The 144,179-nt window shown below is 38.4% G+C and overlaps 2 protein-coding genes and 1 non-coding gene across 5 annotated transcripts; 2 read left to right on the forward strand and 1 right to left on the reverse strand.

Moving 5' to 3' along the window:
* The first annotated feature begins 8,925 nt into the window (after positions 1 to 8,925).
* Positions 8,926 to 9,057, forward strand: LOC129007006 (small nucleolar RNA SNORA17). Its single transcript, XR_008492188.1, has one exon. It is a non-coding gene; the product is annotated as a small nucleolar RNA SNORA17 (small nucleolar RNA).
* A 14,103-nt stretch (positions 9,058 to 23,160) lies between these two features.
* Positions 23,161 to 43,067, reverse strand: DCLRE1A (DNA cross-link repair 1A). 3 transcript variants are annotated; one of them, XM_054503832.2, is made up of 10 exons: positions 42,788 to 43,067; positions 41,126 to 42,261; positions 37,384 to 39,045; positions 35,574 to 35,707; positions 34,052 to 34,170; positions 32,461 to 32,601; positions 30,733 to 30,878; positions 29,796 to 29,950; positions 25,463 to 25,604; positions 23,161 to 23,745 (listed from the first exon to the last, which is right to left on the reverse strand). In XM_054503832.2, the coding sequence occupies exons 2-10, from the start codon at positions 41,583 to 41,585 to the stop codon at positions 23,585 to 23,587; spliced, it is 3,120 nt and encodes a 1,039-aa protein (XP_054359807.1). In that variant the 5' UTR covers positions 41,586 to 42,261; positions 42,788 to 43,067; the 3' UTR covers positions 23,161 to 23,584. The 3 variants fall into 3 exon arrangements, with proteins under 3 accessions (XP_054359807.1, XP_054359808.1, XP_054359809.1); XM_054503833.2 differs by having other exon boundaries at positions 42,588 to 42,791; XM_054503834.2 differs by having other exon boundaries at positions 41,126 to 43,067.
* NHLRC2 (NHL repeat containing 2) lies at positions 42,862 to 103,527 on the forward strand. The gene is made up of 11 exons (XM_054503837.2): positions 42,862 to 43,485; positions 46,964 to 47,116; positions 63,582 to 64,037; positions 66,724 to 66,845; positions 71,434 to 71,563; positions 84,553 to 84,652; positions 88,128 to 88,359; positions 88,933 to 89,055; positions 89,991 to 90,200; positions 91,293 to 91,512; positions 94,800 to 103,527. The coding sequence occupies exons 1-11, from the start codon at positions 43,308 to 43,310 to the stop codon at positions 95,054 to 95,056; spliced, it is 2,181 nt and encodes a 726-aa protein (XP_054359812.1). The 5' UTR covers positions 42,862 to 43,307; the 3' UTR covers positions 95,057 to 103,527.
* The last annotated feature ends 40,652 nt before the right edge of the window (positions 103,528 to 144,179 follow it).

The raw sequence follows: 144,179 nt of genomic DNA on the forward strand, positions 1-144,179 counted from the left end.
CAGCAGCATTTGCAGGCTCCCATTGGGAAAAAACATAATAAGCATGTGAATCCTTCACTGACAACCAAGGTGTCCAGGTTCTCTCATCAAAATTGACTAGAAGCTGGTGTGAACCACGGAGGGAAGGAAGAGCAGTGTGGTGTGGCAGCCCACCAGAGAGCCACACAGGGAAGAGGAACCCCCTCCCCCCAGCCAAGGGAGGCAGTAAGTGAGCGTGCTACTCAGCAGGGAAAACTGTGCTTTTCTCACGGAACTGTGCAACCCACAGATCAGAATATCCTGCTTGTGAACCCACGCCACTGGATATTCAGGACTTGAACTCAGCTCTGGATCAAGTGGACCTAGTAGACATCTACAGAACTCTCTACCCCCAATCAACAGAATATACATTCTTCTAAGTGCCACATGGCACTTACTCCAAAACCAACCACATAATTGGAAGTAAAACACTCCTCAGCAAATGCAAAAGAACTGAAATCATAACAAACAGTCTCTCAGACCACAGTACAATCAAATTAGAACTCAAGATTAAGAAACTCACTCAAAACCACACAATTTCATGGAAATTGAACAACCTGCTCCTGAATGAATCCTGGGTAAATAATGAAATTAAGGCAGAAATCAAGAAGTTATTTGAAACCAATGAGAACAAAGAGACAACATACCAGAATCTCTGGGACACAGTTAAAGCAGTGTTAAGAGGGAAATTTATAGCACTACATACCCACATCAGAAAGCTAGAAATATCTTAAATGGACACCCTAACATCACAATTAAAAGACCTAGAAAGGCAAGAGCAAACTAATCCAAAAGCTAGCAGAAGACAAGAAATAACTAAGATCAGAGAAGAATTGAAGGAGATAGAGACATGAACAACCCTCCAAAAAAATCAAATGAATCTAGGAGCTGTCTTTTGAAAAAATTAATGAAATAGATAAGACCACCAGCTAGACTAACAAAGAGAGAAAAGAATCAGATAGACACAATAAAAAGTGATAAAGGGGATATCACTACTGACCCCACAGAAATATAAACTACCACCAGAGAATACTATAATGCAAATAAACTAGAAAATCTAGAAGAAATGGATAAATTCCTGTTTATATACACCCTACAAAGACTAAACCAGGAAGAAGTCAAATCTCTGAATAGAGCAATAAGCAGCTCTGAAATTGAGGCAGTAATTAATAGCCTATCAACCAAAAAAGTCCAGGGCCGGACAGATTCACAGCTGAATTCTACCAGAAATACAAACAGGAGCTGGTACCATTCCTTCTGAAACTATTTCAAACAATGAGAAAGGAGAGACTCCTCCCTAATTCATTTTATGAAGCCAGCATCATCCTGATACCAAAACTGGGAAAAGACACAACAAAGAAAGAAAACTTCAGGCCAATAGCCCTGATGAACATTGAAGCGAAAATCCTCAATAAAATACTGGCAAACTGAATCCGGCAGCACATCAAAAAACTTATCCACCACAATCAAGTCGGCTTCATCCCTGGGATGCAAGTCTGGTTCAACATACACAAATCAATAAATGTAATCCATCACATGAACAGAACCAAAGACAAAAACTACATGATTATCTCAATAGATGCAGAAAAAGCCTTTGAAAAAATTCAACATCCCTTCATGTTAAAAACTCCCAGTGAACTAGGTATTGATAGAACATATCTCAAAATCATAAGAGTTATTTATGACAAACCCACAACCAATATCATATTGAATGGGCAAAAGATGGAAGCATTCCCTTTGAAAACTGGTAAAGACAAGGATGCCCTCTCTCACCACTCCTATTCAACATAGTATTGGAAGTTCTGGCCAAGGCAATCAGGCAAGAGAAAGAAATAAAGGTATTTGAATAGGAAGAGAGGAAGTCAAGTTGTCTCTGTTTGCAGACGACATGCTTTTATATTTAGAAAACTCCATCGTCTCAGTGCCAAAACTTCTTGGAACTTATAAGCAACTTCAGCAATGTCTCAGGATACAAAATCAATGTGCAAAAATCACAAGCATTCCTATACAGCAATACTAGACAAACAGAAAGTCAAATCATGAATGAATTCCCATTCACAAATCTACAAAGAGAATAAAATACCTAGGAATACAGCTAACAAGGGATGTGAAGGACCTCTTCAGGGAGAACTACAAACTACTGCTCAAGGAAATAAGAGAGGACACAAATGGAAAAACATTCCATCTTTATGGAATAGGAAAAATCAATATTGTGAAAATGGCCATACTGTCCAAAAGTAATTTATAGATTCAATGCTGTTCCTATCAAACTACTATTGACATTCTTCGCAGAATTAGTAAAAACTACTTTAAATTTCATTTGGAATCAAAGAAGAGCTCATATAGCCAAGACAATCCTAAGCAAAAAGAATAAAGCTGGAAGCATCAGCTACCTGACTTCAAACTATACTACAAGGCTACAGTAACCAAAATAGCATGGTACTGATACCAAAATAGACATATAGACCAATGGAGCAGAACAGAGACCTCAGAAATAGCACCACACATCTACAACCATCTGATCTTCGACAACCCTGACAAAAACAAGCAATGGGGAAAGGATCTTATATTCAGTAAATGGTGCTGGGAAAACAAGCTAGCCATATGCAGAAAACTGACACTGGACCCCTTCCTTATACCTCACACAAAGACTAACTCAAGATGGATTAAAGATTTAAATGTAAAACCCAAACCCATAAAATCCCTAGAAGAAAACCTAGGCAATACCATTCTGGACATAGGCATGGGCAAAGACTTCATGACAAAAATGCCAAAAGCAATTACAACAAAAGCCAGAATTGATAAATGGGATCTACTTAAACTAAAGAACTTCTGCACAGCAAAATAAACTATCATCAGAGTGAACAGGCAACCTACAGAATGGGGGAAAATTTTTGCAATCTACCCATCTGACAAAGGTCTAATATCCAGAATTTACAAGGAACTTAAACATATTTACAAGAAAAAAAAAACCATCAAAAAACGGACAAAACATCTGAACAGACACTTCTCAAAAGAAGATATTTATGTGGCTAACAAACATATGAAAAAAAGCTCAACATCACTTATCATCAGAGAAATGCAAATCAAAACCACAATGAGATACCATCTCACACCAGTCAGAATGGCAATTATTAAAACGTCAGGAAACAATAGATGCTGGCGTGGCTGGGGAGAAATAGGAACGCTTTTATACTGTTGATGGGAATGTAAATTAGTTCAACCATTGTGGAAGACAGTATGACAAATCCTCAAGGATCTAGAACCAGAAATACCATTTGATCCAGCAATCCCATTACTGGGTATATACCCAAAGGAATATAAATCATTCCATTATAAAGACACATGCACATATATGTTTATTGCACCACTATTTACAATAGCAAAGACACGGAACCAACCCAAATTCCCAACAATGATAGGCTGGATAAAGGAAAAGTGGTACATATAGACCATGGAATACTATGCAGCCATAAAAAGGAATGAGATCATGTCCTTTGCAGGAACACAGATGAGGTTGGAAGCCATCAACCTCAGCAAACTAACACAGGAAGAGAAAACCAAACACCACATGTTCTCACTCATATGTGGGAGATGAACATTGAGAACACATGGACACAAAGAGGGGAACAACACACACCAGGGCCTGTTGGGGGAGTGGGGGTTGAGGGGAGGGAACTTAGAGGACGGGTCAGTAGGTGCAGCAAACCACCATGGCACATGTATACCTATGGAACAAACCGTCAGGTTCTGCACATGTATCCCTTTTTGTTTTGTTTTTTGTTTTTTTTTAGAAGAAAAAAATAATAAAAAATAGAAAATAAATCATACCGATGGCCTTTTTGCCAAGCTAACCCCTGAACCCTCTGATCGTCATGAAATGTTGCTAACATCCTGTTATGATTTGAATTTTGTATCTCCTCAAAACTTCATGTTGAAACGTAATCTCCAATGCAATAGTGTTAAGAGGTGGGGTCTTTAGGAGGTGATTCAATCATGGGAGCTCCTTCCTAGTCAGTGGGATTAAGGCCCTAGGAAAGTGGCTTCTCACAGGATTTGGCTTTTTTGCCTTTCTATCCCTTCCACCATTTGAGGACACAGCCTTCCAGGTGCCATTATGGACAAAAAGACAGGAACCTCATCAGACTCTGAACCTGCTGGCACCTTTATCCTGGACTTTCCAGCCTCCAGAACTGGAATTTCTATTATTTATAAATGTCTATTATTTCTATAAATTTCTATTACTTATAAATTACCCAGTCTCAGGTATTTTATTATAGCAGCACAAACAGACTAAAGATATGTCCCCGGCTCATTTGGCTAATTTCACCATGGAAATGGTGAAATTAGCTTAACTGGAGCCAGCAAAATTTTTCTCCTCTTTTGGTAGGTGGCCTTTTCAACCAAAAGTGTTTAGTCATCTAAAGAGCCAGGCAGGGCAGTGGGGATGCTTTACCCGCTCGTGGACATCTTTAAAAGGTCCCCAGGACCTGCCATCGACCACTTTGTCTGCCCCTGTCTGAGTGTCTATTGGCAGAGACCACCATGTCCCTGAGGAAAGGTGTCATGGCTTTATCTCCAGGGCTTTCCAAGGGTGGGGGTCTAACCTCATCTCTTCCTCTCCCCTAAACCTCCTGATGGTATTCATGGCTGCCTGAGGCTTCTCATTTATCACAGATTAATTGAACAGCTACTAGGTGCAAGGTACTGAGCTGGGACCTGTATCTGCTACTGATATCTACAGTACGTGCAGGTACTTACTCACCACCCAGGTGGTGTCAATAAAGTGTTTTCAAATAAATTTATGACAAAACAGGTAGTATACAACTAAAAACATTGTTTGAACATAGTATACTCCACCACAAAACAATCAGGCTCTTAATATTCCTATGCAATTTGCCAAATAATTTATTGCTTCCAAGAGTTATTTACAAAGGGGCCGGGCGCAGTGGCTCATACCTGTAATCTCAGCATTTTGGGAGGCCGAGGCAGGCAGATCACTTGAGGCCAGAAGTTTGAGACCAGCCTGGCCAATATGGTGAAGCCCTGTCTCTACTAAAAATACAAAAATTAGCCGGGCATGGTGGTGCACACCTGTAATCCCACCTACTTGAGAGGCTGAGGCTTGAACCCGGAAGACAAAGGTTGCAGTGAGCTGAGATCACTCCACCGCACTCCAGCCTGGGCAACAGAGTGAGACTCTGCCCACCCCCACCAAAAATGTTATTTACAAAGAAAAGATCATGAAACACAAGAGGGAAAGATGACAGACAGAATCCATGCTATTCAAGTGGAAGCAAGAAACAGGCTGGTTAATTGTAAGGGAAAAAGTCCTGTTCTGGGGTGGTGATAAAAATAGAAATAATATATTGAAGGAAGAAAGAAGAGGGGAATAAAAGCTGTATTCAGGAAATAACTATGTGCTGAGAATATTCTTGGCCAAGAAAATTTGGAAAAATACACGATCCAAATGTCAATCAATAATCAAGAATATAATGGCAGCATAATTTTTCATGTCAGTCCTTTTCTGGAGTGTGCGTGTGCGTGTGTGTGTGTGGGTGTGGGTGTGTGGGTGTGGGTGTATCTTTGTTCTAGGAAAGATGAAAAAGATACACACGAACTGTAAATGCAATCATAAAGCAAGAAAGCCAAGTATTTGGAGGCCTGGTTTTGTGGGACCCACATTCTCAACCAGCACAAACAAGTCTCTTGTCAGCTTACTGATAGATAGTGACCTGATTAAAAATGTGACCAAGTGGAAAAACTTCCCTGCTGCCAAACTAGTCACTGGAACTTTGACAAGAAAGTGACAATCTAGTGGTGGGTACAAGTTCAGAGACTCATTAAAATTAAAGGAGAAAAAAAGTTAAAAAGGAGGAAAAAGTGGCAGACTAGTCATTCAGCCTTCTTAACACAACAAAATGGTTCCCAGTCTCTAATTTTTTTATATATATTCCAAAGCATCTCAAGTGATCATCACTAACAACTTATTTGTTCTAAATACAACGGACGATGTTTAGAGCCCACCTTCATGCTGTATCGGCAGCATTTCTTACTGCTGATCGTCCCTTCTTCTGTGACAGCAGATTGTCTCTCCTGCCTCTCTGCTGCTCCTTTGTCTTCTCCTCCATAGGCCCCCTGTCCTTTAATTTTGGAGTTGCTTGGAGGTTCTGTCCTATCGTCTCTCATCTCTCAATGCTATATACTGTTTTTGCTTTTTGTTTTTTGTTTTGAGACAGAGTCTCACTCTGTCACCCAGGCTGCAGTGCAGTGGCACAATCTTGGCTCACTTGCAACCTCCACTTCCCGGACTCAAGCAATTCTCTTGCCTCAGCCTCCCAAGTGGCTGGGATTACAGTTGCCTGCCAACACACCTGGCTAATTTTTGTATTTTCAGTAGAGACAGGGTTTCGCCATGTTGGCCAAGCTGGTCTCGAACTCCTGGCCTCAAGTAATCCACCTGTCTCAGCCTCTCAAAGTGCTAGGATTACAGGCGTGACCCACCATGCCTGGCCTATAGTGGCCTATATATTCTTCTAATAAAGTATTATTTACCCTCTGCCTAAAGGTACCATCTGTATGCTGAGGATCCTTAAGCCTATCCCTTGCCAAGATCTTCTAGACTTGGACAGCCAACTGCTCACTGATTACCTTCCCTGGAATGAACACCAGGCATCTACAACCCAGCAGGTCCAGAGTATCTCCTTCTACCCACACTGGTCCTCCTGTCATGCTCAGTGAACAACCTGTGGTTCGCCAGGCAACCTGGACAGACTTCCAAGCCACATCCTTCATCATTTTTTCTTCTTAAGATCACAAATATTTCCTGAGTGTCAATATGTGCCCGCACTGTGCTAGGCAGGCCCAGGACAGAGTACTAAACAAGGTCAAAGTGGTCCTTGCCATCATGGAGCTTATAGCCTTGGAGCCTTCTTCACTCCCGCCAAGACTGCCAACCCTCTGTGCTGTTCTTCAGACAGTCCTCTTCTCTCTAACCTGACTGCTGCTTTCCTGTTTTAAGCATCCATCATTTCTTGCCTTGATTGACTTAATAGCTTCCTAATTATTTTTCTGATTCCAAGCTCGCCTTTTAAAGTCATTTCCACAAATCTACCTAAAAACAATCTTATACCACTGCTGCTAAACATACGTCACTGGCTCCTTACTGTTCTTAGGATAAGGGCAAAACTCCTCACTAAGCGGCTAAAAAGAAGGGTTGGACAAAGGCCCGTAGGAGTTCTGGGAAGGAAGACACTGTGTTGTCCCTTCAAACCTGAAGTCTTTTAGTATTCATTCAACAATGTTAACCAGGAAACACTGGTTCTATTAATAAAAATAGCATATTCATTTATATCTAAAGTTAGGAATTGGCTGTGTGCATGAACTATAAAAGCATCTTTTTAAAGCTGTGTGCTTCATACATGTATAAAAATTGAGTCTTGCTCTACATATGATATATTGTCATATTATAGATGTCGTTCCATGTCATTAAGCATTCTTCTACCATATATTTTAATGACTACAGAGTATTTATTTATTTACTTATTTAGAGATGGAGTCTCATTCTGTCGCCCAGGCTGGAGTGCAACGGCACAATCTCGGCTCACTGCAACCTCTGCCTCCCAGGTTCAAGCGATTCTCTTGCCTCAGCCTCCCGAGTAGCTGGGATTAAAGGTACGCACCACCGTGCCTGGCTATTTTTTGTATTTTTAGTAGAGATGGGGTTTTGCCATGTTGGCCAGGCTGGTCTGGAATTCCTGACCTCAAGTGATGCACCTGCCTTGGCCTCCAAAAGTGCTGGCATTACAGGCATGAAGCCACCGTACACGGCCTCTTAATTATTTCTTAAATTTGGTCTTTTCCAAAATAATATATGCACAAGTTTAAAAATCTAATAGTATCAAAAGGTTTAAAAAAAAATAGCACTCTGTCTCACCTGTTCTCACTTCAGCCCTGATCCCCAGAAGCAACCACTTAAGAATATTTTAGCTGTTGCTTTTCCTAATGTATCTCTGTATGTCCGAACAGTATGCGTATGTCACTTTTTTACTGACTTGTTTACCTTATCTACTGACCTCCCAACTACTGAATTCCCTGTTTGATGTAGTCAATCACGCAGCGAATATATATTGCGCACCCACTATGTGCCAGGCACTGTTCCAGGCATTAGGAATCCAGCAATGAGCAAGACAACAAGGTCACTGCATTCATGAAACTTAAAATCTAGGAGAAAGACAAGTAAAAAGCAAACAATGAAATAAAACGATTCCATCTACTGCTATGTGCTATCAAGAAAATAAAAGAGTGATAGAGATTTAACCGCCTGACTTTCAGTAGGGTGGTCAGAAACATTTCTCCAAGGTGATGTCAGAGTTGAGCCCCTAAATGATGAGCAGGGCCTGCCATTTGAAGCTCTATGGGAAGTGCTGTGATAGGCATCAGCACATGTAACAGAGACCCTCTAACAATGGCATAAGCAAGTAAGTTTATTGTTTGCCTGATGTAGTAGCCTGAGGATAGGCCATCCAGGGACCCAGGCTCCTTCAGTTCTTCATCTGTAAGGTCCCAGGTGGCTCCACCACCTCTGTGTTCCAAACAGCAAGATGGAGGAAGAGAGAGAAGGGCAGTTCTCTATAAGGACACAACTCAGCAATTTCCCATCTCTTCTGCTCACATCTTTTTGGCTAAACCTTAGTCACATAAGCACACCTAGCTGCAAGAGAAACTTGAAATGTAATTTCTATTCTGGGCAGCTACATGCTAAGCGAAAATTCTCTTACTGTGGAAGAGGAGGAGAACACTATCTGGAACCAACTGATTTTCTGCCAAAAGCACATTTTACACAGAGGAAAGATTGAAGGCAAAGGCCCCGAGGAAGGAAAGAACTTGACTTGTTAAAGAGAAAAAACTGCCCCTAGAGGCGTTGCAGATGTGGCTGCTGTGTCACATTTGTGTCATTAGGTGGCAGCGATTAGAGAGGCTATGTCTACGCTCAGCGTTCTGCCCCGTGAACGTCTGAATGTGTAATAGTCTGACACTCCTGTTTTGTGGACTAGGCATCTGTTTTCCTTCACTGGTATCTGGGAGAGTGGGTGGGCCTTGTGAGTGGGCTTTCTGACCCTCATGCTGGGCTGGGCTGGCCACTAGGGGTCTGAAGGGACAGTGGGAAGGTAGAAGGTGCCTTCACCAGGAGCAGTCTTTATTCGTGAGTTTTAAGAGCCTGTGAGAGGATGGATCAGGTCTGGTGTGTGCTGGTTCATGCTGCACACCGTGTCAGGATCACGAAGGAAAGGACTGGGGAAGGGTTTGCTGGTGTCTCAGTTAATAGCAGTAACGGCACCCACTTTATTGTGTTCTTGATTCTGTGCCAAGCATTCTTGTTATTTAAAAACAGAGAGAGAGAGAGAGAGAGAAGGCCAGGTCACTGAACAGAGGTTAACGAAGGGGAGAGTGGGAGGATCTTAAATCAGGTAGCAGATAGGACTGAACAATGTAGAGATTTTAAAACCAGGCTAAGGAATCTCCATGGGATAGTTTTCAGCGGGTAACTGATTCGACCATTCTCTCTCATATCTACCTCTTTCCTGTTTCTTAATAGCATTACAGCCTTAATTTTGACTAAATTATTAATCACTATTTACACGGTGGATCCAGAACATCTGAGACAGGTCTCAGTGAATTCAGAAAGTTTTTCTTTTTGCCACGATTGAGGACGCGGGCCCATGACACAGCCTCAGGAAGTGCTGACGACTTGTGCCCAAGGTGGTCAGGACACAGCTTGGTTTTACACATTTTAGGGAGGCAGGAGACATCAATCAATATACATAAGAAGTACATTGGTTTGGCCTGGAAAGGCGGGACAACTTGAAGCAAAGGCAGGAAGACTCAAAGTGGGGAGGGGCCTAACAGGTCACAGACAGGTAGAGACAAAAGGTTGCATTCTTTTGAGCTTCTGATGAGCCTTTCCAAAGGAGGCAATCAGATATGCATCTATCTCAGTGAGCAGAGGGATGACTTTGAATAGAATGGGAGGCAGGTGTGCCCTAAGCAGCTCCCAGCTTGAGTTTTTCCTTTAGCTTAGTGATTTTGGGGGCCCAAGATATTTTCCTTTCACGACTTCATCATTAGTATATAAATATTGTTCACTGCAGAAAAAAGTAGTATGCTGAGATTACATGTCTTTTCCTACACAACTCTTAGCTTGCCTCAAGTTAATAATATCCTTTGTTTCTCACACACGGACAAAACTACAGAATAAGTGGCTTGATAGGTGATACGGTGGGGAATCGGGAATGAACTGAAGCTGTTATTTGTGTGCATATCAGCTTCAACTCACTCCAGATTGTCCATCATGTCACCTATCAAATCACTTATTGTGTAGTTTTTTTCTGTCTTCCAAAATCTCGTTGAAATCTCTCATCGATTGATGCCTCCTCTATTATCTTCTTATCCTTGTGAAGATATTCCTTTTTAATATCTTCCCTGCCATGTTAATGAATCTTGGCATGAGGAGGAGGAAAATAAGCATTATCTATGTACCAATTTAACTGAAATTCTATTAACATTTTAGCTTAAGAATTCTCTTATTTAACAAAGACTGTTAACCTTGTAATATACCTTATGAGACTCCCTTTTGACATTTTTTGAGGCTACAGAAAAGATTTAAATGGTTTTCCATATGTCTTTGTGAAATGGTGGTTTCTTTGAATATGACTGAATGACAGGAGATGGTGAGGTGGCTTGGTTTTAATGGAGCTGTCCTTCTCCTTATCATTCAACTCCCAGCTTTGACATCACCTCTGCCCACACCATTCTCCTTCCCCAGCAACGAATTATGATCTGCTCAATTCTTTGTATAGTCCACTAGCCCTTTAAAAGCTAGCATCTCTGTCTTTTTAGTTGTTTTTCTTTTTGAGATGGAGTCTCACTCTGTAGCCCAGGCTGGAGTACAGTGGCACGATCTTGGCTCGCTGCAACCTCCACCTTCTGGGTTCAAGCGATTCTCCTGCCTCACCCTCCCGAGTAGCTGGGACTGCAGACTGGTGCCACCACGCCTGGCTAATTTTTGTATTTTTAGAGAGACAGGGTTTCACCATGTTGACCAGGCTGGTCTCGAACTCCTAACCTCGTGATCTGCCCGCCTCGGCCTCCCAAAGTGCTGGGATTACAGGTGTGAGCCATCATGCCCGGGCTTTTTGGTTGTTTTTCAACTGCTCACCTTATTGCCCGAACTATTTCAGTGAACACTTAAATATTTCTTGCAAGTATGGATTCTGTCCAACTCTTCCCTGAGACGAAGGTTTTACTCACAACCATCTTTGATTTTTTTAAAAGATATAATTGCCATTCTTAGCTTTTATCTCCCCTATTATTATCCCAGTTGTGCTTGTGTTTAAAATTTCACCTCAGGGCCGGGCACGGTGGCTCACACCTGTAATACCAGCACTTTGGAAGGCCGAGGCACATGGATCGCTTGAGGTCAGGAGTTCCAGACCAGCCTGGCAAACGTGGTGAAACCTCATCTCTAGTCAAAATACAAAATTAGCCAGGCTCAGTGGCGCATCTGCAGTCCCAGCCACTCGGGAGGCTGAGGCAGGAGAACTGCTTGAACCCCCCAGGAGGTGGAGGTTGCAGTGAGCAGAGATGGCGCCACTGCACTCCAGCCTGGGCCACAGAGTCAGACTCCATCTCAAAAAATATATAAATAAATAAATAATAAAATAAAATTGCACCTCAAATGCTACCTTGTCCCTGAAGATTTCCCAAAGGAATGAATATAAGTTCCTGTCCTCTGTCTGTCACAGTGTCTTACACATAATTACCATTCAGCAAATGTTTCCTGAATAAACTAAGTCACCTGATGAGGATTCAAATAAACTTTGTTTTTTATGTTATATATTTAAAAACATTTTCAAGCTTCTATCACTAAATTAGATGAAAAGGCTACCACTGTTAACATCAAACACCAAGCTGATATGTAGCAAAAGGATATTTAATGTTTTACCCAACTGTTTATTTGGCACAGCAATGATAATGTAACCAAACCCATCTGTTTCCTCTCGTCCAGGGATTTCAAATGCTGACCAAAAACACTTTGTGCTTAACTTCTAATGACTTCTGACTTATCTTACCTGTTCTTTGTCAAAAACTTGTTAAAAATTTTAATACATATGAATAAAGTACTAGGATACAACCTGGAATAAGAATAGAGTTCTTATATAAAAGTCAAGACCTTGGAAACAAAAAGATAAGTTTCTTGGCTGCTTATCTATTCTCATGACATGTGAATAGCTGGGTTGTTTAAACTCTATGCTTTTACTATGTATGTTTTAAAAAACTTGATCTTAACCAGGAATTATATAATTATAGACTCTGGAGGTAAAAGTAACTCAAATAATTTATCAATTTCACTATCCAACTTTCAGAGAAGATCTATAAGAGCCTGCTGCAATTTTAAAGTTTAAAGATTTACATTTTATATATTCACATCAACACTTTTTAAAAATGACATTGCTTACTCGAGGTCAGCTGATGTTATCTACCTTGATATTTTAAACTCCCCTATCTCAAGTTTTCCATTCCAACTTACAATTATGAATTCATTTTCATTACTTTCTGCAATCTGGAGCAGTAACTGTCCTACCTGCACTGCATACAACCACTTCATGACACCTGGAATGCTGCCGTGCATTTTAACTTTACCCTATTATTAATTCAAACAATTCTCATTGGACCAAAATTGTAGGCTTCTCACCTTAAACATCATAATCACATAGCAATTCAAGGCCAAAGTCTATAAAACTATTTTGCTTGGGTTTAAATACATTTTAGAACATCCATTTAATTGAGCTTTCTATACATTGTTCCCTTTCAAAATAGTTAGTGAAGAGATACTCAACATCAGTAGTCATTAGGGAAACGCAAATCAAAACTACAATGAGATACCACTTCACACTCACCAAGATGACTACAAGCAAAAACAATAACAAGTGTTGGTGAGGATGCGGAGAAAATGGAACTCTCATACATTGCTGGTGGGAATGTAAAGTGATGCAGCACTTTGAAAAACAATTTGGCAGTCCCACAAAAAGTTTAAAGTTACCATATGACCCAGCAATCCTACTCCTAGGTATATATCCAAGAGAAATGAAATATATATCCACACAAAACCTTATACACCAATGTTCATAGCAGCATTATTCATAATAGCCAAAAAGTGGAAACAACCCACATATCCACCAACAGATGAACGGGTAAACAAAATGTGGCATTTTCAAGCAATGGAATATAATTTGGCCATAAAAAAGAATGAAGTACTGACACATGCTACAACACGGACGAACCTTGAAAATATGCTAAGTGAAAAAAGCCATGTGTTATATAATTCTGTTTATAAGAAATGTCTGGAACAGTTAAATCCATACAGGCAGAAAATTAGTTGTTGCCTAGGACCAGAGAAGGCAGGTAGTAGGGAACTGGGGCATGATTGCTAATGGGTCCAGGGATTCTTTTTTTTTTTTTTTTTGAGATGGACTCTTGCTCTGTCACCCAGGCTGGAGTGCAATGGCGCGATCTTGGCTCACTGCAACCTCCACCTCCCAGATTCAAGCGATTCTCCTGCCTCAGCCTCCCGAGTAGCTGGGACTTCAGGGGTGCAACACCACACCCAGCTAATTTTTGTATTTTTAGTAGAGACGGGGTTTCACCATGTTGGCCAGGATGGTCTCAATCTCCTGACTTTGTGATCCACCTGCCTTGACCTCCCAAAGTGCTGGGATTACAGGCGTGAGCCACCGCGCCCAGTCTAGGGATTCTTTTTGGATGATAAAAGTGCTCTAAAACTGATTGTGGTGATGGTTGCCCAACTCTGTAAATATAATAACAACCAATGAGTCGTACACATTAAATGTGTGAATCGTATGGTATGTGAATCATTTCTCAATAAAACTGTTTTAAAAAAATTTAAAAATAGAGTTTGGGGGCCGGGCACACGTTTGTAATCCCAGCACTTTGGGAGGCCGAGGTGGGTGGATCACCTTCAGGAGTTCAAGACCAGCCTGGCCAACATGGTGAAACCCTGTTTCTACTAAAAATACAAAAGTTAGCCAGCGCCTGTAATCCCAGCTACTCAGGAGGCTGAGGCACAAGAATCGCTTGAACCCGGGAGACGGAGGTTGCAGTTAGCCGAGATCATGCCACTGCACTCCAGCCTGGGAGACAAAACAAGAATCCGTCTCAAAAAAAAAATAGAGTTCAGCACTCTCCACAGATACAAGACACTAATAAAAAAAACTGGCTGACTTAGCAAACAAGGATATTTGGGCTTTATTCCCTGCTTCCAGATACTGTTGCTTTTAGTTTATTTTACAATTTTATCTGTTTATCCCATGTGATATGTAATCAGAGCTCAGGGCTTCAGCAGGAAATTTGTAACAGTCCTTTCAAACAAACTTAAAAAACAGTTTAGTAACATTATCTAATGGTGTATTAAAGCCCTGCTTTGATGCCGTTTTATGATCTTAAGCATTTGCTTTCCACGTTGAAATAACAGAAGGGCTTATACAGACAATGAAATTTGACTTTGCTAAACTTCCTTTTTCTTTGAAAAAAAAAAAAAAGCCTATCATATTTGGGACAAAGCAGTGTTTCTGAATGTCTACATAATCTACTATAGTTCAACCAGGATTTAAACCTCCCAAATTCAGTCTGAAACACAGAAGTAGCACTTAGTAAAACCAAGTTTGATTTAAATCAAATAAGTTGTTTAAAGATCAGTCCAATTGATCACTTATGACTTTACATACCGTTTTGTTTCTAAATTACTTTCCTGTGTGTTCTATTTCATCAACTAGATCATACAATTTCAATCTACCCTAAATCTCATGCTTCTCAAGATATGAAACCACATAGATTAATTTCTTAAATATTTTATATATATTAGCTTTTGTCCAGCCTCCTAAGGAAACTCTAAATTCCTTACAGGCAAGGACCTCGTCTTAAGCTTCAACACTTCACAGAGACCCCATAACTGAAATGTGTTTCTCAAGGTCTAAGGCGTGACCTTAGACCAGTCAAGCTACGATAATTCTGCAGTTAAGCTACAATAATATACTGTATATATTATTAAGGTATATATATGTGTGTGTGTATCAAGTTTATATCTATATATCTTTATCCCTCTACAATCTATTTTTCTTTTATACTTCATTTCCCACACATAATATATTGACTGCCCCCAAATCTTTAAGAACTCCCAATTTTCTTCAGAATAACCCCCAAACACCTTCCTATGGATTTCAAAGCTCTTTGTCAACTTCCCCGTCTACCCTTTCTAGCCTGAGCATCAGATGCCAACACACCAGTTACTTAAAGCTCCTCTTCCACCCCTCTGCTGTTGCACCTCCAGGTCTCTGCTGTCCCTTGGATTGCTATTCAGTCTATGAAAAATCTGCTACACTTCTAAGTCCACGTCAAGAGCCATCTTCTGTATAGACCCTTCCTTTTCAGAATTTCTCCTTTTTAAATCCCTTCATAGCACTTTGTCTAATACTATACCCCTTATCACAGCTTGACTTATATGGTGCCTAAGACATGCCTTCTCTCCTAGTATTAATTCTCTGATGTTTGCAACCGCTTATGTGTGAATCACCTACCAAAGCACTGTGCTTGTATCCCCTTCACCCTTTACATAAAAACCACTCACTAAATGCTTGCTAGGGATGACACATTGATAGGTGTAGCAAACCACCATGGCACTTGTATACCTATGTAACAAACCTGCACAATCAGCACATGTATCCCAGAACTTAAAGTAAAATTTAAGAAAAGTAAAATAAATGCTTGCTAGATTGAATTATTCTTATCTTAAATTCCCCAAAACACCAAGAATGGTATGGGGCATATAGCAGTTAAACAATAAATAATGTTACTTGATAGAGTATACATTCCTGGGGCAAAGATTCAGATGCTCAATGACCGATTTTAGTGACAGTGAAGTGATAGATCATCACCAAAAAAAGTTTATTCTCTAAATTGTTCCTACACTGAATTGGGCTTAAGTAACAGATGCTTTAATGTACCAAAACAATTAGCTGAGTGTTTAGTTTCAATATATTTTTATTTCCAGTGTTCCTTCTGGAATAAAACTATTTAGATCTGAGGAATACACATAAAATAATTTTGGAAGTCAATTCTTAGAATGTACATGGATTTTTCTCACTGTTTATTAAAGATTCATTCAAGTATTCATCACTTATGTGAACTGTCCCTGGGCAGACACTGAAAAAGGTACTGAATCATCAATAAGATACAGGCTCTGACCTTAAGTGTTTACAGTATACTAGGGGAAGGATCTCAAAGGAATCTAGGTTTGATGCTTCAGAAAAACTGGTACTAATTATCTTGATATTGATGAATTTGGAAGTTCTTTAAAAAGTACTCTTTTAAATTCAGATTGAAATGTTTATGTTTCAATGTGTACTAAAAACAAAGGTATAACAATATTTAGAAAGCCATTTTTATTCATGCAAACAGCAAAAGGACATAACTAGATGCCATGAGTCAGGGCTGGGACTAGGGTGAGTAAAGAGAGGTTTTCTAGAGCAAAATTTCGTGAGGCCACTCACTCTCAGGGTCCCGTAAATACAGGGTCAGCCTTAAAAAGGAGTGGCTCTTTAAATTCATCACCCTAGCCACTTCCTCTGCCTTACCTGAGCTCTGGCCCAGCTATGAATGTTTAAGAAATTAGTAATTTTGTGTTATACCTGGTTGCGTATACTTGGTATACTCCACAACAAATGCTTTATAAATTATTTCTGATTTATAGAAAATGGAACGGTGAAATTATGGAGGGAATGAATTATGATGCAAAGGGAATATGTTTACTTTTGGGAGGAAAGAGTAGATACTTAGGGAAAAGGAGAAATGAAACAGAATTAGCACATTAAAATGATTGTCAAGTTAAAAGCTTTCAAGTGTTCAGATTGGAAGTAATTCTCATGACTAAACTGTTCTACTGTTATTTATAACCATTAACTTATGCTTTTGTTAACTTCAAATAACTTGTATTGGCATCTGTAATTGTCCATTCTCACGCTGCTATGAAGAAATACCCGAGAGTGGGTAATTTCATAAAGAAAAGAGGTTTAATTGACTCACAGTTCCGCATGGCTAGGGAGGCCTCGGGAAACTTACAATCATGGCTGAATGCACTTCTTTACAGAGCGGCAAGGAAGAAGACGAGCGCCCAGCAAACGGGGAAGCCCCGTATAAAGGCATAGGATCTCGCGAGAACTAACTCACTATCATGAGAACAGGATGGGGGAAACCAGCCCCAGGTTTCAATTATCTCCACCTGGTCCCTCCCAGGACACATGGGGATTATGGAAACTACAATTCAAGATGAGATTTGGTTGGGGACACAACCAACCCTATCATTTTTCTAAGATCAATACCAAATGAACTAAATGAATAAAAAAACAGTAAGTTACAAGCTAATATCGACACTCTTTTGAGACAGATTATTTTGGAGATTAGCACCTGAAGATTATTTTCTTAATTCCTTAGTGTAGTTATTGATGGTTATTCAAGACTGAATAAGGAAATTCTGGATGCACTTGATCCATGGGAATACAACTCATTGAAATTTTAAATTTAAATGAAATTTAAAATTGAAATTAAAATTAAATTTGTTGTCCAAAAGAGAAATTTCATATTTAGGTACATTATTAAATATAGAATAAGTGATAATTTAAATGTAAAAGGCATTGACATTAAGTAGGAAAGGTTTTCCCATTAGATCAAAGTTAAAAGAATTTGAAATCAGCCTTTCAATTGTCACTACACCTGGTAATACAATGTTCAATGTCAGATAAGCTTGTAAAGAAGCTTTCGGAAGGCGGGGCGCAGTGGCTTACGCCTGTAATCCTAGCACTTTGGGAAGCCGAGGTCGGCAGATTGCCTGAGCTCAGGAGTTCGCGACCAGCCTGGGCAACATGGTGAAACTCCGTCTCTACTAAATTACAAAAAATTAGCCGTGCGCCTGTAGTCCCAGCTACTTGGGAGGCTGAGGCAGGAGAATTGCTTGAACCTGGGAGGCGGAGGTTGCAGAGCTGAAATCGCGCCGCTGCACTCCAGCCTGGGCGACAGAGCAAGACTCCATCTAAAAAGAAAAAAGCTTTCTGAGAAGTTCCAAGTAAATATAAAGCAAAACATTTCCCCCACCTTGGCTTGATTCTACTTCCCCTTCTCTCCACATATTTTAGGATGTTAAGAGCTGCCAGATATTTTGGGTTGGTGGTAGGTTTTTCTTTCATTTCACTTAAAAATGGAAAATTTTTACCCACCAAAATGTTGTATCAGAACTAAGAATTTCATATATGCTGTCAATAGAACCCAGAAAAGTTTAGTTGTGGTTATGACTTATTTATAACACTATTTGGTATGTCCCTTAAATGAGGTTTTACATTTCCAGCAATAGCAGGACATTATTCCAAGCTGCCACAAATGATGATGTTCATGTAGAAAGATGTTTTTGCATAGAATAATAAAAAGGCTGAGGCTGAGGCTGCTCTTAAAATAACATGCTTGGATTTTCAAAAACGTTCAAAATCATAAAAAATCTTTTTACCAATGAAAAATGACAATTCTAGTGGGAAAAATCATTCAATTAATAAATAAAAATAACCCCAGATGACTTATCTCCCATATGTTAAGAATATCTACAATTACAGAAATATAAAGTTTTTCTAATTATAACTCTTAATAGCTTACAAAAAGTTTAAAACATCAAGACAAGCGAAAATATTTTAAATTTGTAATTGAAGTTAACTGAGAACATAAACACTACCATTGTGCCCCCCAAAAGCTTCTGTTCTTCTAAATGTGATCCCCTATAATTCTTACCTCTACAAAGTAAAATCCAAACCCATGAAAAATAAAGTTCATGGAGAATACTATTCTTCTGATTTTTATTGAAAATGTTCCATGACTATTTCTATGAAAACATTAAGAAATTCCTTAATTTCATTGCTAGAGCTAATGCAAGAATACACAAATACACACATGCATACATTCATTGTACTAGCTATTATCTTATTTAGACCATATAAAAAGATCTTTAATATGCATTGGCCGCAAATTTTCACTTTGGATCAACTATTCAATCTATGTTGGAGAGATTAGGATCCATAAATAAATTATATAATCTCACTTTATATAAAACACTGCAACTTAAACTTTTAGTTATCTGATGTCTTAAGTTGAATAGTTTAGATAATCATGCAAACTTTTCTGCATCCTCTATTGGGTGATTATCTAAGCTTTTTGAATTGTCTTGTTCAAAGCCACAAGTTGAATTATTTTCACTGAGATTCTATAAAATTTCATGAATGTCACAGCTATAAATCCTAAAATCCGAAAACAAAACGAATGATAACCTCAAGGAAATGAGCCAATTCTTTAAAGACACAACCTGTCAAAACTCACACAAGAGGAAATAGACAATCTGAATAGGCCCATATCAATTAAAGAAATTCAATTAATAATGAACAACCTTCCAAAACACAAAGTACCAGGCTCAGATCAGTTCACTGGTGAGTTCTACTAAACATTTAAGGAAGAAATTACACCAATTCTTTACAATCTCTTTCGGAAGATAGCAGCAGAGGAATACTCCCTAATTCATTCTAAAAGGCCAGCATTATCCTATTACCAAAATTGGACAAAGTGATTATAAAAAAACTATAAACCAATATCTCTCATTAACATAGACACAAAAATTCTTAACAAAATTTTACAGCAAATCCAACAATGTGTAAAGAGTTATAAATCATAATCAAGTGGGATTTATTCTAGGTATGCAGAGCTCGTTTGAAAATCAATTAACGCAATTTATCACAATAAAAGACTGAAGAAAAGTCACAAGATCATAGATGCAAAAAAAAGCATTTTACAAAATCCAGCACCCATTCATGATAAAAACTTTCAGTAAACTAGGAATAGAGGGTAACTTTCTCAACTTAATAAAGAATATCTAAAAAGAGCCCTACAGCTAACATCATATTTAATGGTGAGAAACTAGCAGCTTTCCCACTAATATTCTGAATAAGGCAAAGATGTCCCCTCTCACCCCTCTTTTTCAATATTATACTGGAAGTCTTAGCTAATGCAATGTCAAGAAAAGGAAATAAAAGGTATACAGATTGAGAATGAAGAAATAAAACCATCTTTGTTCACAAATGACATAAATGTCTATACAGGTAATCAAGATTATACAAAGGTTGAAGAATAAAAGCTAATATACAGAAGCCAGTTGTTTTCCTACATACCAGCAATGAACAAATGCAATTTGAAATTTAAAACATGATACAATTTACATTAGCAGAAAAGAAATGAAATACTTAGGTATAAATCTAGCAAAATGAACACAAGATCTATATTAGGAAAACTATAAAACCGATGAAATAAATCAAAGAAGAACTAAATAAATGGGAACATTCCATGTTTATAGGTAGGAAGACTCAATATTGTTAAGATGACAGTTCTTCTCCACTTGATCTACAGATTCAGTACAATCTTAATCAAACTCCCAGCAAGTTATTTTAAGGATATTGGCAAACTGATTCTAAAGTTTATATGGAGAAGCAAAAGGCCAAGAAAAGTGAATATAATACTGAAGGAGAAAAAAAGTTAAAAGGACTGACACTACCTGACTTAAGACTTAAAATAAAGGTACAGTAATCAAGAGAGTGTGGTATTGGTGAAAGAACAAATAAATCAGTGGAACAGACTAAAGAGTCCAGAAATAGACCCACATAAATATAGTCAGTTGATCTTTGTCAAAGGAACGAAAGCAATGCAATGGAGAAAAGATAGTCTTTTCAACAAATGATGTTGGAACAACTGGACATCCACATGCCAAATAATAAATTTAGAAACAGACCTTACACTATAACTCAGAATGGATCACAGATCTAAGTGTACAACACAAAACAATAAAACTCCTGAGACATTATAAAAGAAAACCTAGATGACCTTGGGTATGAAGATGAATTTTTAAATACAACACCAAAGGCATGATCCATTAAAGGAATAATTGATATGACAGACTTCATTAAAAACTTCGGCTCTCCAAAAGACATTGTACACTGTAGGCCGGGCATGGTGGCTCGCGCCTGTAATCCTGGCACTTTGGGAGGCCGAGGCGGGTGGATCACCTGAGGTCAGGAGTTCGAGGCCAGCCTGGCCGACATGGCGAAACCCCATCTCTACTAAAAATACAAAAATTACCCAGGCGTGGTGGTGGGCACCTATGGTCCCAGCTACTCGGGAGGCTGAGGCAGAAGAATCACTTGAACCCAGGAGGCGGAGGTTGCAGTGAGCCAACATTGTGCCACTTCACTCCAGCCTGGGTGAAAGAGGGAAACTCCATCTCAAAAAAAAAAAAAAAAAGACATTGTATACTGCCAAGGGAATGAATAGACAAGCGACAAACTAGGAGAAAATATTTGCAAAAGATATATCTGATAGAGGACTCTTATCCAAAATATACAAATAACTCTTAAAACTCAACAATAACCAGGTGCAGTGGCATGCTCCAGTAGTCCTAGCTACTCCAGAGGCTGAGGCAAGAGGACAGCTTGAGGCCAGGAGTTTGAGGCTGTACTGTGTTATAATTGCACCTGCGAATAGCCACTGCACTCCTGCATGGGCAACCTAGTGAGACCCCATCTCTTAAAAATAAAATAAAATAAAACAGCAACTCAAAGTACTGTAATTTTTTTAAAAATAAGAAAAAATAAAATACAAACTTAAAAATGGACAACGCAATTAAAAAGTGGGCCAAAGATCTGAACAGACACTTCATCAGAGACATATAGATGGCAAATAAGCAGATGAAAAGATGTTCCATATCATATGTCATTAGGGAAATGCAAATGAAAACAAAAATGAGATGCACCTAAGAGGATGACCAAAATCTAGGAAACTGATACCAAGTGCTAGTGAAGACGTGGAGCAACAGGAATGCTCATTAGTTGTTGGTGGGAATATAAAATTGTATAGCCACTTTAGAAGACAGTTTGGCACTTTCTTGTAAAACCAAACATACTCTTATCAAGGATTGAGATTGCTGGGTAGTATATTTACCCAAAGGTGTTGAAAACTTAGCCCACAGAAAAGCCTGGATCGGGATATTTATAGCAGCTTTATTCCTCATTGCCAAAACTTGGAAGCAATCAAGATGTCCTTCAGTAGATGATGGATAAACAAACTGTGATACATCCATACAAAGGAATAGTACTCAGTGCTAAAAAGAAATGAGCTATCAAGCCACAAAAAGATATGGAAGACCCTTAAATACTACAAAGTGAAAAAAACCAATCTGAAAAGGATACATATTGTATGATTCCAACTACATGACATTTTGGAAAAAGCAAATATGGAGACAGCAAAAAGATCACTGTGCCAGGGTTTTGGGGGATGGAAGAATGAATAAGCAGAGAACAAAGGATTTTGGGGACAGCAAAAATTTTGTAGGATATTACAATGATGGATATGTCATTATACATTATACAAACCAAGGAATGTACACCACCAAGAGTGACCTTAATGTAAATTGTGGACTTTGGGTGATTATAATGTGTCAACGTGGGTTCATCTATTGTCACAAATGTACCATTCAGGTGAGCAATGTTGATCACGAGGGAGCTAAGCATGTGGGGATGGCAGGAAGTATATGGGAAATCTCCATACCTTCTACTCAACTTTGCTGTGAACCTAAAACTGCTCTGCAAAATAAAGTCTTGGGCTGGGTGCGGTGGCTCACACCTGTAATCCCAGCACTTTGGGAGGCCAAGGCAGACGGATCATGAAGTTGGGAGTTCGAGACCAGCCTGGCCAACACAGTGAAACCCCGTCTCTACTAAAAATACAAAAAATTAGCTGGGCATGCTGGCGGGCGCCTGTAATCCCAGCTACTCGGGAGGCTGAGGCAGGAGAATCACTTGAACCCGGGAGGTGGAGGTTGCAGTGAGCCATTGCACTACAGCCCAGGCGACAGTGTGAGACTCCATCTCAAAAATAAATAAATAAATAAAATAAAATCTATTAAAAACAAACAAAAAAACAAAAGACACCAGAGCAAATTTTATATTAATTTTATTAAGTATACATGTCATATAAAAGTTTCATCTCATAATTTTAAAGACACATAATTACTTATATATATAATGCTTCCATCTACTTTATTAATTATCATTAATCCTTTTGGTCCCTGAATCTGCCTTTGCTTCCTCTTCTAAGGCTTGATGCAGAATATAACTGCCTATGGAGGGCAGGGGACAAGAAATTAAGGGTCCCAGGGAGACCCAGTTTCAGTTATCCTTGATGATGCTGAGAGGCATTCAGCACCATGAACATGTTGTTCAAACATAAATGAGAAAATAAACTATCTGAACAATCTTCATGAGGTTTTTCCACACAAAGTGTATTTCACATTTCTATAGATTTAACTACTAACAAGCTACATCCAAGGAACTTAACTACTACTGAATCCTCGGAGGTATCATCAATATCCAGCTTCCAATTTCCACTCTCTAAAATATTTCTCCATTGTGCTCCTAGATTTCCAAGTGCCAACATTTACAGTAGGTATGATTTTCTGGGGCTTCAGCCACTGGACAAAGCGTTTCATTTCTAGGTAGCTGCTGTGTTCACTGTAAGGAATTCCTGTAACACCAAAGAAACGAAGTTGTACACTAAAATCAAACTAATTTAAACTTTCACAATCCTAAAATAAAATAGAATAAAACAAAAGAGAAAAGCAATCCACAGTATTTTTGTCAAAAACCCCTCAGTGCTTTAGTTCTGATAGGAAAACTTGTTGATATCTTTTATGAATAATAAAGATTAAGACACTAAAATGATACCGATATGGTTTGGCTCTGTGTCTCCACCCAAATCTCATCTCAAATTGTAATCCCTGTGTGTTGGGGGAGGGGCCTGGTGGGAGGCCATTGGATCATGGGGGCAGATCTGCCCCTTGTTGTTCTTCTGATTGTGAGTTCTTGGTCAGGCATGGTGGCTCACGCCTGTAATCCCAGCACTTTGGGAGGCCAAGGCGGGCAGATTACCTGAGGTCAGGTGTTCGAGGCCAGCCTGGCCAACATGGTGAAACCCCGTCTCCACTAAAAATACAAAAATTAGCCAGGCATGGTGGCACATGCCTGTAATCCCAGCTACCGAGAGGCTGAGGCAGAAGAATTGCTTGAACCCGGTAGATGGAGGTTGCAGTGAGCCGAGATCGTGCCACTGCACTCCAGCCTGGCGACAGAGCGAGACTCTTGTCTCAAAAAATTAAAAAAAAAATAAGATAGTGAGTTCTCAGGAGATCTGATGGTTTGAAAGTGCATGGCACTTCCCCCTTTGTGCTCTCTCTCACTCTCCTGCTCCACTAGGATAAGATGTGCTTGCTTGCCCTTTGCCTTCTGTCATGATTGTAAGTTTCCTGAGCCCTCCCAGTCATGCTTCTTGTTAAGCCTGTGGAACTGTGAGTCTATTAAACCTCTATTCTTCATAAATTACCCAGTTTTAGATAGTTCTTTAAAGCAGTGGGAGAATGGACTAATATAGATATGAAACTTAGAACATTCAAAAATCGATTACCTTATTGTGTCTATACTTAATAATATGCATTTCCAGAGAGTCCTATTTCATTAGATTTTTCTTATTGAATAATTCTTCCTTCAGACACTTTACTTAGCTATAGGTTTCAAGAAAATATGGAAGAAATATGAGTCAAATGTGAAGAATAACAAGAAGACTCTCACTGATTTGTCCCCAAGCTTTGCACACATAAAAAAATAGGAAAAAAAGAAAAAAAACACACCCTTTATCTTCTTTATTGAAGATCAAGTACCACAGAGAAAGGTGAAAAGGGTCCTATTTTCAGTATACTAGGGTCTTTAGAGGCTGAGGGTAAATCACTGGTCTGGTGACACACCAAACATGTTTCCATCAGCTGTCACTGCAATAAGCCAACTCTGAAGGCAGTGGTAAACCTCCTTCAAGGATGAAAACAGGCCAAGTCTGTATCTCCTGCTGTCACCACATCTAACCCATCATCTTCCTGCTCCCAATCTCACATTGTCATCTATACTTCCAGTATGCAACCACAGTAGTCCTTTCAAGTAATTCTGCAATTTCCTCTTAATATCACTGATCACAAAGTGAAATGATCTGTTTTCATTAATGTCTATCTAGTAGTCAAGCTCCTTTATATCAGTTTACAATGGACTAGATACAGGATTAGAGTTGTAGAGAGATAAAAACTCTTGAATTATTAAATTCTTTGGTGCCTGTTTTTGTTGGATTTGAACTTTACAACATTTTTTTAAAATGTAAAGTAATTATAAACATTAAAAGTGAGAAAATTTAATAACTATACCATATATTGAAATGTTTCCTTTGGTCTGGGGAATAACATCTGCTATTCTAGTGAACTTGTTAGAGTGTGTCCATCCTGTAGGTCGAAACGCCAAAATCTGATTGTATTTCCCACCACACTTCTTCAAATGACTCTGTAAGCCCTGTTAAATTAAAATAGCATATTGAGGTCAATGGAGACGAGTTATATGGAATAAAACAGACTGATTCAAGATGTTATATTGGCACAGGCATGGGGAGTTTTCACTTTTTAAGCACTAGGTTCAACAACCTAGTGCTATGCTTCTAAAAAATAATCACTGAAAAAAAAATATATAAAATATTTTCTCCTTTTCTTATCTGAAGTTAAACAAGTATAGTCTGGAAAAAAAAAAAGTATAGCGAGACAACTTTAAACACAAGCAATTAGGTATATACAAATTACAATTCTGATAGCTACCAAAAACAAAAACAAAACTACTCTCCAAATCTTACTCTACAGAGATAATAATATCAACAATGGTAAACACCAATGCAAACATATCTCCATGCATATACACCAAAAGGGGATAGCTAGGTGGATAGAAATAATTTTATGTGTAATGGCATTATACTCAACACAGAGATACATTTTACAGCTGCTTGATAGCATTCTTTTCAGGTGTTTATGCCTTTTACCCTTTAAACATGAACTAGATTTATTTTAAAACTTTTCATACCACTATTGTTGGAAGTAATATGCTCCCCTCATAAGTCTTGAGTAGAATAGAACTTCCCCAAACTAATCATAAATGATGACATTTGATAAAACTCTTAGAAAATCAATGACTGAAGTTCAGTCTTCAAAAGATAAGAGAAATCCAGTTATAAATAATAATGGCACGAGGGATACAAAAAAATCTAATACTTTTGGTCTGAAGACTAAAACCCATAGTTTCAAACACTTAGAATGAATAATAAAATTCATTTTATTGATGAATTGGTAACAATCCTTTGATCTTTTGTATCAAATAAGAGCCTTTTATTAATTAGAAGTGAATATAAAAATACCTACCATAAGACAACCATATTTCTTACCAATTACTATGCACACCAAGAAAAGTTAAAGTTATTGATACGTAACTAAATTTCCATTTCAATATTCTTGGCTCTGCAAATTTGCAAGTTTTTGCCTTGCTTAGTCTAGGACCTAGCTAATGTAATATTATTTGTTTAATCACTATTCCTTCTGCCCTTGTCCTCACAAAGAAAGAAAATAATAAGAAACTGAGGTTTAGAGTAATTATACATATAATACATAAACTGAGTCCAACTTTCAATACACATCATCAAACCTGTCCATTCCTATTTCTCTCTGCAAAACCATCCAGAAGAATTAAATGATAACTAATATTTGCTTTTTGTGGGACAAATTAGAGTTACCACAAAAACATCATTAACCTGTACCATAAACAAAAACTTTGGATACTATCATATAAGCCAAATCTACAGAAAAAAAGACTACCAGCAGCTACAAATAGTCCATTAACCACAATCTGAGAACTATTCTCATGAGGAAATTTATTAAGAATAGTTTAGTCAATATGAAATCCCTGATTTATGACTTGTCTCTCTCCGTTTATTGGTAACCAGTTTGGGAGAAAAACACTTTTAGCAATGTTACTAGAATTATTTTTTCAGCATGCAAATAACCATCTATAACATCATTGTTATAACATTTTACCACAAATCAATCAATCAGGTTTAAATCAGGTGGTAGTCAACTATGTAGCACATACGTGAACTTGGGATGTTGAACTAGATAGCATGAATTGTATTTAGAGCCTTTCAAAGGCTTTCAGGCATGCCCTGGGCACCTTGAAAACTGTATTAGGATTACCTTTTCACAAAAAGTAATTATCTCTCATGAAACACAACTTTTGGCTGGTAAAAAAAAAAAAAAATGGGCTCTAATTACAAACATCAGCTTCTGCTCCATCTGTATTTTGGGGATAAGAACTCTTCTGAGGCCGGGCGTGGTGGCTCACGCATGTAATCCCAGCACTTTGGGAGGCCAAGGCGGGCAGATCACAAGGTCAGGAGATCGAGACCATCCTGGCTAACACGGTGAAACCCCGTCTCTACTAAAAATACAAAAAATTAGCTGGGCGTGGTGGCAGGTGCCTGTATTCCCAGCTCCTCGGGAGGCTGAGGCAGGAGGATGGCGTGAACCCGGGAGGTGGAGGTTGCAGTGAGCTGAGACCAAGCCACTGCACTCCAGCCTGGGCGACAGAGCAAGACCCTGTCTGAAAAAAAAAAAAAAAAGAAATCTTCCGAAAATATGTGGGTAAATGAGGGACAGGGGAGGAAAAAAAACTTTTCACAATATGCCGTTTTATGGTTTTGTTTTTACCATTGTGAATGTATCACCTATTCAAAAACATTTTAAAATATATTTCCATTATCATTGCCAGAATGTTTAATAAACAAATAGTAAAAGAAAAAAAAAGAAGTCTTCAGAAAATGTGATCAATACCCAGTCACTTTAACAGAGGAAGAGGAAGGACTATTGAAGGCAATACCAGTAAATATCCATTCTGGTATTACATAGTTGCTAGGGTCAGTGTGGAGGACAAGAGGATACAGACTTCACTTTCTGCGAGCTTACAGCCTAGTGGGCAGGAGGTCAGTAAACCCCACCTTCTAATGGAAACCACCTGCCCTTTCTCAGCTTTTTCTATCTCTCATCATCTATTACGCCATCAGCACCTAGGAGCCTTACAGACTGACCTTTTCACAAAGAACTTGTGTTTTATTATAAAATCCTAGACATGGAAACATACAGACTTGACGACTATCAAAAATATAGATTTAATGACTCCAGATCACTCCTCCAAGGACACTAGCCTCAAAAAATCATTCAGAATCAACATTTCTGAGTTATTAAAACCAACTTGAATTCCTGTATTAAAAAGTTATACTTAGGCCAGGCGTAGTGGCTCACACCTGTAATATCAGCACTTTGGGAGGTTGAGGCGGGCGGACCACTTGAGCTCAGGAGTTTGAGATCAGCCTGGCCAACATGGCGAAACCCCATCTCTACTAAAAATACAAAAATTAACCGGGCATGGTGGCACATGCCTGTAATTCCAGCCACTCAGGAGGCTGAGGCATGAGAATCGCTTGAACCTGGGAGGCAGAGGTTGCAGTGAGCCAAGGTTGCACCACTGCACTCCAGCCCGGGAAACAGGGCGAGACTCTGTCTCAAAAAAAAAAAAAAAAAAAAAAAAAATACATTTGAGTTTGTAGTAGTGAAAATCTAAATCTTGTTTAAGTTGGGATTTGTAAATATATGCTGTCTACAAGAAGGCCATATGCATCAGAACGCACAGTCTGTAGAGTGGTAGGTTGTGATAGAACTGTCAGAGAGGAAGAGGTGGCCCTCTTCCTGTTCAAAGTGGATGCACTTCATTACCTGTTTTTCAGATCTTGCTCAGAAATCTTACTTCATCAATTATTCTCTTATCTTAGATTCTCCCTGTCCCTTACAACATAAAAATCCTCATCTCTGATGGCCAACAAACAAGCCACCCTCCTTTGGCCACCAAAGTATCCAGCCCCTCTTCACACCATGTTCTAGTCTTCCTGTCTCCATTGCCTCACCTCTCATTCACTCTTTTTATTTCATAAACACAATAGCAAATGTGAAAATACATTGTTTCATGCATTATGTTCTAAATTTATTTTAATATACAGGTTTGATGTATTCAATTGCCAGGTATCAAAATGTTAGTACGTGGAATAAACCTTAGTTAGTATATGAATAAATCTGACAAATAAGCCCCCAAATCTCAGCAAGGTCATATTATATGTCTTAACTTACACCTTGGAACTAATCCTCAAACTTCCTCTTAAGATACACTTCCACTATTTCATTTAATTGTCGCAACAAGTAAACTTTCAATATTTATCAATCTAGAAAGGCTTAATATTAATACAGAATAGAACAGACCTGAAGTAAAGTAAGAACTTCTTAGATTCTTCACTCATTTCCCCACTCACCCAGAAAGAACTGGAAAATGATCTTAGAAATTGAAGGTTTGAATGACCAGATAGCTGCATACCTTTCCATTTTTGTTCCTTCCTATATATTAGTTCTCTAGTTCCTAAACTTCTGGTGGGCATATGAATTACTCTACAGAGTTGCACATCTAGAAAAACTATGAACATTTAAAATTCCTCTTAAAAGATTGTCTAGGACAAATTTTACTACGGGTGACTCTATTATAATTGAATTCCTCTAAGTTAAATGTAGTTTAAAATAATCAGATTACCTTTTTTGTTCACCCTAAAAGATATATCTCTTGAATGCTTACCTTAAAATTAATTTGCATCATTGGGAGAAGGTGAACCAATGAACTGCACATGTCGGTAGTGATGAGTGAATTAATTTCTGGTATATTGAGGCACTGTAGAGTTTTATATTTTTCCTGGGACATGCCCACTTTTGAACCTAAAACATCAGCAATGGCTATGGGCAAAAGAAAAGATTAAAAATAGTAAACTAACAGCTTGTGAAAAAAAGTTACAGCTTAAGCAAATTTTAAGGTAAGAATTTACCAAATAAAAGGAAATTCAAAACATTCACACTTTTACCATGATATCTCAAAAAGGCTGAATCATTTTGTTAGTTTACTGTGTGGAATAAATTGTGAGAAAACCAAATAATTTATTTTTAAAGGCTTATTATTTACTATTTAAAAACTGCAAAAGTGTATAGAAAGTGGGTAGAGGAAGGGAAGGAACTAAATTTGAAGAAGTTAAAAGCCCCAGCTTTATCATCTTTAATGTTTGATATAACATGGCCATACGTAAGAAGAAATGGAAAGTATTTTGCAAATTAGTACAATACTACCTGGACAAACTAAGTTATACATCCAGAAATCATTTAGGAACAAAAATTAAAACTGATTGCTAATATAATTATTATCCTCAAAGAATGCAGCAATACAACTATGCATTAATCATCTTTCAAAGTTTACTAAATAACAATGTAGCATGGGCAGCTGCTCTATAAATTTCTTATATCTAGAAAGCCTAAATTAAACACACTTATCAAATGTTTCCCTAAAGTCAAACCTTTCAAAGATTAAATGTTTCAAACTGTCAAATTTTCCTTCAACTTCAAAGGTAATATTGAATCATTACAGGAAATAATTATCAAATGCAAGAGTAGAAACTGAAAGAGTTTTATGCAAAAAGAATATGATCTTTATAATATATTAATGTAAATTAGATACACCTACCACTCACCTAGGAAGACTTTCTCTTTTCCAATAGAGTAAGTGCCACAGACAACAAGAGCATGTGGGTTTAGAGTTACAGCCTCAAAGGCAGTGTTGATGGCAAACCGGATAACCTCTTGCTGAGATGGAAAGGTGTATTCTGGGCTACAATATCTGTGATATGGAAACATGGTACTTACTAAAAGAACAATAAAAAAGCCATCACCTTAAGCTGGATGCTATTTTAGAAAACAAGCATTAGCAACTTACATACAACAGCAGTATAATATATTAACACCACAAGTTATCTCACTGCCTGTGGTTGGAATTATTTACCAGTTACTCCTAACTTATGATCAAATTGTAAGTTTTCAATATATCTTTTTCATTATATTTATCACTCTCAAAAAATTGTCTTTTTGAAGACTTTTTTCTCCAAGAATATTTCTAGCAAGCCAGCTATTTTAGTTATAAGTTATAAACCTCAGTATCTTTTAACTCCAAACACTATCAAGAAATCATATTGATAAGGACTATATTTGGACTAAAGACTGACTTAATAAAAAATGATTAAAGTAATGAAACTAAACATGAATTTAGTGAAACAGTTTAAAATCAGTTAATATTGACATGGTTGACATTAATATAATTTCTTACAGACACAAAATATATATATATGTGTATATATATGTACATGTGTATACACACACACACACACACACATACATACAAATACAACAGATCCAGTTGGGTCTATCTGCATGCAATATAACCCAGTGAAAAATTAAGCTACTATCTATCTATCTATATTTGAGATGAAAAGTAAGTACTTTTTCACTAAAAATGTAAGAAACTACAAAAGCCAAGGAAACATATTTTTCCCAATTTTCAGAATTGTTTTTGCTAGTCAACCACTAGAGAAGAGGAAGAATAACCTTTCTCCTATAAAAACCCATGAGGAAATTCAGAATCGTATCAGAATAGAACTAGGTAACAAAAAAGGGTTTTTTTTAAAACTTATTTTCTTAATTTATCTAGTGCTTAAAACTCATATAGAAGAATGGAAAAACCAGTTATAGTGTGAGAAAACTGGATGCGGAAAGACCATCTTTTACTAAAATATCGCATCCAAATGTACTTCTCCTTGAAACAGGTTGAAATGGTTAAGATAATTTCTAACAAGTTGATGAGATATTTTAATATATAAAATCACATCATATACCAGAAATATATACAATTTTTATTTACTTAATAAAGCTAGGGAGAAATACATACACAGTTAAAATGTAATGGCTTATGCCATTGTATTTATAGTACTCAGGAATTCAAAACAGTCACTTATAAATTATCTTTTTAAGAAAAGAACAACAGCAACTTTGGATACTCAAAAACAGAATCATATTTTGACCTCTGTCTTCTCTTCACAATTAATAGCTACACAGTTACTCTGAAAGGACAACTTAAAAGGGTGTCTTCCTAAAGTTTGCTCCTAAGTTTTTCTTCCTTGTTTCAGTAACACAATTCTCATGTAACATATTTTCAAAAATAAATCACAAAAAAAATGAGCTGTAGTCAGTTAACACATGCAATCTCAAATTTGCCCTTAAGCAAGTATATATATATTTTTCAAACAGCATCCCTCTGATAAAGAGCCTTAAAATAATAATTGGCAATAAGCCGTCATTTTGATAACCATAATACAGAGAGCAAAGGCTGTCAGTGGGAAAAGGAAGCACACAAAAAAAGCCTCTCTTACGTGGTATCTAAGTACAGCATATGGACTTTCTGGTCCGCAAGAAGAGAACGTTCCATGCTGGGATCTGCTCTGAAGTCTCCCGTGTGTAATATGACAGTACCATTAGGAAGATAAAAGAGGATCATGACAGCACCTGGACAGCTGAACACAAATTTCAAAGGAATGTTCATAACACAGGCAAGCACCTAAAGGAACAGTATCTATTTCAATATCAACAAGTTAGCACACTTTATTAGCTGACCACAATGACATAGCATTGCACTACAGGAAATGCGGCATTTCAACTCAAGGAAATTTACATCATAAAAAGAACTGGTGTGCAGGAAAGGCAGACCCAGGTTGCTCAAACTCCACACATTCCCAAGAAAAGCATGTCTTCAGGACTGGCCCTTGGCTGGCTCCTAGGAAATGAACTCTGAACCCTAGGAATATTATGCCTGGTAAGACTGTTTTGTATGCCTGAGACATTGAACTATGTGATACTAGCTTGACGCTAACTTTGTGATCTATGGTGAAAACCCCATAAAGTTGACTTTAAAAATCAGAACTCGGCTGGGCATGGTGGCTCACACCTGTAATCCCAGCACTTTGGGAGGCCGAAGCGGGTGTATCACCTGAGGTCAGGAGTTCGAAACCAGCCTGGCCAACATAGCAAAATCTTGTCTCTGCTAAAAACACAAAAATTAGCCAGGCGTGGTGGTGCGCGCCTGTAATCCCAGCTACTTGGAAGGCTGAAGCAGGAGAATCACTTGAACCTGGGAGGCAGAGGTTGCACTGAGCTGAGGCTGTGCCATTGCACTCCAACCTGGGCAAAAAAAGCGAAACTCTGTCTCAAAAAAAAAAAAAAAATTCAGAACTCAAACTGGCAATTAAAAAAAAAAACAGCAGCAAAGTTAGCAGACAAAAACTTAAAGGCAACCTAACGTAATAGCTTGGCCTGGATTTTAGGTAACCTAGATTTAGTCTTCTTTCTCTTCATCTATGACCTCTATGTTACAGAGGGCTAACATTCTATGGAAAGTAGAAAGAAGCAGAGTTGATAGTTGTGTTTTGACAACATGAATGCTGATGGTACTTTATATTAAAAGAAAAAAAGAGGGAAAAATGGAGGCCATTTCCAAGAAAAAAAAATCTTCCAAATCTTTAATATCTAAAGCCTGAATGATTTCTTAGTTTAAAGAGGGGTAGGGGGAGATAAAACCGACCCTCTAGTATCTGAATGGAATACAAGCTGTTAATTTATGTAAATGATAAATGATACTAAAGAAAATGGCAAAATGTTATCTTGCAAAGAACAGCAACAACAATATGTTAAAGTATTTTAAAAAATAAGATGGAATCTCAGATGTCAAGTGTAGTAATTTAAACTGGATAAAAAATGGGTTAGATAACATTTAGAAGATCCATTTACTTTTAATCTCTGATTCTATAATTGGGCACATTATTTTTCAAAAGGAGAAACATCTTACTCAAGTTTTAAGAAATATCAAGCATATTAATTATAATGAAAAAAGTTATTAAATAATCATGCCAATGTGTTGTCCTTTTGAACATTTAAAAAATGTGCTATTAAGATGACTTTAATACTTACTGATTGGCATCAAGCAAAACAACTTTGACACCATTCACGATACATTCAGTGTCCAGTGGCAATGGGTGAATATATTGTTCTTGCACATGAAGCTTGTTCTTCAACAAATTGCCAGTTATCTGCAAAACAGGACGTGCTTATTGCTGATGCAGTAAAACACTAAATATTTTATTTCATACCTAGTTTAGAACCATAGCATCTTAATAACATCCATTTTCCTGTTTATATTTAAGTAAACACTCCACAATGCCAGGAAGAATTTCCTATAATGGCTGTGCCACTACTCTGCTTGAACATCGTCACTGACTTTGCCTCATCTGTGAAGAGTCCATCCTTCCCACCATGACATACAAAAGCCTGAGTGATCTGGTTCCAGCCCGTTCCTGTGGGTTTGTCTCCTGTTATTCCCTACCTTGTGTTCTAGCCATTTTGAATTATCTGAAGTGGCTGGAATGGGCATATTTCTCAGGTGCCTGTGCCTTCACATAAACTTTACTCTCTACCTAGAATGCTCTTTCCTCTGCCTGGTCCTGGAATCAGACAGATTTGCATACAAGTTCAGACTCTGCCATTGCTAGCTCTGTGACCTGGGGCACGTCACTTAACGTCTCCAAACCCCAGGTGCTTCATTAATAAAAAGAATTCTTGAAGCATGCTTCAAGAATGCTGTGAAGATTAAATCAAATTCTAGTTCAAACCCTTAGTAATGAGCATTAAAATGTTCACTTTTTAATAATTAGTTCGAGGTATCTTTTACCACAAAACTGTGTCTAACCTTAGCCCAGGACAGGGTAAAGCACTCTCTTCTCCCTACTCCTAGGTACTCCATTCATTTTTCTATTATGATACCAATCCCAATGTGGCATTATTTATGAATGTTTCCTCTGGAGGTTATAAGCTCCTTGAAGCTCGATACAGTCATGTCCCTCAGTATCTGCAGGGGACTGGTTCCAGGACCCCCTGAGGACACCAAAATCTCAGGATGCTCAAGTCCCTTATATAAAATGGCATAGTATTTGCATATAACCTATGCATACCCTCTTTAAATCATCTTTAGATTAATTATAACACCTAATACAATGTAAATTCTATGTAAATAGTTGTTTTACTATATTTTTTAATTTGCATTATTTTTCATTGTATTATTTTTTATTTTTGAATCTTTTCGGTTGCAGTTGGTTGAATCCATGGATAGGGCACTCACAGATACAGCAGGCTGACTGTATTTTACCTTGAGAATCCATTTAGGCTTTCAGTGAATGTTTAGTAAATGAAACTTCTTGTTTTTAGCACATCGTGAAATAGTTTATCTTTTGTTTCCATGTAATAAAACATATGTTTTCTAAAAACTGAAACTTGACATTAACTCGTTTAAGTTTAGAACTTTTATGTGGAATATGTTTTCTCATATTTTTTTCTAGTAGAAGGAAAGATCTTACTGTTTTAATTATTATTTTTTAACCAAATTGCTTAGAAATTCACAGCATTCTACGAAGTCAAAAGTTAGAATACTAAAACTTACCTCACTACAATAAACTGGAAATGTGAAGTGTTTAGACAATCCAGCATAATGATCAGAATGAAAATGTGTGAGAAAATAGGCTGTGCAACCTTCAACCACGCCATACTGAAAGGCATCAACTGTAAAGCCGGTTCCTGCAATAAAAATACCGACACAGTAGGTTGAGCAAGAGCTAAGATACCCAATTTGATTATAAATACTGAATGAACCCTCTAACCTCTTTACCTCTTATTTCCAATTTAACTGTATTTAAAAACTTATACCACATAAATTTAGCAAAAGGTAATACTAAAGATGAAAATGTCTTAAAAGTTTCTACCAAGTACCTCAGTATAGAGACTTTTATTTGTGAATAACTGCACCAAAAAAATTTTTTCTAACTCCAGGTTACAAACCAATTACTTCTTTGTTTTAACTAACACTTTCATAATACTTAGCACTTTACTTCTGCAAAACAGCAGAAGGAGAATGCTAACTTTCTTCTAAAACATGAATTCTCAATGGGGGCAGTATTGATCTAAGGAAGCCAAAATGGTTGAAGGCCAACATAATCTCACATATGAGACAAACAATGTATCTACCATCTTTGAATTTCGCTGCACAGTTGAACTAGAGGAGGGGGGGTGGGAAACAAGAAAAGAAATGCCTAAAAAGGTTCCTTAGAGGAGCAGTGATGAAGAAGAGGTTGAGAAATACTGTTCTAAAATGTGCTCACGCAAGAAATAATTACGTGTACTGACTGGCGATGTGCAAATAAATAAGCATAACTTCTCAATTCTATTGAGGCTTATCAACACACAGTTTTAGGATCATTTAAATTACAGAAAATTGGCCAGGCTTGGTGGCTCACGCCCATAATCCCAGCACTTTGGGAGGCCAAGGCGGGCGGATCACGAAGTCAGGAGATCGAGACCATCCTGGCTAGCACGGTGAAACCCTGTCTCTACTAAAAATACAAAAAAAAAAAAATTAGCTGGGTGTGGTGGCGGGTGCCTGTAGTCCCAGCTACTTGGGAGGCTGAGGCAGGAGAATGGCGTGAACTCGGGAGGCGGAGCTTGCAGTGAGCTGAGATCACACCACTGCACTCCAGCCTGGGCGACAGAGCGAGACTCTGTCTCTAAATAAATAAATAAATAAATAAATAAATAAATAAATAAATGAAGTACAGAAAATTAATCAAAATAATTATTAAAAACATCACTGATGTTATGAAGTATATAAATGCTCTTCTTTACATAAATATATTTAACAAATTATAGATCTAGAACATCAATAAAGCACTTTAAAAATCTTTCAGCAACCAAGTATATTTTGGCAGCAACCAAGTACATGAAAGGGCAGAGAAACTAAGTTCTAATACGGTTTTAAAATTTTTGGCATATACTATGATATGTAAAACCTGTGACATTTCCCATCTTTGAAACTATTTAGTACTTTGTATTTCTCACAAGCACTTAGAGGCTGCCTTTTATTATAGTTATTTACAGAGATGCCTTTCCTCCTTTTGTATTAAGCTGAATCCCTACTCCTCTCTTACTAATCTTTCTATAGCCCGTAATATCTACCTAACTAGTATAGTCGCTTACATAGAGGACATGTTTAATAGAAACTTGATGAATTGAATGGAGCAAAAAAAATCAAATAGGCAAAAACCAAATCTATGTTAGAGGCTCATGAAGTATCACAAAAGCAAAGGAAACACATACAAAAAATTGTCTCATACACACACACACACACACAACGGGCAATAAACACAAAGTTCAAAAACGTTGTCTTTGTTGATATATCGAGTATTGATATTTCAACTTACCAGGTATTTTCTTATAGAATGGACATGTCTTTTTCCTTGGTCCTCCTACATTAGATGACTCTGGGATTTTCTTGTTGCCCCTTTGCAGCCCACCATGAGCTGATTTTGTGAAGACTTTGACTTTACTTAAACTGACTGCTTCAGATTCTGTATTAAGGTGATCTGATCTCTTCTGATATGCTCCTTCCTGCAGTGAATTTGACTTTCTACGTCTCTTTTTTTGACGCTGTGACCTCTCACTAGAAAGTTCCACAGAAAGCTGACTCTCATGTAAATTACTTGCATCAAATTCTAAATCACTTAAAGATTTTTCTGCTTTCCTCTTGCATTCTGAGGACCTCTTTTTATTAGGACTTGGAACTGGATTTAAGTTTATCCCTTCTAATGCACTTTCCCCTAGCAATTTCTCTTCTTTTCTTTTGGGAGGTAGTCCAAAATACACACCTATATCCATTTGCTTCATTACCTTGGTAGAAGGATGTCTTGCATTACACTTAAGACCAGAAGGCAATATTTTCAAATACTTAGAAGCAGGTGTACTAGACAAGTTTTCTGCATTTAAAATTGTAGCTTTACCAACTGGCACACCCTCTAATGCCTTTCTGCAGAAACATGCTGAGTTAGTATTATTCTTAGCATTCAAGTTCTCACTTGATAATTTTCTAATTTTACTTTGGGTTGGTTGGGAAGAAAGATACCCTTCTCCCTGACTTTCAAAAGGTTTCAACATTAAACTCTTAACTAACGGAAGAGAAACTTGATTGTAAACAGATGATTCTTCAATTACTTGTTTCTGTCTATTTGATTGAGCTGAGTGAAATTCTGGCTCATCAGGTTTTGCTTTAGTTGTCTGATGAACAGAAGCAGCAAGCTTCCCTGCCAATGCAGGTGGAAACAACACAAAATCACCACCAGTACATGCCAGATCATAAGGCAAAGCACTCTCATTATTTTGGGAAATAGGTTGAGACAAATCATTTAGACTATTGAATCTATACAATCCTTCATCATACTTATCCTGAGTTAAGAAGCTGTTCACTTCGGGGCAGCTCTCATCCTGGTCCTTCAGTAAGGGACCACGTTGTTTTTTTAAAAAACCACAGCTGTCATCATCTTCTTCGAGGCTGCCATCTTTTGAGCTTTCGGTAAAAAATAGTTGTTCTTGTGAATCATCCGGTTTTTCATTGATATCATGAGTGTCTTCATCACTTTGAAGTGGAGAATAGGAGATTTCACAGTCGCTAAAGTCATTTTCTGGCAATGGCAAATTTATGTGTTCTGAGTTGTTTGCAAGACGCAAAGCAACTCCTACCAGTTTGTCATTCTTAACAAATTCTGTAAACTGTAGAGCTTGTTGGGATGTTTGGATATTAGTAGAAATCTTTTCACTGGCTTCAGTTGGAGATGGAGACTTTTTAAAATACTGTGTCATCAACAAGGGATCATTTGAAACCGAGTTATCAGTTTGGTTCTGATACGAAGACCATCTTTCCTCAAGGCTACAAAGGACGCCTGACTTAGTCTCACTGAAACTGCCACCTGACGCAGGTGATGGGCTGCTAAAAGGATGATCACCAGCCCTGCTTTGAGCTAGCAGGAAGTGAGTGTATCTCTTGTAATGAAAAGGAATGGTTGAGGTACACAGAAGACCATCAGGACACTCTGAAATTTTAATACAGAAAAAAAATTACAGGATCAAAGCATAGATTAAGCTCTGACAACATTAGCAGTATAAATTGGGTTCCATTATTTAACATTCACATTGCATATAATAAAAAGTAACAATTTTAATAAAATTAGTTATAATTGTTGATACACTGAACAAGTTTTAGATTCTATTCTAAGAACAGAATTTGAGAAATTGGTTCATTATAAGGCTTTACTAATTTGGAAACTATTCCCTATCATACTACCATGATTGAGAAACTTTCTATAAGCCATCTTGGCATATCCCTGTATATGCTAATTTCCAGATTTATCAAACAATGACACCTCCCTCCCCTCAAAAAAGATGTTATACTTGTTATATTAAATTAGAAAACTTCGTGGCTTACAACCTAACTTAAAAATGCCTCTTAAAAGCATTTGTTATAGAATGGAATTTAATTCAAGAGCCATCTGAGAGTCTATTCAAAGGAGTTTAGTGAAAAACCAAAAGAAAAATTTTTTGAGGTGGCTTCATCTATAAGACATTTCACCCTAAGGTCTTCAACCATGGACTCCAATTTCCATTCTTGATTTTCAAGTTACATGAAAGCAAATTACTACCAAATTTATGAGGTTTTCACTTGCTATCCTTTTCTGGGAAAGGCTAATGCCAAATTTAAAGAAGAGGGTTTTTTTTTTGTATCTTCATGCAGTACTTTAAAATAACTACAGGTTAATAATAAAATGTATTCTGAATCATAGCTAACATGAAAGCCATATTGAGTATTTTTTTACTTTGCTGAATTTTAACTTTTTCAGATTAAAAAACCTATATATGGAATATAAATGATTTTAAAATATATAAATCATCACAACAACCCGTTCTCCATATATATTCCCAGTAGGATTTTCTACGTTAAATACTTATTACATATTTTAAAAGATAAAAACATAGCATACTTTTATTATCATTTGACACGTTTTTTGTTAGAATCTTAATCACCTAGGACTCCTTCACAGTTCCTCTTCCTGTATACATTAGCATGATGACTAAAACATAACCATATTTAGAAACCACACTATATCTATACTTTTTTTTTTTTTTTTCAGGCAAGGTCTCACTCTGTCGCCCCACGCAGGCCGGAGTGCCCTGGCATGATCACAGGGCCCTACAGCCTCAACCTCCTGGGCTCAGGTGATCCTCCCACCTCAGCCTTCCAAGTAGCCCACCACACCGGGCTAATTTTTGGTAATTTTTTTTGTAAAGACGGGGTTTCACCATGTTGCATAGGCTGGTCTTGAACTCCTAGGCTAAAGTGATCCGCCTGCCTCGACCTCCCAAAGTACTGGGATAACTGGCATGAGCCACTGTGCCCAGCCTATTTATAGTTTTCTATGGAGTTCCACAAAAATAACCAATTGGGGCCAGGCGCGGTGGCTCATGCCTGTATTCCCAGCACTTTGGGAGGCCAAGGCGGGCAGATCACGAGGTCAGGAGATTGAGACCATCCTGGCTAACACGGTGAAACCCCGTCTCTACTAAAAATACAAAAAATTAGCCGGGTGCGGTGGCGGGCACCTGTAGTCCTGGCTACTCGGGAGGCTGAGGCGGGAGAATGGCGTGAACCCAGGAGGCAGAGCTTGCAGTGAGCCAAGATAGCGCCACTGCACTCCAGCCTGGCCAACAGAGCGAGACTCTGTCTCAAAAAAAAAAAAAAAAAAATAACCAATTGGACAAGTTATCTGACTTTTAAGAACTTTCATCTATAAAATGGCAATACTACCTACCTTATATGGTGATTGTGAAAGTTGGGTAAGTAGACAGTGTGAAAGTACCCAGCATAGTAAGGATTCAGTTAACATTTATGGAAAATAATCCAGATACTTAGGAACTTTTATGAAATAACACAATGTATTGAAACTGTTTTCTAGTCTGCCATTTGCTTTACAATTATACCGTTGACTGGTACGGTGTCTCCCTGTGTCTCATCTTTTAGTTTACTGCTTGCCTTCCTTGTTTCACTGAATTGGTATGTCTGACCTAATGAAGACTTTTTAGATTATTTAGAAACTGCTACATTTTCTGCAGTCTTACCTGTTTCAGAGCGTGGTGGAGAATCCAAACATTCAAAAACATGCCATCGAGGCGTTTGCCCTATCAATGAGGAAAAAGGCATCTGGCAATTTGGACAGTATCCATCATAAACTGGACGTATTTTTGGGGACACGTGTTGGCTTTTGTGGGTTCTATAGAGTTTTCCTGGAGTCGTTTCCTTGTTTTGGGTCTGCTGAATACCATCTCCACAACTTGAATTCTGCCTAGAAGCTACAGAAGTCTGACAATCTGCATTTTCAAGGGGCATTTCATGGTCCTTCACCTCTTTAGCTTCTGTGGCTCTTTTTCTGTTTCTATTCCGTTTTGACTGGTATTTTCCATCTGTTGCTTTTTCAACAGATTTTAGAATATTTTTAGAGCCATTATTTGGATCAACTCGTTTTGGTTTTCTTTTAGATTTGTATTCCCAAATGTCTTCTTCGGAAATGTCTTCTAACATGGCAAAATGATTTTATCATTCAAGAAGTATTAATCTTAAGTAAATTGAAAGTCCATTTCTTGTCACAAAAAGTTATATAATTATTTTGCTGAGAAAAAAAACAAAGGTAACAAAACCCCCACCAACTCAATGGGAATCTGCAGTGTTGGTAAGGAACATACTGGCAAACTACAAACCTTGTACCTGACAACACCTGCTATTCCTTTTATACTACAATGAAACTAAGATAAACCTATCACAGCAGTAGCAACTGTAAAGTTCTCCATTATGGGTGCTATTTCATTCAAATACCTTGTCCTTTTCCAGGGCTTGATTCATAAAAATAAGAATAATACTTCAAAAATTAAGCACTAGTGGGAAATATAGGTGCAACAGCTTAATCTTAGAACGAGCTTCGTGACATTGTTATGAAGCTACTGTCAGTTCTTTCAAGTGGACAACCGTCCAAATAATTCATAAATCCAACCACAGTCCCTGGACAAGGGGCTTAACAGGTATCCCAAACACTAAATGACTATCTCAGTTTACTAACAAAACTAGTCACAACATAATCAAAGAGATATGTAATTCGCAAAAAACTGCGAAGTCACTGCTCTCATCCACGACTAGTGGATACTCAACCACTTCATTTTCCCGGGACAGTCCATGATCTTCCTCCAGCAGCAATGAACAATCCCTGTATAGTGAACAAAAAAAGTTCAGATACGTGAAAAAAGTTCAGATATGTGAAAAAAGTTCAAATATGTGAAAGGGTGGGCTTCTATTGAGGTCTGACTCCGTATTGCACCCATGGTTCCGAAGGTGGCCAGCCCTCTGTCCATCTGACTCAAAACGGGGTCACACGCCAGCCTCTCCCTTATCTTTTGGCATTAGAGGCTGGAAGGCAGGAAGCGGGGCCTTAACCCTCTCCAGGTTAAGCACAGCGAGCTCCAAAAAGCCCTCAGAGTCCTCCCCTTCTGAAGACTCTGAGGCCCGCCCTCAAGGACCCTCGCCGCCGCCCACCTGCCACTCGGCACCCCAAGGGAGCCGCTCCAGCTGCATCCGCTCCTGCCGGCACCCCCATCTAAAAATGTGTTCGCGCCCGCACTTTCAGCACTCCCAGATGACAAAACGCTGTGTTTGTGTATAAGTGAAAGCCACTCGCGCCAGTCACTTCCAGTTTACAAAGCCTTCTCTCTGTAGGTTATCCCTACCCCCTTTACCTTTAGTGTCTTGGCGGGAACAACTTCCCGCTGCCAGTGCCGTGTCGAATCGGCGGATGCTGGTCAAAGAGAGCGACTTTAAAAATAATTTTTAAAAATACGTTGCCCTTTTAAGTCCTACGGAATTATTGTATTTTATTTTTGTTCGAAAGCCCGCTCATTCCCAATGTGGAGGGTTGGGGATGGTTCCCTTAGCGCCTCTGGGACGCTGTCCCTGAGGACTTATTCCATGTTGAATCTGACGCTCTCAATGTCCAGGCTCGGCTGCGGCGTGGGGACCGAAAAGGGGCGGGGTGGGTCGGGACGGCAGTTTAATTAGGTCCCCGGGAACTGCGTTGATTTGGTCTTTTGGCACTTGGACGTATGCTTTAAAAAGAAAAAAGTGTCACTGGCGTGGAGTGGGGCTAGTGGAGGGTGAGGTGAATGCGCCGTTTGGAAACCACAGGACAGTGAACCTTTCGTCTCTCCCAGCGAGACTCTACCGCGGGCCCGGCGGCCGCCTTGGGAGCCCGGCGGAAACATGGCGGCGCCCGGAGCCCGGGGCCGCAGCCTCTCCGGCCTGCTCCCCGCGCAGACCTCGCTAGAGTACGCCCTGCTCGACGCCGTTACCCAGCAGGAGAAGGACAGCCTGGTCTACCAGTATCTGCAGAAGGTGGACGGCTGGGAGCAGGACTTGTCAGTACCCGAGTTTCCGGAAGGTGAGGGGCTGGCGTCGGGGTGGGGGCCCCTCCCGGCACCTCCCCTTCCTCGGGGACGGCGCCCTCCCGCGAAGCGGTGGGCTAGGCGGGTTTGTGTCGCTGGCGCCCCGGGGAGTGGCCCTTCACCTAACTTGGGCCGCTGCTCGCGTGTTCTGCAATTCCCAGGGGTCCCCAAGCGGCCACCGACGGGGGTTTCCCTGGCACGGGGATCCACATACTCGTCTTTGTATCCTGAGTCCCGCCAGCTCCTGATGTTAGCCAAGTGGACACTCCGTGAATGTTTAGTGTCCCCGGTGGCAATGATTGCAACGTCCACACCATTCTGTCCATTCAATCTGGTTCCCCAGTGTCGTCTCGTCATCTTTCTGCATCATCTTGACATTTATTGATCACTTTTTCATATATCACACACAGTTCTTTTTTTTTTTTTTTTTTTTTGATACGGGGTCTCGCTCTGTCTCCCAGGCTGGAGTACAGTGGCGTGATCTTGGCTCATTGCAACCTCCGCTTCCCAGGTTCAGGCGATTCACCTGCTTCAGCCTCCGGAGTAGCTGGGACTACAGGCCCGCGCCACCACGCCTGGCTAGTTGTTTTTTTGTTTTGTTTTGTTTTGTTTTTTGTATTTTTAGTGGAGACGGCGTTTCACTATGTTGGCCAGGCTGGTCTTGACCGCCTGACCTCAAGTGATCCTCTCGCCTCCGTTTCCCCAAGTGCTGGGATTACAGGCGTAAGCCACCGCGCCCGGCCTGCCACACACAGTCCTAAACACTTGAGGGGATACCTAAACACTTGAGATATTACCTTATTCAATTACCTCTATAGCCCAGTGAGGTGCTCCTATCATTCCACTTTTACAGTTGAGGAAATGGAAGCACAGAGAGGTTAAGTAACATGCCCAGGGCCTCACAGCTGATAACTGCCCCAATTGGATTATGCAGACCCTAGATTTGCTGGTTTCTTAGCTGTGCTATGCTTCTCCGTTCAAAGTCGTGAAACTAATACTTTTAAAAATCGGAATCAATTATAGCCTATTTCCAGGGTTTAAATCCTGGCTATGTGAGCTTTTGGAGCATGAAGGAATAGATATTCCCGGCAGGGATGTTTGTGAAGCACATCTTGCCATGATAAATGAAAACGTATTTTACCTTCTTTGGATGGGAGTAGCATTGCTTTGCCTGGTGGTGCTGGCATGTGTCCTGGCGTGACACTGAAACCACATGTATAGTTAATTGGTTGGATGTGGCAGAGTTCAGTTATCTCATGGGAGGTATATCGGAACCTGCCTCTGACAACAGAGTATTTGGTGTCTTTCCAAGCCTTTTGCACTACCCACCTTGAGAAGTGCTTATTTTTCTTGCTATTAATATTATACTGGATTTAAAATATTGTGGAATTCTTACAAAAGAATTGGGTACATGAATGCTTATCACATCAAATAAACTTTAAAATATTGTTTACATCTATACAAATATATGATTTAAAAAATTTTTGGTACAGAAGGTAGTTATATAGTAAGTACACTGTTATAAACAAGCAGGCCATCAACTGGGATTTGGGGAATGTTTATTTTCTAATCTTGTTTGTATTTACAGGCAGTGTATTTTATTCCCATGAGATTTGACCTCTGTGACTCATAACTAAAAAAAATATAATAAAATATTCAGGCTTTGTGTTTAACGTAGTATGATTTTCTCCTGGACCCAATTATTGAGGACAGAATGCTAGAAATGACTATTTTCTTGGTTTCTTTAGCAGTAAACTATAATCAAGAAGTCATAAACATAACTTTATCTGAAAAACTGTATGCTTTGTTCATTTCTTAGAAGACTTACATGTTTATAGGAGACAGTGCAGTGTAATGGATAGAGTCACAGAGACCTGGAATTAGATCCTTGTTATTTCCATTTTGTTGGTTGTGTGATTTTGAGCAAGTTACTTGACCTCAAAGCCTTATATTTCTCACTTGCAAAACTGAACTATTATTTACCTTTCAGGATTATTATTTGTATTGAAAGTAATATATGTAAAATTCTTAATTCACAGAAAAGCTTACTAAATGTTAGCAGCTTTTTATTGTATTCATTGTAATTATTGTTATTGTAAAATACATTTTATTAAGCCTGGTAAGTATCTAGCACACTGACTGAGATGTAGTCATTCTTTCTATACCCCCTGAGCTAAGCCACTCTTGACTATTTACAGAAAAGTCACAGAAGACAGATTAATAAATATTTTGCAAGTAGGATATGAAATATACATTAATTAGTGTGAAGTTTTGTATGATCACTTGATCTGGTATATAATTAATACTTTAACAAAATGGATAATTAAGAGGTCACTGTACCCTGAAACCTCATTAGTTTGGACTAATTGGCCCAAATACTAGTTTGATCTGCAGATTTTTTTTTCTAGAATTTTGTTACGATTGAGTAACTACAGTTATTGTTGTTAGTCATTAGCTGTTACTGTTTACTTATTCCTCCCAACTTTGGCTTTCAGTTGCTAAAAGCTATTCTAAATACCTGCTTCAAGGTGTAATTAATAGTTGTAATAGCTGCATTGAGTTATTTATAAGCAGTAAACTTTGTTTTCTTAAATTGGTTAAATAGGGATGCTGTACTTTATTATTAACAAAATCTTTCTTCACACTACAGAGCTTTCTTCTTTTGGAGGAAAGGGAACACGTTCTTCATTAATATTAATGTTACCTCAATGAAATCTGTGACAATAATAAGTGTATTTTCCTTAACTTTACATTTAGCATATTTTATTTTGTATTTCAGGTCTCACCCAAATCTAGAATATTTCAGTTTCTTCTCCTTTAGGAAACTGTTTAAGGCATTTTGTATGTTTATCCTTACACACATTTCACTCCTTTTTGATGTTTAGTTATATCTTACTATTCTTAAGCTTGACCTTTATTTTCAGTAGCCCATTTGTATCTAATTGTTTATGTAATTAGGTTCATTTACTATTTGATATTTCTTCCTTTTTTTTTTTTTTTTTTTTGCCTAAGTGTGTTGCCTTTACTCCTTTTCACAGACTGTTACCCTATTTCTGAAAGAATTTAGTAGCTTTTTCTTGCTTTATTTGCAGACGGCATCATAATAGCAGCTTTCCCGTCCTCTATTCCTCCTGCTCCCCCACCCGTACCCCCATCCCTTCCTTTTCTTTCTTCCCTTTTTGGGCTTTTAATCTCTACTAATTTGCCTTCATGGTATGTTCTTCCAAACCACAAATACCTGTTTAGTCACAGTCATAAAGATATGTCTTTTATTTCTTTTGTTGATAGAAAATGATGGTTCATAGTAAACAACTATAAATACATGCAACTGCCACAGCCTTTATATGGTGTTACTCTGTCTTAAAGTGTTTATTTGCATTAGTCTTAAAAAAAAAAGTCACATTTTAATGGAAAGTTTTAGGTAAATTTTATCTTTCTCTTTAATCATTGTAATTTATTTTATGTAAATTTCAGGATTAGAATGGCTGAACACAGAAGAACCTATTTCTGTCTACAAGGATCTATGTGGAAAAATAGTCGTCCTTGATTTCTTCACCTACTGCTGCATAAACTGTATTCACCTATTGCCTGATCTCCATGCATTAGAACACACATACTCTGATAAAGGTATCTGCTCTTTAATTAGTTTCTAACAGACTGTCCTGGCATAGTCACAGGAAGAGTCGCTGACTCATTAGCTCATAGGAGAATGAACATTTGGCAAGACTTCAGGGATTCTAAAAGTAATCTCTTATCTATGAATTAAAGACTTCATGTACCTTTTCATAAAGGATTAAGCTTAGTAATAGTGGTTTGTCTATCTAAAGAACCAGCATTTAGTATATAGTTTTTCTCTGAGGATAGGGGCATAATTTGCTTTTTTTCATGATCAGATATTTTAAAAGGTCTTTTTTGTATGTTGAGGCAGACTTAAATTTGTTCTGTTAAAAAAATAAAATATCTGACCTTAATTTTACACTGTTTTCACTGTCATATAAAGGTTTAAAGTTCTTATTAGGAAATGTGACTAGGCTTTCATTAGTATTGAATGACATGAACTGCAGTGGAATGCAAAATATAACAGATACTCTTTCTTTGACCCTGCTTCATTAAAAAATGATTTATTACAGCCAATGTTTTTCAAAGCACACTAGGAAATCCATTTTTATGGTATTACAAATTCTAAAGATGTAGGAGATTATACTTATTGGCTTTAGAAGTTTGAAAAATTAATCAGATTTTTTTTTTTGTCTGCTTTCTAAAAAAAGAGCATGGGAGTAAATGAAATTAATTAAAAGTACCATTTAATTGGGTTTAAATGAATTGAAGCACTAATCTTGGAGTGGATTAAAAAAAAAAGAGATAGGGTCACCGATCCTGTGATAGTAAAGATGAGAAGAGACTATATACGTATGAAAGTAAAGGATATTCTGAAACTTAACTTTAAAGGGGAAGTGATAGAGAAATCTTCAGTGCAACTGAAACTTCAGATGCTTTTGAATTGTAGTAGATTGTATGTTAAAATTACCAGTCAAATGATTTATCAAGAACTCAAATATTTCTACTAGCTAAATCCTGTTATTAAAAATTTATCTGTATGGATTTAAGAAATATGGATATCTTATCTCCTAGGTTTTAGATGCCAGTGTTTCTTGTTCAAGACATCACATTTATTGAACATGTTATTATGTGCAGGGTACTCTGCTAACTGCTGAGGAAATATGTAACAAAATTGAATAAAAAACATTATGGAACCTAAGGAAAGGAATAAGTCACTTTGCCTAGAAACGTTGGAAAAGATTTCTCAGAGAAGGAGACAATTGAGCTAGAACTTGAAAAATGAGCAGGAGTGCAGCTGAAAATGAAAATGAGGCAGAAGGGACACTCCTGGCTGAGGAAGCGTCAGGTAAACAAGCATGGAAGCACAGAGGAGTAGGATTCTTGCTCCAAGAACAGGTAAATAATTTAGTGTGGCAAGATTGTAAGGGTTCATGGTAAAAGTAAAAGGAGAGAAAGGTAGGTTAGGTTAGGACCACATTGTGAAATGCATTGTGTAGCATTCTTAATAGTTTAGACTTTTCCTTCTGTGAGGATACAGAGATATTGAAGTTTGTTTTTGATTTGTTTTTTAGTAGACGGATGACATTTGTGTTTTAGAATGGCATTACACATGGAGTTAAGAATCTCAAAGTTTACCAGTTCCATACCTAAGATCACCCCTGAAAGACTATTTGGTGAACTCATGGTTAACCCCATACCTTAAGCAGATTCAGTGACTTCCTAGAATGGATCCTTATAATCTCCTACCAGTTTACTGGAAACATTGTTTTTATAGCACGTTGTGACAAAAAAATTAAAAATATTTTTATATACAAATACACTTCTGAAAAGTAAAATACTTTGTAAGTGGAGCAAGAATTCACTGTCAGTTTCAACAAAGAATCGCAAAACATATACAAAGAACAGGGAAGTACAGCCCATTCAAGAACAGGGAAGTACAGCCCATTCAAAGGAAAAAAATAAATCGATAGAAATTGTCTCTAAAAACTACCTGATACATATCTATGAGACAAAGACTTTAAAACCCTGTCTTAAAGATGCCCAAATAACTAAAGGGAAATATGGAAAAAGTTTTAAAAAAACAATGTATGAAGAAAATGGAAATACAATAAAGAGATAGAAGACATAAATAGAAGCTAGAAAGAAATTCTGGAACTGAAAAGTGGATTAGCGGAGAGGAGAAACTCACTACAGAGGCTCCTTGACTTATAGTGCAGCTGATAAACCCATGGTAAGTTGAAAATATCATGAAGTTGAGAAAGTATGTTTAATGCTTGGTAGCACAGCAGATGGTCCCTGACTTATGATAATTCGACTTAAAATATTTTGACTTGATGGTGGAAAGGTGATACTCAGTAGAAATCATAACTTCCTAAATCCTAAGGAGCTCTTTGACTTACAGTGGATTATGTCCAGATAAACTCATCGTAAAGTTGAAAAATCATAAGTCATACCCTCATAGGTCAGGGGCCATATAGAGATTCGAAGACAGATTTGAGTAGGCAGAAAGAAGAATCAGTGAAGCTGAAGATAAGGCAATGGAAATGATTAAGGAACAAACAGAACAGAGATTGAAGAAGAGAAAACAGAGCCTAAAGGACCTTGGAACACCATCAATCAGACGAGCATGTGCATTTTGGCAGAGAATATTTGAAGAAATAATGGTTGAAAACATCCCAAATTTGATGAAAAACATGAACACAAACATCTAAGAAGTTTAGTGAACTCCAAGTAGGATGAACTCAAAGAGAACCACGCCAAGACATGTTATTATCAAACTGCCTAAAACCAAAGAGAGAATTTTGAAAGCAAGAGAGAAGGAACTCATCACATACAAGGAATCTTCAATAATCAGCTGATTTCTCATCAGAAACTTTGGAGGCCAGAAGGCAGTGGGCCAATACATTCAAAGTACTAAAGGAACAAAACTGTCAACCAAGAATTCTATGACTGGCAAACTGTCCTTCAAAAGTGAGAAAGAAAGTAAGACATTTCCAGATAAATCAAAGGTAAGGGAGTTCATTGATAGACCTGTCCTGAAAGAAATGCTAAAGGAGTCCGTCAGGTTGAAATGAAAGGACACTAGACAATAATTCAAATCCTGTGAAGAAATAAAGATCTCAGTAAAAGTAAATAATAGGCAAGTATAAAAACCAGTGTTATTGTAACATTGGTATTTAACTCCACTTTTTGTTTTCTACATAATTTAAGAGACTACTATATTATTAAAATTATTCTAAAAGCTAATGTTATTGTAACATCACATTTTGTTTTCTATGTATTTTTTTTTTTTTTTTTTTTGAGACAGAGTCTTGCTCTATTCCCCAGGCTAGAGTGTAGTGGCGCATTTCAGCCTACTGCAACCTCTGCCTCCCAGGCTCAAGCAATTCTCCTGCCTCAGCCTCCCAAGTAGCTGGGATTACAGGTGCCTGCGACCACGCCGAGCTACTTTTTGTATTTTTTTTAGTAGAGACAGGGTTTGCTATGTTGGCCAGAGTAGTCTTGAACTCCTGACCTCAGGTGATTCGCCCACCTCAGCCTCTCAAACTGCTGTATGGGATTACAGGCATGAGCCACCGAGCCCGGCCTATTTTCTATGTAATTTAAGAAACTAATGCATTAAAGTAATTATTAGTTTATATATTTGGAGATATAATGTACAAAGATGTAATTTGGGGCCATCAGCAACTGAAAGGGATGGGATGGAGGTATTAAAGGAGCAGAGTTTTTGTATGTTATTGAAGCTGGCATAAATTCAAATTAGAGTGTGATAACTTTAAGATGTTAATTCCCCGGGTTACCACAAAAAAAAAATAAATAAAGAATATACACAAAATGAAATAAAAGAATTTAAATGTTTCACTACAAAATAAAAATCAACTAAACAAAAAAAAGAAAACAGTAATGATGTAGGAAATGAGGGACAAAAAAGCTCTAAGGCATGTAGAAAACAAATAGCCAAATGACAGATAAGTCCCTTTGTCAATAATTACTTTAAATGTAAATGGATTAAGTCCTCTAATTGAAAGGCAGAAATTGGCAGAATGAATAAATAACATATTCCAACTATATGTTGTCTTCAAGAGACTCACTTTAGATCCAAAGATACAAACAGGTTAAAATTGAAAGGATGGAAAAGGATATTGTATGCAAATCGTAACTAAAAGAGAGCTGGGATGGCTATGCTAGTATCAGACAAAATGGACTTTAAATCTAAAAAGGTTACAAGAGACAAAGAAGGACATTATATACTAATAAAAAGCCCAAGCCAAGCACAGATTGCACCTGTAATCCCAGCTACTCAGGAGGCTGAGGCAGGAAGATCACTTGAGGCCAGGAGTTGGAGACCAGCCTGAGTAACATAGCAAGACCTCATTTATTAAAAAATAAAAAAATTAATACATAGATGTTATGATTATAATGATAAAATGATTATAAACACTTAGGCACTTAATAACAGACAAAATATATGAAGCAAAAATTGACAGAATTGAGGGGAGAAATAGACAATTCTACAATAGTAGTTGGAGAATTATACCCAATATATACAGGACACTCTCCCCAACAAGATAACACTACCCAACAACAACAGGATTGCATATGGGACATTTTCTAGGATGGACCATTAGTTATGCCACAAGTTAATTTCAATAGATTTTTTTTGAAGATAAAGTATCTTTTCTGATCACAGATGAAGTTAGAAAACAATAACCAAAGGAAAATTGGAAAATTCACAAATTTGTGGAAATCAAACAGCACACTCTTAAATAACCAGTGGACCAAAGAAGAAAACACATAGGTAATTATTAGAAAATACTTAGAGATGAATGAAAACACAATGTAACAAAACTTATGGCACATGGTGAAAACAGGGCTAAGGAAGAAATTTATGGTTATAAATGCTTATATTAAAAAACAAGAAATATTTTAATAGAATTTTACACCTTAAGAATCTAGAAAAAGAAAAACACAGTAAACCCAAAGCTAACCGAAGGAAGGAAATAAAGATTCAAGCAGGGAGAGAGAAACAAAATAGATAATAGAAAAGTAATAGAAAAGATCAATTTGGGTACAACCAACCAAAAGTTGGTTCTCTAAAAGTACCAGAAAAATTCCTAGACCTTTAGCTAGCTAGACTAGGAAAAAAGAAGACTCAAATTATTAAAATCAGGAATGAAAATGGGAACATTACTACTGATTCTACAGAAATAAAAAGGATTATAAGAGTACTATGAGCAATTGTACATTAACAAATTGGATAACCTAGATGAAGTAGACAAATTTCTGAAAACAAAACCTACTAAGGCTAAACTATGAAGAAATAGAAAACCTGAATAGACCTATATCTGGTAGCATTATTCTCAATAGCCAAGATTTAGAAACAACCTAAGTGTCCATTGATGGATCGTGGGTAAGGAAAATGTGGTGTATGCATACAGTGGAATATTAGTCAACCTCGGAAGGAAATTCTAACATGGATGAACTTTGAGGACATTATGTTAGGTGAAAAAAAATCACAATTTATGCTACTTATAAAAATTCAAATACTACATAATTTCACTTACACAGGGTATTTAGAGTAATCTGAATCATAGAGACAAAGTAAAATGGTGGTTGCTAGTGACTAGCGAGAGGGGAGAATGCGGAGCTATTGTTTAATGGGTACATTTTCTGTTTTGCAAGATGAAATGAGTTCTGGAGATGGAGGATGGCAATGGTCGCACAGCAATAGGAATGTACTAAATACCCTGAACTGTACACTTAACAAACGGTTAAAATAGTAAATTTTATGGAAGAAACTATAAGAACACAAAAATGGGCCAGGCGCAGTGTCTCACGCTTATAATCCCAGCACTTTGGGAGGCCAAGGCAGGCGGATCATGAGGTCAAGAGATGGAGACCATCCTGGCCAACATGGTGAAACCCTGTCTCTGCTAGATATACAAAAATTGCTGGGTGTGGTGGCACGCCTCTGTAATCCCAACTACTAGGGAGGCTGAGGCAAGAGAATCGCTTGAACCCACGAGGCAGAGATTGCAGTGAGCTGAGATTGTGCCACTGAACTCTAGCCTGGCGACAGAGCAAGACTCCGTCTAGAAAAAAAAAAACCACATACACACACAAAAATGGGTTTTTAACAACTATTTTAAAAATGAACCTTACAAGGTCAGAATTGTGCACCACTGGGAGGGGTACAGTCAGTGGTGTGTTGGAGCTGGCTCCTGTAGGCTGGTGAGAGCCATTTGTTAAATATGTAAGAAATTTTATGAGCCAGTGGTAATCTTGAAATCAGCCATAGTGGGAGTATTTAGACCATGGAAATCAACAAATGCTACAAATCAGAGGTTTTTTGTGTTTTTTTTGAGACAGAGTCTTGCTCTGTTGCCCAGGCTGGAGTGCCGTGGCGCCATCTCAGCTCACTGCAAGCTCCGCTTCCTGGGTTCAAGTGATTCTCCTGCCTCAGCCTCCCGAGTAGCTGGGACTACAGGCGCCCATCACCACACCCAGCTAATTTTTTGTATTTTTAGTAGAGACAGGGTTTCACCATGTTAGCCAGGATGGTCTCGATCTTCTGACCTCGTGATACGCCTGCCTCGGCCTCCCAAAGTGTTGGGATTACAGGCGTGAGCCACTGCGCCTGGGCACAAATCAGAGGTTTTTAAAAATCGCTTTTCATCCCCCCCGTTCCTCTCACCATATAATAGAGCTGGTTTATTAGCATATTACTGGGTATGATTTGCTGGCCGAATAACTTACTTGTTAGTGTGGTAGAGAATACTGACTAGTGTTTTTCTGTATTTGGCTTAGAATATTGTTTGTGGAATATATTTGTTTTTGAGATTACCGTAGAACTTTTTCTTTAATTTGCCACAGGTTTGTGAAGAATACTGGAAAAAAGGAAAAGCATGAGAAATGGTTGAGAATGCCATTGTGATAAGTGCTCACAGAGGCTTTCTTTTCTCTTTTTTTTTTTTTAAATATAACTTCGACTATTTTTTTTTTTTTTTTACTTTAAGTTCTGGGATACATGTGCTGAAAGTGCAGGTTTGTTACATAGTGGAATAAATTTTTAACCATTAAAAAATATTTTGTAAGTAGTCTCAACATTGTATTTCAAAGAAACATTGCTTCTGTAATAAATATGCTACTATGTGAAAATCCTGATAACTTAAAAGATTTTTATATTGATTAGAAGATAAGTTCAGTTTATATTTATAAAAGCAGACATAACCAGAAATGATCACATGATAGCTCAATAAGCTGTCACTAAGTCACTAAATTAAATTTGCTTTTTTGTAGTTAAATATCTTCTCCCATTACTATTTGATGTACTTCCGAATGTATCTGCAGCAGTGCTATTTATGCTCTCAAAGTGACATTTGGCAGTATATTTAAAATTCCATGAAATGTTCCGCTCATTTTACCATAAAGCCAAAATTGCTCCACTGAATAAGGAAGTGTTTATTAATTCAAAACACCTTGAAAGAGGCCCAATTTCATCATCAACTTGCTTCCTCTAAATCAGCTTTTAAACGCAGGATTGTAATAGGGGCCAGTGCCACTTTCGCAGTAGCAAATGAGAAATCGCAAATGCCAAAAAGTTTGAAAGCAAAAAGCAAAACGTACTTAATAGTAATGAATTGTTCTGATGTTTAAACATTTTTAAAGAAGTAACTGTGCCCTAAGATTGTAATTAATTAATAATAACTTAGTAACTATTTATGTTAAACTGCAAGTGATATTTTATCATTTTCTACTTGAGAACTAAGTTATTTATGGTGTATTCATTAATGGTATGTTATTATATAGTACTGAAATTGAACATAATGACTACTATCTAAGGAAAAAGCACTTTTGTTTTATAAGAAAACTTCTATTAGGAAAGCCTTATGTATTTTAACGTGATTGCTAGGTGTATGTTAATATATAACTAAGTCAGACTTCTAAAAATCTGAATTTCATATTACTATTGAGTAAATGCTAGTATTGTCATATAGTATATGCTTTTTTCTGTTCTATACTTTATTAAAAATTAGAAGAATATACTTTTAATTTTATAGTAAAACTAAGCCTTCAAATAAGTCTATATATAATTTCACTTTGTGTCATTGTTCTCAAACCTCACCTGCCCCCCCCCACCCCCCAGCTCCTTCACCAGGTTTGATAGTTTTCATTAGGAGTACTCACAAGATTCAGCATATACTTGTACTCATGACTATATTATAGCAAAAAGATACCAAGCAGAATCAGGAAAGGGAAAAGATGCATGGGACTGAGTTGAAAGGAGACCAGGTATAAGATTCTAGAGTCTTCTTTCAGTGGAGTCAACCCAAGATGCTCTTAATTTCCTCAGCAATGTGTTGTGACAGCACATTTGGGATGTTGCCAACCAGAGAAGCTTAGAAATAACCAAGGCTTTTATTGGGGGCTGGTCATGTAGGCAGCTTCTGCCTGCTGTCATGTTTCAAAAGTTCAGATTCTCAGAAGGAAAGCAGGTATTCAGTATAAGCTGTATTGTTTGTACAAACATTTTAGGCATAGTGAGCCACTCATCAGTTCTAGGAATGGTGAAAACCCTCCCGAAATCTAAGCTCCCAGAAGCCAGGCAAGAGCCAATCTTGTCTGTACACCTTTTAAAGGATAGCAGTCAGGGCTACTATGTTAACTCTTTCTGCACACACTTTATATTTTCACTATGTTAACTCTTTCTGCACACACTTTATATTTTCTTTATTCAGTAGTTCGTCTATTTATTCTGTGTTCTTAAATAAAGTACTGTGAAAACATTGCCAATTTATGGCACATTTTCAGGTGTTTAGTGTGGACAACAGCCTGACATCAGTGTTTGATTGGCTTTCAAATCTGCTTCTCATTTATTTCCCAATTTAGTGTTCAGCGATTTTGATCCTTTCATTTTTATGTTTCCATTGTTGTTAGTATAAAAACGAAAATTTTCCCTCTCCAGCATCTTTTCCACACCTTCTCATCCTTTCTCAAGGCTGTTCTAGCCTCCCTGGCTTTCCTTCAGTTCCTAAGTACCATCGTTCCTCTTGCTTTAACACCTTGACACAGTGCTCCCTCTGCCTGGAATCATCGTCTCATCCTTTTTGTCTAGTGAAGCCGTGGTTGTCTTCTGGATCTCAGAATGTCTCCATTACAGGTTTTTTTTTGTTTTTTTTTTTAGCATCTTTCGAAATGCCTCAAATAGTCTCAATCCTTGCATTTAACTAGCTTTTTACATTGCCTGTGATTAAACTACACGTTCTACTATAGTATATACAATTGTAATTGAGTGCATTTAGAAGTATACGTCTCTCAATAAGACTTTTGAAGCTTTAAAAATATGTATTTTAAAAAGTGGTTTTATTACTAATATTTTAGAAGCAGTTATATATTTATCATGTTTTTTGTTTGTTAGTCAGAGACAAGGTCTCACTCTGTTGCCTGGGCTGGAGTTCACTGGTGCGATCACAGCTCACGGCAGCCATGACCTCCTGGGCTCAAGTGATCTGCCCGCCTCAGCCTCTCAAAGTGCTGGTATTACAAATAGCCTGAGCCACCATGTATGTGTGGTTTTTTTATTGGTGGTGGTGTTGCTGTTTTACTTCACTGAGAAGAAGGAAGTTACAATTTTTGGTAGTTTCTCCTTCCCTCATTCCCTTCTTCCTTGCCCTCTTCTCTCCCTCTTTCCTGTCTCCCTCTCTTCTTTCCTTTCTTCTGTATTTTCTCTTAAATGGAGTAATTTTGATCCCTATGTTGGCAGAGGATTCATAAAGGCAAGAATCTTTTACATCCGCTTTTTAGTATGCATGATTAACAGAAAAAGCAAAATAATTTAAGAAAAATCTGCATATTGTGGTTCTTACAGAAAAAAATGGGAGTGGAAATTTGGCAATTGTGTTTGTATGTAGATCAATATAGATCTCCTATTTGGACAATATGATATGGTTTATTACACAGATTTATAAATTCCTTCAGTATTTACGTCCTGTGAAATGATTCGTTTCCTACTTACGTACTAGGCACTGGAGAATAATAAAACATGCATGGGACCTATGTAATTAGTAGGCATTATAGTCTAACAAGAGAAGGCATATAATTAAATAATACATATTTTTATAATTTCTGATTAGTGATCTATAGGAAAAATTATAGGCTGCTATGATGACATTATAGAGTTTAATCTGGAAGAAATCTTTCTTATGAAAGTAAAAATTGAACTTCAGTTCTGAAAGACAAGCGTGGCTTTAGTAGGTGGGAACAGATGAGAACATTCCAGTCAGAGGGAACACTGTATGCCAACCCTGTAAAGCAAAAGGAATAATATTATTGAGGAACCAAAGGAAGTCCTAGAATATACTGCAGGAGGAAAAGAGTGTGGAGAAGATACTGGAGAGATGAGATTTGTTATACTAGTAACAATTGAAAGCCAATGAAGGATTTTCTGCAACAAGGTGACATGATCAGATTTGTGTTTTTAAAAGATAGTGACTTCAGGATGGATAACTACTTGGTGGACAAGAATGGATATGGGAAATCTGTGACAAGGCTATTGTGCTCTCTGTGAATAGGATAACAACTTGAAACTAGTCATAGCTGATAAGAGCAATAGGACTTGATTGTGGATTAAGTATGGATGATGAGAGTGGGCTGATTGATTATTACAGAGATGTCCTAGATTGGTTTTTTGCTTCTATAATTGGATGGATGATGGTGCCATTCAGTGACAGGAAACACTGAAAAGGTCATATTTGGAGGAGAAGGTTATGAGTTTAGTTTGAAATATCTTTGAGACTTGCCCTTCATTCTCCATATAACTTCCCATTTTTCTTAGGATAAAGATATAAATCTTTACCATGACTTACAAGACTGATCCCATCTGTATGTTTATTCTCATTTTGTCCCACGTTCTCCATTGTTCTCTGTGCCTAGTCACTTACCTTCTTCAGTTTCTTCTATACTTCCTGCTTCCTCTTTGTAGGTGCTGTTATCTCTCCCTGGAATCTCCTTCAGCGTTCTCTGCACCTAACACCTCATCATTCACATCTCACTTCTGTCAGCACTTCTACAAGGAAATGTTGGGATATATTCATCAGTAGGAAAATATGTGTGATACATGATAACATACTTTATGATAAATATTACATATATATAATGTACATAAAATGTATACAGATTTAACTCATGGATTCTTATTTAAAATTCATTGGGTTATAAATCATTACTGTCATAATTTATTTTGGTATTCAAATTGTCCAAGATTTGACTAATAGGATCCCCTTCAGGCTGTCTTCTGTGATCTTTTGGTATTTCTTTGTCATTTTTTGAGCCCTTCCTTACTAAACACACCAAAATATTTCCAGATGTATCTTGTGTTTTTCCAGCTCAACCCTGAGTCAGCTATTTCTTTAAGGAGCTTTGATCCCTTTTAGTAGGGAATGGTATTACGAAACCAAGGTCTGGGAACTAGATGTGCTCATTGCTACTATGGTGTTTTTGCTTCTAGTCTCTCAAATAATTCAGAAATTACTTAGGCTATTCCTTCCCACTTCTCAGCTTCCTCCATTAAATTATGTTATTCATTTGAAGTATCGTTAGATTTATTTTTTTCTATTTGTATTTCATTTTAAGTCCCCCCCATCTTTGTTGACTTAGTTTTTGAGTGTGTAAGACAACATGGTCTTCAAAGTGAGGATGAAACAGATACTCATTCTATCCACTCATCCCTTCTAACTGTTCTTGCCTTCCCATTTCTGTCCCATATTTTTTAAAATTTCCTTTTTTTAAAACAAAAGGTGACATACTGTAGACATTTTTATACACTTGCTTTTTTCATGTAAAAATTTATCCCAGGAGTCACTTCATAGCAGTTCATAGAGAACTTCTTGACTTTTAAAAATAACTGCATAGTACTCTGCTGTGTGTGTGCCGTAACTCGTTCAGTCACTGTCCTATCCTGTGTGTTGGCTCTTAGATCATTCCATATTTAGCAATTATAAGCAATAAATAATCTTGTAGATATGCTTTTGTCTTGCTGGTGGAATCACTTAAGGATAAATTCCTAAAAGTGACATTGCTGGGTCAAAGTTAAGTACATATGTAGTTTCATTAGGTATTGCCTAGTTCTCCATCAGGAAAGTTGTACCAGTTTGTATTTCTGCTAGCAGTGTGTGAGTGTACCTCTTTCTCAGATGCTGCTTCAATAAACTGTTTTGACATACTTTTTAATTTTTACCAATCTAATAGATAGGAAATGGTATCTTGGTGTAATTTTAAGATGCATTTTTGAGTTGGGTTAATCTTATGTTTATATGGCTATTTATTGTATATGGAGTTTTGTCTGCCATTATATCACCTAACTGGTTATTGTTTGAGTATATAAAGGCTATTGATTTCCTTGTGTTAATTATGTATTCTTCATTCCTGAATCTTTTTTTTTTTTTGAGACGGAGTTTTGCTCTTATTGCCCAGGCTGGAGTGCAGTGGCGTGATCTCGGTTCACCGCAACGTTTGCCTCCCAGGTTCAAGCAGTTCTCCTGCCTCAGCCTCCTGAGTAGCTGGGATTACATGGATATGCCACCACGCCCGGCTAATTTTGTATTTTTAGTAGAGACGGAGTTTCTCCATGTTGGTCAGGCTGGTCTCGGCCTCCCAACCTCAGGTGATCTGCCAGCCTCGGCCTCCCAAAGTGTTGGGATTACAGGCATGAGCCACTGCACCTGGCCCTGAATCTTTTATTATTTGACTTAGTTTTATAATTGAGTCTCTGGACTTTTCTTGACATACTGTTATATCTCCATATAGAAATTTTTCAGTCTTATGCCTCTAATTGATTTCACTTGTCTAATTATGTTGGCTAATCCCCCATGCCCCACCTCAATTTATTGTTAAACAATAATAGAGATAGTAGGCATTTTTTCCTTATTCTTTATCGTATTGGAAGTACTTCTGTTTTTATACTACTGGAAATACTTCTATTTTATACTATAGTTCTGTTTTTATACCAGTTTCTGGTTTTATACTCAGTTAAATTTATTTAATCAATTAACAAAATATGAAAGATTAGTGTAAGTAATTATATGTCAATAAACCTAATGATTAAAAAGAATCTATCTCTGCTACTTCTGGGTTTGGAGGAGGATGGTGGCCACCTGATCTTGAATCTCCCCACTGTCCCTCCCCTCTGTTCCAAACAATAAAAAAGGGGAGAGCAAGTAAAATCACACTTGGCCCTGCATTTCACAATACTAGGAGACAGAGAATATCATGGCCTTCACATTACATGGAAATTCAGAAATAAACTAAATTCCCATAAAGGTTCTATTGCTGTAAGTCTGTGGATGCCAAGAACAAGTGTAGGGGAGACTTAAAAGACTCCATGAGAACAAGTAGAGTGGTTCAGAGTATTTAGACAAAGCACAAACAGAATAGTCTCCTTACCGCCAGAAAGAGAAGCTCCAATACAAAGTATAAAATACTGAACACAGGTTTGGACATACTAGACCGTTATCACCAGCTCTTAAAAGAGTGCAGGACTAGGAATCGAAGCTTCAGAGAAGCATTGCTCCTGGGAGATAATCAGCTATATAAGAAAGATGTGGTTTCCCTTGGAGATAGGCCACTGAAGGGAAAAAAGCGTATATGAGGGAAAAGGTAAGGTTCTAATGGAAACAAAAGAGAAAGAAGATATATGAACCCCTCCTTACACCAATGCTATTCATAAATGAAACTGCCCAGAAAAAGGGAACTGTCAGAAGAGGGCACTCTCAAACTAGGAACCCTGTTCACAGAATGAACAGGAATAGAAAAAAGCAGATCACACCTGTATAAAAACTACTGCAAAAAAAGCTGAAAATGCAATTCAGAGTTAAAATGCTGATACAAAATTGACAAAACTGTAACACCTTGCTTCATACTGGATTAAATATCCTCAGTCAGCATTTAGGAATAATGAAAAAAACAGCTTGAATCAGAAATTTGAAAATAAAAAATGGACAAAAAAGAAACAGGGAAATGAGTGTTAATTGAATCCAGAAAAGAGAAGACAAATTCAAAATTGTATTACAAATGAAAACTAAATTTGACCAAGGGACAATAAATTTGTATAAAAATTTATTAAGGGACATTAAAAGCAGGGAGGGAAACCCCAGAGAATGAAAATGAGCTAAAAAAAAAAAAAAAAAAAAAAAAAAAGTTTAGAGAAAAAAATGATTGAATTGGAAAACAGGCAGAGGAGGTCCAACATAAGACTACTTGGAGACCCTCAAGAAAATCAGAACAGCTGACTGGAACAAATATCTAAAATTAGAATCCAAGAAAACTTTCTGGAAAGAAAAGAAACCTTGAATCTACATATTGAAAGGGCCTACCAGGTACCAGGGATGATTGACCCAGAACATGCCAAGAAGAATCCTAATAAAATTATTATATTTTAAACATTGAAAAACAAAGAACATAACTTACAAAGACATGTAAGTTAGACTGGCCATGCTTTTCACAAATAACGTACGAAGCAAGGCAACAGTAGAGTGACATTTCAGGAATCTTAATGAGTGTAAACCATAAACTAAAGAGATTATATCCAACCATTTGTCCTTCAAGAATCAATCGAGGTTAAAGAAAAACAGTTTGAATGTCCAAAAACTCAGAGAATACTGTGCACATGTGCCCTTTCTGGTGAATCTACTATAGGGAGAGCTAGGGAACCATGGGTGAGTAGGGAAACTGCTAATGGATGGGTGGAGATTTTATACATGTAGAGCTAACACCAAAACTAAGATGTAGAGTTTTGGTATATTAGTCATAGTTTGATCAGAGAAGCACAACAACTGGGTATAATAATGAGAGAACTAATACAGAATTCGTTATAGGTAGTTGACCTTATGTTATTGTGGAGCTACATGGCTGACTAGTATATGTGAGGCTGTTGCTTTTGTGTGCTCCTGCAACCTACCTAAGTTTACTAACTTTTCACAGTCTTCAAGCAGAGTTGTGTGTGCATATGTTCCTGTACTTTGGTTTGGAATTAAAGTTGTAATTACCGGCAAATTATATCTCCTGATGGCAGGTCAGGCAGTTGAGAAGGAAAGATGGATATAAAGTAGCAGAGAACAAGGGCAAACCAGAAAGAACGTGCAAACATGAACTAGAACTCGCAAGGATAAACTGAAACCCATGTAAGCTTCAATTTAGATGATGAAGTGGAGCAAAACACTCATCTGGCCCAGAAATTAGAGACGCGGAAGGAGGAGATCTACAACCCTTATATTCTTATTGCTTTCATTTGCCTCGCATATCTTTTTCTACCCCTTTACTTTTAGTCTTTCTGATTCACATTTTCTTAGATGTATCTTTTATATAAAGAACTTATCCAAATCTTTTTCTTTTAATAATGAGTTAAGCCCATTGGTATTTATTCATATGACTGGTAATGTACAAGTATTATGTGTATTTGGTTATATTTGTTGTGTTTATCAACATGATGCACTTTCTTTGCTGTTTTATTTTCCTAATCTCTTCTGATATTTATAAATGTTTACATTTATCTTTTATTAATCTTTGTACTCACAACTTTAAAAAATAATAATAGCAAAATTTGTTGAAATTTTACTCTACATTGGGTACTATGCTAAATGCCTTACACAGATTATCTCTTTTAATCCACCTGACTTATAAGGCATTTACTGTTATTTTCCTCGTTTTTCAAATGAGAAAACAGATAAACAGGTTAAGTAACTTGCCCAAGGTAACAGGTGTGCAGTCCTTCCCACTCCTCCCCACCACCTTTACCCACATTCCCCAGGCAAACATTCCTCACTGCATCTTTTTTCCCAGCTGCTTTCAAGGCGTGTGTGTGTGTGTGTGTGTGTGTGTGTTTAGCCTTTGGTTTTCAGCCATTTGTTTATGATGTGTCTAGACATGGTTTTAATTTATTTTATTTTGTGTGTGTTGAGCTTGAATTCTCTAAATTTATATATTTAATCAAATTTTGAAAGTTGGGGCATTATTCAGTTATTTTTTTCTGCCTCAATCTTATTTATTCACTTTTTCTGGGATTCCAGTATACTTATTTAGATATTTTGAAACTGTTCCACAGGTCCCTGAGGTTCTGTTTATTTTTTTTCACTCTTCTTTCTCTCTTTGTGTTCTTTAGATTGGATTAATTTCTGTTGAGCTGTCTTCAGGTTCATTAACCTTTTCTTTGTCATGTCCTTTTTGCCAATGAGATCATCCAGTGAACTTGTGGTATTTTTCAGTTCTAACATTTTTAGCTATTTTTTATAATTTCCATTTCTCTGTTTATATTTCCTGTCAAATTATTTTATGTAGTAATCAAGAATGTTATGAGATTTAAATTTGTTAGTTTTTTATATGTGTGTTAAAATGCAGTTGAAGATCCCAGCGTAGTTCTACTTTTTGTTTTTTTTAATCTATGGACTTTTAATATTTGTGACCCAAAACCTAATGTGTAGATGATGATATTCAAACTTAAATATTTAATAATGTTTAACATATATTTTTTTCCTTTCAGATGGTCTTCTCATTATTGGTGTTCACTCGGCTAAGTTTCCAAATGAAAAAGTACTGGATAACATTAAGAGCGCTGTTCTTCGATACAACATCACCCACCCTATGGTTAATGATGCAGATGCCAGCCTTTGGCAGGAACTAGAAGTTTCCTGCTGGCCAACTCTAGTCATACTTGGACCTCGCGGAAACATGTTATTTTCTTTGATTGGAGAGGGACACAAAGATAAATTATTTTTATATACTTCAATTGCTTTAAAGTATTACAAAGACAGGGGGCAGATCAGAGATAATAAAATTGGAATAAAACTCTATAAAGATTCTTTGCCTCCTTCACCATTGCTATTTCCTGGCAAAGTAACAGTAGACCAAGTTACTAATAGATTGGTAATAGCAGACACTGGACATCATAGAATTTTGGTCGTTTGGAAGAATGGACAAATTCAATATAGCATTGGAGGTAAAGCTTGCTTCTGATTATGATATATAATGTGTTTTACAGTAAAAAAATAGTTCAAGGTAAATAAAAAGTTGAAATGTCTAAATGAAAACTAATTATAGAAAAGTGATATACATTGACTTAATTTCCTAACAAAAATTTTTTGTTAATTAATATGATGTCTGAATTAACCTCTTCTCACTCCCTCATAAAACAAACAAAAACACTGAAAAAGCTCCAGGTCAAAAAGAGGAAATAGTTCAGCTTTTAGGTATATTTGTATATTCTATCTTTTTTTTTTTTTTTAACTGCTGTACTTACTGTTTCTTATGAAAACATACATTTTGGATTTCAGACATTTTAAGTAGAAGTATTACGTTTCACTTTCCAACAAAATATAGCCGTATCTTTTTAAAGATCATGTCAGTGCCCCATGAACTTGAGAAGTAGTTTATAAAATAAATAAGCTAGAATTTGTGCATAGTTTTACTTTTCTCTCCTTTCTTCCATAAGAACTTGAACATGTTTCTGGATCTATTTCCAGAATAGAAATAGGTGTAGCAGAGTATGAGTATCATGCAAGCATAGATCATTTTGTTCTATATCTCCCTGGTCTTAGATCTAAAACTACCTTTTGGTTACATCTACACAATTAATAAACTCTACTGAGTACATTCTTATTAATCTTTCTTATCTATACTGAGCTGACATCTGACAACATGTTAGTCAAAGACAAAAGTAATTCATCTCTTTGCAATCAATCCTGCTTTAGTAATACATACAGCATTAGTACATAAAGTAGGAATGTCTGAGTTCCTAATATAAAAGTGCTAGTTGTGGTCCTATGCCCTGATGTTATTCTTAATATACCAAGATACAGTGTGTGTTGTGTTTTGTGGTGTTTGTTTTGTTTTGGCTACTTGGTATTTTGATTTGTGACAGGCAGTTATGAGAATTGAATTGTTACTCAAAAAGTGTCTTTTGTAGCAGTTTGAATTTAAGTGGTTTTAAAGTGTTTTATAGATTCTGTGATTTTCAAAATAGTGTAGGTGAATATTCTTTGTTAAAAGAGAAACCAGCAGCAAGCTACACTACCCAAACATATTTCTAGAAATACTGTTATCTTTTGATACAGTTATTCTTTAATTTTTAAAAAAGAATTCTTTGGTCAGATACACTCAGGAAACACTAGTTTAATGTTATCTAACAGATTTTTATTGGTGATGGTATCATAATATTTCTCAAATTTTTTACTCTCCTAATTTTCCTTATGAGGGGGTATAGTACACAATATTTCCCAATCTCATGTAACCACAGAACTCTCCCTTTTTTTTCAGGGAACTCTTATCAATATCAACAACAATAATAGTATTATTAACAATTGTAGTTACAGCAGACACTATGTGTCTGGCATTATTCAAAACATTTTACTTGTATGAACTCATTTTTGCCTGCACAATGCTATGAGTTAGTTAATTAGTTCCATTTCACAGAAGTAAAACTGAGACACAAAGAACTTGCCCAAATCACCAGCTAGAAAGAGACAGACCTGGGATTTCACAGAAGTAAAACTGAGACACAAAGAACTTGCCCAAATCACCAGCTAGAAAGAGACAGACCTGGGATTTAGACAAGGTCTATTGGGCTCTTGAGTTCGTTTTCTTTTTTTTTTTTAAGACGGAGTCTCACTCTGTCGCCCAGGCTGGAGTGCAGTGGCATGATCCCAGCTCACTGCAACCTCCACCTCCCGGGTTCAAGCAAAGCAATTCTCCTGCCTCAGCCTTCCAAGTAGCTGGGATTACAGGTGCCTGCCACCATGCCTGGCTAATTTTTTGTATTTTTAGTAGAGATGGGGTTTCATTGTTTTGGCTAAGCTGGTCTTGAACCCTTGACCTCAAGTGATCTGCCTGCCTCGGCCTCCCAAAGTGCTGAGATTACAGGCGTGAGCCACTGTGCCAGGCCTTGAGTTTGTTTTCTAGCCATCTGTTACACTACCTTTTTATGGTTGCCTAGGACAATGGAGTTCCACAAAGCAGTTTGAACTGCTGGTTTAGAGGCCTTGAATGGCTTGTCTGCTGGCCATGGAAATAACAGTTACATTTTATTGTGTTATATTCTCCACCCTTGAAACTCTACATGAATTGTAAAAACTGAGAAGAGGACTAGAATCACTCTCTCTTACAGTGTGTATGATATATCATAGGACTTTGTGACAAAGTGAAATAGTAGATAAGAAGGATTCTTAATCTGGGGTCCTTGGACTCCTAAGAAAGTCTTCAGTGGTCCTCAGGATCTAGGATTGTTTGCAACAATTTGGCCGTGTGTATTTTTCTAGGGAGAGGGCTCATAATTTTCATTGTATTATCCAAGGAGCATATCTTTCAAAATTGTTAAAAATTGTTCATCTGTTGAACAATTGGAGTTGTTTTTAAATCTTTGTAGTCTAGGTAATGGATAATTAGAATGCTTTTAAAATTATTTTCTTCACTATATGCTACTATGCTTAAGTACACTAGTAATTATACTATGAGCCCTGTCATTAGCAAAACTCACTCTTAAGAAAATGTTCCTTGGGGAACATTTTAGTTTTTAGATGGACATACCATGTTTTTATATTTAAATCCCAGTATTAAATACAAGTTTGTTTTGTTTTGTTTTGTTTTACCTTGAGATCACTTCTTAAGTGGGAAATTTTATTTTATTTTAGGACCCAACCCTGGAAGAAAAGATGGAATATTTTCAGAATCAACTTTTAATTCTCCACAAGGTGTAGCCATAATGAATAATATCATATATGTGGCAGACACTGAAAACCACCTTATAAGAAAGGTAATTTTCATTTTAAATTTAATACTTATAATCAGAAAAAGGAAATGTATTTGCTACATTACATATTTGAAGTTAAAGCGTGATGCTTATATATGTCAGTGTCTTTGTTCTGCTTTTCTTGAGGTACTTACTTTAGTTTTATTCTCAAGTATCCTGTTTCTATTTGTATCAGTATGTATTTGTCACAAAAGAAAACCCCATTCTGTTCTTTTTTTAACCCTTGTTTCAAAGCTGTGTTCCCTAATCACTCAAAAGCTCCTCATTTTGAAGTATCTTCCTAACCACTAGTTTACAATGATCCTTTGTCCTTTTTCAGTTGAATTTTCTCAAACTAGAAAAAAAATCATACCACTCCTGCTTCTCTTCAACTCTTATGCTTTGGCTGGAAATACTGATGAGCCAATTCGTCTTAAAACTTGTTTTATTTTATTATGTGTTCTTATTTCTAAAAAGTCAGCTAATACATAAAGGTAAAAAAAAGTCCCCTGACCATCAATTCCAGTTTCCCAGAGGTAACCATCCACTGTTAAAGTATGTCTTTTTGGAAATTTTCTACTCTTATAAAAATAAATTGATATTAAAAAGCCCATTTGTAGAGAATTTTTTTAAACAAATGTAATGATACTATGCATACATAATGTTTTGCAGGTTTTTCTAACTTTTTTTTTTTGCATGTTAGTCACCTGAATGATATGACTATATCACATTCCATTGTAGATGTACTCAAGTATTTCAGACATTTCCTACTGATGGTTGTTTTGGCTAAACCATTGGTCTTTAAGTTGCCATGTGTTTGGAAAATAAGTAACCAAATTCATCATACTCATCCTGTCTAAATACATTGTTTCAGATACTGCCTTGTTTTTCTCACTGTTTCTTTCAGTATTGACATTTATCCTCATTTATTTGACAATATTTTCACCTATATACACACAGCAGAAAAAAATACAGCAGATATAATATATAATAATATCCACTGTACTGTAAGTCTCCCTGAGGGCTAGAAATATGTTTTGTCTACTACTGAATCCTAGCACCTAGAAAAGACCTGGCCTATGGTAGGTGTTCAACAGATATTTGTTGGATGAATTTATGAGCAAATAATACTATTTCAGAAAGCACTTTTGAAAGTGTGTATTCCTCTTAATATAAAAGTGTTACATGAAAAACAGATTTTGTGGGTTAATACATTAAAGCAGATGTGTTTTTTAAAGTCTTGCAGCCTTTCTTCTTCCAGACTTAAATATGCTAATGTATTGTTGAGTGCATTAATGGGGGGATATCTGTGCAGCATTTCTCAACTTACTTGACCAGAGAGCCCTTTATAGGCAGAGCTGCTCATAGGACTAATGTTTCCATGGTGTATATTTTAGGGAAAAGTGGTTTTTTTATTACTAAATTCTTAATGATTAATATTTCTTTATCATTATCTTTTTGGGGTTGTATGCCTCTATAATTCATCAGAGGGGCTAGACCTCTAATGGTGTATTGAATTAGTAAAATAGCCAGCCTGCAACATTCAGGGAGTACTTGTCCTTCTTTTTTAATTGTATGTCACTTCTCTTGCTTTACAACTTAATGGGTTTTGGAGTATTGACCATGTGCTCCATTTCAAATATTTATGCATTTAAGTAGCATAATCACAACAAATTTAGGTTACCTGAAATTGTTCTATATTCTGTGACTTAATATGATGTCTGCAGAAATGGAAAGTAGAATTTTTTCCTTTTAAAAATACAAGAATATTTATTGTGTTTTATTTTTGTTTAAGACCTCATTTGCAGAGGATTGATTTGATTATATTCTACATTCATGGCTCACAAACATTATTTCATGCAGACCCTTCTCATTTAGAATAATTTATTTAAATTATAAATCCTCCTACTTCCCCATACCCCCCACTCTCACTCCCCTTACATTAACATACCTATAAGCAGCCATTGTGATATGTTTAATGCATATGTTTTTATTTGTATGTGATCTTGTAAAACATAGTGTTTTGTGTATATTTTTTAATTACTTTATTGTGCTATATTTTATGTATCAGAAAGTTAACCCATTTCAAATCTACAATTCATTAGTTTTTAGGGAATTTAACAGGTTTTGCAACTGTAACTATACGTTGTTTTTAAACCTTTCATCCCCCAAGTAAGAACCCACATGACCACTTACAGATAGTCCCTGTCCCCTCCCATCCCTAGGCAACCGTTAATTTACTTTCTGTCTCTATAAATTTGCCTTTTCCAAACATTTTATTAAATAGAATTATATATATTTTCTTGTATTTGGCTTCTTTCATTTCGCATAATGAAAAGTTCATGTGTGAAGTAGCATTTCAGTAGTTCATTCCTTTTGTATTGCTGGATAGTATTCTGTTGTGTGAATATATGACATTTTATCTACCAATTCACCATTGATATTTAGATTGTTTTTTGGCTATTTTGTATATTTTGTTATTTTGGGCTGTTATGAATAATCTTGCTGTGAGCATTGATACACAAGTTTTACATGGACATACATTTTCGTTTGTCATGGGTAGATACCTAGAACTGGTATTGTAGAGTTATATGTTTTATGTTTAATTTTTTGAGAGCTGCTGAATTATTTTCCGTAGCAATTGCACCATCTTACCTTCCCGCTCGAAATATATGTGGGTTCCAATTTTCTACGTGTTCACTGTCACTTGTTATTTTTCATTTTTTAAAAATTCTAGCCATCCTACTGGGTATGAAGTGGCATCTCATTGTGGTTTTGATATGCATTTCCCTCATGACTAATGATGTCAAGCACCTTTTCCTGTGCTTATGGGCCATTTTTATATCTTTGAGAAGTGTCTTAAGATTCTTTGCCAAATTTTTAATTGGGTTGTCTTTTCTATAATAGAGTTGTAAGAATCCTTTGTGTATTCTAGGTACAAGTTCTTTATCAGATATATGATTTGCAAATGATTTTTCACATTTTTCTGCTTGCCTTTATACTTAGTTAATCATGTTCTATGATGCATAAAAGTTTTAAATTTTGATGATGACTAATTTGTCCATTTTTTCCTTTTGTTGCTTATGTTTTTGTTGTCGTAAGAATCCATTGCTAAATCCAAGGTCACAATTATTTAACCCTGTGTTTTATTCTAAAAGTCTTTTAGTTATGGCTCTTATAATTAGGTCTTTGATCCATTTTGAGTCGATTTTTGTATATGGTGTGAAGTAGGGGTTCAACTTCATTCTTTTACATGTGGATATGCAGTTACCCCAGAAACATTTGTCCAAAAGACTGTTCTTTCTCCGTTGAATAGCCGTAGCAGCCTTGTTAAAAATTAGTTGATCATAGATGTATGGACAGGTCTATTCCATTGAACTCTCTGTCTGTCTTTATGCCAGTACCTTACTGTTTTGATTGCTGTAGCTTTTAATAACGTTTGAAATTGGGAAGTATAAGTCCTCCCACTTTCTTCTTTTCCAAGATTATTTTGGCTATCCTAGGTCCCTTGCAATTTGATAAGAATTTTAGGACCAGCTTGTCCATTTCTGCCAAAATCTTTTGATTGTTTCTTATGTAAACATTTTGTCTGCAAAAACAAATTCCCTTTTGATTTTTAAACTTCCTGTTTCAAACACTTTTATTATATTGCTGGCCAGTACCTCTCTTGCTTTTAAGCATTAGCAATGATGGTGGGTATCTTGTCATGCTTATAATCTTAAAGGGAATACATGTAAATTTTCTCCAGAAGTTTAATATTTGCTGTAGCTTTGAGGAATAAGATATCTGTGAAGTAAGGAAAATTTCTGTCTATTGATAGCTGGATAAAATATGCAATAAAGCAATTAAGTGAAATATTGAATATCATCTAAGTGGTAGGTATATGGATGTTTGTTACAAAAATCTTTTAACTTTCCTGTGTGTTTGAAAATTTTCCCAATACATTGTTGGGGAGAGGGTCTCAGGAGATGAAAGCAGAACATATTTTCCCAGTAGAATACATTAGTTTTTCAGTTTATGAAGTAAAGTCGATAAAGTGTCATGGAACTGCCTGGGTTCAGGTCCCAGATTCTTGACTTACGAACTGTGGGACACTGAAAAGTAACTTAACGATCTGTGTTTTAGTTTTCTCTAAAATATTAAAATCGTCACACAGTTATGAGCATGGCTGGATGGCTGGTTGGCTTGCTCACTATTGGATCAGTGCTTGGCGCATGTAAGTTTTAATGTGTGTCAGTTACTAGCTGAGCACAACTGAAATATGTGCATTTAATTTTTAGAAACATGTATTTTGCTACGTTGTGTTTTAAACTTTCATTTTAAAATTTTTGTTTAGTTAAGATGAGGTCAATGCCAGATCTGCTGGAGGCATGATGGGAGACGGGGATAAAAGAGGAAAAGTGGAGGAATGGACAGGTGGAATATGAAAGGGACTGATTATATGCATTTGAATAAGAAGTTCATTCTATAATTGATTGGCCTTTTTTAAAATAAAACTTTGTACTGCACATACACTCTAAATGTTCTATTGACTATTGAAAATCTTTACACAGCAAAAGACAAAAGCAAAAGTAACATTCATTGCATAAAACCATCCTTTGAATTTCTGTAGATTGACCTAGAAGCTGAGAAGGTGAGCACTGTAGCTGGCATTGGAATCCAAGGTACAGATAAAGAAGGTGGAGCAAAAGGAGAACAACAACCCATTAGTTCCCCTTGGGATATAGTTTTTGGAACATCAGGTATGTGAACTTTTGATATTAAATGTAAAAGTAAATTTTACTTCATGTAAGATTTAAAAATATTCTTGAGGTGGTCATTTGGATTCCATTACTAGTTATTTTATTTTATACTTTTATACCTATGCCTCGGAGTCTGTTAATTGTGTAAAAACAAAGCTAGCAGTAATATAGATATATATACTAGAGTATGTATTATATATAATATTACATATTTTATCTGTAAGATAGACTATGTGTTACTCTAAAGAATTATATATTAGATGCACCCTCCAATTAATGTAGTTCTGAATTTCTTATATTGAAAGGATTATAGTGTCAGAACTTCAAAAGATTATTCATGAACAGTAATTAGTAATAATAAAAATAAATTTATTCATCAATAAGGAACTTACAGTGTCATTATATACTCTAGTTTGAAAAAGAAATCAGAGGCAGCTGCTTTTGCTTTAGATTTAAAAAATTTATATTAAAGTATGACAGTTTCTTTAAACTTTTACCCTACTGAATTGTGTAGACATTGATAATGAATGAAACTTAACGTTATCTTTATTATCTATATTAATTGACTAAAAGAAGTCCAGGAGTACTCTTATTAGTATTCTTATTTTTTATTGGCTCTCAGTGATACTGAGATGGTCATCTACATGTCTAAAATTGGATTGATGAGTAAACAAAGTTAGAATATGTTGAAAATGGAATTTTGGACTAAATGGTTGGTGTTGTCTTCATATATTTAAAGAGTATATAAGTACTAGCTTAGTTGGAAGGCATTACATTTGAGGTAATTTTCTTTTATGATGCCAATTTAATTATGATTCAAACACCCTACTTTTTTGTTGTTATTAACTTTTATGAAGCACCTAATATTCATAAAATAAATGAGTGAACTTCTAGTACTACCCGCAGTTAACACTTAAGTATTTTGTGTAGGTTATTTTTGAGAATTCTGTTTATGGAATTGTATGTTGTAAACATTTATAATTTGTTTCATAGCTCACCAAGGGGGGTGGTATAGTAGGAGCAGTGCATCCGACTAAAGAGATACTTCATATGTAGAGAATTTTGAAATATTAATACAGTGAACTAAAACTCAGTCTTTTATTACCATGCATTAGCAATTCTAAATAATTTCAGGGCTAAATCTTCACCAGTACTTTTCACTTTTACCTCCCTGTGTTATTTGCTCTACTTTTGATTATTTTTACTAAATCATATTTTAGTATGATGTTATTTATTACATGAACTGTTCTATAGTGCAAGTAAACAAACTACAGCTACATCTAGCAGCATGGACAAATATAACGGGATATTTTGAGTGATAAAAGAAAGTTACAGAATATGTACAATATAATTTATTTGTATGTAGAAATCTACAATATGATTTCTTTTATAGCAAGTACAATAGCATTTAATACAAGCCTTGGGAGATCCATTCAGACATAATAAAGTTGAAAAGTAAGAAGAATGATAAATGTACATTTTTATACTAGTGGTTCCTTATGGGAAGAGGAGCAATTAGGTAAGAAAAAGAAATAAAAGGCATCCATATGGGAAAAGAAAAGTGAAATTGTCTCTATTTGCTGATGACATGATTTTATATGTAGAAAATCCTTATGACTCCACCAAAAGACTGTTAGAGCTGATAAATTTTGTAAAGTTGAAGATTACAAAATCAACATACAAAAATTAATAGTGTTTCCATATACTAACAGTGAACTATCCAAAAAGGAAATTATTGAAACAATTTCATTGACAGTAGCATTTAAAAAAGTAAAATATTTAAGAGTAAATTTAACCAAGGAGGTGGAAAGATCTGTACACAGAAAACTATAAAACATTGATGAAATAATTTGAAGAAGACAAATAAATGGAGAGATATTCCATGTTCATGGATTGGAAGAATTAATATTATTAAAATGTTCATACTACCCAAAGCATTATACAGATTCAGTGTAATTTCTATCAAAACTGTGTTGTGATTTTTCTTAGAAATAGAAAAAAACTATCTTAAAATGTGTATGAAACTAGAAAAGTTCCTGAATGGCCAAAGCAGTCTTGAGCAGAAAGAACAAAGCTGGAAGCATCACACTTCCTGATTTCAAGCTATGAAGCTATTGTAATCGAAATGGCATGGTACTGTTATAAAAACACACGTATCAACCAATATAACAGGATAGAAAACCCAGAAATAAACGCAAGTATTTACAGTCGAATGATTTTCAACAAAAGTGCCAAGGACACACAATGAGGAAAGGACAATTCCTTCCATAAATGGTGTTGGGAAAACTGGATATCCACATGCAGATGAATGAAATTGGACCATATCATATACAAAAACCAACTCAAAATAGATTAAAGACTCACAAGGCCTGAAACGGTAAAGCTACAAGAAGAAAACAGGAAAAGCTCCACAGCATTGATCTGGGAAATGAGTGATTTCTTGGATAGGACTCCAAAAACACAGGCAACAAAAGCAAAAATAGACCAATGGGATTGCATCAAACTAAAAAGCGCTATACAGCAAAGAAAACAGTTAGCAGAATGAAGAGACAACCTATGGGTTGGGAGAAAATATCTGCAAACCATATAACCAATAAGGAGCTAATATCCAAAATATGTAAGGAACTCAACTCAATATCAAGAAAACAACCTGACTAAAATATAGGGAAAGGGTATCACAAACATTTCTCAAAAGAGATATGAATGGTAAGCAGATATATGAGAAAATATTCATCATCTCTAATCATCAAGGAAATGAGAATTAAAGCAATGATGCGATATTACCTCACACCTGTTAGAATGACTTTATCAAAAAGACAAATGATAAATGTTGATGAGGATGCGGAAAAAAGAGAACCTTTGTACACTGTTGGGATTGTAAATTAATACAGACATTTTGGAAAATAGTATGGAGGTGCCTGAAAAAACTAAAAATAGAATATTTATATGATCCAGCAGTCCAACTTAACAAAGGCATTTAAATTGCTGTGTCATAGAGATATTTGCACTCCCATATTTATTTCAGCAGTATTCACAATTGCTAAGATATGGAGGCAACCCAAGTGTCCATCAGTGGATGAATAGATAAAGAAAATGTATATCTAAGGCTGGGCATGGTGGCTCACGCCTGTAATCCCAGCACTTTGGGAGGCTGAGGCAGGCAGATCACCTGAGGTCAGGAGTTCAAGACCAGCCTGGCCAACGTGGTGAAGCCCCTTCTATACAAGAATACAAAAATTAGGCGGGCGTGATAGTAGATGCCTGTAAAAATCCTAGCTACTTGGGAGGCTGAGGTGGGAGAATCACTTGAACCCGGGAGGCGGATGTTGCAGTGAGCCAAGATCATGCCACTGCACTCCAGCCTGGGCAACAGAGCAGGAGTCCGTCTCTAAAAAAACAAAAAGAAAATGTATATCTACACACTGGAATACTATACAGTTTAAATACTGTCATTCATGACAACATGTATGGAAGCAGAAGACATTATGCTAAGTGAAATAAGCCAAACACAGACAGGTAGATACTGTATGATCTTACTTGTGGAATCTGAAAACGTCAATCTTAGGCCAGGCATGATGGCTCATGCCTATAATCCCAACACTTTGGGAGGCTAAGGTGAGAGGATTTCTTAAGGCCAGGAGTTTGAGACCAGTCTGTTCAACATAGCAAGACACTATTTCTACGAAAGAAATTTTAAAATAAAAAATAAATTTAAAAAAATTGTAAGAAAATCTCAGAAAAAGAACGTAGGAACGTGGTTGCTAGAGGCTAGGAATAAGGGAAGGTATAGGGAAAGGGAAGAGGTTGATCAAAGGGTACAAAGTTTCAGTTGGAGGAATAAGTTTTAGAGATAATTATGCACTGCATGGTGACTGACTTGTAGTTATTAATGTGTATTTCACAGCTGCTAAAAGAATAGATATTTAACATTCGCACCACACAGAAAAAAATGTTGGTAAGGTCATAGATATATTAGTTAGCTTGATTGAATCTTTCTACAGTGTACACATAGATCAAAACATGACATTGTACCCCACGAACGTACACAATTATTATTGGTCAATTAAAAATTTGAAAAAGATGTAGAAAAGGGACTAGAAATATCTCATTATTTTAAATCTACATGTAGTATGTAAATGCATGTGTTTATGTATTTTAAATAGTATCTGAATATTTAACCTAACTATGCTGTATAGTTATAAAAATAATTAATATAAAGTGACTTTTACAAAATTACGATTTATCTGTGTTCATTTTTTAATTGTCATTCTTAATACGGTCAGAACATCATGCACCAAAAATAATTACTACAGTAAGTTCATTTTTTCAGCAGATACATTGTAATGTTTCTAAAATGTGTGTCAGGTCTGTGTTGACTCCATTTGTACCAGACAACAACCTGAAAGACCTTTAGCATAAAGGTTGAAACTCCTATCAGTATCTTTTTTTTTTTTTTTGAGACTGAGGCTCGCCATATCACCTAGGCTGGAGTGCAATGGCGTGGTCTTGGCTCACTGCAACCTCTGCCTCTCGGGTTCAAGCAATTCTCCTGCCTCAGCCTCCCGAGTAGCTGAGATTACAGGTTTGCACCACCATGCCTGGCTAATTTTTGTATTTTTAGTAGAGATGGGGTTTCACCATGTTGGCCAGGCTGTTCTGTAACTCCTGACCTCTAGTGATCCACCCACCTTGGCCTACCAAAGTGCTGGGATTACAGGTATGAGCCACTGCGCCCAGCCAAAACCCCTATCAGTATCTAAGTACTTTAAGACTTTACCTGATTTTGAGTCATTTATAGAAAGGATAACGTGCCAGAATCCCATTAACCTTTCTTGGCCCTATAATCATCATTTTCCCTAGATAGAAGTTTAGCCATTCTTCTACAACCTTTAATGGTTGAAATCCAACTATTTAGTATGCTAGTCTGATAATCTACAGTGTTCGTATTTATGTGCTTCAATAAATGCTTCTCTGACTCCCATTATTAATATGATATAAAATACCATGAAAATATTTTTGCTTTAAAAAAAATCAGATGACACAGGGAGTTTTGAAGGAATAAATTTGATGCAGTATGACTAGTACATTTTTATTTTGTTAAAATAAGAAGTTATATCTTTATGTCTAAAATTTGAGAGAAGATTCTTATACTGCCTTATCACATTGACTTGGTGTTAAGTTTTTTTTAGGTTAATTAGGTATAATTTATATAAAGTAAAATTTACCCTTATTAAATAGGTATATAATTCTATGAAATTTGACAAATATATGTAGTCTTGTAACTCTTACCACAGTCAAGATACAGAGTATTTTCATCCCAAACAGTTATTTCATAGCCTGTTGTTGAGTCTCCCCCCCACTATCACCACACTCACCCCAGCAACTAGCAGCAGTAATCTCTTTCCTGTTCTCTGTCGTCTTTCATATCTGGCTTCTTCCATTTAGCATAATGTTTTTGAGATTCATCCCTGTGGTTCCATGTATCAGTAATTTGTTCTCTTTTATCACTGAGTAGTAGTTCGTTGTATGGCTCTACCACAGTTTGTTTGTTTATTCACCAGTTGATAGACATTTGAAGGTATTTCTAGTTTTCAGTGGCTATAGAAAACCTCCATAAACATTTGTGCACAGTTTTTGTTTTGTGGTAATATGCATTCACTTCTCTTGGGTAAATGCCTAAGAATGAGATTACTGGGTCATATGGTAAGTGAATGTGTACAAGAAACTGCCAGACTGTTTTCCACAGTGGCTGTTTTCTTAAAGTCCCAAATGTCTGTTGGGAGTCATTGCTTCTGCCTGAAGAACTTCTTATGACACAGGTCTGCTGGCAGTAATTTTTCTTGCCTTTATTCTGGTCTGAAAAAGATCTAGCTTTCATTTTTGAAAGTTATTTTTATTGCATATGTGAATCTGGATTAACTTTTTTTCTTTTAATATTTTAAAGATATTACTCCATTGTCTTTTGACTTACATAGTTTTCCACAAGACATCTGTTTTAATATTATCTCTTGTTCTTTATATGTAAAGTGTATTTTTTTCTCTAGTTGCTTTCAAGATTTTGTCTTTGGTTTTCAGCAGTTTGATATATCTAAGAATTATCCTGCTTGGAGTTCTTGAATCTGTGGTTTGATATTCATTATTTTCAAGAAATTCTCACTCATTATCTCTTCAGATATTTTTTTCTGCCCCTTTCTGTCTTTCTCTTTCTGGGACTTCAGTTACTCATGTTAGATTTCTTCTTAATATTATATTCAATAACTCTTGCATATTGTGTTCTTTTTATTCATTCTTCTTTTTTTTCTTTTTGTACTGGTAATTTCTACCAATTTATCTTCAGTCATTTATTCTTTCTAAAGCTGTGTCTAGTCAACTGATGAGCCTGTTGTATTAGTCCATTCTCATACTGCTGTAAATATACTACCTGAGACTAGTTTATAAAGAAATGAGGTTTAATTAACTCACAGTTCCACATGGCTGGGGAGGCCTCAGGAAACTTAAAATCACAGCAGAAGGTGAGGAGGAAAGAAGGCACATCTTACTTAGCAGGCAGCCAAGAGAGAGTACCAAGGGGGAAAGTGCCAGACAGTTACTAAGCAACCAGATCTCGTAAGAACTCATTCACTATCATGAGAACAGCATAAGGGAAACTACCCCCATGATCCAATCACTTTCCACCAGGTCCCTCCCTCGACATGAGGGGATTACAATTCAGATTACAATTCGAGATGAGATTTGGGTGGGAACACAGCCAAACCATATCATTTGTAGAAGGAATTTTTCATCTCTAATATTATGCCTTTTTAATATAGCATTTGCATTTCTTACAGATTCATCTCTGCTGAAATTCCTTATCTATTTAGGTTTGTTGACCACCTTTTTCTCTAGGTTCTTTAACATACTATGCGTGGTTATTTCAAAGTCTGTATTAGATAGTTCCAAATTTGGGGACTATCCTCGAGTCTGTTTCTGATCATTCCTTTGTTACTCGGAAGTGGGTAATGTTTTTACTTTTATGTGTGTCTTCTCATTATTTATTATATGTCAGTCATCTTGTATAAAACAATAGAGGCTGAGATAAATACTACTTATGTTATAATTATGAAACATTGAGTCAATTTGGTCAGGAGCTGAGCTGGGCCTTGGTTTTATTATTGCTATGTCAATGCACCATATGTTTTAAATTCCTCTAGCTGGGCAGCTGTTGCCTTCTGATTTTGCCTCAGTACATGGGCCTAGATTAGCTGGAGGGTTTTCTCAGTGTTAGTGCTGTACCCTCAGCTTTCAGTCATCTCTGTACAACGAAGCCACATGATGGTTCCCTCTCTCCACTCTTGCAGCCGTCCCAGGGATAGACTGCTACTGGTTGTTATTCTGCCCCAGGCTTGTGTTGTGGATGGGGGTGTTCTCTGTTGTTCAGCCTCAGCCTTGGGAAGGCCCTGAGTGCCTAGGCCTTGAGGAAAGGATGTGGGGAGCTTTTTCATTGTTGCTGTTCCTCTCTCTGGCAGCCAGACTCTGTCTTGTGTCTGTGATTGGTTTGAGGAGCCTCCTGTTTCTCCCCTAGCAGAATGAGAACTCTGCTTGGTGTCAGTAGAGCATTTTTTAATCTACCTTTTCCACAGCTGTAAATGGTATTTTCCTGTGCTCTGTGCAAAGTGACAGGCTTTGCTGCCCTTCCCTAGTGGCTTAAGACTTTGATTCATAAGAGGTTTAGAGACTTTGTAGAAACAAATATGTGTAGAAGCACTGATGGAGAATTTCACAGATGCTGTTAGGAGGGTTCTAGTCATAGGTACTTAAAATGACAGAATTTTTTTAAAGCTGGATTTCAGGTAATTTTCATGTTGATATTTCTTTTGTTGATTTTATTTCTGTTTTCTAAAAATATGTCTAATCTCTACTGATAATTATGAGTGAGTTTTGCCTTTAAAAATATTCTCAGAAACTTTTCAACCTCTGTCATTGTCGTTTTAAAAAATTTTTAATTTGTGATTGTTGAAAGTAATATTAAGTGCACTCTTTTTTGTAATTTTACCTTCTGTTTTAGATTGGGAGGTATGTGTGCAGGTTTGTTGTGTAGGTCTAAGTATACTCTTAATTTAAAATGGAAATGTTCATGATTACCACATTCTTGTTAGAGGGAACAAATCTAATACCCATACTCAGTGATGGAACTGTGTGCTTTGGAGGCCACACTCCAGGATGAACAGTTGTAAATTGTTAATATGACTATTGTTACTTTGATAGACATTATAAATGCCAGCCCACTTTCTTTTTTTTTTTTTTTTTTAACTTTCATTTTGTTAACAAAAACAAACTCTTCAGTGCTCAGGGTAAAAATTTCTGGAGAAGTGGTCTAGCACGGTGACTGTGAGCAGGGACTCTGGAGCCAGACCAGCTAGGTTTGCAGCTCCACATCTTAGTAGTTGTGTGACTTTGGACAAGTTTCATAGCCTCTTTATACCTCAACTTCCTCATCTAAATTGATGATACAAATAGTACCTACCTGAAAGGCTTACCATGAGGATAAGAAGTAATATATGTAAAGCACTTAGAACAGTGTCTGGTGCATAGAAAGCATAATATAATATACGTGTTTGCTATTATCACTGTTTTCTATAAGATAAGAATTTTGTCATAAAGTGTCATGAACAGATGCTGATGATCTGAACCAAACCAAAAATGGGAAGGCAAGGGACTAGAAAATAACTTTAAAGACATTATCCAACCATAGACCATTCCCAGGGGTACAGGGAGAGAAAGGCAGAGGGGTAAACCTCACTATGCATCCCTGAGTAGGAGGCTGTGGGTACATTTAATCAGATCCCTGTTTCTGATCACAGACAGAAATGCACTTGAGTACTTGTTACCAGAGCTAAGTCTACATGGGTCAGAGGCAGAAGGAGGGTGAAAAAGGGGCAAGCAGAGAACTGAACCAAATAGTTCCTTCATTCTCATCAGAACACTCATGATCTAGAGTCAGATTCACTAATGAAGTCATTTTCCAAGTTTAGCTGGGTGAATTTCAGCAAATTATTTAGCCTCTTTGAAGCTGGCTTTTTATAAAATGAAGATGATGATAATAAGACTTGTTAAGGTTGTTAAATTGAAGGAAATAATCCATGTAAAATGATTAGCTCGGTGCCATCAACACAGAAAGTGACCTGGGTGATGATTATCATTATCCTCATAAGTCGGTATGTAGAATTCCAAACACCTGAACCCTGACCTGACACTGCTGCTGCTTCTCTACTTTGTCTCCTTCCTCAGGCATCTGAAGGAAATAAGTACACAGAGACCAAAACTAAACCAGTGCCCATACTTTATCTATCATTGGGAAGCTTTTGCCTTATTATAGTAAGCTCCAGCTGAGCTAGACCGACCTGTTTGGAGAACTAGATAACAAAGTTAAATTTGATCTTTCACTCAGCTATGCACCAACATAGCTCTCCATTGCCACGACAGAGGCTCTAAAAGCAAGCTAAGAAAAGCAAATGTTTTTGTTCCTAAAGTTTAGAGCTAAATTTGCCTAACTCACCCTTCTGAGATTTTCTTAGAGTGGGACATTGATGTGAGAGAGAAAGAAAAAGGCAGTTTTCAAGGTGGGAACAGGATGACAAACCAGTTCAGAAGGAATTCTTGCAGTAATCCCTGATAGTGGCTTAGGTCAAGGTGGAGGTGGTGAGAAGTGGTCAGATTTTGAGTATATTTTGAATAAGGAGCCTACATAATTTGCTGATGGATCATGTGTGACATGTGAGAGAAAGGAGGAATTAAAGATGACTCCAAGGCTTATGACCTGAGAAGCTAAAAGGACGGAGTCCTTTTATTTTCATTTACTTGGTCAACCTTGCAGTCTTGTTACCCATAAGGTCCTAACATTGGCTGGAGCTGACCTTTCAATCAAGATAAGTTGTATAAAAATATCTGTCTATATTTCTCTCAATAATGATTCTCAGTGTAGAAGGCTTATAAATCTTTTGTTAGATTTACCTTAGGTGTTTGATGTTTTTAAATGTCGTTATAAATTTTCTTTTATATTTGCTGCTGTAAACCGATAAAAGAATTTATCCTTGCTTATTGACCCTGTACCCAACAACATTGCTAAATTCCTGTATAAAATTGTGAAGATTTTGTGTACATAATTATGTCATCTGCTAATAACTACAGTTTTATTTCTCATCTTTTTGTGCTTTGCTTCTTTTTCCTTCTTTGTTGCACAAACTAGGACCTCCATAAGGTGTTAAATAGAAATGTTGATAGTAGGTATCTTTGTCTCATTTTTATTCTCGGGGGATGTTTGTAGGATTTTGTTCTTAAGTAGGATGTTTGCTGTGACTCTCTTAAAAATGTTCTTTATAAAATTAAATAAATTGCCTTCTGATCCTAGTTTGCTAAGAGTTTTTATCATGAATGGAAGCTTGTTAGAGATGTTGAAAGGCTTTATTGTTATGCATGTCTTTGGAGTTCTCAGCCCTATCAGATCCCAGATCCCCTTCCTATAATACATTTTATGAAAAGCCTCCTTTGCCATACCTAAAGGAAAATTCATAGGTAGTATAATCCACCTGTGCTATATATTGATATATACATATTATAAATATAGAGAAGAAATAGCATAATTTATAATAAAATAGTGTAGTCATAATGTAAGTGATCTGGCATGACTATATTATCATATGATATATTACCCATCAAATATCCACAGCATTTTTTAGGGTGGGCTGCCACTCCCATTCAGCGTCATTGTTTGAGAGGATAATAGTACAGGTTTACATCTATAGCAGACTTCTGGGATTAGAGATGAATCATTAGTACTGTTAGGAAATACCAACCATCATTAGGATAGTTTTAGGGCTTTTTTTCTTTTTTTGTGGTTTCTAGGGGAAAGTTTACTCATTCAACAAATACCTACTGAGCATTTGGCATGTGCCAGGCACTATTCTATGTGCTGCTAATAAAACTGTGAATAAAACAAAGCTGCTGGCCTCTTAGACCTTATGCTCAGTAGAAGAGAAAGGCAGTAAATTACTAAATATGTAACATGTAAGATAATGATAAATGCTGCAGTGAAAAATAGGCAAGGTAAGGAGCTAAAAATGATGGGGGTGTGTGTGTGTGTGTGGTATTAGATAAGGGGAGTAGGGAAGAAGCTTGAGCAGAGATCTGAATGCTCATATCTGGATGTAAGCTTTCTAGGATGAGAAAGGAGGGAGCACACTAGGTATAGAAGTTGAAAGACAGCAAATTATTTAGCACCTAACATGATGCCTGGCACCATGTTAGGTGCTTTGCTTACACTGTTTTATTCCTTCCAGTAATCTTATGTAGAGAGTGATGATGTGCTCATTTTACAGAGGAGGAAATTGAGGCACACACATTAGAAAGTGATGTAGCTACTACAGTTCAAATCCAGACCCACCTGGTTCCAAAGCTAAGGAATTGGTGAAGGAATGCTTTCAGGAGCCCTCTTCTTTTAGTGGTCTATCACATTACCATAAGAGTAATTACATTTCATTGAGAAAAATGGGAGAACTGGGTAGAGGACTTGAAAACATAATCATTTACTTTTTTTCATGTAGCATTTTAAAAACATTTGAACTGGCCAGGCGCGGTGGCTCACGCCTGTAATCCCAGCACTTTGGGACGCCAAGGTGGGCGGATCACGAGGTTAGGAGATCGAGACCATCCTGGCTAACATAGTGAAACCCCATCTCTACTAAAAATACAAAAAATTAGCCGGGCATGGTGGCGGGTGCCTGTAGTCCCAGCTACTTGGGAGGCTGAGGCAGGAGAATGGCGTGAACCCGGGAGGCGGAGCTTGCAGTGAGCCAAGATTGCGCCACTGCACTCCAGCCTGGGGGACAGAGTGAGACTCCGCCTCAAAAAAAAAAAATTGAACCAATAAAGGCTTTGAAATATTGTGAATGGAAAACATTCCAAATTAAGTTAGAATGAATAAGATTATTCATTTTCTTGGGCTTTCCATGTTTTTATTTCTCTTACCTACTGAAGTTTTTGTTTTGCTTGGTCATTTCCATAGTTGATAATATCATTGACTATGCAGGAACATAAAAGTCATTTTCATTGTTTAATACTAAAAAGTTTATTATCTTAGATTTATGGTAGATTTAACAGAAATAAGCAATGCTAAACTGAGTGCTTTCTTAGGTACCAAATATCATCTGTTGGTAATACATGCATTATTAATACTCACTGTAAAATTAATGAACTTCTTAAGTGGAAGAGGTTGTATTATACTTCTTACCCTCTATGGTGTCTATTGAAGGGCTGTTCAGTTTGTAGATGTATTTATATTTTCCTAGTACAAATATGTAAAATTAAGGTCCAGATTCACTAAATGATCATGGCTAACATTTGAGTGATATTGCCTGCAAGCGCTACTCTGAGTGCATCATGTGCTTTGAGCCTTTTATTTGAATGTCAGTGTATCTAACATAACAGAATATTTTATTAGCTTACGTGTCCTGTTCATTTTAGTAGTCCCAGGTTGTGGCTCTAGAATAACTGAAACATTGTGGTATGCTAAAAATTAATTGTGGAAAGCTTTTGATGTAGTTTTAAGGTGATTAAGCAGAGACAGTCCCCAGAATATATGTGTGCCAGTGTCACTTTTAATAGTTTATGTCATGTAAAATAAGAAATCAGATGTTTAAAAACATTGTTAATGCTCATTGTAAAATTAAACTGCTGAGGCAGAGTTCAGATGCAGAGATGCAGAGGACGTATTGCTAGTAAGAATACTTTGGATTCCTGTGAAATTGTTGTGGGTAAAATTAGAAGTCTAAAAAAGTAAACCTTTCACAAGAAAACAAAATTTTCAAAGATAACTTGAAACATTGCAGATACTTTTATTTATCAGATGATTCATAAACATATTGTTATCCTCCATAAATTCAACATTTTAAAACCATTGGAGTGTTTGTATTAACCAGATATGTATATAATAATAATGATTTATTTTTATAAAGGTTCAGAGGTCCAAAGAGGTGACATTTTATGGATAGCCATGGCAGGGACTCATCAGATATGGGCACTCCTGCTGGACTCTGGCAAACTGCCAAAGAAAAAGTAAGTAACAGCCTCTCTCTTTGAGTAGACTGTACTACTTGGTGTTCATATAATTTATTTTTTTCAAAATCACCATCCTCACTGTACCAATCAGGATGTGCTAGGTTATACTGCCATAGCACACAACGCAGATTCTCCGTGACTTAAAACAAGGGGTGTTTATTGCTCACTCACATGGGTTCACTGGGGAGCACTACTCTGTTGCCCAGGCTGATGAAACAGCCTGGAGCTGTCGGGAGCTTTGCCAGTCATCCTGGCACAGTGAGAGAGAAAGAGGTAGTAAGTCACTCACTGACTGTTAAAATTTCTACTCAGAAGTGACACACATCACTTCTACTTACATTTTATCAGCCGGAGTAAGTCTTAGGGCCACACTTTACTTCAGGGAACCTGCGAAGAATCATTCTCCTTACTGTCTAGAAAGAGAACTAAGAATATTCAGTGGAACCTTATCTTTTAAGACATAGTTGAACTATCTCTAATCATTCATTAAAATAGTTGAATACCACATAGCAGAGTGCTTAATAACTCAGTTTTTGTAGTCAGGCCTGAGATTGAATCCTGGCTCTGCCATTTATTATGTGTGTGAGTTTAGGAGAGCCACTTTAACTTTCGAAGCCTCAGTTTCCTTATTTATGTTACCTCATAGGCTTGCTTTGAGAATTAATAAATATGTAGAGAGCTTGGCATAGTGCCTAACATATACAGTAAACATAGGTAGCTTTGCTGTCACAAGGATATAAGGATGAAAGGGTAGTGTCTGCACAGTTTCTCATATTTTTTCCTTAGACCCTTTCCTCTTCCCCCAGTACCCCAGGCAGAACTGGCCATACTCTTCTCTGTGACCTCACTGTACCCGGTATATAGTTACATCACCGCACTAAGTTTTCCTGCCCCAACCCACTGCCCCTTCCTCTTTCTCTCTCTTCTCTCCTTTTGATTGTTTTTATTTTTAGCCATTTCCTCCTACTAAACTGTCTCTTAAAGGAAAGGATCCTCTCCCATTCATTTTTGTGTCCCTTGTACCTAGCACAGTATTTGATACCTAAGAGGAGCTCAGTAAGGGTTTGAGAATAAATGAATAAAAGCCATTAACCAGAAAGGCTGTCACATAGCCATGGAAAATGATCATCTCAAGTTACCATTATTAATAGAAAGCCGCATTTATATAGATCCTTCAAAATAGCAGATATTCCAAATAGTGTGTATGTTTGTGGATGTTGCTTTGGACACATTTATATAATGTTTTAAGACATTTAATCATTTAGCAAATATTTATGCTAGGCAATAGGGATGAAATAATATGCTCACTATGTTAAGGATACAGTGAAAAGATGTGGTTGTCATCAGTGAACTTACAGAGGAAGAATCAGATCAGCAAACAATTGAAAGTTAGTGTGCGCAAAAGGAATCGCTGCAAATTGAAATTGTTCGGCTGGGCGCGGTGGGTCACGTCTGTAATCCCAGCACTTTGGGAGGCGGAGGCAGGCAGATCACAAGGTCAGTAGTTCGAGACCAGATTGACAACATGGTGAAACCCCGTCTCTACTAAAAATACAAAAAGTTAGCTGGGTGTGGTGGCGTTTGCCTGTAATCCCAGCTACTCAGGAGGCTGTGACAGGAGAATCGCTTGAACCCAGGAGGTGGAAGGTTGCAGTGAGCCGAGATTGTGCCACTGCACTCCAGCCAGGGCGACAGAGCAAGACTCCGTTTAAAAAAAAAAAAAAAATTGAAATTGTTCCTTATATAAGTAAGAGGAAGACGCAACATCAGTAAGATTTGAGTTGTCAAGGAGGGCTTCTTGGAAGAGGCAACTAAACAGTGACCTGATAAGAGTAGTAGGAGTTGGGGAGAGTGGGAAGTTTTCCAGGCAAGAATTGGCACTAGTGATGTCAGTAGAAGCCAGATCACACTGTGCCTTGTGAGTACTTTTAAGGGATTTGAATATTCTACAAGCCTTTCTAGAAAGGTTTAAAGCTGGGAAGTGACATGATTAGATTTGTGTTTTTGAAAGAACACTGGCAGCACTCAGAGTGGAACAAGACTAGAGACAGAGATAAGAGATACCGCTGAAGAGCCTATTGCTGTTATCCAGGCAAGAGGTGATAGTCGCCTGAACAGTGAGATTACCAATAAGATTTTACGTGAGGCATAATTATAAACAGCAAACAGAAGTAACAGAAGTTGCCAGAATATGCTGTTCTGGGTGATGGCTGTTTTAGGCATAGATGGTCCAGAGCTGCCTAAATTTCCTCATAAGTAGAGTTGTCACTCTCCTTCTTAATAGGAAATTGGCACTAGGACCACACTGACCTGTGTTTTAATTTTAAGAATGTATTATCTTTATTACCGATCTTCAGGTAGTAATGACCCTTAGCATTTTAAAAGTTATTGTTTCTCCCTACTGTTTTCTTTATTTAATTAAGGAAACTCCTTTTTAAAGTATTAAGACTCCTTGTAGACTCCTTTCAACTAATTTGTTTAGCATATTAGTTATTACATATATTGTACTTGCTATGTTTATACATTTCTTGAATAAGTGGCCATATTTTATGCATGCTAAATCCCTTTGCCTCTGTCCCCTGCTCCCTACCTAACTTATTATGGGAACATATTAGCCAGTAAGTCATGGTCAGTTCAGACTTTTGCATGTTGTACCATATTCAGAAATGATTTACACAGACTCTCATTTTGTGTCCCGAGTCAGCTGCTTCCCTTCCCTCAACACAACACACTACCATGTCTTCCTTACAATCTCTCTGGCATAAACTTAGAAACCAGGGTCTAAAGCTTTCTCTGCATTACTAAAGGAATCATTGCAATAGTTGTTTAAATAGAAATTTCCCTAATGTATATAAGAAATTGATTTGTACAGTTGATATAATTGTACATAATTATCCCATGTAATTGTAAGATAATTATGTACAGTTATATCATTTTTCATATAATAGTAATGTCTGACCTGGCTATCTTTCAAAAACTATTCTTTAATTCCTTTTGCTAGTCTCTATTTATGTACAAGAACACAAAACATTTTTAATGAAAATTGAAGCTTTAAACTATCAAGAGCTAGATAATCTTTTTAGTTCCCTTGCAGAACCTCATATTGCATGAAACTAAGAAGTTAAGAATTTAAGGTAGTGAAAACAACCTATCTCATCAATAATCTGATCATTATTTTTATCTTATAATTCTAACTCTATCAGGGATTTCTCATTTAACATTTGAAAGTGATTTCAGTTTTGTGTATATCAAAGTAAAGTAAGAAGTTCCCTACACAGTGGGTAAATAAGTTAATGGTTGGAAAAATGATAATGAAAGCTGACTTGAACAATTTAACTAGGCCAAGATCACTAGTTTATTTTTTTACGAGGCTTATCACTATTGATTTGATTATTCACATTCATTTATTTAAGAACTAAATTGCACACAATATACCGCATGTTGACTCCACCTGTGAACTTGTCTTTTTCAGTGAGTTAACAAAAGGAACCTGCCTTAGGTTTGCTGGAAGTGGAAATGAAGAGAATCGAAACAACGCCTATCCTCACAAGGCAGGTTTTGCCCAACCTTCAGGCCTTTCCTTGGCCTCTGAAGATCCCTGGAGCTGCTTGTTTGTAGCAGATAGTGAGAGCAGTACAGTGAGAACCGTTTCACTGAAAGATGGAGCAGTGAAGCACCTTGTAGGAGGAGAAAGAGACCCCATGGTAATGACAGTCACTCTTGCACAGTGCGCTCAGACACTGAGCAAGCTGTCAATTTTGTGAATTATGGAAAGTTAATAAGATTTAAGAGAGACCATCCTTGGCCTATCTGCGAATCAAAATGAAAGTCAAACCAAAGGAAATGTGAATGTAAAGCAACATGAGGAACACACCATCTAAGAAAAGTGAACTGACTCTACTTTATTATGTATAAATGTTAAGGTTTCAGGGAGAAAGAAAGGATGAAGCATTGATTATTGGAGAAAAGAAAAAAATGTAAATTAGATATTGGGCAGTGGGGTGGAAAGAGCACCAGACTAGTGGACTTGACCTATTCCTGACCAGATGTACTATTGTGAGTAAACCTACTAAGCACCACCGATTAATACAGGTTCAAAATACTGTCATTTTTTTTCTAATCTGAATCAAGTATCCAACCCAATTTATATGAAAATCAGCATTTTCCCTTTTAACTTAAATACCATTTATAACTATTTGAATTTTCCTTCGTATTCTAACAAAACACTGTAAAAATTATAATAACTGCTGTTTCTTTTCTTTTAAAAAAAATTAAAGAATTTATTTGCTTTTGGTGATGTTGATGGAGTAGGAATCAATGCAAAGCTTCAACACCCCCTTGGAGTAACATGGGACAAAAAAAGGAATTTACTTTATGTGGCAGACTCCTACAATCACAAGGTGAGTCGTGACAGAATTATATAATATCTTGCTTTTTGTGTGTGGCATTTAAAATGCTGAAAGATCTGTGAGCCTCCTACAACTGCCACTCTAAAATATAGAAAGGAGTAACAGTCTTTGACAACTATAACCCAGCCTGTTCTGCTCTTTTCTTGGTCCTTTCTTTGCCAAGAGGTTACGATGGTATTCTGAACTAGGGAAAGCACTGAGCCAGTTCCAATGGCAATAGCCAACAGTTGTGAATTGCAGCCCATCAAAGCTGCTTAGTAACATATTCAGTATATCAAGAGAAGGCAAGTAGCAGGGAAATTTACATGTCATCTAACAAATGAACGTTTTTGAGCTGTTGCATAGTTACAGTGCCTGTTAGTAAATAATTTTGTTTTCAGCAGCATTTCCATTTTTGTCTATTAAATTGTCTTAAGTTTTATTGCATTTTTACTTTTTACAAAAATCAGTGGATAATAAATGTTCATACACTACTTCATGATGTGAGACCATAAATTTAATGTAATTGAGACATAACTGGAATCATTAAGTTTAACAAAGGTAGCAAATTCTCAAGCAATGCTAGATGCTCAGGAAGACGAAGTCAGTTCAGTTGTGAAAGTGTGTCCCATTGTGAAGAAAAACAATTCAATTAAAAAAAATTTTTTTTAATTCCAGAAATAATTTCATCAAAGATTGCTTCCAGAAGACAAGATGGAGCTAAGGATTTTACATAGTCTGTAGTTCTTAGAATAGAATATCTCCCCTTAGACTGCAATTTGAATGTTTGGCTTTTCAAGAAAATATGGAAATAACTATTCCTTTTGTGAGATTTATTGAGAATATTAATGGCAATCAGAAATTTGCTTGCTTGATACCATACTCTTCCATACTACAAACATGAGATTGATCTTCAGATATATAAGTTTTTGTTCTTTCTTTTTTAGATTAAAGTTGTGGATCCAAAAACAAAAAACTGTACAACATTAGCAGGAACTGGAGACACAAATAATGTTACCAGTTCCAGTTTTACCGAGTCAACTTTTAATGAACCAGGAGGCTTGTGTGTTGGAGAAAACGGACAATTATTATATGTAGCAGACACCAATAATCATCAAATTAAAGTGATGGATTTAGAAACTAAAATGGTATCTGTGGTAAGTAATTTTAAAATATAAGTTAAAGAATGTGGTTTTAAGAATGGATACTAAGATCCTCACAGCACTGACAGAGGCATTTTTGGTTAGACCATTTCCAGGAGAGTAGTAAGTGGATGCTTCTGTTGCGTTCTTTGACAAAGAGACCAGCAGGACTGCTTTAAGGATATCTTTCTATTCTTAAAATAAAAGTTCCATCTGTGCTGAGAGTTTGAGAAAAATACTGGAAATTGGAGAGAATCTAATGAACCTTCAAGAAAAAAAAAAGGAGAGGACTCAGATCTGTTTTTAAGTGTACAGACATACTGACATACACTACATACACCTGCTCTGTGGGCTGGGTTATTTAGCTTATTGTTTTTGTTTTCGTTTTTTTCCAGTGATCTTTAGATTAACGTGTAACCTTTGTTTGCCTGTGATGAATCCATTACCAAATAATCTTCTAACAAAAGCTTTAGAAGCCAGTTTCTCAAGACGTTGAAAATAAGATTGTGGAAGAAACTTAAATGAGTTATAGTCAGCTTTTAAAGATATGGACATGGTTTCTTATAGAATTTTCAAGGGGAAATGTCTATTATAAACTAACTCTTGATGTATGACATCTACCTGAAAAAAATGCAACAGTTTTTTTCTGAAAGTCTGGTAATTTGCATGGTATATTTTTAAAATAAAAAACATAGATTACTATTGCAACATAAGTGTCATTTCTCTTCACATAGATCTCTGATATAAGATGAATAACATCTTCTTATAGTTGACAATGAAAATTATAAGAAAATGTATATCTACTGTGTTTAAATTTATAAACTTTTGCTTTAATTTCCTGCCATCTATATACATTGGACAGTTATTTTAATTCTGCCTCATTCATAAGTATTGGGTTTTGTTGTTGTCACTAAGATAAATTTTCTCTGTATCTACAAAAATAATCTTGAGGGCATCTAACTAACACATTCTAATTCAAACTAGAATGGCGATTAGTTTCATTGACATAGAACTTCATTATTCTACTAAAGTCTAAAAATATGCTCTCTCATTCTATAATTAATATAAAGTTCTTATGTTTTAATAACAGATTTTCTTATTTCCTAGCTCCCCATCTTCAGATCTGAAAATGCTGTGGTAGATGGCCCATTCCTAGTAGAAAAACAGAAGACATTACCCAAACTACCTAAATCTGCTCCAAGCATTAGGCTTTCCCCCGTGACTGCGTGTGCTGGCCAGACTCTTCAGTTCAAACTCAGATTAGACCTCCCATCAGGATCAAAGCTAACTGAAGGAGTACCCAGTTGCTGGTTTCTAACAGCTGAAGGTATGAGTATAAGCTTGCAAATACTAATACATCATATATTCTTGATGTTTAATCCAGTTATTTTTTATTTGTTAGGTGATATTTTTACTCTGTATAGGCAAGATTTGAAGGAGATCATATGAACAAATGAATCCAGATCCAACCCCACATTGGCCATTTGCTTTTTTTTTTTATAATCAAGAGTCTTTCCTCCTTTTTATTAAAGAACAGTATAACTCACCAAAAGTTACAAGTCAGTTGTTAGCATGATTTCTTGGAATATGGCCTTTCCTATACCTCATCCCTTATTCTGATCCTGTTCTTCATTCTATTCTTGTTCCAAAAAGAATCTTAGAGTTAAAAAGTCTGAAATAGAGAAATAAAGTGGAGCCTTCTTATTTAACATCTTTTTCTGTGACTCTTCCTTTCAGTCAGTCTTAGGCATTCCTCCCTTTCTTCTGTTTGTGAATCACAGTGTCAGCTAGCTCCTTATTTCATTAATCTATGGTAAGGAATCAGTTTACTGCTTGCCTTGCAGTAGTGCTTTCCAACATCTGTAACCTGGTGGACAAAAATTTTAAAGTAAAATTTTCGTGGTTCAGAACTTCTAAATTACAACTTGTCTCTAATGATGTTCCTCTGTCCTGGTCTCCCACGCTCTTTCACACTTTGTCACTCAGTTTTCCATTTCCTTCCCAACTCCTCCTCCTTCATACCCTCTCACATACTTTTCTTTTGTACATTACCCAAATCCTGGGTAATTAATTCCTTCTTACCTTCAACTTTCTCAGGGCAGCAGCCACTGGTCTGCAATTGTAATATCAATTTAGTGTCTAAACCAACAGGATAACGATATCTTGGTAGACTAGCTGGGAGGAACTGCTGGTTAGTGTTTGGGAGGCTGGTTCTAGGGTGATTGAGTCTGTAGGGAAACCACCCCATGTCACTTCCCACAAGGGAGAAGGCTAACCATGTACTAGGACCTTTGGAGCTTGCTTTGTAGACAGAAGAATACTCAAACCCTGGCCACTCCATAGCCTTCTGTAGGTTCAGAGCAAGTCCTAGACTGCCAATTTAAGTCTGGAAGTATTACATCAGTTGGAGATCATTAATTTAATTTTTCTCAGTGTAACTGTAAGAGCAGTCACTGTAAGAATAGTGTATTAAATGGTGTCACTGTAAGAATAGTGTATTAAATGGTGTCACTGTAGGAGCAGTGTATTAATTTTTGAAACAGGATATTGACAAATTAACTGGTCTGCATTGTCAGATACACTAATTAATATTGAGTCATTGGGATATAAAATACAGATAGCATTCAAATAAAGTAGTCTATAGAGACTTTATCTAATTTGTCCAAGATATTGGCCCTCTTTTTATTATATAGTAGCAGATAATTTTCAGGCAATAATCCTAATAATTTAAGGTTTTTGAATATTATAGAGTACATTTGTACACTTATGTTTAAAGAACATTTTCTCTTTTGGCTTGTTATTTAGAAACACTTATTTTTAGCCAAATTTTGGTCTGTATAATCTTAAAGAAGTTAGAATATATGCAAGTTTTAAGCCACAAAAAGGGCAGCATAAAAGCACTACATGTATTGTAACTTCACAAATTGTGTGTGTGATATATATGACAAATATCTAAAGAAACATTTTCTGTTTTATTTCTAGATTTGTACATTAAAATAGCTCAGTATTATTTTCTTTGTTTGATTTAAAATATAAGAAGTTGGCCAGGCGTGGTGGCTCACGCCTGTAATCCCAGCACTTTGGGAGACAGAGGCAGGCGGATCACGAGGTCAGGAGATCAGGACCATCCTGGCTAACACGGTGAAACTCGTCTCTACTAAAAATACAAAAAATTAGCCGAGTGTGGTGGTGGGGTAGTCCCAGCTATTCAGGAGGCTGAGGCAGGAGAATGGTGTGAACCCAGGAGGCAGAGCTTGCAGTGAGCCAAGCTCGCGCCACTACACTCTAGCCTGGGTGACAGAGCAAGACTCCGTCTCAAAAAATAATAAATAAAATATAAGAAGTTCTCTACTAATCTCTCTAGCAAAATCATGCATTAGTTAAAAGATACTCTCCAGTCCAGGAATAAGCAAAGAAAGCCAAAGAATTTTAAAGAGAATTTAAAAAGAATTCTTTAAAAGCTTCAGCATAAAAGTTTTGTACTTATCTCTCTAGATTCTTATCTTTCACCTTCTTACTCTTATTTGACATATTTTTCTCAAATTTGATTTTTCAGTAAACTAAAGCAATAAACTAAAAGAGACATCAAGAGGACTGATAAAGGCAGGCACTCTGAGTCGGTTGACTTATCCTGAGAACAAAAGAAAGAGACAGAAAAGCTAAAAAGTAGACAGCATTTCATCACACTCAGTAGATGGTCCAGTTTTTGTGCAGATGAGTCATTACAAAATGTTCAGTGTTCTCCATTTACATGATGGGAAAGCATTTCATGTATTTTCCAAATGCTGGCTCTTGAGGGCTGCCACCTTCTTAGGCTGAATGTCTATATGTGTCTGTGCTTTCTCAGTATGACACGTATGTTCCTTCTAAGAGAAGGTCGAGGTGAATAACGACATTTAAAGATGATGTTAATTCTTGACGGCTTAAAATTTATTAGTGGTTTATTCGATTTTTGTTATAGATAGTCTGTTTATTTCTGGGAAGAGTTTTACGTATTAAAATGAGATATACAAAATCTCTTGGTTTTTACATTACGTAAGCCCACAGAGAATAGATATGCAATGGTACCTGTTTCTAAATAAAGTGTGTGTGTATTTTTAAATTATTTTTAGATATTCAGTAATTCATTATTAACCAGAAAGTCACTACAGAGTTGCACATACATTTGTATTCCCTAGATAAAATTTTATTTTGTAGTTTTTATGTCCCTGAAGACTTTCATCTTTTTGGTAAAAATGATCCATTTTCTCAAGTGTCGTATGTTTATTTCTAAAATTTAATAGGTTTTATTTTTAACTTTAGAGATTAAGGCTTTATAGCCATATTTGCAATATTCAGCTTGATTTTAATAAGAATCAATGTGTAATTTATTTTATAGTATCCAAACAAAGGAAGAACTATAATAATTAGATATAATAATCATCAGACTGGGAACTTCTAATGAGTGGTCAGTATATATTATGTATATTTATGTCCTTCCCACAGACCGCAATGCCTGGCACTTAGAGATTTTTTAATAAATATTTGTTGATTGAGTTTATCTAGTCTTCATAAGATATTCCCAGTTTTCTACTTGTCTTATACAGTCTTAATAATTTCATTTTTAATTTTTAGGCAATGAATGGCTACTTCAAGGACAGATGCCATCTGGAGATATAGAGAACATTTCCAGTCAACCAACAATTTCACTACAAATTCCTGATGATTGCTTATCACTTGAAGCCATTGTATCTATCAGCGTGTTTCTTTATTACTGTAGTGCAGACAGCAGTGCTTGCATGATGAAGGCAATTTTGTTCAGTCAGCCTTTACAAATAACGGATACACAGCAAGGTTGCATAGCTCCAGTAGAGCTCAGGTATGTATTTTAGCCAGCCAGCTAGCTAGCAACCCATTGCCACCACCTACTGTCCCCCATCCTGACTATCACTGTAATTTAAGGAAAGAAAACTTCAATTCTGCCTCTGGATACCAAGATGCCCATTGCTCAGTTCTAACAACTGATATTAAAATAAAGCTATGCTCCTTACTTACTTCTTTTATTATAAACAAATTCCTTTGCTTTGGCTGATACTAGCTGAGTCATTGATCATCATTGGAACCATGATACTGTAATCTATGCTGCTATTTGGCACAAGACTGAAGTTCACACTACAGTAGAGAATACTATAAGATAATTTGCAATAAATACTGATAATAATAATACCAGATATTTTAACTAACTTTTTCTACCTTTATTAATAGCAGTCAGCACACTTGAATGTGTAAATTTCACAGTAACTTTAGGCAGAACTTAAGCTCCAGTCCACATTTGTATAAGAACACCAAGTATTCAAGGCATAAAGTTTGTTGTAAGCCAAAAAAAAGTCTTTTCATCACTGTAGAAGTTTAAGGAGTACATCAGTGGTAAATAGGATCTTTATTCTCTTCTGTGGTTTTCTCAGTTGAGATATTTTTAAAAGAGAGTTTTGATCTATTTTTATTATAAATTATTTGTTATTTAACATACCATTATGAATGCCTTAAAACTTTGTACAGATAAAGTTGGACATAGAATCTCTAAGGACTGACTCCTTTAACTGTTTTTGAGTGACTACATTACCAGATAATGAATGAGTCCCCAGAAATATTATGACTTTCAAGGAAAAAGGGACTTCAGGACACATTACTTAGTGTCTGTGATAAATAATTTATTATGACAGCTAAATCTGATGGTTACATATCTTGTTTTGGAAATGTACATTTCACTTGTAAGCATTAAATGCAGATTTGTTGAGTTCAGGTTTTGAGGTTTTTTTGTTCCCATATTCAGAATTTAAATTATGATCATTTATTGTGATGTTTTTAAAAATCACTTTTAAGCCTTAAAAGTGAAATTTTCAGTGTGAGGTGCTTTCATGCTATTAATAGATACAGTATATCCTAATATATTACTCTTCAAAATATTAAGGCCGAAACAGTGATTTAATGATACTATTTTTTAATTTTTGTTGTTTTTTAACCCTAAAAAAAGATATTGGAAAGGTTTTTTTTCTATTGTCATAATTTTTAACTACTTAAAAGCCTAATCTTGTTTTCCTTAAGACCTATTCAACATGTTTGTGATTTAATCAGCTTACAAGATTTCAAAAACATCAGGTGAACCATGTTTATTTATTCAGTAAATATTTATAGACACTATGGCATAATATGCTTCCCTTCCCTGTAAAAACAGTGCTAAATTTGAAGTGTAATCTTTTTTAAACATCATTGTCTATTTTTAATTTTTTTTTGAAATGTAGTATTAGTTTGTTTTATTCATAAGGTTAGCTGAATCTCTGAAGTAAGGATGTATAAATCATGACATTGATTTAATTAGTCATCTATTGAAGCTACTTTTAAAGAGAAATATGGATATAAAATTAAAAGGAATCCTGTTTAAAATTATATGTAATTACCTCATAAACCTTTTCTCTCCACAAGCAATCAAAAAAATGAAATGTTCTGTAATAAAAGGGTGTATAACATACTCTCTTTTATGGAGAATAGGCCTTAGTTATTTTATTTTTGAGACGTGGTCTGGCTCTGTAGCCCAGGCTGGGAGTGCAGTGGCGTGATCTTGGCTCACTGCAACCTCTACCTCCTGGGTTCAAGAGATTCTCCTGCCTCAGCCTCCCAAGTAGCTGGGATTACAGGCGTACACCACCATGCCCAGCTAATTTTTTTGTATTTTTAGTGGATACAGGGTTTCACCATGTCAGTCAGGCTGGTCCGAAACTCCTGGCCTCAGGTGATCTGCCTGCCTCTGTCTCCCAAAGTGCTGGGATTACAGACGTGAGCCACCTTGCCCTACCGGCCTTAATTATTTTTTAATCTCATTTGACTTACTGTGTTTCTCATTTCTAGATGGACAGGATGAGAATATTTTGGCCCAATCATTTTCTGTTTAAGAACATAAACAATTTCACACTCTAAAAGAAGTATATACAGTTTTAATTTGCTAATTTAGAAATATCTGACAATTTATTTTTCAGTATAATATACAAACACAGTGTTTGTTATACATGTTCATGTACAGTGAAAATGCAAAGGCATTTTTTAGACTCTATTCCCCTTCATTTGTCTAGACAGTTTTAGGTTAGCCTTAGCTTATGCTTTTCTTGACTTTCAAAATACAGTTTTATTGAACATTCTTAATCTTACCCACCGCCAGTCTGCATTGTTTTTTACATTAAAAGTATTATTTATAGTAGACTAATATGATTTTGAATAAATCACACTTAAGCAATATAGATAGTTTCCTAGAATTTATGATGAGGATAAACCTCTCACATAAGACGAAGCACTAGAAAGTTTATTTTTAAAACTTGTTGATCCATATTCTATAAGGACTTCTGCATATTTTTTATCTTTTGCTTTTCTTGTTGCATAAATTATTCTGTCCAGTGATAGTTTAAAAAGAACAAAATTTTAGTGTAAGTCACCTCACTTGAAATGCCAGTAATGTGGCATTACACGGAAAACTTTGTAGTTTAATCACCCATAAGTGTAACTTTAGCAAAATTCAATGACTATGAAAAATAGTTTTTTCTTAACTGTTCTAATAATATTTAGTTATAATATTATCAAACCTTCAGAAAGCTATAAATCCTAACAGCCAGAAAAAAAAAATTTACTATGTGTATATTTATATAGGTGTGTGTATACACAAAGATTAAGAATTATTCGTGATTCTTTTATGGCCAATATACTTTTGAGCTTATATAACTGAGATAAGTTACTCTTTGCTTGTTTTTCTGTAGTTGGAAAATTTAGGAAGATATTGAAAATACATATCTCTATAATGTAATAATTTTCTGCCTGCACAAAGTTTACTATTAATTTATGTCTGCCAGTTAAAAATACGATAGTTAGATTTGGCATCACGTTTAACCACAATCATCAAAATCTACTTAAATTCTATAATTGACAGTTACATAAGAATATATGCAGAGGGAAAATGTCAATGGTTCTTGTGAATGCAGGAATTATGGATATTTTAATTTTAATTCTACTTTGCTGTTTTTCTTTTTTTTTTTTTTTTTTCTCTTCAGTGAGCAATCTGTTATTTTTAAAATCACGGTGGGGGGAAACCCATAAAGGTTAAAGAGTTAAAGTTAACTGAATTGTAAGCACTTATGTAATAACTTTTTAAAAGTCATTTTTATTACCAGAGCTCAGAACATTGTTTGGAGTCCTTTGATCTACTGGTTCTCTTAAGTACGTGATTTCATGAAGATAGCAATGGTTATGGCTTTTTTGTTCTGATATATTTATTGTGTAACATAGCATAGTGGTTAAGAGCTTGGATTTTGCAGTAACTTGGATTCTAATCCTTTAAAATGGGGCTGATATACCTGCCTCATATTCAATGAAATATTGTGTGTATAGCACTTAGTAATTAATGAAACTGGTAATTACTGGCTTAGTTACTATAATGATAATTTGGGACCATAAACACATATCACCCTACATTTTCTTTGCAACTACAGTTTGTGAAGGAAAATCTCCCACTAACTATTGGTTATGTTAATATTCTTCATAGAGTTGGGTTCAAGAAGAGAAATGTTTTATAATGAAGCATATAACTATTTTATAAACAACATTGTAGTTATAAAGAAGCATGCCTATAGTGTTATTAAAAATTTTTTATAAGACTTTCAGAGCTACAAGTAATGAACTTGCTTTGAGAGGGTCCAGACATACTCATCTTGAACCACATTCCTACAACATATGCCCAACAACCTGCACCAGAGTACTTATATCTTAACCAAAAAGTTTCACTCCAATGGTGGTGCTTCACAAAATCTTCAAAGTGCTTTCATGTATATTGCCTCATTTGAGCTTCAAATAACCTTATAAATCGGGCAGGTAGATGTTAGTTTACAGAGGAGGAGACAGCTTTGGAATAGTGGTGACGTATCTGAAGAAGAGAAAACTCCTGGAATAGCACTCAATGCCTGAAGTGGTGCCTGGCACCAGCAGATGTTCAATTCTGTCAAACAAGGGGAAGTAGTGAGTGGTGGAGCCTTTATTCAGGCACGGGTCTCCTCGTTCCTAACTCCCGAGTTGCAGAGGGAAAACAAACTGCTCAATTAAGAGTTCTTCCATGGACACTTTCTTAAGCCTTCACATAAAGTAACAAGAATAATAGATATTTATTGAGTTCTTACTATTTGCCAGCACTCATCTATTAGGTGCTTTTATGTATTAACTCATTTAATCCTCACAACAACCTTATGTGAGAAATACCATTTTTCCTTATTTGATTGGTGAAGAAACACAGAGAGGGTAAGCATAATCAAATACACCAGCATAACCAAAATCACACATTTAGCAAGTGGCAGGGCCTGGATGGGTGTCTGCTCAACTCTCTGCTGTATTGCCTCTTAAAGTAGGTTTTCTTAAAACATAAATCTTTCATAACTTTATATATTTATAGTAACTTAATCCAAAGATCCCCAAAAGCACTAGCAATGATTGTTTCTGCAATTTAAATAAATCCATTTAATTATACAACTTTGCATTATATACTGTTATTCAGACCTTGGAACAGTCTATAATTGTTTGTCAAAAGATTTTATGTACTACTTTTTCTTAATTTCAGATATTATCCAGAGTTTTTCTTGGCAGATGGATGTATTAAAAAAATAGCTTTCCAATGTTAGTTCTAACAGTGCTGTTTCAAAAGTTGTTTTAAAAGTTCTAATGGTTGGTCTTCAAAACGTAATTAAGACCTAATCATAAAGAGCCTTTTGCACAGGACTATCCCAAACCCTAAGAAGCTTATTCATATTTAAGAAAATTTTGTTGTATTAATATTAGTCCAAGTGAGCTCTAGAAATATAGTCTTCTGCTTTCTTGTTTCATAAATAACACTGGTATGTAGACCCCTCCCCATGACTCAAATATTAATATATGCAATTCTGTTACAGTAAAGTTTTCACCATGGTCAACCTATTCCAGCATTAGGTACTTTTTGTTGTTGTTTTGTTTTTTTTTTTTTGAGATGGAGTTTCACTCTGTCACCCAGGCTGGAGTGCAGGGGTACAATCTCAGCTCACTGCAAGCTCCGCCTCCCGGGTTCAAGTGATCCTCCTGCCTCAGCCTCCCAAGTAGCTGGCACTCACCACTACTGGTGCCCACCACAATGCCCGACTAATTTTTGTATTTTTAGTAGAAACAGGTTTTCTGTTGGCCAGGTTGGTCTCGAACTCCTGACCTCATGTGATGTGCCTGCCTTGGCCTCCCAAAGTGCTGGGATTACAGGCATGAGCCACCATACCCAGCCTAGCATTAGGTACTTTTTTTGTTTTGTTTTGTTTTTGTTTTTGTTTTTGAGATGGAGTTTTGCTCTTGTTGCCCAGGCTGGAGTGCCATGGCAACACAGCCTCCGCTTCCTGTGTTCAAGCAATTCTCCTGCCTCAGCCTCCTGAGTAGCTGGGATTACAGGCGCCTGCCACCACGCTTAGCTGATTTTTTGTGTTTGTAGTGGAGATGGGGTTTCGCCATGCTGGCCAGGCTGGTCTCGAACTCCTGACCTCAGGTGATCTGCCTGCCTTGGCCTTCCAAAGTGCTGGGATTACAGGCGAGAGCCGCTGCGACCAGCGCACTAAATACTATTAAAAGGAATTAAGCAAAATGCTGCATACCAATGATTATGATTCATGATCACCTAAACACAGAATGCAGACTTAACTTTTCATTTTTAGTGTGCTAATTAAGTAGTAGTATGGTGCAGTAAGGAATTTTGTTAATTTTGTTATAAACTCCCTCTCCTGAAATCCGTAAGGAAATGTGATAATAAGAAAGTGATAATAGTGTCATATTCTAAAAGTAGAATCCACTGTTAAGCACCAAGATTACCTTTTCTTCCCCTTGTGGCAGTTTATTTAAATGAAGTATTAGCAAAATCATGTCACTATTTTGTCCTGAATAATTCAGAGTTTGCTTTTTTCCCATGTCTTTGCAATAGGATAATATAAAGAATAGTATTAAAAGTCAGAGGCTTTACTAATCTACCTATATGTATTCCATGGCTAACAAACCCTGGCCCCTTCACGTGTGAGTGCTGGAGGTTTGCCTGGCTGCCTCTGACTTGCAGAAGGCTGCCCCAATCACAGAGCCTGGGTAAGGTGGAACAGGAGGCAGCCCCACTCGGCTTTTCTGATTGCATCCCACCTGTTTCTGAGTGTGTTGGTTTGGTTTAATTCTTTTCAAGGGTTGGAGTTGGAAAGTGAAAACCCTAGACACTTGCTGTGGAATGTTTGCCTGGTTGTTTTGGTGTGTCCCTCTTCTTCACTGGCATGTCACTTTCAAGTGTACCAAAGGACATTTTGTTCTGTTGAAAGCCACAGGACCAAAAGGAAAGTATTGCAACTATTTGCAAACATACTTCCCTACCTGTACAAGCAGCCATATACTAAAAAAGCACTAAACAAGCACAAATGAACACTAAATAGCCTTATACCAAAAAGCATTCTTGTAACTGTCAGGGCATGGTATGAATTCCTTCCTCTTTAAGCAGCAACTTACCACAGGCTTGGTGGCTTTAAGTAATATAGAATTAAGCAAATGGTCAGTTATTTTTTAATGTTGAAAACTTGAAAGTGTGAGTAATATGGACATATTTTACTACCTTTTGCTTTTAATATACTTGGTTATCTATTTCCATTTGAAATAAAATGAAAGGAGACCTCAAACTGATGCTGAGAAGTAGCCAAAATCAGCTCTCAGATTTAAATCTGCCCAATTTAAATCGTTATTTTTTCCCTTCCCATTTTTTTTTAAGAGACAGGGTCTTGCTGTGTTGCCCAGGCTAGAGTGCAGCAGTGACATGATCATAGCTCACTGCAGCCTGGAACTCCTGGGCTCAGGATCCTCCTGCTTCAGCCTCCTGAGTAGCTAAGACCACAGGTGTGTGCCACCACACCTGGCTAATTTTTTTTTAATTTTTTGTAGAGGTGGGGTCTTGCTATGTTGCCCAGACTGGTCTCGAGCTCCTGGCCTCAAGCCACCAGCCTCCCAAAGTGCTAGGATTACAAGCATGAGCCACCACACCTGGCCTGTTATTCCTTCTTTATCTAATGTGTGCTAAGCTCGTGAAAAATATATGTTGAAGTAAATAGGGCAAAACATTAGTTGATAAATTATGCTAATTAATGGGAAAAATAGACACGTTCGTCTCTGAACATTTAGAAGGACTTTGCCCTACAACTATCTTCTGTTTTTAGAATTTGTAGTCACTGTTCTTAATGCCACTGGAAATATATTCATTCTTTGAGCATGTACAGGATGGGCTCCCTGTTGTATTTATTACACTTTTCAAAATGCCAGCAAGTTTTTGTTTATATAGAGTTGGAATGTATTGTTCATGCATGCCTGTGATATTCATCATCAAAATATACCTGTAAAAAATAAACTACCGCTTCCTCTCCACACCTTAGGCCTCCCTCTTACTAAAAACAATAGTAGTTTCTGTAGAAGTCTCAGTGAGAAATTATGGTTATATAAATAACAGATATGTCAGAACAATTTTGTTGTAGTATTTTTTTCGTAGCATTTCTTAATAGCTCAGTTTTCAAAGGAGGGGAACAATACCCCATGTGAGTTCAAATTAATTTTCTCTACTTTGAGGTATACCTTCCTAATTATATTTTACATAGGCTAATTTTTTTAAGTTTAAATTCTCAGTGTTGCATTGAGAGACAATTAGAAATGTTGTAATTGTCATCTCTTTACATGTGGATTATGAACAAATGAAAGTTTGCTGTGTGATTGCAGTTTCAAATTATAACATTTCATAAATATGTCAATTTTAGAAACTCAAACTCTTTCCCATCTTTTGTATGGATAAAGTTTATGGTTTCATTTCTGAGAATAGAGTTGGTCTGCTGTGCTAACTTCATGTTTCTCATTCCAAAGGCTTGATTATATTTTTTTCTCCAGTGATTAAAAATGCAGCGAAAATCCAATTTACAAGTTCATATATTGAAATTTCTAGACATAGTCTAGTTCTAAAAGAATGTACTTGGTGTGCATTTTTAAGTGTTTCATGTAGACAGATTAATATATTTTTGTACAACATTGTATTTCTACATTTATTTCAAGACTGTACTTTTCAGTGACTTTTTCAAGTGCATGTGTTAACAGAAGATTGTTTAGAATGAGAGTGCAGTGGCTTCTTTACTAGCCAAGAGAAGTGTAATACAAGTGATCATAGAAGGTGAGAATGTGTTTATACTGTACATGGAAACCTGATGCCTCTTTTCTAAAGCTTTGTACATTTTTTTCGTGAAATAGATTAAATATTTTCTCTCTAAAACCATGTTTCTGTTTTAATGTGCTTTCTAAGTATATCATGAGGTAACTCTGCTACTTAGAAACCTGTAAGCCATGATTTACTTCAGCTTTTGGGGACATGGAAAGCAGAATACTTAGTTTAAAAAAATTTTTTTTAACTGCAAGCAGATACCTCAAGATCAAATCATGCAATCATAATTACTATAGAGATTTTTAATATATATATTGGGAAAGGGTAATCTATTCAATAAACAATACTGGGAACATTTGAAAAGAACAACAGAAATTAGATCTCTACCTAACACTGCACACTGAATTTGAAAGGAATTAATGACATAACATAAAAAATAAAATTACAGAAACGCCAGAAGAAGATAAAGGAGGTGACCTATAGTGTTGAGGGTGAGGATGGCATTCCTGAGAGTGACCTGAAGCCCAAAAGCATGATTGGAAAAGTTGACATGTGTGACCCCATAAAAATTTTAACCATCTGTATAATGAAAGAAATGAAAAAAGGAAATGCAAACTGTGAAAATATTTTCAAGACACAAAATGGACATAGGATTACTATGTGTAGTATCTGAAGAGCTCTTATAAACTAATCAGAGGAAGACATCCCAATTGGAAAATTGGCAAAAAATATGAGCATGCAATCACAAAAGAGATAAAATATTGAAATATGTTCAGTCTCACCAAATCAAGAAATGCAAATGCATTAATTCAGCTATCTATTGAGCACCTGTTTTATGCCATATTCCAGGCCCAGAGATGAACAAATTAGACAAGATCTCTGCTCTAGAACTTGTGTTGTAGTTGGGAGGAGAGACAAGAAAATGAATAAAACAAAAAGGATAAATCCCATAACAAGGTAAATAGGGGAGTCCAGGCCTCACAAATGAATTTGAATGATGAGAGAAGCCCAAGTCATGCACACCCACCTGTGGGAAGTGCGGAGGCGACGTAGGCGTCTGTTTTCCAAAGGGATTCCACCAATTACACTCACACTGGCCAAGTACGTGACAGCCAGTGGATCCACGTATTCACCATTATATTGTCAGACTTGAATTTTTGCCCTTTAGATATAAGATGGTATGTCATTGTGTTGATTTGCATTGCCATGACCACCAGTGAAGCTGAACATTTTCTCACTGATCCAGTAGTTGCGCTTGTAGAAATTGATTTAGTAGAATACTTGCTTATGTGCACAAAAGCGTATCAACATTGTAATAGTGAAAAACTGAAAATAACCTAAATGTCTCAATAGGAACATATTAAGTAAACAATGGTCTGTCCATACCATGGAATATAATGCAGCCATTAAAAATAATCAGACATCTACTTGTACTCACATGTTATGTGAAAAACAAGTTTCTGAATAAACGTAAATCTTATTTTTAAAAGCTCTATACACGTCCACATATGTACATCTATAAACCATCCTTGCTTTGCACAGTAATGCGTGACCATAAAAACGGCCTTGCAAGCTGAAGCTGTGCAAACCACTCAACAGTCAATGAAGGAAAAGATGATTGTTTCATGACCTTTAAAAAAAACATTAGTGAAAATATTAAAAGCTCTCTGCCAATTATAAATGGGGAAATGAAAAACATAGTAAAGCTAGTATTTATTTAGTATACCATAATTTAAAACATTGCAAATATTGAGAATTCAAGTTTTTGTCAAACTTACCAAGAGCATTTGAACAGTGCTTGCTTGCATCTCATAATTTGCAATACAGAGTAAGTGCGTTTTCTATGCCTTGGCAAATTGTTACACTCCTTTCAGTTGTAAAATATCTCTAAGAGTTCTATGATGTATTTATGCCAGCATCACTTCCTTTGAGACATCATCTTTTCATTATAACCAATATCTTCACTTACGTTGATAAACGTTAAGTTCCCTTTCACTAAGTGTCTCTGGCTTCTTACCTAGAGTCTCTATCAAAGAGCACGGTATCAGCATTCCCACAGTCAGCCCAAATTTTATTTCCAGTGTTATCGCTTTTCATTTCTTTGCTGTATTTTTTGTCTTTTTTGGCCAGTTGCCTGTTTTAACTCTCTAGTTTTGTAAAATGTCATGTGCCTCTATCGCCAGGACACAAAAAGGCAATACAACTACACACGTTGCTGTCTGTGCATAACAGATGTGTAGTGACCAGTCACTGACGGATTTTGAGATAAGGGACATTATTGGTTACTGATCATGGGACACACCTGTTATTAGTGAGTTGTGGGTTGAAGAGCTAACAGTGAAGTTTGTACTTAGTAATTACAGCTAATATGCCATGGAAATGAAATTTGAACTGTGTTGTTTGGGGACTGGTGTTATTTAAACCATGTAACTGAAATTGTGCCTGTCAGAATTGTTCAAAGCAAAGACTGCCTGCATATATATATGCAGGATATATGTATATATGTGCATCTACACACCTATCTTATGGAAATATATAAAGGAATAGAAAAAAGGAATATAGTAGGACACAACAAATTCCTAATTAACAATATAGAGTTGAATTTGGGGAAGGGGGTAGGGAGGAACTAGTATTTATTGATCCTACAATATTTTTGTATTGTTTGAATTTTCATAGATTAATAATTTTTTTACAGCAAAATTGAGTAGAAGGGCTGGGTATGGTGGTGCACACCTGTAATCCTAGTACTTTAGGTGGCTGAGGTGGGAGGATCACGAGGCCAGGAGTTCAAGACCAGCCTGGGCAACATAAGGAGACCCTGTCTCCACAAAAAATAAGTGGGAAAAAGATTGCTTCCGTTTCCCACAGTCACAAGGCTTGCTTTGTGTACATTCTGGAAAAGGTAACCAGAATTGTAATGAGAATATAAGAATGTGGAATACATAAATGTTTGGGGAAAAAAACCCTATGATGTTTATCTTAGAATATAGGGAGAAAAATATAAAATGAGAGTAAGCGTGCCACAGCTTAGTGCAGTGTCTCAGATACCAACTGTGTGCCAGCTGACCCAACGCTGTCACTTAACAGAATTGCTTCATCTCCATCGACATTCAGTTTCCTGTCTGTATCTGGATATTAATACCCCAGAATTATTTTATGATAATGTTAGAAAAGCACTTAACACAGTGACTAACAACTACTAAATGCTCAAATCATTGCATTATTCATGTCATGGAGAGGAGTGAGTTTTCTGCCAGTGAATGTCTTCAAATAGAGTCTGGGAGGTGGTTGATCGGAGTATTTGTCACATCGGGAGAAATGGAACCAGATGACCTGAAGTTCTGAGCCATTCTCAGAGACCGTGATTTGAGATATTTATGGAAAAATCTGTTTCGTTTTATTTCAAAACAATAATTTGTTATTTATGCCTTCGGATTTTATAACACTTTTTGGAATGAGACATACGCTACAAACCCATTCAAGTAATAGTGCATTTTACAGATACACAGAGTTTTAGTAGGGCTCAGAAAATTATTCAAAATGCTTTTAATCAAATGCAACTTTATTAATGGGTACAACTCTATTATTAATGGGTATAACTCTAATCTCGCTAATTCGACTTATATTTTAAACTCTTAACTAGGTAAGAAACTTAAGACTTGGGGAAATGAGAAAGTGTTTTCACATTAACTGCCGTGGGCCATTTTGCTGTTCCTCAAACCACTTTAAGTTTACTTTCTTTTAGTTCAGATAATTTAGCTTTTTATTTAAAAACATCTCCACAACTTTTAAACCATGCTTATATCTCTCTTGTGAGATATACAATACACAAATTGTATATACTAAATTATGTATGCCAACATTTTATGTGTGTGTGTGTATATGTATATATATATATATATATGTATATGTATATATATATATATATATATATATATATATATATATATATATCTTGTGAATTTGACCAGTTGCAGTTTCTAGTTTCTGCTTTGTGACGCCAAAGTCACAATTCTAGTCAATCTTAGGGTATCATTTTAGTAAGTAGTAACTTTCATCAAACTTTGAAAATTGGGATTGCATATGTTAAGCATATTTTAATTTCAGTTGCTCAGAGAAACTAACAGATTATCACTGTATAATGTGTCTGCTGTTACTTCCGCTTATTGAAGAAATCACTGAACTGCCACTGAAAAGTGGGAGACGCCTAAGAAAGGCTGAGTTCTGGAATGCTGCCAACACATGAGAAGCATGCATTTCTCCTAAGATGTTTAGAGTTTTCGTTTGAAAGGAGTCATCTCATTCAGTAGTATCTATCTCTTTAAATTGACATGGTTCTATATTTGGCATTTCATTGGAAATGACATCACAACCAAGTCCCTTATTAGAGTAGGCAAGATAAGGAGGATAGGATAAATATTTGAAGTATAGTTTATCTGCCCATCCTGGAAAGGGAAGAACAATAGCTTGTCCATGTTCAGGAAGCTAACATGACCTAAAATTCCTAGCGTTGCGTGGGAGCTAATGAGGCTGTTTACCCTGTTCCCTCGTCTTTGGGCAGTATTACAGTAAGCTTAAGTCAGCCTTGCAGAAAGTCAAGTAGAAAAAAAACCTGCTTTTATTTGTGTCACTTTCTGGAGGAAGAACAAGATAATCATCTACATGGCCAAGAACCTTCTTTGGTTCCCTTGCACCTTGCTGTTACAAGTTGTAGGATACCCTTGGATGTTTTTGCTGTGGTTCAGTGTTGTCGGTGGAAGGTACAGCACTGAAGTCATTTTAATAATTTGTGTTAATAAAGCCCTTCTGTCAAAACTTACCACAATGAGTGAGGCGATAGAGAAGCTGCATTTTAGCCACTCATAAGGTCACCTGTGTGAAGATAAGGATCTAGGCTATTTTAAAATGCTATTCTGCAAACTTTATGGGAAGTATATTCTTATTTAACAGCCCTGCCAGGAAATGATTCCTTGTGTCTTATCTCTGTACCCTGCTCTGTGATGTAAGCATTCCACTTGCTTGTTGTTCAATGAACATGTTTCCTAGCTCTTTATAACCTTAACTTTCTCATTTCAAAGTGAATCATTACATATTTTTAACATTTTCTTCAGTTCAATATTAATTCCCCACACATATGCCTGCTAGATCTTCTTTCCCAGTCTTATGTTTTCTGTCAGCCTTACCTGAACTGTTCACAGCCACCTGGAGTTATAAAGCCAAGAATTAATGCATTCTGTGGACAGGAGAGCCAGTGCTGGAGATGAAGGTATATTCCTGAATGGCACACGAGGAACTCCAGTGAACAACCATAACTGGTAAAAATTCTTTTTAAAAGAGCTATTTAAAGTCTCTGGAAATTGTCCCAAAGGCATGTAGTTAATGAAACATTTATCCGAGAAAATCTAAACCTCGATACGAACTGTGAGAGTCTGTGACACCAGAGTCATGACCATTCCTTCCCTCCCCGTGCCCCAGAACAATGTGATGGAAGCTCCACTCCAGCTGTGGCCAAGAAGGTGGGACTCCCCCTTCCCCAGTTCCGAGTAAAGGGCTACAGGAGTTCCCCAGGAGGGGTAGGCTGCCAGCATCTTCCTCTCCCCAAGCTGTGTGTTGAAAAGGCTAAACTCCAGGTGAGGGCAGCCTTGAGTCCACAGGTCCTCTCCCTTCACTAAGCCCCCACTCATAAAGTGGAGCTTCTTCCCCAGGCATGATGAGCTGAGATTACAGGAGCTTTAGACACTCTCATCTCGGCTCACTGGCAGGACAGCGATTTCACACCAAGAGTCAAGCAAAGAAGACCAGAGGCTGCCGCCACCACCTAGTGCCCTGCTCACAAAGCACAGGTGTCACTCCAAAATAGCAGGGCACTGACTTCACTCCCATCTCCAGAACAGTGGCATAGAGACTTGGAAATAAAAGGGAGCATGACAACTGACCTCACAAGACTACAAATGAATACTGTGAACAATTTAACTTAGATAAAAATTTTTAAAATTCCATAAAGACAAAAAGGCTGCAAATGACTCAAGAAGAAATAGAACAACTGAATAGACCCATAAACAGATTGAATTAGTAATTTTAAGACAGCCCACAAACAAAAGAACAAATGGCTTCCCTGGTAACTTCTACTAAACGTTTAAAGAATAAGTAGTACCAATTCTCCACAAAACTCTTCCAAAAAATAACAGAGAACACTTTCCAACTTGTCCTATGAGCCTGATACCAAAACAAGATAAAGACATCACAAGAAAAGGAAACTACAAACCAATATTGCTTGAATATAGATGCAGAAATCCTCAATGAAAAATACTAGCAAGCTGTATCTAGTAACACATTTTTTAAATTATGACTGTTAGCTGGGCATAGTGGCTCACGCCTGTAATCCCAGCATTTTAGGAGGCCGAAGTGGGAGGATCACTTCAGGTCAGGAGTTGGAGACCAGCCTGGCCAACATGGTGAAACCCCATCTCTACTAAAAAACTACAAAAATGAGCTGGCTGTGGTGGTGGGCACCTGTAGTCCCAGCTACTTGGAAGGCTGAGGCAGGAGAATCGCTTGAACCCAGGAGGTGAAGGTTGCAATGAGCCGAGATGGAGCCACTGTACTCCTGTCTGGGCAACAGAGTGAGACTCAGTCTCAAAAAAAAAAAAAAAAAAAAAAAAAAGGAAAAAAGGTGACAAGCAGGGAAGTGGGATGAGATGTATGGGGAAGAGGAACAGCCGCCATTAAAAAAAAAATTATGACTGTTGTCTAATAAAGATTTTGGTCTTTGCCCTGGGTTCCTGGTATGGAGATTCTAAAACCCTTGGAATTCCCTGAGTGATAAAAATGTATTTTTTTTATTTATGAGCCCCTTAGAACACACCTTAGTTTGTACTAATGAAGTGACTCACTGTGTGCCCTGAGACAGCTTCAGGTTGGGAGCTGCAAAGATCAACCATGTAATTAGAACGTTGGAGCTTGGAGCCATATGATTTTAGCCTGGCTTCCCAACCTCCAAGGACAGGTTGGGGAGAGGCTGGAGATTGAGTTCAATCACATGGTCAATGTTTAATAAAGCATGCCTATGTAATAAAATCTCAGTAAAACCCCTGGACACAATCAGTGGAGCGTCCTGGGTTGGTGAACACATTAATGTGCCAGGAGAGTGACATACCCTGATTCCACGGGGAGAAGGCACAGAAGTTATGTGTTCAGGACCCTCCCAAACCTCACCCTACATGACTCTATATTTGGTTGTAATAAGTATAGTGCTTTTCTGAGTTCTGTGAATCATTCTAGTGAATTAACCCAACAGGGTCATGTGAGTCCCCAGATTTGTAGTCAGTTGATCTGAAGTGAGGGCAATCTTGTTGCGGACCATGCCCTTTAACTTGTGGTATGTGAACCAAGTTTGGCTGGTTAGTGCCAGAGATGAAATGTAGCACACCAGTTGGTATCAGAATAATGACCAAGTGATATTAATTCCAGGAATTCAGGGTTGGTTTGACATCCAAAAATTAATCAATGCAATACACTGTATCAGTGGAATAAAAAGCAAAAAGAAAAAATCACATGGTAATATCGGTAGATGCAGAAAATCAGTTTACAAAATCTAACACCTTTTCATAATAAGTACACTCAACAAACCAGAAATAGAAAGAAACAACCCAATAAGGGCATCTATGAAAACGAACACAGCTAACACTGTACTTAATGGTGAAAGACTGAATACTTTTCCCCAAGATCAGGAACAAGATAAGGGCTTCTATTTTGCAGAAATTAATAAACTGGCCCTAAAATTCATATGTAAATTCAGGGGACTCAAAATGCCCAAAACAATCTTAAAAAAAGAACAAAATTGGAAGACTGACACTTCCTGATTTTAAAACTTACTACAGTTAGGGTAGTCAAGGAAGTATGGTACTGGCATAAAGCCAGACATATGAATCAATGAAATAGAATTGGGAGTCCAAAAATAAATGTCACATCTATGGTCAATTTAAAAAGCTAGCTGGGATTTTGATAAGGATTGTATTGAATCTATAGATCAGTTTGGGAAATATTACCATCGTAATAATGACTATGGCATGTTTCTCCTTTAATTTAGGTCTTTAATTTCTTTCAGTGATGTTTTGTAATTTTCAAGGGAGAAGTTTTGTACTTCTTCTGATAAATTTATTCCTAAGTTTCTTTTTGGAATTATTGTGAATGGAATTCTTTAAGTTTATTTTTTTGATTGTTTATTGCAATTATACACAAGTACAACTGATGTTTGTATCTTAATCCTTTATCCCACAACCTTGCTGAACTTTTATTAGCTTTAATGGTTTATTAGTGGATTCCTTGGGATTTTCTGTATTTAAGATCATGTTATTGGTGAATATATATATATATATATATATATATATATTTTTTTTTTTTTTTTTTTTTTTAGATGGAGCCTTGCTCTGTCGCCCAGGCTGGAGTGCAGTGGCGCGATCTCAGCTCACTGCAACCTCCGCCTCCCGGGTTCACGCGATTCTCCTGTCTCAGCTGGGATTATGTAGCTGGGATTATAGGTGTGCACCACCACACCCAGCTAGTTTTTTACTTTTAGTAGAGACAGGGTTTCTCCATCTTGGCCAGGCTGGTCTCAAACTCCTGACCGCAGGCGATCCGCCTAGCTCGGCCTCCTTTTTGAGCTGCAAAAGGCAGCTCCCTCATCTAAAAGTAACAGAGATCAATGTTTGATTTTAAGTGGACTTGGCTTTCAGGTGGAGCAAGTGTAACAATGTCACATAAACCCATGTCAGGAAGAAACAGCAGCGCGTGCTTCCACTGAGAGATAGCTGCTGCTTGCAACATGGAGACAAGGATGTCCTGTTGGAACTAAATATGGAAAGTTCCCAGAAGACCATCCATCACTCTGATCAAGCATTAGGTAAGTCTTATTATCCATCTGAATAATCACTGTTGTTTCTTTGCCAAGTAGAGGACCTCCTGCCTCCACCCCAATTTAACCACAGTGCCCAACAGCCTGATATTGGGCAGCAGCACTAGGTGATGGCAGGCCTGCCCTTGTGTCCTCCCAGAGCACAGCCAAGATGGGTCTCTCCCTTGGATTACATATCTGGGAGGAAAACCACCTCTTGCCCTAGACCTTTTTGTAAGGCAGGCTTCATTAGACGGGCCCATGTTGTCATCTAATGCCTTTATTCATCCCCAGAGTGGGAAGTTACCCCTGTGAGAGCTGTTTTGTGGACTCAGAAGCCCAAGGGACCATGGGCACTGACTAGTGGAGCCATCATATTCTCTGGGGAGTCAGGCCCATAGAGCTTGGTATTTATCCACTGCCGTATTGTTAGTGGCTGCTATGGTCTGAATATGTGTGTCCCATCAAATTTCATATGTTGAAACCTAAATCCCCAATGCAATAGTGTTAAGAGTTGGGGCTTGAGAAAGTGATTAAGTCATGGGGACTCCACCTTCATGAATGGAATTCGTGCCCTTATAAAAGAGGCTTGAGGGAGCTCCCTAGCCCCTTCTGCCTTGTGAGGAGGCTCCAAGAAGGCATCATCTATGATGAACAGGTTCTCACCAAACACCAAATCTTCTGGTGACTTCCCCGCCTCCAGAACTGTAAGCAATAAGCTTCTGTTGTTTATAAATTACCCAGTGTGAGATATTTCATTACAGCTGCCTGAACAGACTAAGACAGCAGCAGAACTGGGTTTAGAACCCAGGTGTAGAGAAAGCCCAGTCCAGGGCTCTTCCTTCGTGGTGAACACCAGCATAGTCTTATTTATTGTAACATAGGGGCCTCTGAGACTGCTCAGAAACTCACACTGCAATTTTCTCACCCTACACATCAGAAAAAATGGAAAAAATGGCATCCTTTCATCTACTATTTACTTTGTCTGAAGACTGATAAAATGTTTCCATACCCGTAACAAAATGAGCTTGCTTCTCATGAGATTAAATCTGTTATTTACCCAGAGTTTAAACCTGGGCACAGCAGGAGGTGCCCTTGCCCTCTGGTGTCCTCCTAGGAAGGTTGCTACAGCGCATAGAGACTTTTCAGATTCAGGTGTTTGCCTGATGAATCAGGGACTCTCTGATTTTCCCAGAAATCTCAGAGTAACAGCTCTTGTTCTTTACATTACGTTCCCAGGCCTGTTGTAAATGGCAATGTGCATTAGGTCATCTTATCTTCACAACATCACCAGGAAGTGAGGACTGTCATTATTGCCATTTACCATTGAGGAAACGGAACCCAGGAGAGGGTAAACGGCACACCCAAAGTCACCAAGCCAGTGCTGCCAAGCCGGGACTCAAACCCAGATCTGCCCAACACTAGAGCCACTGACATTGCTTCATCGTGGGCAACAAAACCCTTTTTATTCAAGTGTTATCAATTTAGGATCTGACATATTTTGGATAGAGATAAATCAAAGTATAAAAAGACATAGGAGGCAGTGTTAAAATTACATATGAGAATAAATTCAAAACACTTCAAAGTCTGTAAAACAAATGACATGTTAATTACAAATGTCATATCTCCATTTGAGCAAATCCCGAAAAGACTCCCTCTTCTGAGCAATTTTCTATTGCTTGAGGTTGAAAGTAACGAAACTGCATTCCTTTAAAATAGTCGAATTCTGTGGCTCAATAGTTATGAAGAATTATCTAAGTGTAAAATTATGGCTTTAGTTTTACAAGATGAGGAAACTAGACTTTTAAAATGTCCAAGATCTCTCCTTTTTTTTTTTTTTTTTTTTTTTTTTTTTGAGACGGAGTCTCACCTTGTCGCTCAGGCTGGAGTGCAATGGCGCAATCTTGGCTCACTGCAACCTCCACCTCCTGGGTTCAAGCGATTCTCTTGCCTCAGCTTCCCGAGTAGCTAGGATTACAGGCCCGCGCCACCTCACCCGGCTAATTTTTTGTATCTTTAGTAGAGACGGGGTTTCACCATGTTGGCCAGGCTGGTCTCGAACTCCTGACCTCGTGATCTGCCCACCTTGGCCCCACAAAGTGCTGAGATTACAGGCATGAGCCACCACACCTGGCCCCAAGATCTCTTTTATTGCTTAAAATTGAAAACATGAATCTTTGGATAAAACTTGTAGTCAAAGTTTTTATAATCTAGGAAAGCTATTTGATTCTTACCACTGCTGAAACTATGCTTCCTAAATTCTGCTTAATTTGCTAAAAATTCTATTGAATTTAAACTATACTGAAATCCTCTTGATGTAAGTATTTTTGAATACATAAAATGTTACTTTATTGTTCTGCCATTTCATTTTCACCAAATGTTATTCTTTAGGGATTTCATCCAAGTGAAGAGTGCATAGACTTATGTACAAAAAAAAAAAATAGTCTAATTCTGACTGCACGCATTTAGATCAACCTTGACTTCTTCCCTAAAAGACTACTTTTGTTTATTAAAATACAAAAAAAGTTACAGAGAGTAACAAATTAAACAAGCAATACATCATTTCAGCCCTGGAAATGAGACAGCCACAGAAATAAACTCACAGTAGTGAGAGGAGGACATAACAAAGCCACAGCCAGCTCTCATGAAACTCTCTAACTGTCCCCACCTAAGAAATAAACATCGGGCTCCAAAAAGGCCAGATGTCTTCAATGTCTCAGCCTGGCATTTATTTCTGTTTGCCATCCAAATTGACTCCCTCTTTGATGTCCCTTTCTTTTGCATGTGCAGGTACAATATAACTTAATTTTGAGGCATCATCAACCTGGTTTTTAAAACCAACTCCAATAATACTGCCTTAGTCTACAATTAGGATTAAGAACTTAAAAGGGTTCTTCTTACATTTCATTTGAAAACTGATGTCTGCAGTGCTTGTTCATAATCCTCATTACAATCACTGGGAAATTTAAAGGGTGGGATTGCATTCTTATTTGGAGGAAAGGGTAAGCTGGTTTTCATGCTCTTCCCAGGCAGTGATCTCATTTAGCCTTGGTGTTTGGCGAAAAAGAAAGGGGAAGAAGAAGTTAACTGGAGAACCAGAAGATAGAAATTTGCCATGTGGGCAGTTTAAGGTTCTGTGACTCTGTCTGCTGATATGCTTCTAATTCAGGGCAAAGAGGGGTGAGAGAAGAGGGCTGGTGAAAAAATGAAAAGTGCATTTGAAGCCAGGAAGAGATCTGAAATCTTAAGCTGAGCGGCCACAGGAGGCTTAATAGTCACTGGAGTGCGTGGGAGATTCCACTTCAAAAGAAAGGGAATGATGCATTAATGCCCCAGGGTCATAGTAATGCCCTAGGGACTCCAGGACTGTCCCTGTCACAATCTGAGAGCCATAGAGAAACCACTCAGTGCCAGCTTTACTTAGAGCGTGTCCTCCTTAAAATTGCTCCTCCAAAGGCTATGTGATGTGGAGCTGTGTCTGTGAGGGCCCTTGAAGCAACCAGATGCTTAGGCCAGAGAGGAATCCATTTAGGATTCGGAGGTACAAGCAGCTGTCCACAGGAAATCCAAGAGGCTTGCCTGAGAAATGAAGAAAACCAGGACACCTTTCACTGATTCCATCTGCAGAACTCAAAAAGACCTGAATTTTTCTCCTTTATGTTGAGATACAAATCCAAATAGCTTTAAAAGAAAAATTTTTAATAACTTTTAATGCTTAAGAATCCAGAAGCCCTCCAAAGTCATGGTGTGGAATGTAATGTAATAACTGGAATCATTTGAGCAGAACATTGCTTAAAGAAACCTGCATGTTTATTAAATGACCACCTTGGATATCTTTCCTTTCAGAACAAGAAGTTCGAATCTGGATGGCTGAAAAATAATACTTCCAGTTCATTCATATTATCTGCTTCTTCACCCGGTTAAGATAATAGAAACCTCATCATATGGAAAGGTCAAGACTCATGACTACGTGTGCAGCTCAAAACTTCATTTTTCTCTTTTTCAGGAGTCCTCTGCATTCTCATTAATCAAAGCAAAGTTTGCAAATTGTGGCTATACAAAACTTGCATAAAATCATTTGGTCCTTGATTTTTTCTCTTTGTTCCTTTTCAGTTAACTTTCAAAAAAAATTTTCCCAAACATCTCCCACTTCAGGAAAAAACTTGACAACCCCTTATAAGCCTGCATATTTTGTGACAGAGCTGTGATTATACTCAAGCAGCCTTGTCAAGAGAAGCACACTCCAGCTTTTTTCTGAACCTTGATTTTAAAGAGTGCAGTGAACTCATTGATGTTCTAATAAGAGCTTTCTGCACATCAGAAAAGGAAGGGAAATGGGTGGGTCTTATAGAAGGTGATGGTTATCATTAATAAATGAAAGCAAAATAAATAAACATAGGTAGCTAAGCCATGCTACTGAAAGTCAATCTGGCCCTAACTCTCCAGGAAACATAATGGTTCAGTCAGGCTAAGGGATGCCAGGGGGAGAGCAACCCTTCTGGAACCCAGAAGACACCAGGTTTTGTTCTGGAATCTCTGGAATGCAGCTGTCAGTGGACGCAACACGAAAGTGGGTTTCCTCTGATTATAGAGAAGAACTTGACAACAATTAGACATGTCTGTAAACAGAAAAGTCGGAAAAAATTATGTACTCCCCAGTGCAAGAAGTGTGCAAGGAGAGGCCGGATGATCACCTGGCAGAGAGTGTGTAGAAGGTGTTTCTCCTTTGGGTATGAGGTGAAACTGGATAACTAAAGGCTTAGTGTACCTTCTAACTCTAAGAATCTGAGATTCCATAGCTTTGGATGATCAAGAAAAGCCACTCTGGGCCTTCGTTTCCTTATCTGAAAAACAAGAGCCTGGGCACAAAATAAGCCATCTTAGGTCCGTCGCAGCCCAAGATGCTATGAATGATCACCTGATAAACTTGTGATGTTGGAGGCCAGGCTCAGGCATCCCAACTCACTGCTTGGCTTAGAAAGGGTCATCAAACTTCTCTGGGTCTTGCTCTGAAGTCGTTTATATAATCCATGGGCAAGCTTGAAGAACGAGAGAACACAGCCCACCAAGTGCTGGAAGCACCAGAGGAAAGGCAAATACAGGCCACATGCCTCAGGTTAAAATATTTTCAAGGCCGGAGGTTTACTGAACCTTATTTCAGACAATATCAATCAAGAAAAGCATTGGGACCATGCCTCAGAGTTCCTTGTCATGGAATTTAAGGGAGTTTGCCGTAAAGCTTATATTGATTACTTGATTTATAGAATAGATTTCAAGTCTCATAGACTTGTTTCTAAAAAGGAAACACCTCCAGTAGGGAGGAGGCACAGTTTCTGCTTGATTTCCAGAAAACTGGTACACCAGGCTTCATTCCACTGACTCCTGGCATCTGTGCCCTATTAATGTTTGGTATAAGTTGGTGCCCAAAGTGTGTTTGGATGAACAAAATAAGCTTTATTGAAAGAAAATATCTGTTTGTAACAAAGCTATTTTAAACTTGTATATGCACTTCAAGTATGTATATAACGCATTTTAAATTACCTTGACAATTTGAATTGAGATATCAGTAAGGCAAAGTCTTTGAGGAAATAAAGACATCTGTGATAACATAGGGACATAGGTCAGGGTTACAAGGCTAAGTGAAGCTCTGGATAACTTTAGGCCATTTCCTGGCATGCTTCTTAATTTCGGGTTAAATTTTTCCATGATGAAGTGGGTATTTGCTTCTCAGGGAGCCATTTAGTTCCATACATAGAGAGAAAGGATTTATATGACTCCAAAGAGAAACGTTGACTTATTTTTTCTTTAAGCTGTTGGGGAAAGAAAGGGTAAGGGTGCCTTTACCTATAAAGCTAAAATGCAAAGACTTTAAAGACTCTTTCTGCCTATAATGGTTTGAGTCTCAGGTCCCCAGCCATTGAGTTCCAGTCTAGCAGAGCTCACACAGGGTAAGAAAGAGTCTCTGGACCAGGCACAGTGGCTCACACTTGTAATCCCAGCACTTTGAGAGGCCGAACGAGGCGGGCGGATCGCTTGAGGTCAGGAGTTCGAAACCAGCCTGGCCAACATGGTGAAACCCCATCTCTACTAAAAATACAAAAATTAGCTGGACGTGGTGGCGCATGCCTGTAGTCCCATCTGTAATACTCAGGAGGCTGAGGCACGAGAATTTCTTGAACTGGGGAGGCGGAGGTTGCAGTGAGTCGAGATTGTGCCACTGTACTCCAGCCTGGGAGGCAGAGTGAAACTCTGTCTCAAAAATAAAAGAAAGAGTCTCTTATCCTCTCTCCCAGCCCCTCAGGATCCCCTCCAAGCTTCTTCCCACTCATCCCCAAAACTTGCTCTGAATTCCCCTGAGAATACCCCCTGAGCATTTTGTTGGTGCCTATTTTGTGACATTCATCATATTCCACCTCCTGTTCAGCTCGACAGCCCAGCACTCCTTGACACGTTTATGCAGCTTTGTGTCACCTATGTAGGATCTGGTCCAAAGCAGGACTTCAAGTAATTGATGAAGAAGTAGCTAACACATGGTTTAGGGTGTCACCCTTCCAAACCTAGATACATTGTAACAGGAGACTGGATGGAAGGATGGATGGGTGGATGGATAAATGGATGGATGGTTACACCCCACGGGAGCACACAACTTAAACTCTGAGTGATGTAGGGTCAGAGACTGTGCAGGCAGAAAGGTGGATTTATGGAGAAGATAGCAGAGAGGCAAATAGGGAGAGAAACAGAGAGCAGAGCTCTCTGTCCACTTAGTTGGGACAGGGAGAGGACAGAGAAGGGACTGAAGTGGATCTCTGTGCCTTTGCTTCTTCATTTGCCAAGGGAGTGGGTTTGGATCATCTCTAAGGTCCCTTCCAGCTTGAGAGCCCACTGGACCACAAATTGTGAATTACTAGTCACTGGGCCCTGGTGAAAGTTAAGTGGTACAGCTGCTTTCCCCAGATCAGCCAAATGTTGGCAGGCATTTTTGAGTCCCATTTTAAGAAAAATCCTTAAACCTTAATCATAATTTCATGTGATGAACTATTTGAGCTCCCACAAGAGGAAATTCTTGCATTTCAAAAACTGCAGTTTGAGCACAAACCCCTTGCCATGGCATTGAATCTAAAGAGCATCCTTTCTGCCTCCCTCTTCTTTTTTCTTTTCTTTTCTTTTTTCATTTTGTTTTGTTTTGTTTTGAAATAGAGTCTCTTTCTGTCACCCAGCCTGGAACACAATGGTGTGATCTCGGCTCACTGCAACCTCCACCTCCCGATTCAAGTGATTCTCCTGCTTCAGCCTCCCAAGTAGCTGGGATGACAGGCATGCACCACCAGGCCCTGCTAATTTTTGTATTTTTAGTAGAGATGAGGTTTCACTATGTTGGCCAGGCTGGTATCGAACTCCTGGCCTCAAGTGATGCACCTGCCTTAGCCTCCCAAAGTGCTGGGATTACAGGCATAAGCCACCGCACCTGGTCTCCCTCTTCTTTTGTAGAATGTTGCTGATTCCTCTGTGTGAGCCTACCAACTTGGATGCACAGAAGGACATGTCCCACAGCGGTCCCACTACACCCACTCCTTTTTCAGCAGAACCCTGACCTTTGCTTCTTGTTATAAGCCAGCATAATTACAAGCAGCAGAGACTACCAAAAACTCTACACACACGTGCTCTCGCGCTCACACACAGACATGGAGCTGCTGTGAACAAACTGTTCAAGTGCACTCAAGTTCAAGAGCATGAGTGGGAGAAGGGGAGAGAGATTTTAATCTTTGGCCTGTCACATGGGAGAAGAAAGAAAATATCACGTCCTCATGCCTGTGTCCTGTAATGTTTATCATCTGAGACCACAGGCAACGAATCTCCTCCCTGTGTCCCATTTCCTCCCCCAGCCCTGGGTTGGGGATGCTGGCTTGGAATTAGAGAAGACAGGATATGTGCTGATCAGGAGAGGAAAAGCGAAGACTGAGTTCTAGATGGAGCCTCAGAGGCTAGAAGATGGGGCCTAACCTGGGGTATATGTGCATTTTGACCCACTAGAAATTATGTCTTAATTTTTTATGTCTTTGCAGATGTAGTTAAGTAAAGAAGAAGTTCTACTGGGTTAGGGGTGGTTCCTAAATCCAATGAGTGTGTCCTTATAAGAAGGCCATGTGTGGGAGGCCAAGGCAGGCAGATCACGAGGTCAGGAGATTGAGACCATCCTGGCTAACACGGTGCAACCCCGTCTCTACTAAAAATGCAAAAAAAAAATTAGCCGGGCATGGTGGCAGTTGCATGTAGTCCCAGCTACTCCGGAGGCTGAGGCAGGAGAATGGTGTGAACCTGGGAGGCGGAGCTTGCAGTGAGCCGAGATCGCGCCACTGCACTCCAGCCTGGGCGACAGAGCGAGGCTCCATCTCAAAAAAAAAAAAAAAAAAAAAGAAGGCCATGTGAACACATGGAGACAGGTACCCAGGGAGAGCACCATGTGAGGAGGGAGACAGACACTACAGTGATGCCACCGTGAGCCAAGGATTGCCATGGATGGCCCGCAACCACTAGGCTGTGGCCTTCGCCTTCTGCCATCTTGTCCTGGGTTGAACACTGTCCTCCCTCAACACTGTAGATATTGGGGCAGTCTGTAGCTGGAATCTCTTTTAAGAGATAATACATGTATGGATTTTCCATGGATGGTATGACAAATTAGTACAAATTAGATGGCTTAAAACAACACAGATTTATTCTCTCATGTTCTGGAGGCTAGAAGTCGGAAATCAAGGTGTTGGCAGGGCCACACCCTCTCGGAAGGCTCTCAGAAAGAACACTTCCATGACTCTTTCTGGCTCTTGGTGGTTGCGGGCCAACCATGGCATTCCTCGGCTTGCTGTGGCATCCCTCCAGTTTCTATTTCCCTCTACACATGGTGCTCTCCCAGCAAACGTGTCTCTGTGTGTTCACACGGCCTTTTTTTTTTTTTTTTTTTTTTTGAGATGGAGTCTTGTTCTGTCACCCAGGCTGGAGTGCACTGGTGCCATCTTGGCTCACTGCAGCCTCTGCCTCCCAGGTTCAAGTGATTCTTCTGCCTTAGCCTCCGGAGTAGCTGGGATTACAAGCGTGCACCACCATACCTGGCTAATTTTTGTATTTTTAGTAGAGATGGGCTTTCACCATGTTGGGCAGGCTGGTCTCAAGCTCCTGACCTCAGTGATCTGCCCCCTTCAGCATCCCAAAATGTTGGGATTGCAGGTGTGAGCCACTGTGCCTGGCCAGCCTTCTTATAAGGACAGAGTCATTGGATTTAGGGCCTACCCCAATCCAGTAAGATGTTGTCTTTATTTAACTAATTGGATCTGCAAAGACCCTAGCTCCAAATAAGGTCATATTCTGAGGTTCTGGGGACACATGAATTTGGAGAGAGGACACTTCAACCCAGGACAATATGGCAAAAGGGAAAGGCCACAGCCTGGAGGTGAGGAGATCTGGGTTCAAGGTTTGGGTCTTTGACTTACTAGCTGTGTAGGGTTGGAGAAAGCACTTCAACTCTTAATGCTTCAGTATCTTCAGCTAAAAAAATGGAAATGATGATAATGATGATACCTACATCTCAAGCTTGTTGTAAGACTTAAAGTGAGAAAGACTGAGATCTGTGGTATGGGAATTATCTAGATTCAATGACTACTTTCAAGTTCACTACTGAGCAGGCTCAATCAAAGGCCACAGAGCATCGTGTAGTAGGCAGCTTCTAGGACAGCTCCCAGCGGTCACCTCTTGGTATTCACATGCTGTGTAATCCCCTCTCCTTGAGTATTGCCTGGACCTAATGATTTCTTTTTTTTTTTTTTTTTCTGAGACAGAGTCTCACTGTCGCCCAGGCTGGAGTGCAGTAGTGTGATCTCAGCTCACTGCAGCCTCTGCATCCCCAGTTCAAGCGATTCTCCTGCCTCAGCCTCCCAAGTAGCTGGGACAACAGGCATGCACCACCATGTTTTTTTAGTAGAAACCGGGTTTTGCCATGTTGGCCAGGTCTCAAACTCCCAACCTCAAGTGATCTGCTCGCCACGGCCTCCCAAAGTGTTGGGATTGCAGGCGTGAGCCACCGTGCCCGGCCTGGACCTAACAATTTACTTCTAATGAATCTGGCAAAAGTGATAGGGTGTCACTTCTGAGATGGGGTTCTACAGAGACTCTGCTTCAGTCCTGCTTACCCTCTGCTGTTGTGTCTCTCTCTCACTGGGAGGGAAGCAGCTGCCACGTTGTGAGCTGCTGTATGGAGAGGCCACATAGCAAGGAACGGAGGGAGGCCCCTGGCCAAAGCCCATGAGAAATTGGTGGACCCTGTCAGTAACCACTTAGGTGAGCTTAGAAGCAGATCACTCCCAGTTAGCCCTGAGATCACTGCAGCTCTGGCCAAGACCTTGATTAGAGCCTTGGGAGAGACCTTGTGTCATTGTGTCATAATTTCTGGGGGTCAGGAATCTGGACACAGTCAGGAATTTTGACATAATAAATGTTTGCTATTTTAAGCCACTAAGTTTGGGGATAATTGTTACACAGCCATAGATAACTAATACAGCTTGTTAAATCAACTTAAAAAGCAAGAAACAAGAGGAAAGAGATGGGTTCAGATGTAAGCAGAGTGAAAGACAACATGAGCTGAGCCCTGGATTTTGCAATATTCGTATATCTATCCAGTTTCTCTCCCCGCCTCACCAGTGTTCCCCACTGATGGCAGGGATTCTGAGGACCGGAGTTGAGGTGTGAGCAAAGGGACCATTTTTAGACCTCATGAATAGTGAGTGCCTCATATCATGTGTATATTTAGCTTATCATGAATATCTGATGCTTTGTTTATGTATTTTAAATGCCTAACAAGTGTATTTAATGCATGCTTGGTCTCTCCATCCCTTCTTTGTTTGTTTAGAAAGTACTTTATTAACCTTAAAATATTACAGAAATAGGAGAAAACTTCATCCTTGTTATTCATGCCTTCTGCTTTTCTGGCCACTCATTTGCCCTGTGTTTATTTTGCTTAGAGTGACTTCTGTCAAGCCTACCAAACTCCTCTTCATCCTTCAAAGCCCAGTTTTAAGTCCATCTTCTCCAGAAAGCCTGCCCTGACATTTCAGCCAGCAATGTACTAGAGATGGCTCACACCAGCTCACAAGAACCAATTGTTAATATTTCATGAATTTTGTGAGCTGGTTATAGAACACAGGCATTATTAAAAATTAAGTTATGTAAACTCACAAGTAAATGAATTGTATTAAAAACTAAGGTAGGAAATGTCCAGAACTCATCACCTCTGAATTAAAATACATTTTGCTATAATCTATGCTCAAGTTCATTTACATCTATTGCACCTTTAAAGTGGAACTACTCTGTGACGAGGCAGTCTTGTGCGTCTCTCCCCAACTCCATGTTTAGTGAGTCAACCTGGCAACTTGAAATTGACCATGGTAGAAGTATGGTATTTACACCGTGAAATTTGGCAAATGCTACAAATTGGAGTTTTTATTTTCTTTCCAGGCAGTTGTTAAACATTTACCAGCACTGCCACTGGCCCCAGCCAAAGTAATCTAAACTCTCATAGCCCTCCTATCTTTTCTGCTCAGTGAATGGGCATTTCGCATTTGCTGCGTGAGTTACCAGGTACATTTCGTGTGTGTGCTTCTATGCACACGCATGCCTCCTCCCCTTAACTGGGTTATTGCCAGCTTTAGAGGCAGGGACTGTGTCTCCTTCAACCTTCTGGAGTCCCTTTCCTTAAATGACTGAACAAAATGTATCCATCTCCCAGCTTGAAGCCCAGCACCATCCTCAAACTTCCTAGTACTTCCAAGGGGCTTGCCCACTCACCATCTCCCCTACTCCCCTTCTGGCTGCTGACCTGCTCGTGTTGCCGCTTTCTGTGTCTGCCCCACATCAGTCTCTACCTCTCCTCCTCTGTCCCCCACAGCACCATGGACACAGCAATGGAATTTTACCGAGGGTTTGGTAATGGGCTGGAGTACAGCAGAGGAATCGGTAATAATGCAACATGAGGTATCACTTCCTTGACGCATCTGTTCCCATTCCTGGGATCTCTCCCTGCCTTTTTTTTCTCCACGGAACCCTCTCCACCAGGACCCTTCTCTCTGTGTTTGAGGGTCCCCAAGCTCCAGTTTCCTTACTCATCAAGAGAAAATTTACAATCTATCTTACTCAATGACAAAAGATTTGTTCTCAATATTTCCTAAGGCCCCATCTTTGCACATTTTTTTAAAAAAGATGACTTTATTAAGGTGTTTTAATAAATAAAAGAGTTTAGCAAGGCAAGGAATTGTAGAAGTTTTGAGAACATTTACACATTATTTAAAAAAAAAAAAACAACATACTCCAGATCAATTTCATAGGCATCTATCAGAACATCTATCAGAACCCAGAGGCATTTCCTCCTTCTCACTATGCTTCTGAACATGCCTTTGGATGGGCTGAGACTGACATGCATCCCATCCTGGGTAACCTGACCCTGCACTCCCAGCATCTTCCTGAGGTCAGGAAGCCCTAGCAGGTGACCTCCTGGAATCCCCAGCTATTCTGAGATTGGCTTTGAAAACCATCATCCTTGCATCCTCTCCAGCCCTCTCGCCTTCAGAACCTCTATCCCTCAGCTCACAAACCCTGAAATCACATCTCTTTGAGAACTTTTACAGACTCGCTATTTTTTTTGTTTTGTTTTTAGAGACAGGGTCTTGCTCTGTTGCCCAGCAAGCAATCCTCCCTCCTCAGCCTCCCAAGGAGCTCAAGTGATTCTCCCTCCTCATCCTCCTAAGTAGCTAGGACTATAGGCGTGTGCCACCAAATGTGGCTAGGTATTTTATTTTTAGTAGAGACAGGGTCTCTCTATGTTGCCCAGGCTTGTCTGGAACTCCTGGCCTCAAGCAATCCTCCTGCCTTGGCCTCCTAAAGTGGTGGAATTACAGATGTGAGCCACCACACCCCACCGGACTCACCATTCATTGTCTCTCCCAAGCATCAACTGATAGGGATTTTTCCTTCCTGGAAGCACTCCTTATCCCCATAGGCCACTTCCTGCCTCCTGTTACTAGACATTTCTGGGCGGAAACATTTTCTCTCTCCAAAAGGAGACTTCAGGTAACAAAGGCAGGGACCATTCTAGCTCCCCCACCTTCCCTTGGTATCTTGTATTTCTGCAGCAGCTTGCTCATAGTCAATGTTCAGTGCAGTAAAAACCCTGCAACCTTCATCTGATAAAACTGTTTTCTCCAACACTTCCAATGTGAGGCTGCCCCCTTGCTGTGTCTACCGTGTGCACATTACATTCATGACAAGGGGAAGACTTTTTTTCTCTGCAGTAAAAATGATGTATACAGTGTACCGAAGGTCCCAAGGCTAAAAATTGGCTCATGAAACACTCAGACACCTCATTAAATGCACCTCTTTCTCATCCATGATGATGATTGTGAAGAGTGAGTAACCTTGATATCTCAAAACCACAAATAGTCAAAAAATAATTTATATCTGGCACTTATATTATTCTCTTATATTGTTCTTAGAGTTCTATTATAGACTCACACATTTTTAGAATGAAAAGACTAGTCTGTTCCCCTCCCTTTAAAAAAAATTGTGATATACTGGGAAGAGTCGTAGTTCCAGCTACTTGGGAGGCTGAGATGGGAGGATCGCTTGAGCCTAGGAATTCGAGACTGCAGTGAGCTATCATCATGACAGTGCACTACAGCCTGGGCAACAGAACGATAACCTGTTTCTAAAATAGATAAACACATTTAATTAATTAAGAATCCAGACAGCTGCCCATTGCGGCACCCAGACAGATGGGCTTCCTTTTGGCCTGTGAGCAGCCAGTTAGGATGCCCCACCTGACTTAAATGAACTTAACAGTAAATCCTTTCGGGGAGTGAAGAGTCGCCTTTCCCCCTCACCCTTCCTTTTGTGAATTGAAATCTTTGTGAACACTGTTTTCTTAAAGCAGAATTTGCTCTACAGTCACGAGAAGGAAAGCTATCCATTGTCATGGCTGCTTTGATGATATTCTCTTACAAGAAAAACTTTTTCACTTTATCCGCCAACCTTTTCTTTAAACAACAGCAGCAGATGTTGGAGATGGGGTCAGAGACTGCTGGAGACCAGCTTTCCTACAAAAGGGTCCCATGTAGGAGTTGTCCTACTTCTTCCCAATGCCTCCAAATCAGAGTCTCAGAGTCCGTTGTGACGGCTTGGACTCGGAACTGTGCTGGTGCAGTTTAAGGTCCGGAGCATCCCTTGGAAAAGTTTTAATGTTCCTGACAGATCATCAGTCAAATCGCCATGTCCTCATTTGGAGTTCCCAGCTCTCTGTTTGAACTGAACTCTGTCCAGCTAAAAAGGGAAATGAAATACTCCATGTGCTCTTTACTGCAGGATCCAGCCAGATATGAGCCTACTTTCATTGTCAGTGGCACCAAAATCCAGATCGTCACCCTGGCTGGAGACTCCAAATAGCTCCCCAAGGCCACGAACCTTGTGTAGACTTGGGGTTTGGAAGAGGTCACTTTGGATCTCACAAATGCACCTCAGTCCATCTCCGGAGACTGAAAATGTTTTGGAATGATTTGAAGTTCCAAATGATTTGAAGTTCAAATTAACATCAGATGACTAGCCAAGGCACCCCCATTTATGTTATAAAATCACATTTTCCAAGCTGGAAAGGATCTTGGAGATCTTTAAGCCCAATCTCCTCATCCTACAAATGAGGAAAGGTGGGGAGAGCAGCGAGTTGAAGAGGGTCATCAAAGGACATGCTGCTGGTTGGTAACAGAGACAGGGCCAGAACCCAACCAGGTCTCCTAACTCCCTATGACCATAATTCTTTCCAGTACAGCCCGTCTGAGTTTCCAGATAACTAAAACATTGACAAGACCCTGCCGACGGCCCACCAACTTCAGTCAATATTTGCTACGACAAAATTCCAGCAGAACCTAGAGATTTTGAAATCTGCATTCATGTGACTTGATGTGTTCAACTGGAAAGAGACAATTTTTGACTTTTCTCTATGTGACAAGGCTATCTGTTGATTTAGGTCACCCACAGTGAGTGTTTTGTACTTCCTTACCAAATTCACACTTCATAAATGTTCCATAAACATCCAGCCCATTTCTCCTGCTTCTTCACCCCCGGAAAGAACCCACATGACAAATACTTTTTGGTTCCTTGAGGTGGATTGACCAGGGGTAGCAGAATTAGGACAAGGATTTTCTGGCATTTGGTCCTGGGGGCTTCACTTGACAGGGCCATTGAACCAAAAGTCAGGGGACCTGGGTTTGAGCACCCGCCTGCGCAATCTCTGCCTGGTTTCTTTGGAAAGGCTCACACCTGGCCTGGCCTGCAGAAGCCAGGGGGTTTAAGTAGCTCCAGCCCTGGGCTCTCAGCTTTAAGTCCAGCCGGCCTCTCATTTCCCAGGTTGGTCTCCGCACTCTGTTCTTCTGCACCTGGGTGGGTGACCTGCCATGGCATCATCATCAACAAGTTCTGTGTTTTGTTTTTCCCTGCAAACTCATTCACTCACTTTCCCCCCCATAACCCTTTCTATGACGGACTTCCCCAGTGCTTGGTCCTGGACTCTCTGTCACTGCCCTGACCACCTCTTGGGACATATGACCATGCTGGGCTAGACAGACCCTTGATATGGTTTTGCTATGTCCCCACCCAACTCTCACCTTGAATTGTAATAATCCTCACATGTCAAAGGCAGGGCCACGTGGAGATAATTGAATCATGGGGGGTGGTTCCCCCATACTGTTCTTGTGGTAGTGAATAAGTCTCATGAGATCTGATGGTTTTATAAAGGGGAGTTCCCCTGCACAATCTCTCTTGCCTGCCACCACGTAAGACGTGCCTTTGCTTCTCCTTTGCCTTCGGCCATGATTGTGAGATCTCCCCAGCCATTAGGAGCTGTGAGTCCATTAAACCTCTTTCCTTTAGAAATTACCCAGTCTTCGGTATGTCTTTATTAGCAGCATGAGAACGAACTAATACACCCCTCCAGTGCTGAAAGCTCACCTGGCTTTGGCTGGGGTGAAGTGCCTGGTGGTTCTGATTCTACATGTCTGTGTACATTCAATTCCCCAAACTAAACCTCTCTCTGGCTTCCCTCCCAGTCTCAGCTAGGTCTCCTTGCCACCTCCCACTCCCACTGTATATATATATATATATATATATATATAAAATATATATTTTATATTTTTATATTTTAAAATATATTTTAAAAAATATATTATATATATTATATGTATTATATATTATATATATTATATATATGGGAGTTTATTTTATATATAATGGGAGTTTATTAAGTATTAACTCACATGATCACAAGGTCCCACAATAGGCTGCCTGCAGGCTGAGGAGCAAAGAGAGCCAGTCTGAATTCCAAAACTGAAGAACTTGGAGTCCAGTGTTCAAGGGCAGGAAGCATCCAGCATGATGTAGGCTGGGAGGCCAGGCCAGTCTCTCTTTTCACATTTTTCTGTCTGCTTGTATTCTAGCTGCTCTGGAAGCTGATTAGCTTGAGCCCGCCCAGATTAAGGGTGGATCTGCCTTTCCCAGCCAACTGACTCAAATGTTAATCTCCTTTGGCAATACCCTCACAGATACACCCAGGATCAATACTTTGTATCCTTCAATCCAATCAAGCTGACACTCAGTATGAACCATCACACCCACCAACCCTCTTCCCCACCTCCCATCACCCCACAGCCCTTGGGTGGGCCAAGTTTCAGAGTAAGGCTACCCTGTCTTACTGAAATGAAGGGGTCAGGCTGGGCACATGTGATTCACAGGAGTACTATGCATACACACACATGCAAACACAGGCATGAGAATCGATGGAACAGGATGTGAGAATTTGGCCATTAGAAAAGCAAGGCTGGGCCGGGCGTGGTGGCTCATGCCTGTAATCCCAGCACTTTGGAAGGTGGAGGCGGGTGGATCACTTGAGGTCAGGAGTTCAACACCAGCTTGGCCAACATGGTGAAACCCCATCTCTACTAAAAATACAAAAATTAGCCGGGCATGGTGGCAGGTGCCTGTAATTCCAGCCACTTGGGAGGCTGAGGCAGGAGAATCACTTTAACCCAGGAGGCAGAGGTTGCAGTGAGCCAAGATCATGCCACTGCACTCCAGCTTGGGCAACAAGAGCAAAACTCCGGAAAAAAAAAAAAAAAAAGAAAGAAAGAAAAAAGAAAAGCAATGCTGGGTTTCATGATGTAAGTTTGATTATCTACTAATGTCTTTAAAGTGACCTAGTTTTGAAAGAGAGTTGAAACATACCCACTAAATGAGAAAGATGAACACTGAAAATTTGAACATGCTGGTGGGTTCATCCTGTCCCCAGGCTCACATGGGTGTCATGGAAATATGGAAACTCATCAGCCACAGTAGATACCAAAACAAGACTGAATTTTGAGGGCCTGTTGCTGAAGCAGGTGTGTATTTCTTGTTAAAAGTCCTAAATCTGGTGGTATAATGAAGAGCCTTTGTTTCTATTTAAATGTTGTTGATGAAAAATCTGGGTTCATGATTTGTCCCCTTGACAATTTCCAAAAGCGTGTGTCTTCCTCACACAGCCCTCGGATGAATCCAGCTTGGGCCGGTGTCCTGTACTTGGGATTCTCCCTCTCTCCTAGAGCCCTGAGAAAGGTCACATGGGGAGTGCAGTGGGAATAAGCTGGCGACCCCTGGGTGGAAAGCAGTGCAGGCTGAACAGATGGAGCTCCGTGGAGGCCTCAGAGGCCCCGGAAGATTAATCGCAGCTCCCAGTTGACATGGGGACAGGCGGCACACACAAAGTTGGGGTGTGGTGGTCACGGAGGCTGAGTGCACAGAGGATGTCATGGAACAACTGGCTTTGGGGCACCTTTTGACCTCTTGTTCCATCCTGAACCTAGTAATTCAGAGATGTAATATTCATACAGTCAGTCCTGCAATTGCTCCACATGGTAGTTCCTTAGAAGTGTATGTTTTACTTGCAAGTTTTCAAAAGCTTTCCTACACTTTTAGGTTGGGTTCCCCAGAAAGAGCCTAGGAAGAAGATTCATGTGCAAGTGACTTACAATGGAAGTACTCCCACGAGAAACCATCAAGGGAACGGGGGAAACAGGACAGGGAAGTGGGAAGAGGCCCAGCACAGGTATGAGTTCAGGTGCAATCCCAGCCTCAGCAGACCTTAAAGGGGACCCAGGAGTATAAATTACAGCTTATGGTTTATCCCCCGGCGGAGAAGGGAACTGTCATTAGCTATAGGCCACTGGGGCCAGGATAGGCTCATGAATTCCCAGAATGTTCCGGATCTTTGCTTGTGGGAGAAGAAGCTCCAGTAGCCCAAAGGCCAGCCTCCAGAGGAGTTCTCATGTGGAAGCCTTTAGACAGGAAGCACTCAGAACCTGGGAGACAGACACACAGAAGCAGTAAGATTCTCCTAGGAGGCCTGGCAGAGCCAGTGCACTTGATCCAAAAACCACTGGGGAATAGGCGTATATCCTCCATTTACAGAATGGGGAAACTGAGATAAAGAGCCATTGTGCCCAAGGCCGCACACTCAGTGTAAATAACAGAGGCTGACAGAACCCACCCCGCGCCTCAGTCTTCCAGGCTCTTCTTTCGCTACCACGTAAGTGGACTTTTCTTACTGTCTACTGTGGTTATCCACCCTGCCCAAGGTGACACGCGTCCAGGGAAGGAATGTAATCAGGAAGTCAACTCAGCTGCATTCCAAAGCCAACTGGAAATTCCTTTCAGATTTGCTGCTGGTTTTTATTATACTCAGCTATTAACCCCCTATCAGAACAGGTTATTAGGATCTGCTAGCAGCTTCTTACTTATTATTCTCAACACCTCTGGGAAACAGACTGCAGAATAGGTTAGTTTTGATGAACAAGCTCACCATTCTAATGTGCCTTATACTGTCCCCACTCACTCCACCCCTGTACCTGTGCCATCCCTGTACCTGTGCCATCCCCGTACCTGTGCCATCCCCGTACCTGTGCCATCCCTGTACCTGTGCCACCCCTGTACCTGTGCCATCCCTGTACCTGTGCCATCCCTGTACCTGTGCCATCCCTGTACCTGTGCCATCCCCGTACCTGTGCCATCCCTGTCCTACCTGGGCAACGCCCTCTCCTCGACTCCCTTCAAAGTCATATCCTACCTTCAGGCAAGATCCCCACTTAAGCCTTTGAGCATGTTTTGTCAAGACATCCACTACCCAGGGCCTGCTCCCCTCTGACCTTGGAAATGGGCTGTGCAGCCTCTTGGTAGTGTCTCGTTCCGCCTCCCTTTTTAATGGGTTTCTCTCCAAAGCAAAGATCCATTTCTTAGGACACCCGCAGTCGTATTCTCTGTATCTTCTGCAGTGTCCAGTGTGATGCTTGTAAACAGTGGATGTTTGGATAGCATTTAGCCACTCAACGCTGGAGAAACGTGGCAGCACCAAGATCAACCTCAAGTCACGAGCTCAGCTCAGCCTGGAAATGTGTCCTCTAGATGTTCCGATACGCGTTTCCTTTTTGAAACTGAGTGGGATCTAGGAGACCTTCTGTTCAGGACTACCCCTCTAAGGGTTGCCAGGGAAAGGGGCAGGCTCTGGAGTCAACCTGCCTGCCTGGGTTATTAACTGTGTGGCCTCAGACAAACTTACTTCACTTTTCTCTGCCTCCATTTTCTACTCTGTAAAATGGGGTTAATAATATAAAAAGCACCCGTCTCATGGGACAAGGGGATTAAATGAGTTAATGTATTAATGAACTTAGAAGGGTACAGAATAAGCACCCTAAATAGATCTACCGGCTGGGCGTGGTGGCTCATACCTGTAATTCCAGCACTTTGGGAAGCTGAGGCGGGTGGATTACCTGAGGACAGGAGTTTGTGACCAGCCTGACCAACATGGGAAACCCCGTCTCTACTAAATACAAAAAAAAGAGCCAGGTGTGGTGGCGCATGCCTGTAGTCCCAGCTACTTGGGAGGCTGAAAGAAAAGAATCGCTTGAACCCAGGAGGCAGAGGTTGCAGTGAGCCAAGATTGTGCCATTGCATTCCAGCCTGGGCAACAAGAGTGAAACTCCATCTCAAAAAATAAAAAATAAAAAAATAAATAGACCTACCTATTAGTAGTAGTATTGCTATTGTTATTTTACAGAAGTCAGAGGGTTAAGGAATTTGCCTCAACATTTTATATCTAGGAAGATTATGCTCAAATATCACCTTCTCAATGAGACTTTCCCTGGCCACCCTATTTTAAATGGCAGCCATCCCCTTTCCCGTATGTCTCATCCCCCTCTCCTGCTTGTCAGCTTCTAACCTGCTATGTAATTTACTTTTATTTTTGTCTGTTTCCCCCACCATAGGGGAAGGCAAACTCAGGGGTTTCTGCCTATTGTGTTCCCTGCTGGATCCCCCAAGGGCTGGAACGGTGTCTGGCACACAGTACAGAAACAAGAAATATTCATGGAATGATGAAGCAGCAAATCTAGGATTCAGTGATGTTTTGGCAGCCGTGAGCACCACCACACACTGGATTGGGTGATGGCCTTGACCGTGGCTTCCTGTATACAGTCTTCCCTCTCAGCCGCTACTCCCAACACCCACAAATATATGGTGATAGTTTAGCAGCAAGTCACAGAAAAGACTCGACTTCTACACAGAAGCACTGCATGAATAGAAGAAAGGGCACAAGAGGATGGCTACCTCATCGTTTTTATTCCTCCACTTTGGTAACGAAGCCCTCAGGCGTGGGTCCACTTGAGACTGAACTCTACCGTATAAATGTGTGCTGTCCAATCTAGAAGCCATGTGCCACATGTGACTATTCCGCATTCGGCATGTGGCCAGGGCAGACTGAGATGTTGCCGCCAGTCAGAGATGCATTCAGTTCTGAGCCCTGCCTTTTATCAAGCTGAAGGACCTGCGCCAGACCCTCTGCTTCTGCCGCCTCCCCTCCGGCATGGTGGTTGCCAGGCCTCCCCCAGCTTCCTCAGTACCTGCTGCAAGGCCTCCCTACTTGAAGAATCTGAGAGCATCAAGGTTTTCCTGGCCTGCCTTGTCGTCCCTGATCTAAATCAGCAAGGGCGGCTCTGGGCACAGCTGCTGTAAATGCAGCCCCTGACTGTGGGAGAGGAAATGAAAGGAACAGGCCTCTCTGCAAGGCCTGGCCCAGCGTTCCCTGGACTGGCCCTGGGGCAGCTTGGAGCAGGAGGGGCTGGGCCAGTTGCTTAGTCCTTTGAAGCTGGAATAGCTGCTTGGGTGGGGCAAGTGTGTGGATGGGGCAGGTTTTTTTTCTTACTGGCAAGAATTTCCGCTTCCAATGGCATTCATCTTTCCCAGGAACTCCCTTCAGCTAGAAGAGAAAAGAAAAAGCAAACAAAAGCAACCCTCCCTGAGCAAGGAGACTTTCTTTCTATGACTGTGAGTCCCTGATAAGAAAAACCCTCTGCCATTTGTGGCATCCTGTTCTAGAACCACGCCTGCAACTCCTCTCCCTGGCAAGGCCTCTCTGGGTGTGATTAATGGTAGTGGGGGTGCTGAGTGGCCTTCAGGTGGTTGCCACAAGGTCAGCAGTAGATGAACTGTTGGCGCTCGGGGACATGAATTCAAGCTGTCAGCCAAGTGTGCAAAATTACCCAGCTGAGGCTAATTTAATTCTCTCTCTCTCCTTTCTTAATTATAACTTAGACACATTGCCTGGTAGACACTTAAAAGAGATTAAAATGACCATATCATCATTTTTATTTTTCCACTATGGTAACAAAACCCTCAGGCATGGGTTCACCTGACATTGAATTCTGCTGTATGGATCTGTGCTGTCCAACCCAGAGGCCATTTGCCACACGTGACTATTGAGCATTTGGAATGTGGCCAGTCTAAACTGAGATGGGCTGTAAGTGAAAAATAGGCACTGGATTTCAAAGACTTAATATGACCAAAAAAAAAATAGCTCAATAACAATTTTTATATTGATTACACGTTGAATGACAATATTTGGGATATATTGGGGTAAACAGAATATATTACTAAAATTAGTTTTACTTTTTAAAATGTGACATGAGAAAATTTAAAATTGGGCCAGGCACAGTGGCTCACACCTGTAATCCCAGCAGTTTGGGAGGCTAAGGCAGGCAGATTGATTGAGTTCAGAAGTTTGAGACCAGCCTGGGCAACATGGCAAAACTGCATCTCCACACACACACACACACACACACACACACACACACACACACATATATATAAAATTAGCTGGGTGTGGTGGCATGTGCCTGTAGTCCCAGCTACTCGGGAGGCTGAGGTATGAGAACTGCTTGAACCTGGGAGGCAGAGGTTGCGGTGAGCCAAGATCGTGCCACTACATTCCAGCCTGGGTGACAGAGAGAGACCGTGTCTCAAAAAAGAAAAAAAAAGGAAATTTAAAATTGTATACATGGTTCACATTATCTTCTATTGGACAGTGCTGGTATAGAACTCAGTTTTCTTAGGATTCTAAGTCTCTACCTTCAAACAAGGAAGACAATGTGTTTGCCTTGCCTGCCTTCCTTGCACAGTCAACCCATTTTTCCCAGGCTGCAAGATAAGCAGAACAAAATTTTACTTCTTGCTCATTATTCATTCCAAAAATCCTGAGAAAGGAGGTGAGCCTAGGACTTTCCTCAGTCACTCAAAAGCTCCAAAAGGAATTAAATTTTCATTTTTTCTCCAAAGGCAAAGCCATGGTAGTTCCTGCAGCAGGCAACCCTTGTTTCCAACAGTACCTCTTATTTAGACATACTCATTATTTCAGTATCGTCTTTGTAATTCACTGTTCTTCTAACTAACCAATTAATAAAATGTGTTTGGAAAACCATTTATTAGCAGCCAACTCAAGGATATCCCTGGATGGAAACGTTTAGGCATAAGTCATATCATTATTGCTAGGTGCTGCCCTGACTTGAATCTCCTAAAAGAAATTTCTATAACCGGTACTTGGGAGATAGGAATACCTATACCAGCTGTTTGACTAGCAGCTGTGTGATCTTGAGAAATCCACTTCCCTGGGCTGCTCATTCATCATTTATAAAATTGGCAGGTGCTTTCTAAGGGTCTTTCTACATGTTATGTTAGATTTAAAATTCTAGACTTAAAAAACCTCAGTTTTTTATATTGTATCTTGACTGGGACAAGCTTAATGATTTCTATCATAATTAAGATGCAGTAACAAAAAGTTGAGCTTTTTGTAGTTAACTTTCCAATATTATTCAGAAGTTTTCTGACTGTCTTATAACATTTTTCTTCTTTTAAGTTTGGGGTTATCAAATCTAAGCAGCAGGAGAACCCTTAGTATGTCCTCGTTATTTTATAGTAAAAATCACATCTGGTTTGTGTAATCACTCCAGGGTAGCAATTTAGTAATGTCTTTCTAGAACTGCAAAGGTCATCTCCCGTGATTCTATAGTCTCCTTCTTGGAATCTATCTTAAGGAAATTATCAGAAATTTGAACAAAGATTTATACAGAGAGTTAATGAGCCAAGCTACTTAACAAAGCAAAATAATAATATAATAATAAACACAATGGGAAAGAGCCAGATGTCTAGTAATGGGTGAATGGCTAGACAGGAAGATGATAGATACACAGATAGATAGATGATAGATAGATAGACAGATAGGTAGACTGGTAGACAGATGATAGATAGGTAGACAGATGACAGATAGATAGACAGGTAGACAGATGATAGATAGACAGGTAGACAGATGATAGACAAGTAGACAGGTAGATGATAAGTAGATTGATAGACAGGTAGATAGATGATAGATAGACAGACAGATGCTAGGTAGATAGATAGACTGATAGACAGACAGATGATAGCTAGACAAGTAGACAGGTAGACAGATGATAGGTAGATAGATAGGTAGATAGATGATAGATAGGTAGATAGATGATAGATAGGTAGATAGATGATAGACAGATGGATAGACAGGTAGACAAATGATAGATAGATTGGTAGATAGATAGATTGGTAGACATGATAGATAGATAGATAATGGATACGTAGACATATAGGTAGACAGATGATAGATAAACAGATAGATATGTAGATAGATAGATGGACAGATACAGTAAATCCATACAATAGAATGTTATCACAATATTACCAATGATTTCTACAAGCTGCTTCACAACAGGGGAAATGCTCCTGACGTATATTTTCAAAATCAGATTGGAAGACAATTCTTCAAAATCTTAACAGCAATTCTCCCTAGGGAGGGGCCTTTATGGGTGATTTTTATTTTCATAGTCATGCTTTTCTATATATTTTCCAAATTATTTAATAATTCCAATTACTTTAACAATCAGAAAAATAGTGACTTTTTTTTTTTTGAGATGGAGTCTCTCTCTGTTGCCCAGGCTGGAGTGCAGTGGCATGATCTCAGCTCACTGCAACCTCTGCCTCCCGGGTTCAAATGGTTCTCCTGCCTCAGCCTCCCGAGTAGCTGGGATCAAAGATATGCACCACCACACCCAGCTAATTTTTTATATTTTTGGTAGAAACGGGATTTCACCATGTTGGCCAGGCTGGTCTCAAACTCCTGACCTCAAGTGATCCACCTGCCTTGGCCTCCCAAAGTGTTGGTAGTACAGGCGTGAGCCACTGCGCCTGGCCAAAACAGTGACTTTTAAAAAGAGAACTCATTGTGCTTTTCTAAGCCCTGTGGTGTTGAAGGCTTTGTTTGGTTCTGTGGTGGATTCATAGCTGAAGTGGAGAATCTAGCAACCCACTTGCTTTTGAACAGGACTCAGTGCATTATGGTGTTCAATGAAGCTTTGGTTCATGATCAAATGAAGACTTAGAAAAAAATAAAGTATGAAGAGTCAAGGAAAATAATTTTTATTTTCAAATGAATGCTGCAGAATTTTTTTTTTTTTTGAGACAGAGTCTGATTCTGTCTCCCAGGCTGAAGTACAATGGCACAACCTCAGCTCACTGCAACCTCTGCCTCCTAGGTTCAAACGATTCTCCTGCCTCAGCCTCCCGAGTAGCTGGGACTACAGGTGCATGCCACCATGCCCGACTAATTTTTGTATTTTTAGTAGAGATAGATTTTCACCACGCTGGCCAGGCTGGTCTTGAACTCCTGAGCTCAAGTGATCCGCCTGCCTTGGCCTCCCAAAGTGCTGAGATTATAGACATAAGCTACCACGCCTGGCCGGAATGCTACAGAAAATAATTGTGATGAATGGAAAGGGAAGAGTGATCACAGGAGCCTGGTGGAAATGGAAGTCTTTATGAGGGACACCTGTATTCATCTGCGCAGGCTGCCATAACAAAATACCACAGACGGGGTAATTTAAGCAACAAAAATTTATTTTCTCACAGTTCTTGAGGTTGGAAGTCCACATTCAAGGTGTATCTTTGATTTCTCCTGAAATCAGTCTTTCCTTGGCTTTCCTGGTCTGTGCAACTGCATCACTGGTGTCGCTCTGTGAGTCTAAATTTCCTCTTTTTATAAAGACACCAGTCAGATTGGATTTGAGCCCACCCTAAGAGCTGCATTTTAACTTATCACCCCCTTACAGGCCCTATCTCCAAATGCAGTCACATTCTGAGGTACTGGGTGTTAGGGCTTCAATATGTGAACTTGGTGGGACACAATTTAGTCCTTAACACTACCCATCCCAAGTGATTCCCTTGAGAGGCTGAGCGGCAGGGAAGCTGGGAAGATGATTATTCTTCAACTGCCAGCAAGTGTTGGTGGAGAGATGCTTGTCGAACCAAGGAGGGGAGGCGTTAATTCCCTGGCATTTCCAGCCGAAGGCCACAAACTTCATGCCTGAAGAGGTAAGTATGGGCAACTCCAGCTGAGACAGCAGTCAAAGATTTTTATCTGGAGGCCAAAGGTCCCTGTAGGGATGTTTTTGGAGGAAAAGTGAGGTACCAAGTTAGAAGAGTCAGAATGCAAGAAATTCTTTCCTCCTTGGCTAATGAATTAGACTTGACTCTATAGATAGTGGAGAATCATTAGACACTATTTATATAATCCTTGCATAACTTCCCTCTCAACTTCCCTGATTTTTGTTTTGCTCTGTTTTGTTTTTAACTCCAGGGACTAAAAGTGACTGTTCTATGTGAGACTATAGAAGTGTTGCTTATGAACACGGAGCATTTAAATAAAGATGATCTTGGCAAACAAGTCTTGGGGTTGAAATAAAAGATAGCCTTTGTTCTGCCAAATAAAAACATCACAAAATTGACATAAACACTGCTCTGCTTCACTGTACTTACACAGCCAAAGCAAAAACTCAAGTCCGTTATCCACATAATTCTGTTTTATTTATGGAGATTTTGCTTTACTGGAGGATGCCTACCTAGTCTTTCTCTCTTCCAGAAAATAATTAAATCCTGAGCCATCTAAATGCTAGAGGTAAAATGAACATTCTTTCTAGAATTTTCTTCTTTAAAATATGGAGTTCTCGTATTGTACAGACTGTCCAATTCTTTCTTAACCTTTGACTTCCTCTGCTCCCCCTAAGAGTTGCCAAGTTCCCCACCAAAGATCCCGACAGGAAGGTAGTGACAAGAAAACTGTCAATGGGCTGTGATGGAGCTTGCTTTTCCTATTGAAATAGAGATTTTAGGTCAGGGAACCAAACAAAAAACTAAAACAAAACAAACTCATCGAAATGCAGGGCCCTAAATTGAGACTAACACTAGTTAACTTTTAATTTAAAAGACAGATGGAACAGAATGCCATTGGCTTCCCAGAAAAAGTGGCACTGTTCCCTACTAAGGCAAAATAGATTTAATTTGCCTTCTATTTTAAGACTTGGCCCTATCTTCTCTCCCTACCCTTGTTGTCCTGTTACCTCGTCTGTCTTCCAAACTAGTGCTTTTATCTTTGCAAGCCACCTTAATTCCTTTTCAGAACAAGACACAAATACAGACTCAAGTACCCCAACAAATAATATTTGAGGCCCCTTGTTGATGGTGCCACTAAGGCTTTTCTTCTTTCCTCCGTTTTGTCTCTTGAAAGGCTGGAGTGTGGGAAAGGAAACAGCTCAGTCTTAATCATCTGTATTCACAGCTGGGTGCTGGTGAAGGTGAAGTTCAGAAAGCAACCAACAGAGGGCCTGTTATTTGCACCCTGGATAGTTACTATGTGTTTGTGTACCCCAGAATTCATATGTGGAAGCCCTTAATGCCAATGTGGTATTAGGTAATTAGGTTTAGATGAGGTCATGAAAGTGAGCCCCAAGGTGGGATTAGTGCCCTTATAAGAAGAGGAAGACAAACCAGAGCTTCCCCTTTCTGCCATGTGAGGATATGTTGAGAAGGAGGCTGTCTGCTGGCCGGGAAGAGAGCCCTCACCAGAAACACAATCTGCCCATATGTTGATTTTGGACTTCCCAGCCTCCAGAACTGTAAGAAATAAATATCTGTTGTTTAAGCTGGGCAATCTATGGTATTTTCTTTTAGCAGCCCAGGCTGGCTTAAGACCTCCAGGGACTGCATCAGCCCAGACTTGAAGGTAAAGCAGCAAACCTCCAGGGAGTCTTCCCTCTGAGCTACCTGGCAGCTACCTGGCCCATGTGCATGGGCCACAACAGCACTAATGCATTTCCATCAGCTCTCTGCTGAGTGCCTGAACTGGTGTAGCCCTGGTCAGCCTTGAGGATTCCAGAGCCTTGGCTTAGCAATTTCTTACTCCCTTATGAGAACTGGAAACACCAGTCTTTATGTCTCTGATGCTCACCCCAGAGTTTCTTACACTCATAGCATTTGGTGGAGCTTCACAGAGTAAAATTTTTCTCCTGTGCGTTCTCTTGGGAGCTGGCCTTTCTCTTACTGCTAATGTGATGGTTTCCATAAAATTTCACTATGTGCCATCTCTCTACATTTATGGCTAATTTACTTTTCTTCTATCTCATTCAATGAAAAGCAGTCACAATAAATTACACATTGCGTTTTTTAGCTGGGCAGACATTCCAAGTTGACAACAATATGTTAATTACAGAAGCTTGTCCTGTTCATCTAAATGAAGACCAATAAGACTTAATTGCCTGAATTGGGGAGATGGGGGTGAGTCTAAAACCTGTGTCATTGCCAAGATATTTGCTGCCTACTAAGCAAGCTGATCATGTTTCCCTGAAGCAATTTACACAGAGCACAGTGGAGCAGAGTTAGGATAATTATTCTGAAATTAATCTATGTGAAAACCTACATAAACTAGCTTGACATTTGGATTGTGATCAAAACACAATTTGACTTTTCCTCTCTTGGTGTCTTCAAGTTTTATCCAGTGAGGGTGATCTTCACTGGCACCTGCATCACTCAGGCCTTCCTGCAGTCTCTTGAAGGCCCAAAAATAGTCTCAATTCAGTAAAAGGAATGTCTTCCCTCCCTCCCCAGGGTGGAACTATTTTTGGGTGGGAAGCCTGATGGGTTCTTCTGATCTTTACTCTCTTCCTGACTGCTTGCCAGGTGGAGGGTCAAAGGGCGTCAGAGAAAGAGAAGCAGAGGCAGAAGACGGTTCCTATTGCAGTGGGGCATCCCAAGTTGGGCCCTGCTCCCATTTCTAGCAGACTGTTAAGGCTGATGCTCTTGCAGGGTCCTTTCAGAAATCCCCCGCTGGCCCCTCACCCCTGTGAGGGAGAGTTCTCTTGATGGGGCAAATACATCTCCATCCCCAGTAGCCCCTTCGTCAACCCTGAGACACCTCCAGGTTACCCCCCAGTGTCCCACAGCTGGGGCCTCCTGGACCAGACACATCATGGTCTCTGTCTTAGTCTATTCCTGCTGTTATTAACACAATACGACAGAGTGGATAACTGATCAGCAATGATAATTTATATCCTACAATTTTGAAGGCTGGGAAGCCCAAGATCAAGGCCCTAGTGGGTTTATGTCTGGTGGGGACTGCCCTCTGCTTCCAAGATGGCACCTTGTCTCTGCGTCCTTTGGAGGGGATGAATGCTGTGTCCCCGACAGAAGGGCTGAAGGGCAAAAAGGGGGGCCTAACTAGTTCCCTCCAGCCCTTTTATAAGGCACTAATCACATCCTTGAGGGGTGGGGCCTCGTGGCCTAATCGCCTCCTAAAGACACCACCTCTCTCAATACTGTTGCTTTGGGGATGAAGTTTCAACATGAATTTGGAGGCACACAAATATTCAGACCATAGTAGCCCTACAGCTGCCTTCCTGCTCCCGCAGATGTGGGGAGCAGGGAGCCCCCAGTCCAGCAGCTCCCTAGCACCTCCAAAACACTTAGTCCTCTCTGGCCTTCAGATTTTTTTCACAGCACTTAGACCCCAGTCCATGGAGACAGAGGCCAGCCCTCAGGGTCTCCCATTGGCATTAACACATTGTCAAAGCTCTCAAGCCTCCTCTGGAAATCTTCCTGGATTACACTCTGGGGAGGGGTAGGCGGGACTCACAGCACAGCCCCGTGTTGCACTATCACAGCTCACTGCAGTCTCAAACTCCTGGGTTCAAGCCATTCTCTGCCTCTGTCTCCCGCTTAGAAGGGACTATAGGTGTGTGCTATCGAGAACTAAGTCTCTAAAAGTAGGATTTCAGATAACAGCTGTTGTCTGGTAAGGGAGAGTTCCTTCACAGCAGCCCTTTCAATGTCTGCCACAGGGCCAGGCGTGGCAGATGGGATTGCTCACACCTGCAATCCCAGCACTTTGAGAAGTCAAAGCAGGAGGATCACTGTTCTATATCCTGCCTTGTCTTCCTTATCATCTTTCCCTGCTAACACAGAAATCTCTCTCATTTGTCTAATAGCTGGTTGTATTCCTTTGTTGGTTAATGTATTTATCAATCCCCTGTTGAAGGCTTTGAAGCATTACTTTTTCTACAAGTGATATGGTTTGGCTGTGTCCCCACCCAAATCTCGTCTTGAACTGTGGCTCCCATAATTCCCATGTGTTGTGGGAGGGACCCAGTGGGAGACAATTGAATCATGGGTAGGTTCCCCCATACTGTTCTCCTGGTAGTGAAAAAGTCTCACGAGATCTGATGGTTTTATAAGGGGAAACCCCTTTTGCTTGGTTCTCTCTCTTCCCTGCCACCCTTTAAGATGTGCCTTTTGCCTTCTGCCATGATTGTGAGGCCTCCCCAGGCACTTGGAACTGTGAGTCCATTAAACCTCTTTTTCTTTATAAATTACCCAAAGTCTGGTATGTCTTTATCAGCAGCGTGAAAACAGACTGATAACAACAAGTCAATCTTTTTTTTTTTTTTTGAGACAGTGTCTCACTCTGTTACCCAGGCTGGAGTGCAGTCACATGATCACAATCACGGCTCACTGTGGCCTCAACCTCCCGGGGTCAAGCAATCCTCCCACCTCAGCCTCCCAGGTAGTGTGGATTACAAGCACATGCCACCATGCCTAGCTAATTTTTTGTGCTTTGGATGGGGAAAGAGTTAACATCTGAGAAGATAAAAGTAGAATCTGAAAGGAGGGAAGCAACAGAGAATCTGGAAATGTAGCAGGGCCAGGGCAGGGTTGGGTTTGGAGTGGGAGGCGTGTGGAGACAGGTTTGGGAACAGCCTCAGAAGGGGAGAAGTTGGAATCTGGAAGAATTTGGAAACAGGTTTCTGAAGGGCTTCAGGGCCTTTATGCTTTTTTTGCTTATTTCTTTTTGAGCTTTTCTCTTAGGTTTGGGAGTTTGCCAAAGGAATGTGCTCTGCAAGTAAGTCAACAAATAGTTCCCGAGGATCTGCTCTATGAAAAGCCCAAATTGTCTTTGAAAAGCATGCATTGTTTAAAAATGTTATATTGTGGTAAAACATACATAACATAAAATTTGCCATTGACTATTTTTTAAGCAATATTTTTAATGATGCGTAATAGACGTACAGAGTTTCAGGGCTACCATCAACCATTTTTAAGTGCACAGTTCAGTCTTGTTAAGTATATTCACACTGTTATACAACCAATCTCCAAAACATTTCCATCACCATTAAACAACAGTTCTCCATTTGCCTCCCCCGGACCCTGGCAACCACCCTTCTACCTTCTGTTTCTATGAGTTTGGTTACTCTAGATACCTCATGGAAGTGGGATCATTCAGTCGTTGTCTTCGTGTTGCAGAGCAAGCATTTTTAAGTCCTGCTATGTGTCCATCACTGTGTGTGACTCTGAAATAGAAAAGGAGGATCTTTAAAAATGGATCTTTTTTTCACTACCACTGTGATCAGCAAAACTGGGAAAAGGGCAGACCTTGGCTATGGCCTCTCACATTGCCCCAGTCCATGGCATGAGTGTCTCACCCAAACTTCTATTCTGGCCCTAACTTTCCTCCCCGCCCCCGTCCAATGCTGCCTGCACCAGCTGTCACACTGGACTCTGGGACAAATTAATTCACATGAAACTGCTAATGGCTGACGGAGTAATAAGTCAGATTGTATTTCAACATAAATATTTAAATCTCTTTTTAACAAAAATATACAGAAGGGGGTCTCACTATGTTGCCCAGGCTGGTCTCAAACTCCCAGGCTCAAGTGATCCTCCTGCCTCAGTTTCCCGAGTAACTGGAGCTATAGTTGTGTGCCACCAAGAACTAAATCTCTAAAACTGGAAATTCAGATGACAGCAGTAGCCTGGTAAGGGAGAGCCCATTCACAGCAGTCCGTTAGATGTCTGCACAAAGCGACTGGGTTTCTCTCTGCCCATCACTGTAAGCCTATTACCCTCAGGACAAAACACTTTGCCTTATAGGTGCATCCTAGGAAGAATTCATCCCACTGAAGTTGCCATCAACTGGCAGAGCACTCAACTGGCAGTGGTGTGACCTGCTGTCTCCTTGCTCTGTGCTGGAGTGGAGACTCTGTGACCTGCCTCTGCCACAGGGAAAGTTCTCAGGGAAACTAGAGAA

Source organism: Pongo pygmaeus, chromosome 8 (genome assembly GCF_028885625.2).
Source record: "Pongo pygmaeus isolate AG05252 chromosome 8, NHGRI_mPonPyg2-v2.0_pri, whole genome shotgun sequence".
Taxonomy (NCBI): Eukaryota; Metazoa; Chordata; class Mammalia; order Primates; family Hominidae; genus Pongo; species Pongo pygmaeus.

Bases quoted from the DNA above. Each gene is read 5' to 3' on its own strand.
- DCLRE1A (XM_054503832.2), bottom strand. From the start codon at position 41,585: ATGTTAGAAGACATTTCCGAAGAAGACATTTGGGAATACAAATCTAAA. The intron at 35,708-37,383 runs GTAAGTTGAAAT...TTTTTATTGCAG, and splicing joins ATTCTATAAGAAAATACCTG to GAACCGGCTTTACAGTTGAT. The intron at 23,746-25,462 runs GTATAGTTATTA...TTGGTGTTACAG, and splicing joins AGGAAACATTTCAATATATG to GAATTCCTTACAGTGAACAC.
- NHLRC2 (XM_054503837.2), top strand. From the start codon at position 43,308: ATGGCGGCGCCCGGAGCCCGGGGCCGCAGCCTCTCCGGCCTGCTCCCC. The intron at 71,564-84,552 runs GTATGTGAACTT...ATTTTTATAAAG, and splicing joins TATAGTTTTTGGAACATCAG to GTTCAGAGGTCCAAAGAGGT. The intron at 90,201-91,292 runs GTAAGTAATTTT...CTTATTTCCTAG, and splicing joins AAACTAAAATGGTATCTGTG to CTCCCCATCTTCAGATCTGA.